The sequence below is a fragment of the Lygodium microphyllum genome, chromosome 11 (genome assembly GCF_053477565.2).
Source record: "Lygodium microphyllum isolate KBCC chromosome 11, Lygodium_microphyllum_v1.1.10, whole genome shotgun sequence".
NCBI classification, from domain to species: domain Eukaryota; kingdom Viridiplantae; phylum Streptophyta; class Polypodiopsida; order Schizaeales; family Lygodiaceae; genus Lygodium; species Lygodium microphyllum.
The window spans coordinates 125,615,198-125,759,376 of NC_141145.1; the positions used below are offsets into that span (position 1 = coordinate 125,615,198).

General features: G+C 41.6%; 1 protein-coding gene across 3 annotated transcripts; it reads left to right on the plus strand.

The window, feature by feature from the left end:
* Positions 1 to 68,270: 68,270 nt before the first annotated feature.
* Positions 68,271 to 120,830, plus strand: LOC148029335 (Cyclin/Brf1-like TBP-binding protein). Of its 3 annotated transcripts, XM_087688113.1 has the most exons (20): positions 68,374 to 68,451; positions 80,589 to 80,776; positions 80,875 to 80,969; positions 106,220 to 106,301; positions 106,736 to 106,841; positions 108,035 to 108,120; positions 108,382 to 108,458; positions 109,971 to 110,027; positions 110,141 to 110,253; positions 113,714 to 113,811; positions 113,910 to 113,996; positions 114,088 to 114,168; positions 114,883 to 115,050; positions 115,214 to 115,615; positions 117,054 to 117,317; positions 117,408 to 117,488; positions 117,765 to 117,893; positions 117,983 to 118,069; positions 118,488 to 118,541; positions 119,280 to 120,830. In XM_087688113.1, exons 3-20 carry the CDS (start codon positions 80,920 to 80,922, stop codon positions 119,574 to 119,576), a joined length of 2,319 nt encoding a protein of 772 aa, XP_087544239.1. In that variant the 5' UTR covers positions 68,374 to 68,451; positions 80,589 to 80,776; positions 80,875 to 80,919; the 3' UTR covers positions 119,577 to 120,830. The 3 variants fall into 3 exon arrangements, with proteins under 3 accessions (XP_087544238.1, XP_087544239.1, XP_087544236.1); XM_087688110.1 differs by having other exon boundaries at positions 80,589 to 80,969; XM_087688112.1 differs by lacking the exons at positions 80,589 to 80,776; positions 80,875 to 80,969 and having other exon boundaries at positions 68,271 to 68,451.
* The last annotated feature ends 23,349 nt before the right edge of the window (positions 120,831 to 144,179 follow it).

Genomic DNA, 144,179 nt, shown 5'->3' on the forward strand with positions numbered 1-144,179 from the left:
GGTGGCCATTGCTTTGAGTGTCACAATCAAATCTCCTTTCGCCACTTGATGATCGCCTTGAATGCCATTTTGACCATGCTTTTGCTTCGAGTGTAGCAAACATGTTGTCTGGAGAAGACTCCAAATTCCTATCTAGAGTGAATTTCAGCGCAATTGTTGCTTCTAGTAGTTTATTGTAGCACTATCTCTAGTGCGCCCTTTTCGATTGGGACATCACCTTGTGCTTTTCAAGGCACCAACACATTTATTGCTTTTAATTTGCAAGAACGTATAATAAAAGATATAGAATGCAAATACAAAAGTAAAAGCCTTAGTTACGCTTTAAAAGACACACATAGAGTACCGATAAGTGAAATAGAACCCATGGAAATTGAGTGATCTAATTGATAGGGCAAAGATTTTCACCTATCCATACAATTCCTTTGACCACTCGAGGGCTATTAAGACATCATTAGCATAACCAAGGTACTCATTCAAACTCTTGTTTTGATATTGTAATTGAAGGGTTTTACTTAAGTTCATACACGCCACAATCAAGTTTCACAATGTCCACATTCAAGTTCTTGACCTACACAATTGTGATCCTTCACATATAAAGGAAGATTTTAGTGTTGAGGAGTCAAATAGGGATGTTGGGAGCAAACATAGTGAAGAACAAAATAAGAAAGGGACACAAAGAGGGAACCGATAGAGAGCTAAATTAGAAACTTTGATGAACTTGAGATCGTAGAAAAGCAATTGTTTAGGGGAAGAAAATCAAACCCACAAGGTCACGTTGATGCACCAAAATACCCTAGCTAGGAGACAAAAACCGACCCTTACAAACAAAAAGTAGAAATGAGAAAATGTGTCTATTTGGCCATAAAGGGCTACAAAGGCAACCCTACTCGGCACTTTTAAGTGTTGCAATCTTGCAAACTTTAGACTTACGTACTGCGAACCTTATGTCTCTCTAGAGAGATAGGAACCCCCACTTCCATATTAGAGCTCATCAACTTTATTGAGAGCATGATAAACCAAGAATAGCTTGTGATCTTGTTTGGATTAGGTTCTAACATGGATGGTCTAGAACTTGATGTCATTGAGTTCCCTATGGACATCCAATAGATTGTCACACTTTGCAACCACACAAGAGTAGAACATTCAAGAAGATCAATAGTTGATATCCTAGTTGATGTCTAGGCTAAGAGAAAACTTGGAAAGGACCTCATATGACAAGTGGCAAGGTTCACAAGAATTTAGAGGCAAGAAAGGTAGGAAGGAAATAGAGTTAGGTCAAATCCAAAGAACCTTGGACCTAGCTCAAGGGATGACAGAAAGCTAAAGAGGATGCAGATGAGGCTCAAGCATCCAATGCTAATATTAGTCATTTGAGCTCCTTCTCAAGTGGCTACTGGATTGAACTTTTATACAAAAAGGTAATGTTGCTCTAGCCACCACACTCTTGGCTGGATTAGGAGCAACACCACGAACTACAGGCCGAACAAAAATACCAATCATCACTAAGCAAGTTGATAAATATATGATAGGAGATGATCCTTACTACTTAGTTGAGTAGTTCGAGCAGGTATGTGAGACAGATAGCCTCATGGATGGGGACCAAAGAGTGCAAGCTTTTGGACTTTGTCTAGGCAAAAAGGGATGAACATGGTTCGCCAGCCTAGACGATACCAAGAATAATGATTTTAATGTCCTCAAGGACTTGTTCATAAAAGGCTTCTTAGAAGTGGGATATGCAAATAACTTGATTGTTGCCAGCCTCATGAACTTGAGACAAGAACTTGAGACAAGAACTTGAGACAAAAGGACAAGGAGGAGATTTGAATCTATCTCACTCATGTGAGAAAAATCTACAATTGAATCCCTACCACTCAATGACCTAATGCTAGAGTAGTATCCATTGTTTTCATCAATAGCATAAAGAATGAAGAGTTGTACAAGGCCCTAGTGAGCAACTCAAGCTTGCAAAGACATGTATTGGCAAGTGCCTTTGACCAAGCCATACGAGTTGACTTATCAACAACCAATAATTTCCCTTTAGACGGGGAGCTCCATTATCTCTCCTAGCTCTTAATGATCAAAGACTAGTTGCACCTAGGGTAGAGATTAATCCCAATGGTATACCTAGACCCCCTACATTGATTATAATGCTTCCACAAAGTGATGTTCTTGTGCTTTATGTTGAGGAACCACTAGAGGAAGAGCCATATGTGAATCCTTACATCTCATATGATGAAGAGGAAAACCTAGTTCTTATGAACTATATGCCAATTCCACTAATGTCCCTAGGTAGGGGAAGAGGATAAGGATTAGGATGAATGCAATCACAAGAACTAGTGACATGTTGGAATTTCGGCCATCCTAGACACATTTCTTCTTGATGTCTTGAATGAGAGCAAGCCAACAAAGTCAAAGTTGAGTTTAGATGCCTGAAGTGTGGGGTTACACATCCATATGCAGATTGTCTAAGGAGGAAAGCATTGTCTAGCAATGTAGGCATACCTTTAGTGCCCCTAGGTCTCTTTGATGTTGAATCACTTAATGACAAAGCCATGCCCATTCCACCAAATGTGATGACTAGGGCACATGCCAAGCAAGACAAATGTCGATACTTGGACCTAGTAATGTGGATGTTTCCTCCCTTGGCAAAGAGAATAGGATGAAGAAGAAGAAGAAGAAGAAGAGAGAGCTAAATGAAAGATCAACTTGAAAAGTGATAGTGCCACTAAATTGATGTCAAGGAGAAAAGTACCAGATGCCAAACCTAAAACCTCAGCCCCAAATATTGAGAAGAAGGGGAGTGCTAAGCAAAAAGAGTATCCTAACCCAAACCACCAATTGAAAATTATAGAGAAAGTGAGACTTCAGGTAGAGGAAGCTCAACCACATATAGGAGATTCAATATTAGACCATAGGATCAAGAAATATCTTGCATCGAGCTGCCTGCCTCTCCAACTTACTTATGATCATTCATGAACAAAGGGCAATAACCTTATGACCAATCAGGTGAAGCTACCTTGCCTCAACATGACCTAGAGATAGAAGCTCAAAAACCAAGAATGAACAAAGTTGATGAGTTCAACATGGGATTTCTAGGATCCCTTGTGTCCATTTAGGTGTCATTACCCTTAGGAGAGCTAATTAGGCAAAATGGAGGCCTATGGAGTACATTCAAGTCATGGGTTGAGGGTCAAGGAGACAATCAACATTAGCACAAGAGACTAGCAATAACACCCACATTCTAAGTGTGGATGCCCTCCCTAGTGCCAAGTTCATTATAGATTAATGAGAGATTAATGCCTTCTAGGAAGGAACTGAGATGCATGCTATGCTTCCAGTTGTGGCTTTAGGAGATGTGACTTGAAAAGGCATTGTGGATATAGGGGCAAGAGTGAGTATCCTTAGCCATACATGTTACAAGTGTGGGGTAGCCCCCCTATGGAAATAGCTAGATTTAATGTGACACTCGCTAATAGCACAAATGTTTGTCCATTTGGAGTCCTAAAAGCCTCGCTAATCAAGATAGCTGGAGTCCAGCTCTCAGTGAATTTTATTTTAATGAAGAGTTGTGACTATGACATATGACTAGGAAGACCATGGATGGGAGATGCTTGAGTAATATTAGATTAAGGTAATGGGTTAATGTTCTTTGGGAACAGAATAAAACAAGTTCAAGTGGAAATGGATATCAAAGATCTCACTTATTGACCTAGATGCCATTTCTACCACGCTTAAGGGAGAATCAATAGCAAAATCCAAATATGGCCCCTTAATTCCCTTGTCTAGAGGATGAGTGTGATTGGATCCACATACTACAAACCAGTGACTTTCCATTCTCTGATGATGAGGATGATTACAAAAGTGCTATTGACAATGAAATGATGGAAGCTTGCATTCCTAAGGATGATGACCCACTTGCTATACCTCTTTGCATGATGCCAAGAACCTTAGACAAAAGGCCAATGCCTATGACATACCATGTTCTAACTAAGGATGATGACTTACTTACAATACCTCTTTACATGATGGAAAGAACCTTAGGCAAAAGGCCAATGCCTATGGCATACCATGTTCCAATGAGAAAATTAGAATTGCATAGGATCCTTGAATATTTGACTGGGAAACTAGTCAACGAACCTGCTGCCAATCTAAAACCTCTCAGAGATCTCATGGAGAACCTGAAATGGAAATGGAGTAGAGTGCATGACCTTAATCTCTTATACAATTGGACTCTACTCAAGGACAATGAAGACTTGAAAGTTGATGAGCAAGCAGAGGATGAGCTCTCTAAATGAGAGCATTTTGATTATGAATACGTAGACTACGACTTTGGGATAGAAATGAGTGATGAGGAAGTAGATAGCATTAGCTATGACATAGACAGGTGGATAATTAAGCAAATTACTATGGATTCTAAGCCTAGAGAGACTAATGTATTCAGAATTGAAGAAGAAGTCATCAGGATGGATCGCAAAGGGTGGATCGCAATTAGTCCCGGTTAAAACACTTAGATGTAGTTGACTATGAGTGAGTAGGATTGACCTAGGCTAAACTTACAATGCTATATGAAATAGGATCTGCAACAGAGCTTTGACCACACAGTGAAGCTCCCTCATCCCATGAAGGGTGTAAATTCAACTCTAGATTCAAGGTTAGCTCTAATAGTGATCATGAGATACCATGGCCCTCTAAGACTTGACAAACTAAAGGAGACCTTCCACTCCACTTAAGGTGCAAAAGGTTGAAGGAGGAGAAAAATAAACAACCCAAGGATTTAAAAGCAGAATGGTCAAAGAAACCTCATGATCTGCTTTCGAATAGTGGTGTTAATGGGAGACAAAAGGAAAAGCCACATGCAAATGAACCCATTGAGGGAGTTGCGAAGGTTAATGAAGCCAACTCAACAAGGGACATAGGTATACATACACATATATATTCATGCATACATATAGGCTACCCATACATATACATATAGGCATATGCATGGACTATAGATGGGATATAGATATGCATGTATGCATGTATATACATAGCCTATACACACAAATATATGCATATATATACTTATACAATTCAAGCCTTGTGACTTGTGTTCATAGCTAATGACATGACTGAAAAGGAAGAGACCAATCTCATTCATCTCTTACAAGAGTTCTCCGATGTGTTCATGTGGCCCATGGAAGAGTTGAAAGGCATTGACTTGAGTATTGTGACTCATAACATCACTATGGTGAATGATGCAACACCAATAAAACAAAGACCGTACACTATGAATCCTAAGCATGCTCATGTAATAAAAAAGAAGATTGACAAGATCTTGAGTGTTGGATCCATTTACGAGATTAAGCACATGGACTAGGTATCACCCATATGATTGTACTAAAAAAGAAAGGAAAGATCCAAGTGTGTATTAACTATAAGAAAGTCAATGCAGTGATGAAGAAAGACAAATATCCGTTGCCTTACACTGAGAACATTCTTGAGAGAGTAGTAGTAAAGGAAGCATGTAGCTTGCTAGAAAAACTTTGTATCGTCTTTGAGCAGGGTAGACAATATGGTCTCTTGTTGAGCCCCTTGAAGTGCTAGCTTTGGGTCAAACATGGTTGCATAGTAGGGCACGTAGTGTCGAGGAATGGGATTGCCACCGACTTATTAAAAGTCAATGTGATCATGGATCTTCCACCTCTGACCAACTACAAGGGAGTTCAGTGATTTCTTGGCCATATTGGATACTATTGGTAGCCATGTTGAACAATGCATTAATTTCTAGACCCTTTACAAACAATTGATTGTGTTTGGGTGGTCAGAAGAATGTCAGCATGCCTATGAGAAGCTTAAACAAGCTCTAACTCTAGCACCCATTTTAAGAGCCCTAGATTGTTCTACCACTTTTCATATACATACTAATGCTTCAAAATTCACTGTGGGAGCAGTGTTGTGCCAACCTAATAAACATAATATGGATTTCCTAGTGAGCTTTGCAAGCACACAACTGACTGATACTGAGATGAATTATTTGATGGTAGAGTGGGAAGGGTTACCTATGGTGTTCGTAATCAAGAAATTTAGACATTACCTTTTAGGTACACCATTCACCTTTTTTGTAGATAATCAGGCATCGGTTCATCTTGTGAACAAGCCATGTGTGATAGAGTGCATTTGCCGAATGGTTACTGCTTTTATTGGGGTTTGATTTCTTAGTGTGGTGGGTAAAGGAAAACAACACCATATGGTTGATCAATGTCTCACACATACCCACTGGAGACGTAGTTGAGCAAGGCATCATGGATGATCCACATGATGCTCATCTCTTCAAGATCTCTAATGAAGAAGAGCTTCACAAAGCATATCTTACACCTTACTAGGAAGACAACATAGTTCATATCTTGGAGAAAGGGATCCTAGATCACCCAATGGAGAAGGCTAGACTACACGAATTTGAATATCCATTTTTGCAAAAGTGGTTCTCTCTCCATGTACAGTGGGCACAACTCAATTGTTAGATAATGACAGATGCTAAGCCACATCATGTCATTAAAAGAATTGAGTATGACCCCACTTATATGGGTCCAATATCATTTTGCATGTTATCCATCCCATAGAAGCAACCATTAGAGAACCATGTTCTACTACATTTGTAATTGGATCGAATACTTAGTGAGGAGGAACTTCACTTTGTCAACTAGTTGGGCATAGAGGATTGCCTCATGAATGTCCTCACATCACATACATCACTCATGTGGGCATCAAGCCAAGTGATATGGACCATTACGTTGCCTTGGAATACAATCCTAACTTTTATGATTGGCTTCTTTAGCAAGCTCCCACATCATCCAATTATCTTAAATTTACTTGTACATATATTGCATTCATATTGTAAATGCATTTCATTCATTTCCTTTTCTTTCTTTTTCTTTCATTATTTGATAATCATTCTTGAGCCATGGAAAATCACACCTCCACAGTTCACCTCTCCTGCAAACTAGGAAGCATTGCCAACTTTTAGGGAAAGGGAGGGGGTAAATAAGAATTATTTCCTTTTAAGAATTAGGTAGTGAATAAATTTTGAAGAAATGAAATATACTAGCTTATGTAATCTGAATTTGTTCTCTCATCACATGTCTCCTTTCTTTCTTCCAAATACATTGGGAAATGGCAGGAGTTGATGCGAAGATCATTCATGAAAGGCATAGTAAGCCTTACATTCCCTTCATAGAAGTAGAACTAGCAAAGTATAATATGAATACATACATCCTAAGGAATGAGAAGGATATGTGTTTCTAGTGGTTTATGTAGATGATCTTATCATCATTGGAGATGATGAAGAGGGCATTGCTGAAATTAAATCATGTTTATAGGCTGAATTCAGAGTCAAAGACCTTGGTGAACTAAAGTATTTCCTTGAGATTGAGGTAGCCTCTATACCTGAAGGTATACGGTTGCTACAAAAGCAGTATGCTCATGACATGTTACAGAAGTATGGTATGGCTGAATGCAAGCCTATGGAGACACCTCTTGATCAAAATATCAAGCTACAAATTGATGTTGAGAATGGCATAGAGAATGTGGCGATGTATCAACAGATTGTGGGCGGCTTGATATACTTGACTCCTGACTTATGTTATGCAGTGGGGCTGATTAGTCAGTTCATGCAGAAGCCTCACAAACCACATTTAGATGCAGTCAAGAGGATCATGAGATATATAAAGGGTACTATAGATTATGGGTTGCTTTATACATATGGAAAATCTCTTGACTTGACAGGGTTTACTGATGTTGATTGGGCTAGTTGTGCCTATGACAGGAGGTCAACCAGTGGTTATGCATTTAGATTGGGCAACAGTATGATTAGTTGGTAGAGTAAGAAACAACCTACTGTTCCATTGTTTAGTATAGAAGCTGAGTACAGAGGAGCTACCTTAGCCGCTTGTGAAGTAGTTTGGTTGATGAAATTGCTAAAAGACTTGGGAATACAGTTGGAAAGCAGAGTGAGATTGCATTGTGATAACCTCAGTAGTGTTATGTTGGCTAGCAATCCTATCTACCATGCTAGGTCCAAACATATTGAGATTCACTACCATTTCATCAGAGAAATGGTTCTTACAGGAGACTGAAGACCATGTAGCAGATATATTTACCAAGTCTCTTGGTAAAGAAAAATTCATATATTTCAGACAGCTACTTGGAGTTTATCAGATGGTTTGAGCTTGAGGGGGATCTCAATCTTCTTGGCATTCACAACCACTTGCAATTGCTGTTGTGTTCACTGTGTTCTCCTCTTATTCATGGGCAATGAAGGTGTCTTTCTCGAAGTCTCAGGACCCTGAACTAGGTCAGCCGTTGGTGTGCTTGGTTGGGCCTTAGCACTCTCTTTCTCTGGTGTGTTCTCATGGGACTTAGCTGCGACCTCTTGAATAGCCTTGCTAGGTTGATTGGTCAGATGTGCCATCTCCTTGGCCACATCTTCGAGAGGTTTCTCCTCAAGCCTAGGCTTTAGGTGCTTTGGAAGTGCTGAAGGTGTCAAGGATGTTGGTTGCGACACTTCTTCCACGGTTGAATTGCTAAGGACACGTTCCACAAGGGGCATCGTCACGGCCAAAGGCTGTGCCTGCTGTAATTCCTGATTGGAAGTAGTAATGGCTGGTTCAGTGGACTGGCTACTCTTAGTAGATTGCGGTGTCAGGTCCTCAGGCAGATCAGAAGTGGGTGTGTCTTTTGTTGCCCTTCGAGCATTCACTTGTGTAGATCAAGCCTCAGTTGATCTAGTCACATTAGATTGCATAGGCATATCCTTGGGCCGAGAGCTATAGGTGGTGTCATGTCCCACCTCTTGGACAATTAGAAGCTTAGATGGAGATAGAGATTGGGATTGGGCAGCTGCACTTGATGACTACGGTTGTGCTTCTTGTGTCCATTTCGGGAAAGAGGGTGTAGGAGACTTGGGACTCCTATATGGCTTTGACACTGGCTGGAAGATTTGCTCGTGGCTGTTAGATGATTTTGCCATTTGCTTTGTTGAGCATTTAACCTTTCCATGAGCAATGTTGTGGCTATGTTGCCTGTTATCCTCTTGGGAAATCAAAGGCGCCTTAGGCACTAGTGGCTTTTTCTTACCCTCAATGATTACATCTAATATCTGCTCATCGAGCACGCTACGCTGAGGATCTACCCTTCGCATAGTCCTATTTGGTTTCTTGATTTCGATCATGAGGGGCTCGGTCACTCCAATGTTTTTGACTCAAGACTTGGCTTTTCGTTTAGATTTTCTCCTGCACTTCTTTGCTCTTGATATAGTTTGGCCTTCAACTGATAGAGGAGGTTTAGCAGGGGGTTTTGATATCCAAATCCATCGGTTACTTGTGTAATACCCTTGAGCACGTAGCAACGCTTTGGATATCCATCTCGGCGTTGTGCTGGCTCTCCATCGATACCTTCATCTATAAGGCTTGGGCTTCTTTTGGGGTCTTCTACGATATTTGTAAGTCCCAAGCCCATCCTTGGCATTGTCTCCTGACCTTCTTGTTTCAAGCATGGCCTCATTCTCTGGTTCTCATTGTTCAACCTGTGCTTGTATCAACTCCTCCAACAAGTCCTTGCTCTTGTTACTAGACTTGCCTGGTATGTCAAAATGTTCCTTATCTTTCCCTCGAGGTTTGATGAGGTCACCGTTACTAAAGGTTGTGATTATCCTCACTCCTGGTAGTGTCAAGTGTATCCTCTGTGCTACATAGTCGGCCTCACACTTGGTCGCCCTTTTGAAGGGTCGTCCAAGGAGGGTTTCCTTTCCACAACTAGCACTATTTGGAGGGACATGGAATAGGATAGGCAAGCTTTCAGTTTCAATAGTTACAAGGATTTTGCACTTTCCTATGAGTGCTTGTGGGTGTCCCCTGTATGGACTAATAGTTGCACTGGTTGGCCTAGCAGAGTCCATGCTTCATAGGTCAGGATATTAAAATCCGCCCCTTCATCGATGAGAGCATCGACACTATGCTCTCTTTTTGCGGTGAATTTGACCCTAAGATAAGCAGGTGGTACTATGTCTTCATCTTTCGGGTCTTGGCTTATAAATTTAAGCCTTCTAACAAATGCCCTTGAGTCCCCAACTGCACGACCAAATGTGAATTCTCCACTGATGTCTTGGATTGTCAGTGCAGTGCTACTCAAGGTGCATCTATTGTCAGGACTGTCATGTCTAGTCATCCTTGCAGTTGTAGCTTGATGTTGTTTCGCCAACTGGAGATTATCCATTGTAGAGAAGCTTTACTCTATTAATAAAAGAGAATTCTTGGGCATGATCTATTCCATAAACAAATTTGGCACTATTTACTAGGGTATGCCTTTATTTTTCATGTGGATCACTCAACCTTGGTTTACCCGATAAAGCAATAGAATGTGACACTTAGCCTGCCATGGAGAACTACCCTAATTCATCCCAAACACGGTTAATCTTGAACCATAGTCTCCATTATCTACATCCAAGGTCACAAGTACTCCTTGTCCACCAAGTGGATCTAGGAGAAGCTATGCCTGCCTAGTCATGGTGATGATGACCCTCCACTACTCTCCACCTCAATCATCGGAGAGGTCTTTGGCCCGATTCTTCATAAAGAATATTGGCTACCCTATCTCCTCAACCCCCACAAATCCAAGCATGATACCCTAAAGTTCCTTGTGGAAGCCCTATATTTACAGGTCAATGCATGTAGCATCCAAAAATGTCACTTCCCTCTTCTTCTCTCCTTTAGCTCTTTCTATCACCTAGGCTCATGTCTTCCACGATTACCTCTTCATCAAAGTGAAACACTTAGTCTATAAGATAACTAGCACGAAAATCATGAAGGTTATGTGTGGCCAATATTTTACTCTCCTCTTTCCCTTGCCTGCTCTCCTCACTCCAACTTGCCAACTTGCATCACTCATGGCAAATGTTGCCCACCAGTCTCAAGCTGAGGCTAGAAAATCACATGAGTCCAACCATAACCCTAATTAGGACCCAATAGAGCAGTTCCCCTAAAGACCGAGTCGTCAGAAAAGATAATTAAATGGATCAAGACACTGCCAAGTTGGCACCAGAGCATTGCTAGCCACCCCAAGAGATTGTCCCCCCCCCCCCCCCCCACTTGCCCAAGAAGTCTACCTTCGCCACCACTAGTCTCTTTGCCAAACTCACCCTCCTCAAATCCTAGGGACAAAAGCAACAATGTGAGGAAGAACCTTTCCAAGACAATAATAACAATTCCACTTTGAACATACAAGTCAAGATGGCACCTCCTCTACTGCCACCCCATCCTTCCTTATTCTTTCCCAGCAACTCGTTCTAATCCCTCTAGAGCTTAGCTCGAAAATAATGCACTAGTCCCTTAACTTTGTCAATAAGTTCTTGACCCATTGGCAACATTAGCATGTTAGGAGATCACCACTTAAGTGAACCAGCTTAAAGCATGCCAACACCACCCTCTCTAAATAGCTCCAACAAAAGGATGTTCCACTCTGCAAACACTAGCAAAGGCTAGAGGCATGCGAGTAGGTGCAACTGGCCTTTGCAAATGGCATCTAGAGTAGAGTGCAACAACTGGAGAGGGAGAATGTGCTCCTGTAAGTGCATGCCATAGGAGTGGAACACCCATATGGCATGACCCTACTCAACCTAAAGACCATTGAAGAACTCCAGTATGACTATGAGAAGGAGTTGCTTGACTATTGGGAAAAGCTAAAGTGGAAACTCCATGTTGCCATAATGGACTTTTGCTCCAAGTTCTTGCTCCTACCTGACAAACCGAATGAGTTGGACTTAGATATCAAGTCCGGTCTCTCTACCCCCAACCTCAAACTATTGCCAATCTACCCATTCCCCAGTAGCAAGGCAAGAGTGCTCTTGTTGCTCCTGCTCCATCTCACTCATACTTTGCTTCTGGCTCTACCTCCAAGTTCAAAATTGTGGCCCTACAATCTTCCCACTCTTCAATTCCTTGCAGATTGGACACCTAGGGATCAAGGGACAGTAGCCAAGCATCCCACACCTTTGCCTTCAAGGAAAGGGAAGGATCTTGCCATGGAAGAGCATATCACTACCATGAGTGACATGGATGTGGTGCAAAAGGCTCCACCTAATTGATCTCTTTGAATTTTCTAATGGCACTACCTCTACATATTCAAAGTAGCAAATGATGGTAGAGCATTGCCAAGCAGACCACATGAAGATGAAAAATTTTAAGTCCTTTCAAATAAGGTGGTGTTGCACCTAAACTGCGACTGAAAGGCATGGTCCGATCTTCTCTATGTTACATTCCAGAGGAACAATGGGCCAAGGTGGTCCAGGAAATGTAGAAGGCTAGCATTCCATATCTCGGTCAAGATTTAGTAGAACCACACCATTGAAACACCACCAAAGCACTTTGCCTCCAGAGCCAAGAAGGAACCACACCTGGATTAGGGAGTAGAATCCCCAAATCCTAATGATCCACACAGGGATCAGGGAGGCAGAGATTCCAACACTGATGATCCACTCAAGATATCATGAAGTTGGCAAGTACTAATTAGCTCCAAGCCCACATGGCCAAGTCCAAAACCCTATCCTTGAAGTGCTACTACCACATTCATGCACTCCTGAGTGCCAAGTCCATGCACAAATATGAATTGGATGGTTTGTAGGTCTACCTTGCTAGAATTGCATTTGAGCATGACCAACTCCAACAACAAATATAGCTGGGAGTAATCTACTTAGAAAATCTTGTAGCCAAGCTCATCTTCCATAAGGTGTCGCAACCTCCCTTGTGGACTCAAATGGATTTATGGCTACAACAGCATCACCTACAATATAATCTACTCCCTCCACTATGACCCCAACCACCACATCTAGCAGCACCTTACCTTTGGTCTCCACCAAACCCCAATCCACCCCACCCCTTACTTCCTCCTATCCCTTCTTTGGCACTCATTGCCCCACATCCATCCGAGGACCAAATTTAGCAACGTGATGCACCCACCACCTAGGATGAAGAAACATAAGCAAATAAATCTATGAGTTTGAGCCCACCGTGTGTGCTAATGTTAAGGTCAGTTGCAATTAGGGGTGTCTAAAGTAATGATACCAATGGCACATTGATAAACTGACAAGTGGTGCAACAATAGTTATGCCCATTGGTATGGCACATGGGCAAAGAGAATATCATAGTGGGTAGCATGCTATATAAGGGACAGGCCTATTCAAGCAAGGGGTTTGACTATTCATTCACCCTTTTGGATTCATCTATGTGTTCTCCATCCACCTATTGGATCTTTCGACCAATTCTTTGACTGGTATCCTGAGTTCTATGATAGTAGGAGAGTTGCCCCCCGGCCCCCTTTTTATGCCTTGAGATATGAGTATTAGCAGTAGTATTGCCATCTCCTTTTGTATTATTGTTTGCCTCTAAGTCTGTGATATGATGTTGTTTGATTGTCCCTAAGTATCCAATGTCCATCATTTTTGTCTCTGTCGAGAATATTGTATTGGTTTCATATATCAATATACACTTGGGAGTTTTGTTTGAGTACTTTATCTTTATCTCCATTGCATTGATGATCAGTCTCAGTATATCTGAGATGCTAACTCTAGAGTAGAATGTCGGTGTTGACTTGTATTGGCTTTGAGTGTGATTGCACTCTACCTTGTGGCAGTGATGTTGGGATCCAATTACACCCTTGCAATTGATCCAATAGCTCATTAATCTCTAGAATGGGATACTTATTCTTGATGGTGACTTGATTTAATCCCCCATAATCAATACACAGTCTAAGAGTCCCATCCTTCTTCTTTTGGAATAGAATAGGAGCATCCCAAGGAAAGATGTTGGGATGGGTAAACACTTGATCTAGCAATTGCTTTAACTTCTCTTTTAACTTAAATTGCCTCAAGGATGGACATTATGTAGAGCCTTCTTATGATTGGTTCAGCTATAGGGACTAGCTTGATCTCATGATCCACATCCCTTTCAAGAGGTAATTTTGTTAGCTTCTCGACAAAGACATGAATGAACTCACTTAACCACCATGATGGCTCATCCTCATCCTTGATTTCCTTGACTTTGTTGAGTTTGACTAGGTAGACAATAAGTCCTTTTCTTAATCCCTTCAAGATTCAACTAGCCTTGGCTAACTATATTTTTGGTTTGACTATATTCCCTTGTGATTAAACCATTATTCCAAGTAGATTTCTAAATGTGACTCAACCTTCCCCATAGTATATATTTGCTTGATTGGGTGCTAACCACTCCATTCCAAAATAGGTCGTGATAAATCCCTAAAGCATGACTTTAAAATTTGCTATCCTGGTCTCTTTCCCTAATTGAAATTGGTCATTGCTATGAGATTGCATTGACATTGTTTCCCTCCTAATTGTTAGTTTTACGATGAGTTCTCTCAAGGGTGTAGGATTTATCTTCAAGATTTTTGCACATTTAGCAAAAATAAATAAATGAATAGCTCCATAGTTGATCAAGATGTGGAAAGAAATACCTTGTTGTTTAGCTATGGACTTTGGATGATAGAAGACTACCACCCAATGCCATGGTTGTTGATGGATGCATGAATTGGATCGGCTCCATACCTTGCCCCATTTCCACATTCTTAATTATTGAAGTTTTGTTTTCTAGAAGGATTACGAGGAACATTGGTAAAGGCATTTATCCCCCTTTTAAGACATTGAGCATGAAAGTAGCCTAGTTTGTTGCATTTGAAGCAACACAACTCATTATTCCACTTCCTGTTGTTGTTGTTGTTGTTGTTGTTGTTGTTGTTGTTGTTGTCATGATTCTAGGGAGTACTAGTAAGGTTTACATAGCCTAGATTATAGTTTTCATATTGATAATTCACTCGAGCTCTTTTAGCATAAGGAAGCTTATCAAACCTATTGTAGGGCCTAGGAAGAGTAGCCACTAGTGATTGTGCCCTCATCAAGGCATCTTTTGGGTAAGTAGGTCTCATTGCTTTCAACTACCCATTGAGAGGTGGCTTCAATCCTTGACAAAAAAGTGATATCTGCTAAGTCATGGACATGTGGGACATGTACTTTAGTAGTGTAACAAAATAAAAATAATATCTTGTAAGAGTCATCCCTTGCTACTTGAGGCTGAAGAACTCATTCATTTTGAGAGTCTAATAGGTAGGAGATAAGTATTGGCTTTGGACTGCCACCTTGTTTAGTTTCATGTCACAATAGTCTCAAAGACAACCTTGTCATAGCACCATCATTTCCACCAAAGCTATGCTTCTCCTATAAGCCTTAGATGTGTGATCATTGCTTAGTTTGCCACATTCATTCCAGTAGCTAAGAAGTAATCTTCTATCTACTCAATCTAAGTTTTAGCACTTATCTCCATCTTTGTTCCTTCATAGATTGAACTCGGCTTCCTTAACTTATTTGAGTAGAAACTTTATCTCCTTCTCATTTGATAAGTTAATAATAGATTGAACAGCCATTGAGGGTGTTTCAATCAAAGGAACTTGAAAGAATATCGATACATTTTTTCTTACTACCATTTGTGATTCCATCCATCAATAATAAGATATTTGAAAATAACTTAATTAATTACAAGATCATAACATTAGGAATGAGATTCCTAATTCAAGGAGTTCAGTTTTATGCAAAGCTTCATTATATGTGTCAACCATTTCATTTATTTCCACCTAACAACATACTACAATCATGGTAGAAATTGTTTAGAAAAAAAGAGGTGTATATTCACATAATCTTGCACCATTCGTTGTATAGAGTTATACAAGGGCATCTCATACAATGCCAAAGAGGAATTTTGTACAAAAATACAATTCTTTTCATGAGGGATTCTCATGGATAGGTGAATAACCTATTCGTAGATTTAGGCTAGTCATTTGAGTGTAGTAAGTAAGAGGTTCCTTGTATATGTCTAGGGCAAAATAACTATCAAGAAGGTTGAGGAGTTCATCAATCTTGTAATTCTTTACACAAGACCAACAAGCCACAATAACATGATCTGGCCATAAGATCTTGGTGATGCCATGATAAACCCATTGGTTTGGGGTCATCATTTTGCCATCGACTAGAGGGTGGTTGCTCCTATGAAACATGTAATGTCCAACTAAATTAAGCTTTTTCACCCAATCTAGCCTCCATAGATTGAACTCTAGACCACTTTATAATTGGCACAAATGGAGAAATAAGTTGGTGACCATCCCCAACCTTGATACAAGGTCTACCATTCAAGGTCACCCTAGGTCTACCTCATAGCAGAGTTCTTGGCCTGGATCCACAACGATTGGCCTAAAGGTTTCTAAAAGACTTAATTGTCTCTAATAGCATTCTAGCACTCAGTCAAGGTGACCATATTGTAATCTTTCAAGATTGAGAATAGAATGATCACCATGCTTGGTTCATAGTGAGTGAGAGATGAGAGGGAGTTGAACTCTACCCCTCTTCCTGTAAGGCATAATCTGGTCTCCATTCCACTAAAACATCACATGATCGGGATTTGACACCAAACCCTAAGAAACATCAACGTCTAACTCTTGTCCTAAAATTTTCATATAAGAAAAGTACCCAACTTATCAGGTCAATCCAACCATGAATTATTTTTCATCGAGGAAAGACAATCACCCCACTTCCCATTCGAACGTGGTTTTTCTTTAGTTTTTTGAACATAGCAAACTACCATACTATTTGACATTTAGAAATAACTTCCTTAATTATTCCTTATCACCAGGTTCCTTGCAAGGAAGATAGTCCTTTCAAAACATTGTATTATTAATTAATAATTTTTACAGTAGATTATTGCCCATAGAGCCAGATACAAAATCTACTCTCTTTTTCAAAGTGATAACTAGCCCATAATTTCTAGGCTCCCTATGCTTGATGCATCATACTGGTACATGGATGGATCTACACTAAGAGAGCCAAGACTCCTTAGGACTATCCCACACTTGAGGACTCAATCAATGAAGGGTTATTGGTTCAGTGAAGTGGTTGTTAGTGAGACATGGCTACCAATTTCTTGGGATGTCTTGCCATTGAGAACCCTAACAATTTGTAGGGGGAAGGGGTTAGGGGATCGAGGACAGAGCTAGCTGAGTAAAGCCTTTGGATACCCTCAACTTGAGGATCCCTGGGTGTATGTACACATGCCTTTTTTTTTTCTTGGGTGTGATATAAGCACTACTCCTTCTCCATTTCCTCATCTTGAGGTGGTGGAAGTAAAGGCTTTAGTGAACACTCAAGACAAGCCTTACTCTTCAGGTATCCCTTGATGGAGATACAAGTACTCACTAGGGTAGATAGCGAGAAGGGATTATCACAACTAGTAAAGTAGCTTCGTTCATATCCAAGAGGTAGAGACAAAATGCTAGCAACATGTAGTTCGAATGATCAATTTTTCCATGGAATACCTACCAATTCTTACATTAATACTCGGGGGGATCCATCTATAAGAAATCATCTATATAATGTGCGTTTAGAGGATATTAAGAAATACCCTTTCTCTTTACATGCTATAAGGATTTAAAATGACCCCTTTTACTTTACTAAACTTGGAAAGTTTTTTCAAATTGTAAAACCTTTTGTAAATATAATCTGGTAAATTTTACTAAATATAATACCCTTTCTTTTGAACTCATGTGTTATCTTACATGTTCTATAAGGTGGACCCCCCAAGCATTAATATAAAAAAATAAGGGATGCAGCCTTTCCTCCTCTACATCTCTTTTCTGGTTTAGTAGAACCACCAACAACTTAAGACAATTGCATATAGTTATAAGGGCTGGATCGAGACAATTCTAGAAGGTGTCCACAAACTTGCAGAAGGAAGGGACTAGATCCCATTCTTGAAACCTCAAGCTATCTTCAAGATCTTTGGCATTGATGTTGAAGATGAGAGGATAGTCATATTTGGCATAAAGGTCAGGGTTGAAGTCAATCCCATGCATCCATGGGTAGGGTAAATAGGTGGGTTTTCTCTCTCTATGGGCATAGCTCCGCAAAAGGCCATTGTTAACCCTCAAACGAACAAAGGTGGAAAATCCAAAAAATCTAAAGCAAAAGACAAGGCCAAGGCAAAAGTGAAACGGAAGGTGAAGGTACACCAAGAAGAATCTAGAAACGCAAGAAGTGCAGAAAAGTCCTAAATCAAGGAGAAAGGTGCACAAGAGAAGCGCAAGTTAATACTCATGTAAAAGAGCACAAGTTGCACTAGGATTTATTTTAAGGAGCGTCGAGCTCTCACCCGTGAAAATTGTAAAGGTAGATGAGCGGTAGGGAGGAAGCTTGGAAGATAGGAGGACAATGGGAAAAAGGGCGTAGGCCATGGCCGACCATGTAAAAAAGGGGATAAGGGGATGACCGCCCAAAAGGGATTTAGGGTTTTGTATATAAAGTTGAAAAGTGAATGAGAAGCTCATTCTTGTGTGTGGCCAAAAGGAGCTCTCTTCTTCTCCTTCTTCTTGCTTGTTTGAGCTTGTGCTTGAGAGAGGAAGTGTGAGAGTGTGAGTGAGAGTGTGAGGGTGAGGGACCGGGGAGGAGAAGCTCTCCATATTCTCCTCTCTTCTTCTCTTCTGTTCTCTTCTCTTGTCTTGCTCGCGGCAATGGAGCTTGGAGTGCGGAGCTTGAGGATGGAGCTTGCTTGAAGCTTGCACTTGGATTGTGGAGCTACCAAAGTGCTCGGGAGAGGAGGTAACTCGATCGAGCATGGAGGTAAGCTCACTACACCCATAGAGATGGAAGGGGCATCAGCTATGTGAGAGGTAGCCATTAGTGCTTGGTTTGGAACACTTGAAACAATAAGTGGTCCGTGGGTCTTGATGGTTGATCGCCTCTACATTTTGCTTCTGTTGCCAGGACCTACGGATTCAAGCCTTGAGCACTTATGCGCTTTGAATCGAGCATTGAAGTAGGGTTTTCCCCGAACCGGTGCTTGAGGTAGGTAGGTAGGAAGCGAAGGAGTTTGAAGAGGTATTCGATATCCTTAGCAAGTAGGTTTTTGGTTTTTGGACTTGCGAAAGCATGATGGAGTAGTGTAGGTATTTCCCTTATGATTTTTTCTTGCATTTAGAAAGGATAGGAGCAAAACATTGCAGCACACAGTAGGGTTTTCTGTTGCTGTATAGCAGGCTAAAAAAGGGAAAAGAAGGGCAAAAAATAAAATTTTGGGTTAAATACTAGTAAGGGAAGCAAGATTAAGGTGTGAACAGGCATGGGCAGGGTGATAAGGGGCCAAGAGTGGCAAGAAAGGCCACATTTTGCATTGTAGGGTTTCAAGAGAGCTGTAGAGAGGAAAAGAGCTTCATTGCGTGGACTTAATCTTGTCATCCAGGAGTTATTTGCCTAGCACAGGTAATTCCACACCTTCCCCTACATGAGTAGCTTGGATCTGGAGGTGCTCAATAGGTAGGAAGGCCTCGATCACTTGATGCGACGAATCCTTGGAAGTCCAGCGAAAAAATGTATCGCGCTCGGCCCGTCCGAGTGACAACGATTTTGGGTCGAGTCCCAGAATCAGTCCTTGGACCACTCGGCCATTCGGCCCTCGGACCACTCAATCCATTCGGCCCTTTTGTATTCGGCCCTCGGCCAACTACACTCAGACGCCTTTCACTCGGCCCGTCCGAATGAAGCATTTGGATCACTTGATACTCGGCCCACCTGACTCGACCATTCGACCCTCAGCCCCACTCGACCAAGGCCATTCGGACAAGTTATCATTCGGCCCTCAACCCACTTGGCCACTCGGCCTTCGGACGACTCGGGCACTCGGCCTTTGAACGAATGCACTTGGACTCGCTGAATTTAACATTTGGACCAATTACATTCGGCCCTCGGCCATTTGGATGGGCCGATTCGGCATTTGGCCCCTGCAATTCGGATCTATTGGGCCGAATTTGGATTTGTTCAAAATTCCAACCTGTAGATTCTAAAACCAACCAGAGACCACGCAAAGCCAAAAGCACATCATAGATCTATTACTAAACTAAAATCTAGAGCAAGTAGTTCAAAATTGGCTACAAACGGTCCTTCAAATCACACATGGTGGTTATCGTAACGGCCCTGCGGGCTAGGGGGACTGTTCCCCCTGGACCCCTGCAATAGGGGACTTTGCCCCCTCTACACGTCCCCCAAGTAGGCTCGAGAGAAAACGTGCACCATGATAGGTCCTGCAAATTAGATCCTAGCATAGTAATGGCTCTGCACAAGCATAGATTCTCACTTGCAAAACATCAACCAAAACCCCATACCCGAACAAAGACAAACAGAGACCCTAGAACCTCAATGGGCCAATCTAGCTAACACGAGAAAAAAGGCCACACCACAAAAACACGTTTAGGTTACAGTCAGAATGTGTGACCGGGCCTTCTTTTATTCAAATTGTCACTAAAAGAATAAAGAATAAAGTGATGGTGATGGGTGCCTGCCACCTACAATGTGCAGTGGCAGTGACTGTCAGTGTAGTAATACACGGGCGACTAGGCAGAGGTGCCTTTACCCCCAACAACCTCCCACTTAAAGGCAAATCTGCCCCAGTGAGGAGTGAAAAGAAAAAGAAAAAGAAAAGACAGTACAACATGTACACATGTGCAACAAGATGAGGAAAGACATCATCTCATCCCACGCCCATCAACCTCCTGAGGAAGGCAAAGCGCTCTGTAGAGAGGCTTTTCGTGAGCAGATCTGCAGGATTCTGGTTAGTCGAGATCTTGACAAGATCAACAGACTTGTCCTCAACGACCCCACGTATGAAGTGATACCTCACCTCAATGTGTTTCGTCTTTGCATGGAAGATCATAAGTAAATAGCACTCATAGAATCCGAATGCAGTGTAGGAATAGCATCAATACCAAGGTCAGCAACCAAACGACCCAACCAAATGGCCTCCTTGCAAGCCTCAGTGGTGGCTGCAACATACTCGGCCTCTGTAGTAGAAAGGGCCGTGCATTTCTGCACTCTGGACATCCAAGAAACAGCACCTCCAGCATAGGTGAATACATAGCCAGAAGTGGACTTTCTACTATCTGCATGTCCTGCATAATCAGAGTTAGTGTACCCCATGAATCCTATATCATAGCTGCCATAGCATATGCACATATCTGCAGTGCCCTTCAAGTACCTCATGATACCCTTCACGGGATCCCAATGATTCTTGCAAGGTATAGCCATATAGCGTGCCACAACACCAACTGCAAATGCAATATCTAGACGAGTGGCTATCATGGCATACATAAGACTGCCCACTGCGGATGCATAGGGAAACTTGGCCATCTCGGCCCTCTGCTCATCTGTCTGCGGATAATCAACCTGTGATACCTTCACATAAGAAGGCAGTGGACAGCCAGTAGGCTTTACATCCTGCATGCGGAAGCGCTCAAGGACTTTATGAATGTACTCCCTCTGTGACAAGTAGAGGAGTCCCTGATGCCTATCGCATCTAATGCGCATACCAAGTATGTGAGTGGCATGTCCCAGATCTTTCATCTCAAAGCTCTTTTTGAGCTGAGACTTAAGAGCATCTAGCTCATCATGAGCTTTCCTTGCTATCAACATATCATCCACATAGAGTACCAAAATCAATAAAGAACCATCACGGGCTTTCTTCATGTAAAGACACGGATCCATAGCACTCCGATTGTAGCCCTGTGACTGCATAAAGGCATCAAACTTATGATACCACTCCCTTTCAACCCATAAAGACTTTTCTTCAATTTGCACACTAGGTGCTGTCTGCCAAGTTCTGCAAAGCCCTTAGGCTGCTCCATATAAATCTCATCATGCAAGTCCCCATGTAAGAAAGCCGTCTTGACATCCATCTACTGGTATAAATCCAAGTCAGGCTGAGCAACCAAAGCCAAGACTAAGCACAGGGTAGTCATCTTAACCACAGGAGAAAAGACCTTGTCAAAGTCCACACCATGCTCCTTCTTAAAACCCTTTGCTACCAATCTAGCCTTGTATGCCGGCTTGGGGTGTCCAAGGGTACTTTTTAGCTTGTACACCCACTTGCATGGCAAAGCCTTCTTGGCCGTAGGCAAGGAAACCAAATCCCAAGTGTCATTCTTATGCAAGTAGTCTATCTCAGACTGCATAGCCCTCTCCCACAAGTGACTGTCACCCCTGCGCATAGCCTCATCATAGGTGAAAGGCTCTCCTGCATCTGTAACCAAGACATAATGCATCGAGGTCTAAAATCTATCAGGTGGACGTCTGTCTCTAGTAGACCGTCTCACGGCAGGCTCTGCTGCCTGTCCAACACCCTGACCATGAGCATATGCTGCAGCTGTAGGCTGTCCAACTGGCTGTGCGGGAGCTCTCGGCTCCTCCTGAAAGGGATAGAACCCACATACAAAACATGATCAAGGAAAGAAGCTGATACAATTAAGGGGTAGAGACTGCCAGCCTTGGCATCTATCGCAATCACAAGTCTGCCACGAGAGATCTTTCATGCAGAGTCTCAAAAACATACATGATATCTTGCGTCATCAAGCTCTCCAGCTGACATGAGACTACGTGTCAAAGTAGAAACATGACGTACATCCTGCATAACAAAACTGCTGCCAGAAGGAAACTGTAGCCTAACATCACCAATGCCCACAATATCAAGAGAGTTGTCATCACCCAAGCGCACAGAACTCGAAACAGTACGGTATGAATGAAACCACTCTTGGCAAGGTGTCACATGAAAGGACGCACCTGAGTCCAAGAGCCAACACTGTGCATACATAGAGTGTATCTCTGCCATCTGTGAAGCACTAGAAGAAGCTTCTAGGATATAATCATCATCATCAGCATTCTCAGGCTGCATAACATTGATCTCTTCAATTTTAACACTGGACTTTGCATGTACTATGCTACGATCAGAAGACTTATCCTGCACTTTGTCTTTCCCCTTATCTTTGCACCTTTCATTGCGCAATTCATGGCATTGTGGCCTAATATGGCCCTTTTTCCCACAATGGTGACAAGTAACATCTGCATTCCTGCCATGGGATTTGCTACGTGACTTCCCACAAGACTTGGATCGAGATTTCTGAGAATCCCGTCCACAGCCACTACCACTGCCATGCTTTCCATATCCATGATTCCTGTCTCTAACTGTCATAGCATGAGACACACGAGAGGCATCCAAATTCTTACGGTTAACCTCTTCCTGTAGAAGAGCACTCTCAACATCAAATAATTTCAAGGTAGCAGTAGAGGCACATAATGCAGTGCGGAATACATCCCATGACTCATTAAGAGTACCAAGCAAGAAAAGAGGAGTGACATCCTCTTTAAAAGTGATGTCCTACGAAGTCAAGTTCTTGAGTCTAGCATGGAATTGGCTTGAGAGCAGAGTTTTGAGCTTGGGATGTGCCTAAAATTTGCCAAAAATTTCGGAATTTAGGGGAAAAATATTTAATATCGAAGGCGGCAGCTCTAGCTAGAACGATTTTAAGCACCAAGTGAAATACGACTCTTAAAAGGCGCCTGAGTGACACTTGTTGATTTTTGATAATTTTTCAAACTGCTGTGCAGGTTGTCAGGAGTTGCCAGCCAATGCAGGATGTCAAGTCGGACGCCCAAAAATTTACAGCACTCTAATCGGAGCCCGGACGGGGAAATGGCCAAGGAACTGGTCAAGATGCGAAAAGGTGGACTCCTTTTTGGCCAAATGGGTGGTGACCTTTGGGCATTGGACAACTTATGCCACATGAAATGTGGCATGCAAATCGTGGAGAGAGAGAGAACATGAAGAAGCATGGCAGACATGCACCAAAATTTGCGCCTTATGTTGATGGATGGAGATCCTAGCCTGCAAAAGCAACCCACCCAATCGACATTACCCCCGATCTTCCCTCTCTCTGATGATCATATCGCCGTGCTTCGCCCGTCCAATGGTGGCCTGGATGGAGAATTCTGATTCTAGTCTTTCTCTCTTCTCCCTCTCTCTCCCCTAAGGGGCTGTTCTTGTGTGCAAGAGGAAAATGAAGATTGGTGAAGGAAAGCTTGTCCGGATGAGACCGGATTGCTTCCGGATCGATGAAGACATGAAGATTGCTGATTTTGAAGATGCTGGACATTGAATGAGGGCTGACCCACAGCAAAACCGAGATCCCGAGACACAAAGCCTAAGCGGTAAATCAATTTTTATGAAGAAAAAATGAGTTTTTATGCTATTTGATTGATGAAATATTGTTCCTATGGGCTGATTATGCATCATAATGTTGTTTGCTATGATTTTTATCAGTTAATGCTTTGAAAATCAGAAAATCATAAGTGATATGGATGAAATTAGTGTTATAAAACCCGTAAAACACGCGTTTAAGGAGGGTGAAATGGGGTTTTTTGCAAAATAAATGAGAAATATGAGATATAACATCAACAAAACCTGAAATTTTGCTGTCAAGAGACCTAAGGGCCATAGCCCACAATCAATCTTAATTTCTAGTCATTTTTTATTAAAGAAAATAGAGGAAAAAATACCAAAAAATGGTGAGAAATGAGTTTTAAATGGGAGAAAATTAGGAAACGATAAAAGAAAAATTCCAAAAAATTACATGTGTGTTTGTGCAATGTAAAGAAATACACATAAAACGACTCTTTCACTTATCAACGAATGCAAAACATTAAACGATAGGGTGAGAGGGAAGTTTGAGCGTCAAAATATAATCTTAAAATCTGATTTATGTGTTGTATCATGCCTATAGGCCGTTGTTTTAAAATAAAGGAAAAGGCAGCATGAGCGTAAGGCTCGGTGTCTCTCCTCTTTTTAATGCATAAACACTAGTATGGAAATCATGAAAAGAATTGTTTCATACGATGCACAATGCTGATTTTCTTTTGTTTGTGTGCTAAACCATTCACATTATGCACTATGCATGGTTCATGGTATCAAAGGAAAATCTCCTGGACTGCATAGCAATTGTTTTCTTAGGACTTTGATCCACGATTGAGAGTGTGAGGTTACCCCTTGCCGTAGGATAGAGGGTCGGTTTCCTAAGGGACTGTTAAGTGAAGACATATGGTATATCTCCTGGAAATACGAGAAATATGAAAGAGAGGAGTTTGTGTTCGTATGTGTTATATGTTGAGCAGCGCATCAAGGGGCCAATCCTTGCGATGCAAGAGAGCTGCAGTGGGGCATCGGTGTTTCTACCGAGAGGTTGCCTCCATGTGTGTGATCGTGGCATTGCCAATGTGTAAGGGTTCTCCCTCTGAGGAGTGTAAGGGAACCGTTGGACTATAAACTATAAACGCAATAGATTAAGCTTTAGGGCAGTTTATCCTCTAGCATTAGATTGACGCTCCTGGTCCGCGAGGCCATGAGGGTGTTTGTGTATCATGAGCATGAGGTCCGACTAGTGCCATAGCCAGTGCCGGCCCATTTCAGGTCCCATCAGTGGTGCGTTTGTCGGGAGCTATCAACAAGTGGTGGTTCTCGAATCTAGGGTTTTTAGGGACCAAAAGAAAGTTGATTTATGTCCTCTGACAAGGACCGTCAAGCCGAAATAAAAAAAGCAGAACGTGCTGAGAGGGCTAGACGGCGGTTGGAGATTGTAAGTCGTTATTCTCCTCAAAGGAGTAGCCCGATACGCATAAGAGGTAGTGGTCTTAGTAACCCAACTGCTCCACATAGTCCGTTAAGTGCAGGAGGAAGCGCAAGTTCTTCTCTCTTCCACCAAATCTACCCACTTCAAGTGGGGGTGTGATTCTGTCAGTTCAAACTCCCATTGCTAATCCAATTGTCACCATGGCACAACCCATTGCAATTCCTGCAGGGACGCCAGATTTGCCAGCCTTAGGAGTTTCTTTGCCCATTTTTAATGGGTTAGCTGAAAAGGATGCAGAATTTCACATTTGTGAATTCCAAAGATTAATGTTCAATTATCGCATCCAAGATGAGGGACATCTCATGATGTTCTTTAATATGACGTTAAAAGGAATGGCTGCGGTATGGTATCATAGCATAGAGTTTGGGACCATAACCACAATCGATCAATTGTATGCAGCTTTCCGAGGAGAATATGCCCCTGAAAGAGGTGGCCAATATTAGTTGTGTGTCTTGAATGTAACGCGCCAAGACCCCCATGAGAATGTGAAAGCATATGCCAAGAAGCTTAAGGAAGTGTTTCGTAAGTTACAAATTTACATTCCTATTCTGTCGGCTGCCCAATTGCAATACTTCTTGCATGGATTGGATTTCAATATTCAGATGCAATTGAGCAGTGTGGCTTTGACTGATATAGACACCGCTATTACGCGGGCAAAGGGAGTAGAAGCACGATTACAAACGGCCTACTCCTCTCGAATGAATGTTAATGCGGGTTTAGTACCTGGACGCAATCTACCATTGACGAATGGAAGTCAAGGGATGCCTATGACTAACCCTAATGGGAGAGGAAGCATGGTTCAAAATGTACCTTTGTTGCCAGCTCTTCCTAGTGTGACTATACCTATGGCAAGTCAGTTGGCTCCACCAAATGTTGGAGGCCAAGTTTCAAACCCTAATGTTGTTCCTGTGAGTCAACAACCAATGCCCAATCAAATTGTTAGGCCAATGGAACGACGGGTAGATGATCGAGGCTATGAGTCGAGTGCATCTAATGTCCTTGGTAAAGTTAAGGATATGATGAAGCATTATAGCGACATGATTTTTGAACAATATCGGCAAATAGCTGTTGACATCAATTTCTTGAAGAAGCAGCAGAATTTGATAGGGAGTCGATGCCCTGAAGAGGGTGGACCCTCAAGATTTAGCTGTAAGTGGTGTAGTGGACAACATTTCCCTAGAAACTGTCCAAATGTTAAATGTGATATTTGTGGGAAGTCAGGCCACTTAGCTGCTACCTGTTGGAGTAAGATTAGTTCCCTCTAACAAGGGAGTAAACAGCCAGGCCCTGTTAATCATAGGGCGCAAGGAAATAACCTGCAGCAAAATGATGTACCCAGACAAATATTGCAAAGGGGAAATACCACTATAGAAGAGTTACCACAAGGCAATGGAGTCACCCTTATTGAGGCTGTGCGAGTCAACGACGCTGAAACCTCTAACCTAAGAGCCATGACAAGAGGCCAAAGGTTAAAGAGGTTGACAAAGATAAGGAAAAACAGGTTGAGGGAAACCCTAAGCAAGGGGATAATGGGACGCAAGTCCAGAATCCTGACGTGGAAGGTGGACCTCTAAGGCCGGTTGACAAAAAAGTCGATCCTAAGAAGGACGAGGAAGTGCCAAGAAAGAAGGCAAGAGCTAAGAAAGAAGCACCAAAACCGGTCCAAAGACCAAAAGAGAGGATGGTTTGGCGAGAAAAGAGAGCTTTGGCTACCTATCATGACTTTGATTTAGCAAGTTCTCTTTGCGAAGTCAAACCAGATGTGAACCTCTTGCAATTGATTAAATTATCTCCAGGAGTATGCAAGGAATTCAAGAAGATCCTGTGTATCGAGTATATTGTAGAACCTTTGGGCATAGCACGAGTAGGGGAAGATTGGTTTGATCATGCTGAAAGAATTGCCCTAGGGTTCCAGCATATGTAGATGTAATATTAGTGGAGCATGCTATTGTAGACACTGGATCCTCCGTCAACATCATGAGTTCAGAATTGATGGAGAGGTTGGGTCTAGGCATCCAAAAAGACAGCTCCACCCTTCTTAGAATGGCTGATGATAGTCTGAGACAACCAGAAGGTTGCGTTACTAAGGTCCATATTACAGTTGCAAGTGTAGAATGCTTCTTGGACTTTAGGGTGATTAGATTTGCAGAACGTCCTAGCTATCGAGTCTTGCTAGGTAGGCCTTGGATCTTACGAACAGACTGTCAAGTCAATATACCCACCAGTTGAGTAGTTCTAGGTAGAGGTGCTAATCGAGTAATAGTCGATGCTTACCCTGAGTCTCCTCAGAGTGAGAGAGCTCCTTTATCTTCTACTGAATTAGAGACAACAGATGATCCATCTGGTAGTGAGACATCATCCAATGACGAATCTAAAGAGGGGTCCACTACAGAGGATATTTATCAGATAACTCTAAATGAGCCGATAGAGCCTCAAGATAGGATAAGAGATGCGGATGTGATTGAGTTGGACCTTGGCACGCCGAATGATTCGCGGCCAATTAAATTAGGTTCCATGCTCAATTCAGCAGAAAGGGAGGACTATGTGTCCTTGATCCAAGAATTCCACGATATCTTTGCTTGGAATTATGATGAGCTAAGAGGCATTCCTCCCAGCCTGGCTGTTCATACTATTCCTGTAAAAGAAGGCAGTTGTCCTGTGCGTCATAAGGTAAGGCGTATGCCTTTTGAATTGAGGGACGGGTTGTTTGAGGAGTTACAGAAGCTAAGAAAAGCTGGTTTAATCTTCCATGTACAACATACAGAATGGTGTTCACCAGTTGTTATCAGGAAGAAGAAAAATAACCAGATCTGACTATGTGTAGATTTTAGAGAACTGAATAAACAGACGGTCAAGGATTACTACCCGCTACCATTTATTGACCAGATTTTGGATCAATTAACGGGTAGGGAAATATATTCATTTATGGATTGCTTTGCGAGTTATAACCAAATGGCAATTGTAGAAGAGGACAAGCTGAAAATAACTTTTATTACTGTCTTTGGTACTTTTGCATACCATGTGATGGCCTTTGGTTTGTGCAATGCACCTGGATCATGGCAACGAACAACAGACAAGACCTTTGGTGACATCTCCCCAAACGAGTTGAAAGTGTTTATTGATGATCTGGGGGCAGCCACTGTAAGGGAAAGGATGTTAATTATTTTAAGAAAGTGCTTTGAGCGCTGCAGACAATTTTGTATCGCTCTTAACCCACGGAAGTGTGTCTTTGGAGTGCCTTATGGGCTATTGCTCAGCCATGTGTTTAGTTCAGTAAGAATAGCAAAACTGACCTTGAAAAGATCAAGGTTATAGTTGCTATGAGTCCACCATGCACTCCAAAAGAGGTACATAGCTTTCTGTCATCGATAGGGTACTATCGGAGTTTTATAAATGCCTTGGCAGAAAGGACGTTGCCATTAACGAACTTATTATCCTTTAGCTGTCTATTTGAATAGAGCGACCCTTGTAAGGTAGCTTTCGAGGATGTGAAATAGGAGCTAGTAAAAGCACCTATTCTGAAAGCACCTAAAAGAGAAGAGGTATTTTATATATTTTCAGCAACCACCATGCATAGTATCAGCTACTGTTTAGCCCAAATATGGGAGGAAAAGTGGTATCATCCGATAGCTTTTGCTAGTCAGAAATTGGGCATTTCGGAGATCAATTATACCTACATGGAAAAATTGTGTCTTGCGATGGTCTTTGGGACTAAGAAATTCAGGCACTATATCCTCTATGAGAAGGTAGTTTTCTATACGAAGGCAGAAGGGCTCGGATTGCTTATGAACAAGCTGCAACCGCCTGATCATTTGGCAAAGTGATTAATTACTCTGCAGGAGTTCAATTATGAGATTAAGAGTAAGCCACCGAGGTTGCAGGGTATTGTGGAATGCCTTGTGGATTTCGAGGAGCCGAAAGAGACTTTGGCTGAAGGAAGTGACATTGCAAAAATTTTTAAAATTGATACAGCTTCCATTCCATCTTGGTATGCTGCTATTACGCATTATCTATCAACAGGAGAGACTAGAGCTGGTTTATCAAAATTAAAAAAGAGAAAAATCAAACAATAGGCTTTGAAGTTTTCCTTGATAGCAGGGACACTATATCGGGAGGGAGTTGATGATATCTACCGCCGATGTGTGATGCCTGACGAGGTTCCTTTTATCTTAGAAGAGTGCCATGACTCTGCATGTGGAGGGCACTTTGCGGGACGGTTGACGGTGCAGAAAGCATTAAGAGCTGGATATTGGTGGCCGTCCATCTTCCAAGATTCCTTTGAGTATGTTAAGAGATGTGATACATGTCAAAGACATGACAGCAGAGAGAATAGAAAACGCCCACTTACGCCTATCATGGCTATCCTTCCATTTAAGAAGTGGGGCATTGACTTTGTGGGTCCTATCACCCCGTCGTCTACTACTCAGAAGAGGTACATTATAGTAGCAACTGATTATTTTACAAAATGGTCAAAAGCGCAGGCGACGAGGCAGGACAATGCAAAAGAGACTACAAGTTTTCTTTTAGAGCAGATTATCTACCGGTTTGGTCCACCGAAGGAATTAGTGTCGGACCGTGGCACCCATTTTTTGAATAAAGTGATCAAAAGCTTGACTGAAGCTTGGAAAATCAAGCATAATAAAATGACCCCTTATAATCCGCAAGCAAATGGGCAAGTCGAAAGTACTAATAAGCAGCTTGTGAGTATCTTGTCTAAAATAGTCTCGGAGAAGAAACGAGACTGGGACAGGAAGTTGTATGTGGCAGTATGGGCGTACAATACAACGTTCAAGCGAGCTACTAGCCATACTCCATTTAAATGGTTTATGGGGAAGAGTGTGTGTTACCCCTTGAAATTGAGTTGCCAACCATACGGTTTGCAATTAACCACTCTTTGGGAGATGAGGAGTCACTCTTTGAACGTTTTACGACCATAGCCCACCTGGATGAACTGAAATTGCAGAGCTTATTACACCAGGAGGTAGCCAAATGTCGGATGAAGTAGTTACATAACCTTAAAGCAAAGAAGTATACCTTTAAAAAAGAGCAATTAGTTCTATACTATGATGTGCGTAGGGAGTTGTTTCCAGGGAAGCTGGAACCTAAATGGGATGGCCCCTACAAGATTGTTAGGATAGGGAAAAATAGGTCTACGGCTCTATTAGCTGATATGCACGGAGTAGAGTTTAAAAATAAGCTTAATCTTAAAAAGATTAAACCTTATTAGTTCTAAGTATACTAATACAAAGAAAATGCATTGCAGGTCCATGCTGGGGATGATTTGAGACCTGCAAAAGAGCTTAAAGCCGATTGATGGGGCGGTTAATCCCTTATTTGGAGCACCCATATCTGGAGCAGAGATACCATCAGGGGAGACTTGTCTGGTGGAGCAAAGGTTACAAAGTGATTGAGCAAGAAGACGGAACCTTTGTGTGGGAGATTAAAGTCTTCTACCATCACTGCTTACGACTGTTGACAAGTATCCCTCTTGAGCTCAATGAAGAAGGTGGGATAGAGCCATCAGTTCACCCTCTAAACATGCTAAACTTTGATTATCATAGCTACGAATAGAGGAGTTTGTGATGGCGGGCTGTGTAAACCCATTGTGGACGTACATATTTTATGGAGCGTCTAGGGGCCCTAATAAAAAAGGGAGTGGAGTAGTAATTCGAGATCCCCAACGTAGAGTTACCATGAAGTTAGCTGCTTATCTCGTGGTAGGTTTCACTAACAGCCAAACAAGGTGGTATTCGTCGGTTCTTAGTAAAAGGGGATTTCCAGTTGATCCTGAATCAGCTAAATGGGACATACACAGTGCAGAATCCCATTCTTGGTATGTATCATCGAACTGCTATGACCCTACTTGAGGAGTTTGAGAGAGTGTCTTTTTACCTGGTTTCATGTTACTGGAATCAGTTTGCGGATTCACTGGCAAATCTTGCTTATGAAGAAGACCTTTTCTTCAACTGTGGTCCTAGTTTGGATATTGTGATCAATGATGAAACAGGACCCGATCGCTTGTGGGGAATGTTATCAGAGCATGCTATATATGGCAGACGATGGTTGATATGGGTGATGCAAAGAGTAGCCGAGACCAATTTATCGTTATTATCCTGGACCCATAGGCTGATTAGACAACATGTTATGCGTATGCCTCTTGCTATATATGCAGGAGGGATGGATCATAACCTTATGCATTTAGTTTAGGGCTGGGAGCCCTGTGTTTTTCCTCCTTGGAAAGGAGCCTATTATTGTATATCTGTACTCTTTCGAGGAGGGATGTGTAAGTGCTATTCTGTTTTATTTCATTAGGCCAAGAGGGCCGATCAAGTTTTGTAGTGAAGTGCTTTATTTCATTAGGCCAAGAGGGCCAGTTATCTGTTTAGTACAGGTACGGTTAATGGTTTCTTATTTTAGTTCTGTGCTAGACAGGTTCGAAGAAGAGCTTGGAAGGAGCCTTTTGTTGCACGGAAGCTTCTCATGGCCTTATCCAGGTGATCTCTCTCCTTTATGAGTACCGTGTTTTATGCTATATGTGTCTATGTGCTTATAGGGGATTTTCTTTTCTTGTTGGGGACCGGCGTTCAAGGCATGAAGTCCTAGGTTTAGGTTAAGTATGTTTGAGGGGAGGTCTGAGTAGTCGTGGCCTCCTGTGAAGACATTGCCACGCATCGAAAGACCTATTTTTGAAGGCAGTCCTAGTGACCCTATTCTGCTAGCCTGCTAGGCAGCCGTTCTAGGAGTTCTTGTTAGTTGTGAGGCAGTTAGAGAAGCCTGTCGAAGAAAAATAATAATGATGATAAAGAGGGAAAGAAACCCTGAATATCTTAAAGAACTAAATATATACAAAGGTGTGTAAAAAGGGGTTCTAACCCCTATCAAAGTAGAAAAGAAAAGAAAGGAAATTTTATAAGTAGTTGTTCATCGCCTTGCGAAGGCCTGGTAGGTTCCTGGGGACGAGTCAGACCGGGGGCCGATGCCTTGTCTTCCTAGGGGTGGCGTCTTGCTGGAAAAGAAGAAAGTCAGGAAGGTTGGAGCGAAAATAAAAGTGAGTGTCAGAAAAGGATTAAGTGTCACCTTGCGAGGGCTTGGTAGGTTCTTGGATACCGAGACAGGACCTGAGGCCGATGCCCTGTTCTCCTTGGGTCACTACGCGCAGCTCCCTCCTTTTTACATGCCCGAGTATGGAAAAATAAAAACCTCAAAGAAGAATAAATGTGCTGAAAGCAAATACTTCTTGATCAGACTATAGGAGTCCTCACCTAGTAGGAGCTCCCGATTGTGTTGTCCTTAATTAGGTAGGCAGTTCAAACCACCACTTAGGGCGACCTCTTTGATAGTTCTTTTTAGTTTGGCCGTGTTGGAGCAATCGGTTAGTGACTAGCTTCCGACCTTCTATCAGATTATGCCAGGCCTACCCTTTGTGGATTTCATGCCTTGGTTTTGTCAGGGGGCAGGGTGAGCACAGTGTTGTGTTTTGGTATGTATCTATTTTGTATCAGCTTGATGCTTCCTTTGGTTGTTTTGTGCAGATCTATTGTGGGATTCGACGGGGGCTGAGTCGCCCTATCCCGTGGTCGCCAATGAGAGTAGAGTTTTGAGCTCGAGATGTGCCTAAAATTTGCCAAAAAATCTGGAATTTAGGGGAAAAATATTTAACATCGAGGGCGGCGGCTCCAGCTAGGACGATTTTAAGCACCAAGTGAAATATGACTCTTAAAAGGCACCTGAGTGACACTTGTTGATTTTTGATAATTTTTTAGACTGCCATGCGGGTTGTCAGGAGTTGCCAGCCAATGCAGGATATCAAGTCAAACGCCCAGAAATTTACAGCACTCAAATCGGAGCCCTGACGGGGAAATGGCCAAGGAACTGGTCAAGATGCGAAAAGGTGGACTTCTTTTTGGCCAAATGGGTGGTGACCTTTGGGCATTGGACAAATTATGCCACATGAAATGCGGCATGCGAGTCGTGGAGAGAGAGAGAGAACATGAAGAAGCGTGGTAGACAGGCACCGAAATTTGCGCCTTATGTTGATGGATGGAGATCCCAGCCTGGCAACCCACCCAATCGACATTACCCTCGATCTTCCCTATGTCTGCCGATCATATCGCCGTGATTTGCCCGTCCAATGGTGGCCTGGATGGAGAATTTTGATTCTAGTCTTTCTCTCTCCTCCCTCTCTCTCCCCTAAGGGGATGTTCTTGTGTGCAAGAGGAAAATGAAGATTGGTGAAGGAAAGCTTGTCCGGATGAGACCGGATTGCTTCCGGATCGATGAAGACATGAAGATTGCTGATTTTGAAGATGCTGGACATTGAATGAGGGCTGACCCACAGCAAAACCGAGATCCCGAGACACAAAGCCTAAGCGGTAAATCAATTTTTATGAAGAAAAAATGAGTTTTTATGCTATTTGATTGATGAAATATTGTTCCTATGGGCTGATTATGCATCATAATGTTGTTTGCTATGATTTTTATCAGTTTATGCTTTGAAAATCAGAAAATCATAAGTGATATGGATGAAATTAGTGTTATAAAACCTGTAAAACACGCGTTTAAGGGGGGTGAAATGGGGTTTTTTGCAAAATAAATGAGAAATATGAGATATAACATCAACAAAACCTGAAATTTTGCTGTCAAGAAACCTAAGGGCCATAGCCCACAATCAATCTTAATTTCTAGTCATTTTTTATTAAAGAAAATAGAGGAAAAAATACTAAAAAATGGTAAAATTTTGGTTTTAAATGGGAGAAAATTAGGAAACGATAAAAGAAAAATTCCAAAAAATTACATGTGTGTTTGTGCAATGTATAATGAAGGTAGAGCACAAGGTTGGCCTCGATTTGCCCTCGTTTCTATGTTTCTGTCCGTGTTTATCGCTTTCTCTAAAAAGAAATACACATAAAACGACTCTTTCACCTATCAACGAATGCAAAACATTAAACGGTAGGGTGAGAGGGGAGTTTGAGCGTCAAAATATAATCTTAAAATCTCATTTATGTGTTGCATCATGTCTATAGGTCGTTGTTTTAAAATAAAGGAAAAGGAAGCATGAGCGTAAGGCTCGGTGTCTCTCCTCTTTTCAATGCATAAATGCTAGTATGGAAATCATGAAAAGAATTGTTACGCACGATGCACAATGCTGATTTTCTTTTGTTTGTGCACTAAACCATTCACATTATGCACTATGCATGGTTCATGGTATCAAAGGAAAATCTCCTGGACTGCATAGCAATTGTTTTCTTAGGACTTTGACCCACAATTGAGAGTGTGAGGTTACCCCTTGCCGTAGGATAGAGGATCAGTTTCCTAAGGGACTGTTAAGTGAGGACACATGGTATATCTCTTGGAAATACGAGAAATATGAAAGAGAGGAGTTTGTGTTCGTATGTGTTATATGTTGAGTAGCTCATCAAGGGGCCAATCCCTGCGATGTAGGAGAGCTGTAGTGGGGCCGCGGTGTTTCTACCGAGAGGTTGCCTCCATGAGTGTGATCATGGCATTACCAATGTGTAAGGGTTCTCCCTCTAAGGAGTGCAAGGGAACCGTTGGACTATAAACTATAAACGCAATAGATTAAGCTTTAGGGCAGTTTGTCCTCTAGCATTAGATTGACGCTCCTGGTCCGCTAGGCCGTGAGGGTGTTTGTGTGTCATGAGCATGAGGTCCGGCTAGTGCCATAGCCAGTGCTGGCCCATTTCAGGTCCCATCATGGTGAGCAAACATAGTCACATTCTCCTTCATGCGCAGATCCATAAGCTGCTTGAGCCAATACATTTGACTCGCTGGACTTTTCTTGTTATAGAGATTTTTGATCTTTTCTCACAACTACCATGCACTCTATTCTTCCTCAAAGACATTATAATGAACCTGTTGTGTGAGAGACAATACAATAGTGGACTTGCATAACTCATCAAGCTCAAGCCATTCCTCATCTGGCTTAGTTGCAGGCGGATGTCTGCTTAACCTCAAAGGTTTGATCTGCAATTTCTGCACCAACACTTGCCAAATCTGGCTCTTCCAATAAGAGTAATTCGTACCATCAAGCTTAGTTATGTTGAAAATAGCATAATCAGTGGATGAACTCGCCATAATGCAGGCTGGAAGACTGTAGACAGTTCAAAACTGCTTGCTATTTACTGTAGAAAATGATAAAAAAATCACCAAAATCGAGAGAAAATGGCGAAGAAAGTGGAACCAAAGCTACTGCCCACCAAGTACTAGTGAAAGTACATCATTTCAGAGTGTTTCAACATGAAAAATCCATGTCAGTCCATACATATATGCTTGCTGTAATAAATTTCAGATTTTAGTAAAAGAGAGCTAACAGTGCCAAAATCGGATCCCAAGGCAATCAGATACTGCCAAGACCAAATCCGGCATCATGCGGGCATAGCATAAGCATATGATGGTTGATAAGCATGAATCCAACATCCAAGTATGTCATACAAACATCTACCAGTGAGTAGGTACACCCCCCAGGCAACGGGGCAAAGTGTTCATGCCACTACCAAAACTTGACACAAGTAGGTATCAGTTCACAAAGATACGGATCCAAAACTGAGACTTAGCTCATAAGCATACAGTGAACCAAGACATATGATGTATCATCCCAAAAGGTAAGAAGTCCCAAAGTCTCAAGTGTCTGTAACTGCTCAATAGCATGTAACGGCTCAATGCATAAAAGTACCACCTTTCAATGTCTGATAAGCATTCAAAAATGCTCCCATTGGCACAAAAGCCGTATGTACAAGCTCAAGAGCTCAAGCCAAGGCAAGACACAGTGCCAATGACATAAGTCCAAGATAATACATCAATAGTACATCCCGAACTTGTAGGCGGTAGAGCATCCGTATATGTAGCATCCATAAGCATTTAAGACATCAAGTACATCCCAAGATACAACTCTGGCAAGCCAATAAATAGCTCAAGTAAGCTCTAAGAATTCAAGGTCAAAGACCGAGCTCCAGTAGCAATAGGCTCCAAACAATGTAACTAGCATGTAGTAATGGCATAGGCTAAGCATGTCAAGACCGGTCAGACATAAGCAACATACATGCCATAAGTACATCCAAGACAGAGCATCCAAATGCTTTGCAAAGTGAGCTCAAGCTCAACCAACAATCCTGAATCAAAACCAAGCTCTATGTTGAGCCCCAAGTGTCAATACAACACCATATAGGCCCGAAACATAGCCCGAAAAGCATAGGCATAAGTATACATGAGTAAAATGACTTCAGCCCAACTCTGTACAGCAGTGATTTACTGTTCAAAACTGAGAATTTCAGCACCAAAATCAGCTCCAAATGGTTGCCAAACAATAAGCATACATTCCCCTAACATCTGGACATCAAATGACAATGCCAAACAAGCTATAGCATCAAATGTCAGTGTAACACTATCATAAACTGCCTGTGGACTGTTATGACAGTCCCAAAACAATGTTAAATCAGTCCAAATGCTATGCCAAAACATCAACCATCAAAACCAAGCATCAAAGCATGTTCATATGCTCGAAATGGAGTCTTTCCAAGTGCCAATGGAGGGGGAGAGCTGTTGTTGTGACTGTCAATGCTAAAGACACATATGGGAGGGTTGCATGATTCCGCCAACTGTAAATGCTTGTCTTGGGGCTGCAAAAAATGGTGGCCAAGCTTCAGAGGGGTCCAGTTAAAGCCAAGGAAGGCCTCAAACAAGCTCCAGCAAGTCTTGTTCAAAGGCAAGTGAGATATGAAGCAAGGGAGCTTCAATGGTGGCTGCCCCAATCTTGTTTACAACTTGTGAGACCTGAGAACTGAAGTAAACCCTGAAGAAAATGATCAAATACCTTTGATGTAATGCCCTGAAGGTGCCCAACAATGCCGGGAAGGTGCTCGGGAAGCCAAGGAGTGACGGGAGCTCGAAGGAGTCGGATATGGCTACCGGGAAGGAGACCCAATGCAAGTAGGGAGTCGATAGGATGCTGAGAATGCCATGAACCAAGCTCAAGAGTCGGAAAGCAAAGCTCTGATACCAGTTGAAAGGGAGCAACGGATCGAAGGTTGGACTCGAGAGCTATGGTGGGAGAGCAAGAGCAAGAAAGGGAGAGACTAGAAATGGGAACTCCAACAATCACAATGTGTGACCGGGCCTTCCTTTATTCAAACCGTCACTAAAAGAATAAAGAATAAAGTGACGGTGGCGAGCGCCCGCCACCTGCAATGTGCAGTGGCGGTGACTATCAGTGTAGTAATACATGGGCGGCTAGGCAGAGGCACCTTTACCCCCAACATTATTCCCCATGCCGAAATTTCTTAACCATCTTTTGGGTCAAACATCAGGACCAGAACTCGTTGGTGTATATCTCATCATCACCGTCAATTTGCTTGCAGTCCATTTGGCCACTTGGTGGTAGACTCTCTCTGATTTTTACCATGAAGGATTGATGACTTTTAATGTTGCTTCCTTGTAAGTTCTTCCAAACCGGGTTACTATGTTGACATCCAGATCTGGTAGTTTCTTGGTTTCCTATGTATTGGCTTTGGGCATGTGGCTAGGCCTTATCCTTAATGTTCTTAGGCATCATATACTTGAGCTTTGGGACACTCCAATCTCTAGTATCCTTACTACATACAAAAGAAACAATGTTTAGAAAATGGCCAAAAATTTCATCAAAAATTTCCTCAGCCTCTTCCTCCCCTACCATGCATGCCACGGCCCCCACTATTAGATTACTAATACTCCTGATTTCTATAAGCTACTATGGATGTTTGAACTTGATCGATCGAAATGGTGTTTCATGATGAGAGGTAAGCATGGGAACTCCCCTTACACTAATGAGGATAAGGGTAGCTAGGTGTAAATGGACTGGAGGACAGGGGAGCAAGGGGAAACCCTAACCCTAACTTCTCCAAAGGCTATATAAACAGCCCAAAGTACACACTCACAGTTGAGGAGAGTGTACTAGTTGTACCTTGAACAATTGACTAAGCAAGATCTTGTTCTTGTACTCAAGCTCTCTCTCTCCCTCTTATGCACAATCTCTCATGCTTCCAACTTTGATTCGCAACATGGTATCAGAGCCATCTCTAATTCTTTAGCTTTTCTTAGCTTTCTTACATCAATAAGTGCACATGAGCCTTCATTTCTACCTCTTATCTCTTGACCACCATATCCACAGCCAAACCCACCTCTGATAGAGGACTTGAGGAGAACAAAGGAGGAGGTTTTAGCTCAAGGGCTCTTCTAAGGAACTCTTCCCCAGCTCAAGGCGCAACATCCCAACACCACAAATGCCCACATTTGGCAACACAGAAGGACAACATTGCAACAAACACAAATTCTGCGTAGTTTTTTGCAAGCGTCCTGATACAAGCTGAAGCACGACCTGTAGAAGGTGCAATCAAGGCGGCCACCATAGGGCTTTCAAAGCCCCCCTAGTGGGCTATCTCCTCTAAGAGGGTTTGGAGAAATTCCTCCTGTGGTGGTTGCAATCAATCAAACCCTAATTCTGGATTTCTAGCAGCCATAGCCAGGGAGCTTCAAGCTCACTCATTTTCAACTTTTCTCAACCTGGGCATTATCCACAGTGATTTTAATCACTGAAAAACACTTGTCAAGATTTGTTCATGTCTTGTAGAGCTTAAAATCAGAGTGCTTCTCAATCCATTGGCAATATTGAGATTGTAAAGATTAACCTACATTATGATTATTAGAATGGATGTTGGTAAGAGTGCTTCTTAGCACTACTGATGCATTCAATTGATGCTCCATACTCTTTGTTGCTGGTAAATCAGAGATATGAGTGTTATTGTACTCTTGCAATTCATTATGCTGATTTATAAAACATAAAATTTTTGAGCACTATGGCATTCATAGTTGCATTGCACATATCACATGGTGTAATTCCTAGATGCATTGCAATTAGTTTTTTTTATACATATGACCCACGCTGAGTTGTGAGATACCTAAGCTGTAGGTCTAGACAATTGGGTTCCTTGGGAAATTGTTAAGTAAGTAAATATCTTATCACTTGGAATGGTTTAAAATAAGAGTGGAGTTTATGACATCCGTGTTATTTGTGTTAGCGGTGCATCGAGGGGATAATCCCCGAGGTGTAGGAGAGCTGCAGTGGGGCTACGACATTCAATCGAGGGGTGCCTCCTTCTGTTTGTGCTTATGAGGTGTTTTTTTCACCAATATATGTGTAGGGACTTCCTTTGAGGAGTCTGGGGAAGGCTTAACCATTGGACTACAACTCAAAACAAATGCAAAATTGACGTTAGAAGTTAGGTCAGGGCAGTATGTCCCTTGGACACTCTTGGTCGCGAGACCGAGGGGGTGTGCTCTTTGAGTGTAGAGAGACCCGACTAGTACTTAGAGCCTGTGTTAGGCCCATTTTAGGTCTCAGGTGGTGTGTTTGTCAAGAGCCGCTAATAAGTGGCAATTTTCGAATCTCGGTCAATTGGGACCAATTCATTAGTGTATGCCAAAAATCAATGAGATAGACTCACAAGACCATCAAGCCGAGCTTCAAAAGCAAGAAAGAGCTAAACGAACTAGACAGCAAGCCAAAATAAATAGAAGATATTGTCCGCAAAGGAGTGGTCCAATATCCTTACAAGGGCGAGGTCTTAGTAACCCTAGCTCGACACATAGTCTGTTAGGGGGAGGAAGCTCAAGTACTTCCCCCCTTTCAATCACTCCGTCCACTTCGAGTGGAGTGATAGTTGCAATTGTTCAAACTCCTTTAGCGAATCCGACTGTTACCATGGAGGCACAACCCATTGCAAACCCAAGAAGGACAATGGACTTGCTAGCCTTAGGATTTCTTCTACCCATTTTTAATGGGTTAGTAGAGAAAGATGCGGAATTGCATATCAATGAATTCCAAAAGTTAAGGTTTAACTGTCGAATTCAAGATGAGGGACACTTGATGATGTTCTTCAACATGACTCTGAAAGGACGAGAGCTGCAATGTGGTATCACGGCCTGGAGGCTGGAACCATAACTATGATTGACTTATTATTTTGGCCTTTCGAAGAGAGTTGGCCCTTGAAAAGGGAGACTAGTATTGGCTACATGTCGTCAATGTTACACATCAAGAACTTCACGAGAATGTCTATGGGTATGCCAAGAAATTGAAGGAGATATTCCATAAGTTGCAAACCTATATTCTTATTCCAACTACTGCTCAGCTGCAATACTTTTTGAATGGACTAGACTTTAACATTCAAGTGCAGTTGAGCAATGTTGCTCTTGCTGACATTGATACAGCTATTACACGAGCATAAGAGGTAGAATCGTGATTACAAGTGACTTATGCCTCTAGGGCAAACTGGAATCCGAGTTTAAGGTTTGGAAATACTTTAGCGTTGATGAATGGAGGTCAAGGGATGCCCATGAGTCCTCCTAATGGGAGAGGAAGTATAATTCCAAATGTGCCCATGTTGCCAGCTCCTCCTAGTGTGATCATGCCTATGACTAGTCAAATGGCTCCTCTGACTATTGGAAGCCCAATGATAAATGCTACCATTGTTCTAGGGAATCAATAGTGAATCCCTGATTAAGTGGTTAGGCCAATGGAATGATAGGTAGACGATCATAGCTATGAGTAAAGTGCCTCGAATGTCCTTGGCAAAGTTAAGGATATGATAAAGCACTATACTGATATGATTAGAGAACAATATAGACAAATAGCCGTTGATGTCAATTTCCTTAAGAAGCAGTAGAATTTGATAGGGAGTCGACGCTTTGAAGAGGATGCCCTTGAAGATTTAGGTAAAAGTGGTGTGGTGGCCAACATTTCCCTAGGAATTGTCCAAATGTTAAATGTGACATATGTGGGAAGTCCGACCATTTAGCTAGTACCTGTTGGAGTAAGATTAGCTCTCTCCAGCAAGGAAGTAAACAGCCAAGTCCAGTTAATCATTGAGTGCAAGGGAATAATCTCTAGCAAGATGAAGGACTAAAACAAATATTACAAAGAGAGAAAGCTATGGTAGAGGAACTACTGAGTGGCAGTGGAGTTAGCCTTATAGAAGTTATTTGTGTCAATGGCATTGAAGCTTCTAATCTACAAGTTATTACGAGAGGTCAAAAGGGTAAAGAGGTGGACAAAGCCAAGCCAAAACCTATCGAGGAAAACCCCAAGCAAGATGATAAGGGGATGCAAGTCCTTAATCCCAATATGGAAGGCGAACCTCTCAAGGCCGTAGATTGTAAAGCCGACCCCAAGAAAGATATGGAGTTGCTAAAGAAGATGGCAAAAGCCAAGAAAGAAGCACCAAAGCCAATTCAAAGACCAAAGGAGAGAATGGTATGACGAGAAAAGTGAGCTCTTGCTAGCTATCATGAATTTGATTTAGTGAGTTCTCTTTGCAAAGTTAAGCCAGATGTAAATCTTCTACAATTGATTAAGTTGTCTCTAGGATTGCCCAAGGAATTTAAGAAGATTTTACGCATTGGGTATATCATTGAGCCCTCAGGAATAGTGCAAGGAGGAGATGATTGGTTTGAGCATTGTCAGAGGGTAGCAGCATATATTGATGGAACATTAGTGGACCATGCTATTGTTTGACACAAGATCCTCTATCAATATTATGAGTTTAGGATTGATGGAGAGACTTGGACTAGAAATAAAAAAAGATGCCTCCACGATCCTTTGAATGGCCGATGACAATTTAAGACAACCCGAAGGTTGCATTACTAAAGTCCATGTGACAGCTGCCAATGTAGAATGCATTTTGGGCTTTAGGATCATTAGGTTTGTAGGGCGACCTAGATATCAAGTATTGCTAGGCAGGCCATGGATCTTACAAGCAGACTATTAGGTTGATGTACCTGCTAGGCAATTGATATTTGGTCAAGGTGCTAGACATGTAGTAGTAGATGCCTATCTTGAATCTCCTTGGAGTGAGAGAGTTCCTTTATCTTCGTCAGAGTTTGACATGCTAGATGCTCCATTTACTAGTGAGACATCATCAAGTGACGAATCCAATGAGGAGTCCACTACAGAAGATATCTACCAAGTGACTTTGAATGAGCCAATAAAGGCTCAGGAGAGGATAAGGGATGCATATGTAATTGAGCTTGACCTTGGTACGATGAATGATTCACGGCCAATTAAATTAGGGTCCATGCTTAGTTCGAAAGAAAGGAAGGACTATGTGTCCTTGATTCAAGAATTCTGCAATATCTTTGCTTGGAGCTATGATGAGATGAGAGGATTCCTCCCAGTCTGGCTATTCATATGATTCCTTTGAAGCAAGGAAGCCTCCCTGTGCGATAGAAACTAAGGCGTATGCCTTTCGAATTAAGGGACGGACTATTCAAAGAATTGACAAAGCTACAAAAGGCTGGCCTAATATTTCTGGTTTTACATATAGAATGGTGTTCGCTAGTTGTTATCAGGAAGAAGAATAACAATCAGATTCAACTTTGCATAGATTTCAAAGAGCTTAATAAGCAGATGGTTAAGGATTACTACGTGTTGCCTTTCATTGATCAGATTTTGGATCAATTAGCGGGTAGGGAAATCTATTCGTTTATGGATTGAATTGTTAGATATAATCAAGTGGCTATTGCGGAGGAAGACAAATTGAAAACAACATTTATTACTATCTTCGGTACCTTTGTGTATCATGTGATGGCCTTTGATCTATGCAAAGCGCCTGGATCTTGGCAATGAACAACTGATAAGACCTTTGGTGATATCTCCCCAAAGGAGTTAAAAGTCTTTATTGATGATCTCGAGATAGCCAACATAAGGGAGCGACAATTGATTATTATGAGAAAATGTTTTGAGCGTTGTAGATAATTATGCATTGCTTTTAACCCTAGAAAGTGTGTATTTGGAGTGCCCTATGGGTTGTTACTCGACCATGTGGTTATTTCACCTAGTTGACCCTGAAAAGATAAAGGTTATAGTCTTTATGAGCCCACCATGTACTTCAAAAGAGGTGCACAACTTTTTGTCATCAGTGAGATATTATCGAAGATTTATCAATGCACTAGTGGGGGAAAGAGCGTTGCCATTGACGAACCTTCTATCTTTTACTTGTCTATTTGAGTGGAATGAAGCTTGTTAAGAAAAGCAAGAATTAGAAAAAGCGCCAATCTTAAAAGCACCCAGAAGAGGTAAAATTTTCTATATATTTTCGGCAGCCACAATGCATAGTATCAGCTGTGTTTAGCTCAAAATTGGGAGGAGAAATGGTATCATCCAATTGCCTTTGCTAGTAGGAAATTGGGGATATCTGAAGTTAATTATATGTATATGGAGAAATTGTGCCTTGGAATGGTCTTTGTGATGAAGAAATTTAGGCATTATATTCTCTATGAGAATATACTATTCTTTATGAAGGCAGAAGGACTCAAATTGTTGCTAAACAAGTTCCAGCCGCTTGACCGTTTAGCAAAGTGGTTAATCACTTTGTAGGAGTTCGATTATGAGATTAGGAGCAAGCCACCAAAGCTGTAGGATATTGTAGAATGTCTTGTGGATTTCAGGGAGCCAAAGGAAATTCTGACTGAGGGAAGTGATATTGGAGGTTTATTTAAAATCGATACAGCTTCCATCTCTTCCTAGTATGCAACTATAATGCATTATTTATCTATAGGAGGATTTGGGGCTACTTTATTGAAGTCTGAAAAGAGAAAGATTAAGCAACAAGCATTACACTTTTTGATTATAGCAGGTGTCTTGTATCGGAGAGGAGTAGATGATATCTATCATTGTCATGTAGTACCCGATGAGGTACCATTTATTCTTGAGGAGTGCCATGATTCAGCATGTGGGGGACATTTTTCTGGCCAACTTACTGCCCAAAAATCTCTCCGTTCTAGATATTAGTAGCCATCAATTTTCCAAGATACTTTTAGTTATATTAAGCATTGTGATATCTTTCAAAGACACGATGCGAAGGAAAATCGTAGACGACCTCTAAATCCCATTTTAGTTATGTTACCCTTTGAAAAATGGGCTATTGATTTTATGGAAAATATATCCTTCATCAACTATGTGAAAGCAGCATATTATTATAGCAACAGACTACTTTACAAAGTGGTTTGAAGCTCGAGCAACGGTGAAGGATAATGCTAAGAAGATGATCAGTTTCATTATAGAGCAAATTGTTTGCCATTTCGGTCCTCCGAAGGAGATTGTGTCTAATTGAGGGACACTTCTTAAACAAGGTGTTAGTGGCCCTGGACTGAAGCTTTGAAGATTAAGCACAACAAGTCTACCCCATATAATCCTCAAGCGAATAGTCAAGTTGAGAGTACAAATAAGCAACTGGTAGGAATCTTATCCAAGTTAATATTGGAAAGCAAGCGTGACTGGGATAAGAAATTATATGTGACAATGTGGCCTTACAACTCGACATTCAAGAGAGCCACAGGCCACACCCCGTTCAAGCTAGTCTATGGGGAGGAGTGTATTTTGCCATTAGAAATAGAGCTCTCCATTGTGCATCTTTCCCTTAATCATTCGTTGGGAGAGGAGGAAGCATTACAGGAATAGTATACATCTCTGGCACATCTTGATGAGATTCAATTGCAGGTTTTACTACATCAAGAAGTAGGAAAGAGGAGAATGAAAGCCCTTCATGATCTTCGGGCTAAGAAGTACAAATTTGCGAAAGGTCAGTTAGTGCTGTATTATGATGCTCCTCATGAGCTCTTTCCAAGAAAATTAGAACCCAAATGGGATGGACCATACAAGATTGTACGTTTAGGAAAGAATGGCTCTACGACCCTTCTAGTAGATTTGCAGGGGGTAGAGTTTAAGACTGAAGTTAACTTTAACAAGCTGAAGCTTTACTATGTGTAAGGGGTGACGTTGGGCTTAGTGCCTGTGCAGGTCCTTTAGGATTCAACCTTAACGTGCAATAGGTATCAAGAAGAGCGGATGGGATGCATCATTCCCTATCTGCAGCATCTGTACCTTGAGCAATGTCACCACCAAGGTCGAGTGATTTGGTGGAGCAAAGGGTATCAAGTTATTGAGTGGCAAGACGGATCCTTTATGTGGGAAATTAAGGTCTAATATCACCATTGTCAATGACTTCTAACTAGCATTCCTATCTAGTTTAGCAAGGAAGGAGGGATTGCACCTATCATACATCCTCTCTCTCGGCTTGATTTTGATTATCATAAGTACGAGTGAGCTGATTATTATGGCATGGCCTATCAATAAGGCATGGGTTTATACTCTATATTTTGATGGAGCTTCCAGAGGGCCCACTAAACACATGAGCATTGGTGTGGTCATTAAAGATCCCCAACGTAGGGTTGTCATGAAGATGGGAGTATATTTAGGACCCTCTTTTACTAATAATATGGCAGAATACAAGGCCTTGATCATGGGGATGAATGTAACCTGATGTGGTGGTATCCGTCGATTATTGGTTGAAGGTGACTCGCAGTTAGGAATCAATAAGCTAAATGGGACTTACAGTGTGCAGGATCCCATCTTACGGATGTACCATCGTGCAACCTTGGATATGTTTCATATCTTTGAGACTGTACTTGTCAGTTTGTTCCTAGACGATGAAATTGCTTTGTGGATTCCCTAGCTAACTATGCTTTCGTGGAAGATGTCTTTTTCAATTATGGTCCAAGGGAGCCCTTACAATCACCTCCTAACATTAGCCTTGGACTACTTTGGGGTCTTGCTGACATGTCATATTTTGGCTGTCGATGGTTAGTTTGGGTTATGAGTCAAGTAGCAAGTGAGCACCCTCCTACTTTGTCATGGACGCATAGAATTGTGTATCATCATATTCATCAAACACCCCTTGCTATTTATGTAGGGGGTTAGCTAATAACCTGATGCACTTAGTGTAGGGCCTAAGAGGCCTTATCCTTGGTCGATTTTGTGCTTTAGTAGAGTAACGTTAGGACTAAGGGATTGTTTCAATAATACATTGTGCTGAATGGTAGTCTAATATTTTACTTCATAAGGCCAAGAGGGTTGTCTCTGTCGAGTTCTAATGTTTTATTTCATAAGGCCAAGAGGGCCAATTTTGTTGGTCATGAAGTGTTATACCTCTTTAGGCCTTGCTTTGTAATGTAAAAATTATGCCTCTTTAAATGGGCCATCTAAAAAACTCCCATTGATAAACTGACACTTTCAATGCATTTTAAGCCACCCACTTTTGCTTAGAAAATTCAGATGTCTCTTCATTTTTACCACAAACGCTTCTTCTTTTTTTTCACTTTTGGCACTTAGCTACTAGTTTTATCCAATCAACCATTGGCATTAACATTATAAACCATAGAACCTCCTTCCACATTTGTAATGTTATCCACAACATCATGGCCTTGGTCTGTAGCATCAATAGAAGGATCTAAATCATCATGGTATGCATGTAGATCTTCATTCATATTATCCCCATTGCTTTATCCTTCCTTTTGTTTCTTGCCATGGATGTAGGGATGTAATAGTTCAAACAATAAATCAATTATTCTTGAGACCTACTACATACATGATGTTTATGCCCACTCAGTGTATCTCTCTCTAACACATTGAGTTTGACAATTCTTGGTATTGGTTACATGCTCAGTCACACTGCTAGTTGCAAGGTATTCCTAGCAACGGGAGCTTGGTCTTTTGTCAATTTGCCCACCCTTGGTTTTTTGGATTTACTCTTATATTTATATTTCAGTATGTTGTAATTGTAGTTTTCAGTATTGTTTGGTTCAGGTACGTTTTATGGTTTTCTGTTTTAGTGATTGCATCACACAGGTTAGATAAAGAGCGTGGAGGGGTTCTTTGCTACAGAGGAGCTTCTTGTGGCCATTCCAAGTGGTGTTGTCGCCTTTTCGAGTTTTTCCCTTAAGCTAATAGTGTTATATGTGTATGTGGAGGTTACTTTCTTTTGTTTGTGTGGGGACTAACAATCAAGGCATGAAGTCCTAGGGTTTGGTTAGGTAGATCTAGGGGAAATTTGAGTAGTTGTCTACCTCCTGTTAGGACATTGTCAAGCATTAAAGACCTGTGATACAGGGTAGTCCTTATGACCTTATCCTTCCTGCTTGCTAGGTAGCTATCCTAGGAGTCCCTACTAACATGAGGCAATTAGAGAAGCCTGCCAAAATAGCAAAGAAGAGCAAGTGTTGAATATATCTAAAGATAAAAATTACAAAGGTGTGTAAAAAGGGGTTCTAACCCCTCAACTAGAAAAGGAAAAAAGAAGAAACTTCCTACAAGCAGTTGATTATCGCCTTGCAGAGAGCTTGGTAGGTTCCTAGGGACGAGCCAACCGATGCCTTGTCGTCCTGGGGATAGCAACAACTTGTCAAAAATAAATAATTAATAAGAAAGCTTGGAGCGAAAACAAATGTGAGAAAAAAAAAAGGATTAAGTGTCACCTCGTGAGAGCTTGGTAGGTTCTTGGGTATCGAATCAAGACATGAGGCCGATGCCCTGTTCTCCTTGGGTCACTCTATGCTCAACTCCCTCCTTTTTACACGCTCGAGTATGGAAACCTTGGGAGGCAAATGTGTTCCAAGAAAAATATGATGACTAGGCTATAGGAGTCCTCACCTAGTGGGAGGTCCTGGTTCCAATTGTATTAAGTTAGGTAGGTAGTTCAGACCACCACTAGGATGACCTCTTTGATGACTTTTTAGCCAATCTGTGTTAGAGCAGTTGGTTAGCAATTTGCTCTAGATTTCTATCAGATTATGTTGGGCCTATCCCTTATGGATTCTCATGCATTGATTTTGTCAAGGGGTAGAGTGAGAGTTGTTCTTGTGCTTTGTTGAGTATATTTTTTGTGGCAGCTTGATGCTTTCTCTCGTTGTTTGTGCAAATCATTTCGTGGGATTCGACAGGCTAAGTCACCCCATTCTATGGTCGCTAATGAGAGCAGCATTTAAAGACTCGTAAAGTGCCAAAAGGAGCGGATTAATGCAAATTTTATGCAAGAATTTAAAGCCAATGGAAGTGGAACGTGAAGATTCAACAATTTTTAGAGACCAAGGAAGATAGAAATGCAAACTTTAGTTGTCGCGGTTGTTGCTAATTTTTTTGTAATTTTTTTGACAGTTGGATTGAAGAGCGATAGCTTCTCGCCATTCGGGAGGTCAAGTCGGACATGTAGGATTTTTCGGATTTGAAATCAAGCGCTGGACTGAAGAATTACAAGGGACCGGACATTGTCAAGGTTAAAATGGGCCAAAAGAATGGAAAAAAAGTTGGGCATGGGCGTTTAGGGGGCCCATTGGCCCCCAAATTTTTTCGTGATGGGGGGAGGGGGGGCACTTTTTTTTGAAACAGTGGCAGCCAAAAACATCACCCCCTTGCAACGATTTGTGGATGGAGGGGTTGGAAAGCTTGAAAACAAGGCATCAAACAGATCAATGCAATCTTCTTCCTCAAATTTTCGCTTCCATCGCCGCTCTCTGATCGCAAACTGGCTGCCCGGTGGAGAAGTTGAAAAATCAATATTTCTCTCTCCTCCTTCCTCTCTCCTCTTGATGGTTGTTCACATATGTGATTCTATGGGAGAAGGGGAAGGAGTTGGATGCAAGATGATGATGGAATAATGAAACCAAAGCGAAGGGGATCACAGATTGGAGTTGGAGAGAGTGTCAAGGGCCAAGAATGAGCGTGAATGGCCTCCCAACCATTAAATACATGCCTCCAAAATCGGGTTTCTATACGTAAGTAATCATTTAATTTGTTTTAATCATCAATGGTTAATGCATCAATATAAGGCTAACAAGCTTAGACAATCCATTTGCCCCTAGAGTGATTCCCAATCAATTCTTATGTGTGCTTTCTTGAAATACATAAGGATGGTGCAGTCATATCCCCACTTTGTAGCCTTGGAAAAATTAAACATGACTTTATGTGCACGGAACACTAGGCCGCTTTGCGGTAACAAATAGGTTCCGTGCACACAAAGTCTCTCTCTCTCTCTCTCTCTCTCTCTCTCTCTCTCTCTCTCTCTCTCTCTCTCTCTCTCTCTCTTTGTGCCTCCTATTTTAGTTTTTTTCTCCTCTCTTGGTTCTCTCTCTCTCCCCTTTTTTTCTCTCCCTGCTTCTCTCTCTCTCCCCCCTTTTCTTCTCCCCCTCTCTCCTCTCTTTTCCTTCTCTCTCCCTCTCCTCTTTTTTCCTTTTTTTTCTTCTTCTTCTCCCTCTCTCGTTCTCTTTTTAAATTTTTCTTTTTTCTCTCTTTTAAATGTTGCATTTCCTCTCTCTATTATTCTCTCTCTTTATATTCTCTCTCTCTCTCTCTCTATGCTCTTCTTCTCTTTTCCTTCTCTTTCTCTCTCCTCTATTTTTCTTCTCTCTCTTTCTCCTTTTAAATTTTATCTTCTTTCTCTCTCTCTCTCTCTCTCTCTCTCTCTCTCTCTCTCTCTCTCTCTCTCTCTCTCTCTCTCTCTCTCTCTCTCTTACTTCCCTCCAGTCTCTCTTAAAGTATGTAAATTTTATTTTTTTAATATATAATTCTCTCTCTTTATGTTCATATTCCTCTCTCTTCTTCTCCTCTCTCTGCTCTCTCTCTCTCTCCGCACCCCTTTTCTTCTCCTCCCCTTTTTCCTAATTTTCATTTTTTTCTTCTCTTCCTCTCTCAACTCTTTTAAATTTTATATTTTCTCTCTCTCTCTCTCTCTTCCCCCCTCTCTCCTTCTATCTCCCTTCCCCCCTCTCTCAAAAATTATTTAAATTTAAAAAATACTTTTTTCTTTCCTCTTTTTTCCCATCTCTATTCCCCTTCTTCTTCTTCTTCTTCTTCTTCTTCTTCTTCTTCTTCTTCTTCTTCTCTCTCTCTCTCTCTCTCTCTCTCTCTCTCTCTCTCTCTCTCTCTCTCTCCTCTTTTTTCCTTGTTTTTCTTCTTCTCTAAACTATTATCTTTCCTCTTCACCCCCTCTTCGTCTTTTTCTCTTTATTATTATTATTATTATTATTATTATTATTATTCTATCTCCCTCTCAAAGTGTGTGAAAAACTATATATGAAAAATTTTAAATTTAAAAAACTTTTAAAATATTTAATTTAAAAAAGTCTAAATTAAAAAGTTTAATCTAATTGAGAGAGAGAGAGAGAAAGAAACTTTTGATTTAAAAATAAGTTTGATTTAATTAAAGGAGAGAGAGAGAGAGAGAGAGAGAGAGAGAGAACCTAAGCCCTACACATGAGAGAGAGAGGGGGGAGGGGAGAGAAATTCAATTAAAAAGGGGAGGGGGAAGAGAAAGGGAGAGATTATACGTGAAAGAGAGAGAGAGGGTGTTAATTTGAGAGAGAGAGAGAGAGAGAGAGAGAGAGAGAGAGAGAGAGAGAGAGAGAGAGAGAGAGAGAGAGAGAGAGAGAGGGAGGGAGGGAGGGAGGGAGGGGGTTTTAATTGAAAAAGAGAGGTCTGAAAAAGGGGGTAGGTTTGGGAAGGCCCGAAGAGAAAAGGAGAGAGTACAGTAAGAGAGAGGGAAAGGCAGGGGGTTTTATTTGAAAAAGGGGGTAGGTCTAGGAAGCCCTCTAGAGGTTCGGGGCTTCCTGAACCTACAACCAAAATAATATAGTAGTAAGATATCCAAGTTAGGAGTAACTTGGGTAGGGTCTCTCTATGCATTGTGCAAGATTTATGGAAAAAGGAGCCTAAGATAACTTGTTGAGGTCTCTACTTAGTGCCTCATAGGCAAGTAAAAAGGAAGTGATGTACCACCACTAATTCAACTCTTTTTGGTTTTCTCTACTAGTAGAGGTGACATCATCTCCTCTTAGAATGTGAAAGAAAAAGGACTTGGAAACCAATCCTCCCTTAAGTAATTTCCCCCCTTAATCTTCAAAAAGATACCAATAATTCCTATTCAAAGAATGGTGTAAAGAACAAACGGCCTATCAACCACATCACCAAGAGAGAGAACCAATATTCGCAAGTATAATGTCCTTTTCATACTCGTGTTGGTGTCCTCCTCACCTCAGAGAGAGAGAGAGAGAGAGAGAGAGAGAGAGAGAGAGAGAAGCAATATTTGCAATGACATGTTCGACCATCACACCTCATCCTAAAAAGTGATCAATATCTAATTGAGAGAGAGAGGTGCTACCAATACTACTACTATCATTGGATTTTGATACACTAAGATAGTAAGAGTGAAGATCTGAATGGAGGCCATCACACTGCCACCCTCCACACTATGAGGTACCTCCTCCAACAAACTCGAAGGAGTCCTCTTAATAGTCAACTAAAATTCATATCCATGCACATCACCATCCTGTCTCCCCATGGGAATCCTTGGACTTAGTTGAACATGGGAATCTCAATTCTACTTCATAGGGGAAGCGTAGACAAGTCACCCCTAACAGCAATCTAATGCCCACCTAAGAAAGACCACTTTGTAATCAATCAAAGGCAAAAGTGAGGTTAACACCGCATTTGGTTCAAAGAGAGTGAGAAACGGGGGAGAGTGTAACTCGATCCCCCCACCCATAAGGTAAAATCTCAACTTCGGCCCTCTAAAACGGTGTTAAACTTGGTAACTAATCCTACCAATATTGGGAGGGTCATGATTTAATTAGCTCTATCTAGTGTCGGAAAGTTACCCAACTTATCAGGTCAAACTACCCATCCATAGGCATCCAATCGTCAGGATCGAAGCCTCCCACTTTCTTTGACGGGGTTTGCTTAGTTTTCTAATTAGCAAAGCATACTACCACACTGTTTGGACATATAAACTCGGCTTCCTTTTATTACTCCGTTAAACTCAATCTTTAGTACATAATAAACAATTCGAAAAATCATATAATTTATTTCATAATAACATCCTGAATCATCACTCTGCAAAGTGGTACAAAATTGTCTTTCTGCAGAAAGACACCGTCTAGGACCTTCTAATCCCTCGAGATTGGGTTGTATGTGATCGCACTCCATCCACTCCATCCATGATCAACAGGGAATTTACTGGCTCAAAGCCCCTGTAAGCTTCCATGAGCCTCTAGAGCCGTTCTATATAATAGGGGCACTTATCACTCGGGCCTTTGCCCTCTTAGGTGCTCGAGTGAACAAAAATCAAAAACACCTATCTCCCTTGGGAGCGTAGGACCCCCACTCACATGTGAGTTTTTTCACACTCCACAGAGTGTTAGGGAGCATTGGGTTGGGGATCCCAATGTCCCGAACCACCACAATCCACAACTCATCCGGCTATGCAAGCTCGGAATCATAAGAGCCATAACTCATCATTCACAAATCCAAAAGCAGTCATAAACATAAAACATTTTTAACACAGTTGTCAATGTATGCGATGCATAGAATCTATCCCCTTCATTAATTTCCATATTTCATCCTAAAAAGCATTTGATAATACTAACATGCTTTTACAAATTACTAATGTGATCCTTTTCTTATGTACTAACCTAATTATCTCCATTCTTCCATCCATCTTGATTATGGTTTATGGCTACAACCTCAGTTTGTTGTGGGATAACGTGTCCTTCGGGTTGAATGGATTCGAGGTTAACTTTCGCTTGTGTTTCAGCAGCGACTACTTCTTCATGTTGGGGAGTTCTCTGAGGTGATCTCACTTAGCATCTCAACGTCTCTTGGAAGCCATGGAAGAAGCTAATAGATTCGATTAGCACTTCCACATAGGTGTGGAGAGAGAGGGAGAGATTCAGCTTAGTGTAGCAGAGCTTTGTTGCATCAACAGCAAAGAGACTTATGCTCAGGTCATTTTGTGTGTGTGTTTGTGTGTGTATCTGATGTGACGCTCTACCCCTGTTTATATAGTAACCGGGGGGTAAAAAGAGGACGTTTGCTTTTTAGTGTTTTTTATGATGCCATCAATGATAGAGAGAGAACACTTTCTTTTAGCATTTTTGACAACGTCATTGATGGTGTCAGGGAGGGGCTCCATTTTCGTAGTACGAGGATACCAATTTAATGAATATATGGGCGAGCACCACAAGTCTCATCATCGAGCAGCGTCACTCCTTTGCATGGGTCGTTGTGTGTGTGTGTGTATCTAATGTGACTCTCTACCCCTCTTTATATAGTAACTGGGGGGTAAAAAGAGGACATTTGCTTTTTAGTATTTTTTATGATGTCATTGATGATAAAGAGAGAACGCTTTCTTTTAGCATTTTTGACGACGTCATTGATGGTGTCAGGGAGGGGCTCCGTTTTCGTAGTGCGAGGATACCAATTTAACGAATATATGGGCGAGCACCGCACATCTCATCGTTGAGCGGTGTCGCTCCAAGGCAGCGACTAAGGCGGCGACCAAGGCATAAACCTTGGCATCTTGGCCTTGGCATACTTTGCAATGGGCTATGAAGGCTTTGTTGTGGCGCAGTTGACTGCACATGAGAAGCTCCCACTAGCTTGTAGGAAAATCTTTTCGAGAGGTCACCCATCCCGACAGGGTCGTCACCCAAGTGCACTTAACTGCCAAGTGACTATCCACTAGGCTAGTTCTTTTTGTTGTTCTATACTACAAACATAGTCTTAATAAGCTAGTCTTGGGAGAGTCTCCCAAGTCTTCCTTCCATGAACTAGCATATAATATGTCATTAATAATAGCAATTATCTTCATAATGAGAGTCAGTTTCATAATTAGAGTTAGTTTTTAAAAATGTGCAACACAAATCAATTTTCTTTAGAATGTATGCACACATAAAAATAAACTAAGTGATGGGGACATTACACACACATCTTTGTTGAAGTAGTACCCAATGATATAAATAGTCTCCATGGAAGCATGGTTAATTGTGTTGGTTTTCTTTTATCCCTTAGTCCCCACATATGAATACAACTTGCTTGTCTACATGTACCTGTATAGATGAATAGTTCTTGTGGTTTAACTTTATATGATGTATGTGGAGTGATTATATGTGCATTTGTGCTTTTAAAATTTCTATGTTAAAGGAACATATGGGCATAAAAGTGTGGACTCTAAGTATGTATGTGTGAATGAGAGACCTAGTGTGAGAAATACACATGCATATCATGATGACGATGGTGATGATCATCTCTCTCTCTCTCTCTCTAATGGAAAGGTAAGACTTTGGATTTTTTATAGGAGTTGCAAGGTTGAGGTATTTGGGTTAGTATGCTAGTTAATTTTAATGCTTAAGGGTTAAGTTTCCAAGATAGGAGAGGTGGACTAAAATTAGGTTTTGGGGGAGGGTTAGGATTTAGGTTGGGGTTTAGGTTGAAGGAGTATGTAGTATTTTGCAATCAATGTGACTAAAGGTTAGGGTTAAAGTTATGGCACATGCACATATAACTTCTCTTTACCCTAGTTCATTCATTTCTACCATCACAATGGTCATAGCCAAGACCACTTGAAGGCTAGTGCCTAGTTCCACCATATGAGAGTGACAAAGATCGAGAGGATGTGTGTGTATGCACATCCACACACACACAATATGCACATGTACAAGTCTTGCGGTTTTCCTTTGCATTGCTATGTGGGGGTATGAATGCAAGTTTGTTTTTGTTTCTCTATTGGGCACACACGGGTGTGAATTTGTGCATTTAAAGTTTGCCTTTGTGTATGCACGCATGCACATGCAATTATGTGTGTGCATGTGGGTGTCTATGAGATAGAGCTAGATGTGAAAATTTTATGACTACATTATGGGCTCCTCTATCAATGCACCTATCGTCATCACTATCCTGCAATCTGTGCAACCATCTCGCTTCTCATGCCATTGACAGCCGGCTCTCCCACTATTCACCTACCCACCCATTGTTTCATGGTAGAGAGAGAGAGAGAGAGAGAGAGAGAGAGAGAGAGAGAGAGAGAGAGAGAGAGAGAAGCAATATCCGCAATGACATGTTCAACCATTACAACTCATCCTAAAAAGTGAGCAATATCTGATTGTGAGAGAGGTGCTACCAATAATACTACTATAATTGGATTTCAATATAGTGAGATAGCAAGAGGTTAGATCCCCATGGAGGCCATCACATTGCCACCCTCCACACATCTTTGTGGAAATAGTACCCAATGATGTAAATAGTCTCCATGGAAGCATGGTTAATTCTGTTGGCTTTATTTAATCCCTTGGTCCTTACATATTGATATAACTTACTTGTGTACATGTACATGTATAGATGAATAGTTGTTGTGGTTTGACTTTATATGATGTGCATGGAGTGATTGTAAGTGCATTTGGGCTTCTAAAAATTTCTGTGTTCAAGTAATATGTGGGTGTAAAAGTGTGGAATCTTAAGTATTGTATGCGTGAATGAGGGACCCAGTGTGAGAAATACACATGCACATCATCATCATTCCCCCCCTCTCTCTCTTTCTCTCTCTCAAATGGCAAGGTAAGATTTTGGATTTTTGATAGGAGTTGCAAGGTTGAGGTTAGGATTTAGGTTGGGGTTTAGTGGCATGTAGTATTTTGAAATCAAAAAGATTAAGGGTTAGGTTTAAAGTTTTTGAAGTGGAGGGAAAGAGTTAGGGTTTTTGAGATGGGGAGAGAGAGTTAAGTTTTTCAAAGAATGATGTGGCACATGCACATATACCCTCTTTACCCGAGTTTGTTCATTTTAGCCATCACAATGCTCATAGCCAAGACCAATTGAGGGCTACTGCCTCATACCACCATATGAGCAAGATAAAGACCAAGAGATGTGTGTGTATGTACATCCACATTTGCAAGTTTTGTGGTTTTCCTTTGCATTGCTATGTAGGGGTGTGGATGCAAGTTTTTTTTTGTTTCTGTGTTGGGCACACATGGGTGTGAATTTGTGCATTTAAAGTTTGCCCTTGCAGGTGCATGCATGCTACATCATGGGCTCCTTTATTAATGAGCCTATTGTCATCACCATCTTGTACTTGTGCCACCATCTCGCTTCTTGTGCCATTAACAACAGACTCTCCCACCACTTAACTACCAACTCACTCTTTCATGGTAGAGAGAGAGAAAGAGAGAGAAGTCTTTCAATTTCTCTTCACACACACACACACACACACACTCTCTCTCTCTCTCTCTCTCTCTCTCTCTCAATTGGTAAGATAAGGTTTTCATGTTTTTATAAGAGTTGACAAGATCAAGGTATTTAGGTTGGCATGCTAGTTAATATTTATGATTTAGGGTTAAGTTTTTAGGATAGGAGAGGTTGATTAGAATTAGGTTTAGGGGAAGGGTTAGGGTTTAGGTTCAAGGAGGTAGTTAGTATTTTGCACTTGAGGGGATTAGGGCCAAGGGTTAATGTTTTGAAGTGGAGAGAAAGAGTTAGGGTTTTGAGATGAGGAGAAAGTGTTTGGGTCTTTAAGGAAGGATTGACACAAGCATATGCATCCTCTCTTTGTTGGGGGTAAAGACGCCTCCGCCTAGCCGCCCGTGTGTTACTACATTGACAGTCACCGCCACTGCACACTGCAAGTGGAAGGCGCCCGTCACCGTCACTTTATTCTTTATTCTTTTAGTGACAGTTTGAATAAAGGAAGGCTCGGTCACACATTGTGACTGTTGGAGTTTCCATTTCTTGTCTCTCTCTTTCTTGCTCTTGCTCTCCTGCCATAGCTCTCGAGTGCAAGCTTCGATCCTTCTCACCTTTCAACTGGTATTAGAGCATGGCTTCCCGACTCTTGAGCTTGGCTCGTGGCATTCTCAGCTTCCCATTGACTCCTCACTCGCATTGGGTCTCCTTTCCAGCAGCCATAGCTCATTCTCTTGAGCTCCCGTCACTCCCCGACTTCCCGAGGCCTATTGAGGCACCATTAGGGCATTGATATTGAGGTATTGCTTCATTATTTCAGAGTTTTACTTCAGTCCATAGGTCTAGGTAAACAGGGGTTTCACAGGTTGTGGGCAGCCATAGCTCACACCTCTTGGAGCTTCCTTCACCTAGATCTTGCTTCCAGCCTATCAAGGCTTGCTAAGGCTTGGTGTAGGCCTTCTTTGGTCCCCATTTGTGCCCCCTTTGGGCCCCATTGTTTACACGTGGGACAACAGACCCCCCCAGCCAGCTCACGTTTTTTTTGCGCCTGTTTCAAAATCAGGCCCAAAAATCACTCTTTTTGTCATATCTCGGGCATTCGGAACCCGATTCAGGCAAGGTAAGAGTCTAAGCTCGGGTTTTGGCATGCTACAGACGCGATGGTGATGTCGAATTTGCCAAATTCTGATGAAAAAATATTTTGCAATAGATCTCAGGTCTGAGACAGCATGTATTTGTATGCCTATGGCTTATGTGATGCTTCTACTAATGTTTATTAATACCGGATCACTTGTGGATGTTATGCCTCTTATGTGAGACGCATTTGGAGCTGATCTAGCTCGGTCATTGAATGTTTTGAACAATCCCAGATCTTTCCAAAACAGGGCAGCCACCTGTTACTTCAATTGTATGCTTACAGATCTTGGCATTTAATGCCCGATTATGCCCAGTTGGTGCCTATACATACGGGAATGTATGCCTATGGTTTGCCTATGGATTTGAACTTGGATTGAGCACTGATTTGCTCAGTTTACAGAGGTTATATACTGCTAGAAACTTCAGAGCTGAAGCTATTTATGCTACAGTTGGGTTATGCCTATTGGTCATGAGGTGCTCCCGGCTACTCGGTATAATGTCATGATGTATTTGGACTATGCCACATGTCTTGTTTATGCTCCGGAATGCTTTTGAACTAAGATTAGAGCTCGATTTGGGTTTGGTTGTCACTTCTTTGCAGGTGGCATTTCATCTATGACATGGTTTATGCCTAGGCTACCCAGTACAGATTATGATGTCTTGGTGAATGCTTTATGCTTTGGCTGTGGATGGCAGTTGTTTGAGCTCGTCTCAACATTCATTTGAGTATTCCCTTGAGCAGTTGGACATTGACTTGGATTTTTCCGTTATGACTTGGCTTTTTCCATTACGACCTTGGATGCTATTGAGCCATTGTCTTGGTTACCTGTCTTTGGTACTCTGACTTGGTTTGATTGAGTTGTTGAGCTCGTTTATCCACCTTTTGTGCCAGTGGGAGCATCTTGTATGCTTGACCGACATTGAGGAGGAGGTTTATGCTATTTTGAGCATTTTACAGATACTTGAGACTTTGGGATCTCTTACACTTAAATGTTGCATGGTTCATGCACTGATATCTTGGAGTTGCTTTTGACCTGAGCTTGGGCTTTGCACTCTTGTGAGCATACACCTATTGGTGACAAGTCTTGCCAGTGTTATGTATACTTTGCCCTATTGTCTAGGGGGTATGACTACTCATTGACGGATGCTTTGGTGACATGTTTGGGTGTTTTCTCAGGGTCTTGATGACTGTTTGGTGCTGATTTATGCTCGTTTATGGCTGGTTATGTCTTGGTTATCATTTATTGACTTGGTACAGTGATTTGGTCATAAATTGACTCTCACAGTATCCTGCTGTCATTTATTACACCAAGCATATAACTCCGAATTGACATGGATTTTTCATACTGAAATATTCTGAAATGATGTACTTTCACTAGTACTTGGTGGGTAGCACCTTTAGTTACACTTTTCTCGCCATTTTTCTCTCAATTTTGGTGATTTTTGGGTCATTTTCTACAGTAAACAGCAAGCAGTTTTAAGTTGTCTGCAGTCCTCCAGCCTGCATTATGGCAAGTTCGTCCACTAATCATGCTATTTTCAACATCACTAAGCTTGATGGTACGAATTACTCTTATTGAAAGAGCCAGATTTGGCAGGTGTTGGTGCAGAAATCACAAATCAAACCATTGAGGTTGAGCGGGCATCCGTCTGCAACTATGCCAGATGAGGAATGGCTTGAGCTTGATGAGTTATGCAAGTCCACTATTGTATTATCTCTCACAGAACAGGTTTATTACAATGTATTTGAGGAAGAACAGAGTGCATGGCAGTTGTGGGATAAAATCAAGAATCTCTATGACAAGAAAAGTACAGCGAGTCAGATGTATTGGCTAAAGCAGCTTATGGATCTGCGCATGAAGGATAATGTGACTATGTATGCTCACTTGAGCCAGTTCCACGCTATACTCAAGAACTTGACTTCGCAGGACATCACTTTTACAGAGAATGTCACTCCTCTTTTCTTGCTTGGTACTCTTAATGAGTCATGGGATGTATTCTGCACTGTATTATGTGCCTCTACTGCTACCTTGAAATTATCTAATGTTGAGAGTGCTCTTCTGTAGGAAGAGGTTAACCGTAAGAATTTGGGTGCCTCTCGTGTATCGCATGCTATGACAGTTAGAGGCAGGAATGATAGATATGGAAAGCATGGCAGTGGCAGTGGCCGTGGATGGGATTCTCAGAAATCTTAGTCCAAGTCTCGTGGGAAGTCACGTAGCAAATCCTATGGCAGGAATGCAAATGTTACTTGTCACCATTGTGGAAAAAAGGGCCATATTAGGCCACAATGCCATGAACTGTGCAATGAAAGTCACAAAGATAAGGGGAAAGACAGAGTGCAGGATAAGTCTTCTGATCGCAGCATAGTGCCTGCAAAGTCCAATGTTAAAATTGAATAGATCAATGTTATGCAACCCAAGGATGTTGATGATGATTATATCCTTGCAGCTTCTTTTAGTGCTTCGCAGATGACAGAGATACACTCTATTTATGCATAGTGTTGGCTCTTGGACTCAGGTGTGTCCTTTCATGTGACATCTTGCCGAGAGTGGTTTCATTCATACCGTACTGTTTCGGGTTCTGTGCGCTTGGGTGATGACAGCTCTCTTGATATTGTGGGCATTGGTGATGTTAGGCTGCAGTTTCCTTCTAGCAACAATTTTGTTATGCAGGATGTACGTCATGTACCTACTTTGGTACGCAGTCTCATGTCAATTAGATAGCTTGATAACGCAGGTAATCATGTATCTTTTGGAGACTCTGCATGGAAGATCACTCGTGGCAGACTTGTGATTGCGAGAGGTGCCAAGGCTGGCAGCCTCTATTCCTTGATTGTATCCACTTCTTTCCTTGATCATATTTTGTCTGTGGGTTCTATCCCACATGTATCTCTTTGGCATGCACGTCTGGGCCATATGTCTTTGAAGGGAATGAAAATGCTTTCTGGTTTGTAGTACTTACTACCCCTTGATAATGCATGTTTTGATTCATGTGAGCATTGTCTTTATGGCAGACAGACTAGGTCTACGCATAAGAAGTCTGGTAGGCCACGCATGAGTGAGCCTTTAGCATTGGTACATTCGGATGTTTGTGGGCCCATGCCTTGTCAGTCTATGGGTGGTGCAAAGTATTTTGTTACTTTCATAGATGATTTTTCACGGAAAGTTTGGCTTATCCCATTAAGCTGAAATCCGATGTCTTGGCTGTGTTTCAAAGATGGCTTGCATTCATTGAGAACCAGTCTGGGTATCAGCTAAAATGCCTAAGGGCAGATAATGGGGGTGAGTATGTCTCACGTGCTTTTGAGCAGTTATGTGATGAGAGGGGTATTAAGCATCAATTGACCGCCTTCTATATCCCCCCCCAGAATGGTTTGGCTGAGCGGATGAATCGAACCATCCAGGAGCGTGTACGCAGTATACTTAGTCATGCATGCCTACCACAGAGCTTTTGGGCTAAGGCAGTTAGTACAGCTATGCATGTCATAAACAGATCACCTTCTAGTGGTTTGGATTTCCAGGTTGCAGAGGAGGTATGGACTCGAAAACCTCCCTGTTATGCACATCTCCGTGTCTTTAGATGTGAGGCATTTTGCCATGTGCCCAGGGACAAGAGAAGTAAGCTGGATCCTAAGAGTGTTAAATGCATTTTCCTTGGTTATGGGGATGCAGGCGAGATGGGTTACCCTCTTTGGGATCCGCAGGCGCGGAAAGTCATTCGTAGTCATGATGTAGTCTTCCATGAAGACAAGATGCATTGGCAGCTTGAGAGAGTTGTTGAGATTTGCAGGGTCATATTTCAGGAGGAGCCGAGAGCTCCCACACAGCCAGTTGGACAGCCTACAGCTGCAGCAAATGCTCATGGTCAGGGTGTTGGACATGCAGTTGGGCAGGCAGCAGAGCCTACCGTGAGTTGGTCTACTAGAGACAGACGTCCACCTGATAGATTTCAGCTCTCAATGCATTATGTCTTGGTTATAGATGCAGGAGAGCCTTTCACCTATGATGAGGCTATTCACAGGGGTGACAGTCACTCATGGGAGAGGGCTATGTAGTCCTAGGATCGACTCCTTGCATAAGAATGAGACTTGGGATTTGGTTTCCTTGCCTGAGGGTAAGAAGGCTTTTCCATGCAAGTGGGTGTACAAGCTGAAAAGTACCCTTGGATACCCCAAGCCAACATACAAGGCTAGACTGGTAGTAAAGGGTTTTAAGCAAGAGCATGGTGTGGACTTTGATGAGGTTTTTTCTCATGTGGTTAAGATGATCACGCTACACTTAGTCTTGGCTTTGGTTGCTCAGCTTGACTTGGATTTATACCAGATGGATATCAAGACAGCTTTCTTACATGGGGACTTGCATGATGAGATTTATATGGAGCAGTCTAAGGGCTTTGCAGAACCTGGCAGGGAGCACCTAGTATGCAAATTGAAGAAAAGTCTTTATGTCTTGAAGCAGGCACCTAGGGAGTGGTATCATAAGTTTGATGCCTTTATGCAGTCATAGGGCTACAACCGGAGTGCTATGGATCTGTGTCTTTACACGAAGAAAGCCTGTGATGGTTCTTTATTGATTTTGGTACTCTATGTGGATGATATGCTGATAGCAAGGAAAGCTCATGATGAGCTAGATGCTCTTAAGTCTCAGCTCAAGAAGAGCTTTGAGATGAAAGATCTGGGACATGCCACTCACATACTTGGTATGTGCATTAGATGCGACAAGCATCAGGGACTCCTCTACAGTCCTTGAGCGCTTCCGCATGCAGGATGTAAAGCATATTGGCTGTCCATTGCCTTCTTATGTGAAGGTATCACAGGCTGATTATCCGCAGACACATGAGCAAAGGGCCGAGATGGCCAAGATTCCCTATGCATCCGTAGTGGGCAGTCTTATGTATGCCATGATAGCCACTCGTCCAGATATTGCATTTGCAGTTGGTATTGTGGCACGCTATATGGCTATACCTTGCAAGAATCATTGGGATCCCGTAAAGGGTATCATGAGGTACTTGAAGGGCACTGCAGATATGTGCATATGCTATGGCAGCCAGGATACAGGAGTCGTGGAGTACATTGACTCTGATTATGTAGGACATGCAGATAGTAGGAAGTTCACTTTCGACTATGTATTCAGCTGTGGTGGAGGTGCTGTTTCTTGGATGTCCAGGGTGCAGAAATGCACAGCCCTTTCTACTACAGAGGTCGAGTATGTTGCAGCCACTGAGGCTTGCAAGGAGGCCATTTGGTTGGGTCGTTTCGTTGTTGACCTTGGTATTGATGCTATTCCTACACTGCATTTGGATTCTATGAGTGCTATTTAGTTAGCCAAGAATCCGGTCTTCCATGTGAAGACGAAACACATTAAGGTGAGGTATCACTTCATACGTGGGGTTATTGAGGACAAGTCTGTTGATCTTGTCAAGATCTCGACTGACCAGAATCCTGCAGATCTGCTCACGAAAAGCCTCTCTACAAAGTGCTTTGCCTTTCTCAGGAGGTTGATGGGCGTGGGATGAGATGACGTCTTTCCTCATCCTGTTGTACATGTGTACATGTTGTACTGTCTTTTTTTTCTTTTTCTTTTCACTCCTCACTAGGGTAAAATCACCTTTAAGTGGGAGGTTGTTGGGGGTAAAGGCACCTCCACCTAGCCGCCCGTGTATTACTACACTGACAGTCACTGCCACTGCATACTGCAGGTGGTGGGCGCCCGTCACCATCACTTTATTCTTTATTCTTTTAGTGACAGTTTGAAAAAAGGAAGGCCCGGTCACACATTGTGACTATTGGAGTTCCCATTTCTTGTCTCTCTCTTTCTTGCTCTTGCTCTCTTGCCATAGCTCTCGGGTGCAAGCTTCGATTCTTCTCACCTTTTACTCTTTGCCTTAGGTCATTCATTTGTCTATCAAAATGGTGCCATAACCAAGACTAATCAAGATCTAGTGCCTAGTCCATCCATATGGGAGAGGTAAATTCAAAGAGGATGTGTATGTACATGCACATGTGCAACTCTTGTGGTCTTACTTTGTATTACTACTTTGGGATGTGGATGTAAGTTTGTTTTTGAATTTTTGTTTGGGCACATATAGGTGTGAAATTGTGATTTTTGAGTTTGCCTTTGTACGTGTGCACATGTGTGGGTATGTGTGTGTAAAATAGAGCTAAATGTGACAAATCCAAATGCACACACTCTCTCATTCGATTATGTCAATATGATAAGTCCCCCTTTGCTTGTGCACATGTTCGTTGCCACCAACTTGTAGCTTGTAGCTCCATCTTGCTTTACGCCACTAACATGTTGTCTTGCCACCACCTTCCTGCCCACCTATTATTGTTTGAGAGAGAGAGAGAGAGAGAGAGAGAGAGAGAGGGAGAGAGAGGGAGAGGGAGAGGGAGAGGGAGAGAGGGAGGGAGGATTTATTGACGTATGCAAAATGCTAAAGTGACCTATGAGACCATGAGTTACAAGACCATGAGTTACAACCATTTGTGTGATGATACACTTGTTTGAAAAAATAGTAAATGTAAATGAATAGTAAATGAAAGCTAAGAGCTATAGAGCTAAAAGCCAAAAGAAAGTCCTAGTTGATATGATCATTAGTGATAAAGCCTAATATACATGGAGCAAGACTAGTAACATCATGAAGGTACATGGGACTTGTCGAGCAATGATCTCTTGTCCTCATATGTATGTGTTGCCAATGCATGGGTTTGGGATCTAGGATGTTTGGATCAACCAAGGTAGACTGCTTAATTAATCAATGTCTCTCGTGTAGGTCAAGATTATGGCTATGTTTGGGCTTCATCAATGCTCCTCCTAGATGTAGATGCACCCTGGGCCTCCCTCATAAAGAAATTTGTAAGCTATGCCAAGATAGGTTCTCAATGCATTGGAGCTCTACTCCTAAGAAGAGTCTCTCTAAGTCATCATATCTCTGGGAGAAAGAGGCCAAGACATTGTTGATTAGTGTAATTCATGACTCTTAATAGTGGCCCAAACTTATCTCTAAAGAGCCAATGGAAGCAACCTTCATAGTAGGTTGAGCAGTGGTGGCAAAATATATTGCTCGTCTTTCTCTAGCTCTAGTTGATAGATTTGACATACATGCTTCCTTGGAGTTACGGATATGAGTACAGTCTCAATTTCTAACTAATGTGAAGAGGTGCATAACTAGAGAATAGCATGTCCATTCCCATGGAAAAGGCAACTATCCATGTATCTCAAACAAATATGCATATATCATCTATGTTATGGAGAAGATGCTTTGGTAGAATGCCATCTTCGCTCCCAACTCTTATATTGGTGCTAACCATGTCCTCCCTCCGATTGATAGAGGTCCACTTTGATGATCATGTCAATCTATGAATGGTTCAGATGGTGCATCAAGGGAATACTAGAAGGGTACACCCTGTTCATGCTAAAGCCATGTAGCTCAAACCAAGCTGATATTTGAGTGTAGCAACATGATGTATCTTCATCTGTAACAAGCCACATAGCTTAAACCAAGCTGACATCCGAGTGTAACAACATGGGTATCTTCGTCTTAGACAAATTATCGAGACTCTTCGAGGGGACCCAAGAGCTAATCTCTCTCTCTCTCTCTCTCTCTCTCTCTCTCTCTCTCTCTCTCTCTATATATATATATATATATATATATATATATATATATATGGCATTGCCATGAGCCGGCTACTCTCCCCCCAGTGCTTGCTACATGCTGCCCATCCTCGTCCATCCGATGCTTCTCACTCCCCAACGAAGCTGCCAAATTCGTTACTCGAGCCGCTTTCGATTGCTGGGCCTGCTGAAGTGCCCGCGACAGCAACCCAGAGAGGGAGAGGGAGGGGAGATGGAGAGCCGCTTTCCGCCATGCCAGGCCTACTGCTTCGTTGGATACATGGTTGTTATGCTTGTTGTTTTTCCTCCTGCTAGATGGTTGTCACAGAGAGAGAGAGAGAGAGAGAGAGAGAGAGAGAGAGAGAGAGAGAAGGATCATGACATTGATGGAGGCGCTACTAAGATTGAAGGGCTGTGGATAAGTCGCCCCATGCGTGTGGTCGTTGCCAGTTACTGGAAAGGCTGCGTTATGGGGGAAGAAGAAACAAGGCGTGCCTCTGGTATTCGGCCCCCTCTCTCGTCTTATAGGCTTCTCGCTTAAGTCCTACTACCACTACACTCGGGGCTTACATCCATGCCAAAAGCTTCTAATATTGTAATAACAAACAAGGTGCTATAATTGCCTTAAAAAAAAGGTCTCGTAAGAAGGGAGAGTCGTAGCAATTGAACGTGTCTTAAGAATGAATCCATAACCATTTGCAACATATTGTAGGAGTCGTCTCATGCAAAGAGAAGGTTTGGGGCCTAGAAAAAGGGAAATTTTTATCAATCTCATGTACCTCATTTCAACCCTTCCACCTCTCTCTCTAAGGTGAGGAGGACACCAACACGAGTATGAAAAGGACATTGTACTTGCGAATATTGGCTCTCTCTCTCTCTCTCTACCATGAAAAGGTGGGTGGGTAGGTGAGTGGTGGGAGGGCATGCTATTAATGGCATGAGAAGTGAGATGGTGGCACAAGTTGCAGGATGGTAATGCTGATTGGTGCATTGCTAGAGGACCCCATCATGTAGACATAAATTTGTCGCATCTAGCTCTATCTCACATACACACACATGTGCACACATATGTGCATGTGCATGTGTGCACAGACAAAGGCAAACTTTAAGTGCACAAATTCACTCCCATGTGTGCCCAACACAGAAACAAATAGTGGCATGAGAAGCGAGGTTGTGGGTGGCTAGGTGAGTTGTGGGAGGGCATGATGTTAGTGGCATGAGAAGCAAGACAATGGGTGGGTAGGTGAGTGGTGGGAGGGCCCACTCTATTAGTGGTAGGAGAAGCAAGATGGTGGCACAATTTACAGGATAGTGATGATGATAGGTGCATTGATAGAGGAGCCCATCATGTAGACATAAATTTGTTGCATCTAGCTCTATCTCATAGACACCCACATGCACACACATATGTGCCGTGCACGAATGCACACAAAGGTAAACTTTAAAGTCACAAATTCACACCCATGTATGCCCAATGCAAAAACAAAAACAAACTTGCATCTATGCTCCCACATAGCAATACAAAGGAAAACCACAATACTTGCATATGTGCATGTTGCGCTTGTGTGGATGTACTTACACACACATCCTCTTGGTCTTTATCCCTCTCATATGGTTGGACTAGGCACTAGCCTCCTTCGACTGGTCTTGGTTATGACAATTGTGATGATACAAATCAATGAACATGTGTAAAGACAGGGTATATGTGCATGTGCCATATCGTTCTTTGAAAACCTTAACTCTTCATCTAAAAAAACCCTAACTCTTTCCCTCCACTTTGAAAACTTTAACCCTAACCCTTAGTCACCTTGATTGCAAAATATTACATGGTCCTTGAACCTGAACCCCAACCTAAATCCTAGCCCTCCCTTGGAACCTAATTTTAGTCCGGTTCTCCTATCCTTGAAATTTAACCCTCAAGCATTAAAATTAACTAGCATGCTAACCCAAAAACCTCAACCTTGCAACTCCTATAAATAATCCAAAATCTTACCTTGCCATTTGAGAGAGAGAGAGAGAGAGAGAGAGAGAGAGAGAGAGAATCCAAATGTTTCCCAACTCCAATGCACGGGGAAGGAAGTGAGGGAAACAAATTTGCCATGGAATGCTTTCCTTACGATGTTGCTTCATGTTGCCATGAAGCGGCCGAGTGTTCTTGGAAAGCTAATATACATAATTTAGTAACTAACATTTATAAACCTATTTGTATGTGGCTGATTGAGCAAGTAGTAATCATAACTCTTTTTAAAAATCATTATTATACATTTGAATTAGTGACAATTAGCTTGTAACATGCATTTGAACCGCTTGTAATGTATAGTGATATCGAGTTAGTTTGTGACTTAAATTCACAAAATGTGGAACCAAATTAAATGTTGTGACGTCTATCTAGTTCCTTATTTCCATGAAACTTGGAACAGTTTAAATGTAAGTGCCCCAATTTAAATGCAATGGTACCTATTGGCTATGGACACTTAGTTCTTGAGTTCTTGACTTATTGCGCTAAATTCTTGTTTCCACCAAATGTGAAGCCACTTTAATTTCCTTGACTTATTTCGATGAGTTTGGTGAACTTGGAACCGGTTCTAATATGGAATCGATAATACAGAAACATCTAATTAGCTTGTGAAATTTGGAACCACTTTTATTTAGTTATGGATATTTAGTTCTTAACTTATTTTGAAGTGTCCTTGATTTATTTCGAAGAGTTTGGCGGACTTGGAACATAAAAGTTTTGGACACTTAGTTCTTGACTTATTTCAATGCATTTGGTGGACTTGGAAGAGGTCTTAATATAGAAACATCTAATGAGCTTGTGAAATTTGGGACCACTTTTATAAAGACATCTAAATCTAGTAAGCTTGTGGAATGTGAAATCGATCTGGATATCTGGATATCCACATAAACCTTATTCAGCTGGGCTGTTGTTGATTCTATTAAGGGGAACCTCGACTAAGGTTTTGCTGTTACTGCTAGACCAAATTCTCTTTCTATATCTATCGGTCAGATCTCGCATGGCCAGGATTCGAACTAATGACCATCTCTTCAAAAGAACCCGGACTTTACCAGTTTGGCTACAGCAGCTCGGGGTTATAAAAATCCCATCGCTACATTATCTGTATCATTGAGGGTTCTCTGCCTGATCCGCCAAACGTGGAGGAGGATGGTTTGGTGCAGCTACTGCGCGAAAGACCAGGAGACAGAAAGCGATGACATCAACGGATTCACGTAAGTCTTTTCGCCCTTCGTTCACCCGTGCTGTTGGTTTGAGCTCCATTCTCTACAAGGTTTTGGCCATGGAGTATATTTTCAGTGGTCTCCAAACTGTTAAACTTTGCCACAGAGCTACTGTACACACGAACAAAATCCAAAACAAAAAAAGCACCAATTTGTCTGCTGTATTATCAGTTGGAATCTATGTTTACCTTCATTAAGCGCTGTCAAACCACCTTTAAACTGGCTTCAGGCCAGTAGAAAATAACTGTCTTTGTTTACATTCATTAAGGTAGCCATACCCCTGTCAAACCACCTCTAAACAGGCTTCAGATCACTAGAAAAAACTTCAGTTGTATGACATGCCATTGCAGTGCTATAATCATGCTTGATGTGGCATAGAACTTGCTGGAGAGATATGGTGCTCATTAAGCTTTTCCCACCCACACAAGGTTTTGCTAATGACAGTATGGGGCTGTGAGATTTTTCAATGTCCAGTTGCTGTTGATGGGAGGTCTTCATTGAAGACCGTTGTGGCTATGATGTGTCAGTCTTGCTGTGGATCTAGAAGAGACCAACAGAAGATTGTGAACTAAGATTAGAGTCTCACATTCTCAAACTGCGTTATGAACTTGCAGTGCCTGCGTTCCTTGGAGCCATCCTTGTCTTCTCCTTTTTCCTTCCTGATTTTGTTCTCTTCCTTATCTGGCTAGTTAGATAAGTTCTAGATGCTAGTTCCTGTTCAAACTGTAGATGTTGGTGGTGTTCATGGTTCAGAGCCCCCTTAGGTTTGGGAAGAGAAATGGATGGACAACCACCCTACCACCCTAAAGGATTTCAGTAGCTTTCAAATTCTTAAAACTGCAAAAAAGATATTTGTTAGAGGATGGAATGAAAACAAACATGGTTTTAAAAACACAATGACCTGCCATTGAAGCAAAAGAAGAGTTATGTTAAAGACATGGCTCTGTTTTTAGTCTAAACACAATTACTGTCAAGAAAATCAGGGATAATCCATTTTCATATTAGAAGATGATCGGTTCACATTAAGGCCCTTTAGAATTTGCTCTATTCGGTTACATCAATAGTAATGTGATTGGCCAAGGAAATGGAGAGCTATTCACGAACTAGATGCCATGTAAGTATAGTGAAATATCCTAGATAAAAGTATTTGTGTGTGCACACACACGTCATATCTATGGCTGTGGAGATTGCTTGGAAAACCAAGATGGATAGGAAATGACTTAGGCTAATTGCTGTTGCTAAAGTGTGTTCCCCAAAATGCATGTGCATTAGCCACAAAAGCTACATTGCTGCTAGATAGGAGCAGCTTTGTTCTATTATGATTGCAGTTCTGTGCAACCGATTGCTAATGGCAGACTTTGGCAATTGGATGGTCTTTCAATGGGAGCATCCTTGGTTAAATCAAAACAGTTTTCTAAGGTGTTGTTTGGTTGGTGCCTTGCTAGTGGGCACCTTTCTTGCAAAGCGTAGCCTAGCAAAATTGGCTTGTGTTGTATGTTGCACACCATCATAGGAAACAATACATCATGTTTTCTGGGGCTGCCTTGCAAGTTGCCTTTTTTTCCCTTCTCTATTGTATTGCAACATATTTGAAAGCTTGTTTTCCATTAGTGCTTTTGGGAAGGATATTTGACTCTTTGGCATTGTTCTTGTTGCCTTGAGATTACACTTATTCATCTTTGATTGGATGAAATACTAGGGTTTATGGGCAATTTGGTGATCTTGCATTCATACCATTTTTGGAGATCCATCCTTTGACCCTTATAACTTCTTTTGGAGATCACTTCAATAATCTTTGTTTGATTGCTTCTCTTTCATGAGTTGACTACCGTATGTGTCACTTAATTGAGTGCATTTGATGTGCATTATGTTCTTATTGGACAGTGGACATAACACCTATTATACATTTATATATTACATGCAACTCAATTCATCAAAGGAGAGAGAGAGAGAGAGAGAGAGAGAGAGAGAGAGAGAGAGAGAGAGAGAGAGAGAGAGAGAGAGAGAGAGAGAGAACCAAATGGATGTAGCTCGATGGGCTTCCCTTCCGCATCAATTGAAGTTTAGTAGGATTTGAAATTCTAGAGTTGAGATTGACATCTAGGTTCATGATGAGCTATTTCTTGACAGAGAGTGGGATTTGCTTCTAGGTCGAGCTCACATGAGAGGCCACTTTGGCAGTTTAGCCGAAGATGGGGAATCCACGGTCGTGTATGCTATTATAGAGGCATTGTTGATAGACATAGAGAGTTGCTATGTGTGAGGTGCCTCCTCCAACAGACTCGGAGGAGTCCTCTTAGTAGTTGACTGAAATTCATATCCATGCACATCACCATCCCGTCTCCCCATGGGAATCCTTGGACTTAGTTGAACATGGGAATCTCAGTTCTACTTCACAGCGGAAGCGTGGACAAGTTACCCCTAACGGCAATCTAACGCCCATCTAAGAAAGATCACTTTGTAATCAATCAAAGGTAGGAGTGAGGTTAACACCGCACTTGGTTCAAAGAGAGTGAGAGATGGGGGAGAATGTAACTCGATCCCCCTTCCCATAAGGTAAAATCTCAGCTCCGACTCCCTAAAAAAGGTGTTAAACCTAGTAACTAATCCTACCGATATTGGGAGGGTCACGATTTAATTAGCTGTATTTAGTGTTCAGAAAGTTACCCGACTTATCGGGTCCACTCAGCCATAGGCGTCCAATCGTCAGGATCGAAGCCTCCCACTTTCCTCGATGGGGTTTGCTTAGTTTTCTAATTAGCAAAGTATACTACCACACTGTTTGGATACATAAAATCAGCTTCCTTTTATTACTCCGTTAAACTAGGTTCATTAAACTCAATCTTTAGCACATAACAAATAATTCGGAAAATCAGATACTTTATTTCATAATAACATTCAGAATCATCACTCCGCAGAGTGGTACAAAACTGTCTTTCTGCAGAAAGACACCGTCCAACCTAGGATAGGACCTTCCAATCCCTTGGGATTGGGCTGTATGTGATCGCACTCTATCCGTGGTCAACAGGGAATTTATTGGCTCAAAGCCCCTCTAAGCTTCCCTGAGCCTCCGGAGCTGTCCTACATAACAGGGGCACTTAAAACTCGGCCCTTTGCCCTCTTAGGTGCTGGAGTGATCAAATATCAAAAACACCTACCTCTCTTGGGAGCGTAGGGTCCCCACCAGTAGGTGAGCTTTTCCACACTCTGCAGAGTGTAAGTTGGGGGTATTCTTTTATAAGGGTTACCTCATCGATCCAAGTGGCATTCTCTTCAAGATAATCCTTCCACTGTACTAGGTGTTCTCTTAGGATTCGGCTTCTTAGAGGTTTCTCCCTTGTATCTAGAATCTTCTCGGGTTGCATTTCCAGAATTCCTTAGGTAGGTATAACTATTTGTTCGTCATTAAGCACATGATCAAGGTTTGGTACATAAGGTTTTAGTAGGCTTACATGAAATACATTGTGAATCTTGAGATGGGGTGGCAATTTAAGCTTGTAGGCTTGCCTTCCCATTACTTTGATTACTTCGTATGGTCCACAGTACCCTGGACTAAGCTTTTTGTATTTCCCCAAGGATAATGAGCTCTTGTTAGGCCTTACCCTTAGAAACACCATGTCACCTTCCTTGAACGTTTTTATGGATCTTTCAAGATCTGCATAGAACTTTTGCCGATCTTGAGCAGCTTGGATGTCATGTCGGATCAATTGGATTTGTTGGTCCATCTCTTCAAGCATAGCCTTAGAAGCCTCTGCTTTGAGAGTGGGATCTGAGAAGTCTAGAGGTGTACAACATTCTTGCCCATACAAGGCTTGGAATGGCGACATCTTGATTGTTTGTTGAAAGGCAGTGTTATAAGAAAACTCAAAGTGTAAACCATACATTGTGCATTATTCAATGAGATGCAGTATTTAACTGTACAATAGAGAATGTACATTGCTTCAAAAAGCATTTTAAGTCACTGTAGGTTCCAACAAGAAAGCTTCTCGGTAAAGTTGCAATAACCGAGGTGAATCTCCCAATTCAGCCTGTTCCATCCATTTGGCATCCATCGGTGAATAGTTCTTGAACTTCACCAAAAATCTTATTATAACTCTACCTTTCACTTTCCTATCCTTATGTGCTAGGATCTGCTTAGGAACTAGAATCTCATCTCATTTCTCTACTTCAGGTTGTTCCTCTTAAACCATATCCTCTGGCACTTCACCAATAAAAGGTCTCAATAGGCTCACATGGAATGCATTATGAATTTTCCAATTCTCTGGCAATTTTAACCTATATGCCACGTCAATGATCTTCTCTGAGACTTGAAAAGGGCCATAGTAACGCATACTCAGCTTTGGAAACAAACGTTCCTTGCCCTTGTGTTTTCTCAAACGTGCCTTTTCAAAACGCAATAAGACCCAATCATCCTTTTTGAACAAGAGTTCCCGACGATGACTATCAATAGCTCTTTTTTGTTTAGCTTGTGACTTTTCTAAGGCATACTTGACATTTTTATATGCTTCTTCCCAATCTTTTACATAACAATCTGCTTCAAAAATGTTATCTTTTGTTTGCAAAATGGGAGGCAGTTTCTTTCCACCTTCCACAATCTCAAAAGGTGCTTTGCCATAGATGAATGCATTGTATTATTGTATGCATACTCAACCAATGGCAAGTAGTGTTCCCAAGAAGTCTTATGATCTGAAACATAACACTTCAGTAGATCTAAAAGAGTTGAATTTGCTTCTTTAGACTGTCCATCAGTTTGTGGATGGAAAGAAGATGAAAATTTCAGCATAGTGCCCATGTTTTCAAACAATGCTTTCCAAAACAAGCTAGTCATTCTTGGGTCTCTATCACTGACAATTGACCGTGGCATTCCATGGTACTAGAAGATATTATGCATAAATATCTTTACCATGTGTTCTAACTTAACCTTTTTCCTTACATGAATGAAATGTGCCTGCTTGCTGAATTTGCAAATGATAGTCCAAATTCCATCATTCCTTGAAGAAGTTCTCGAAAGATCAAAAATGAAATCCATGGCAATACTTTCCCATGGCCTTTCTGGAATAGGCAGTGGTTGTAATAACCCTGGTGCCTTCTGTCTATCAAATTTGGCCTTTTGGCATACAAGGCAAGATCTGACATATGCATTAACATTAGATCTCAAGGCTGGCTAGTAGAAGAAAGTCTCTACCGCTTTGACTGTAGCATCTATACCACAATGTCTTGCATACGGTGGAGCATGGTTTTCTAATAAAACTTTTGGCCTTAGCTGTTTTGTAACATACAGTTTTCCATGCATCATGATAAAGCCTTCTTTGAACATATAATGATCACGATGTTGGCCATTGATCAACTGTTCATAGATTTCAGACAAATCTTCGTCATTAGCATACTGCTCTTTCATATCATCCGATTCATGGTGATAAGAAATTGAAATAGTTGACACCTGTGGTTTGTGAGATAAAGCATGTGTAACTACATTCTTCTTGCCTTCCACATGCACTATCTGAAAATGAAACATACATAGGAAATTTGCCCAAGGCATGTGTTTCTCTGTCAATTTAGCCTGTGTGAGAAAGTATATAGGTGTTTGATGATCCGTTTGCACTACAAAATCAGCACCAAGCAAATAGTGCTTCCAACTAGAAAGTGCATGGATCGCAGCCAATAACTCTTTCTCATAAATTTGGTAAGTCCTTTCAATGACATAAAGTACTCTACTCTCGTATGCCACAACTCGGCCATTCCGCATTCATACATCACCAATGCTCTTTCCACATGCATCACATTGCACTAGAAATAACTTAGACAGATCTGACAAAATAAGTAATGGATTTGTAGTCATTTTCCCCTTCAAACATCTAAATGCTGATTTCTCTTTGTTAGTCCATTGCCATTTGACATTCTTCTTTTCAAGCGCATGTAAAGGAGAAGCAATCTCTGTAAAGTGTCTTACAAATCTTCTGTAGTAAGAACACAGGCCAAGGAAATTGCGGACATCATGAACGGTTTTCAAGTCTGGCCAAGAGACAATTGCTTCTATCTTTGCAGGATCCATCTTCACACCATCTTTGGAAACTATGTACCCAAGGAAATGAATCTCTTCCAAAAAGAATTCACTTTTCTTGCCATTAATGAGCAATCTGTTACGCTTAAGCTCATTTAAAACTGTAACTAAGTTTTTTCTATACTCCTCTTCATTCTTTGAAAAGATAATCATATTATCAAAGAATGTGCCAACGAAACTTCGATAAGGGTGGAAAATTCTATCCATCATCCTGTTAAATGTGGCAATAGCATTGGTCAATCCAAATGGCATAACTAAGAATTCATAGAGACCAAATGTTGTTCTAAAAGCAGTATTATGGATATCCTCTGGCCTGATTCTGATCTGATGGTACCCACTTTTCAAATCTATCCTGCTAAACATTCTTGCTCCCTGTAATCGGTCAAGAATGTCATCTATCCTTGGAATCGGAAACCTATTCTTGATCGTGTTCTTATTCAAGGCTCTGTAGTCAATACACATTCGCTAAGAGCCGTCCTTTTTCTAAACTAGCAACATAGGTGAACAAAACGGAGAATTACTGGGATGAATTAGTTCCTTCTCTAAAAACTCATTAACCTGTGTCATAATCTCTTTCTGCTGTGATGCACTAACCTTGTACGGTGGCCTATTGGGTGTACTAGTCCCTGGAATAAGATCTATGGTTTGATCTTCAAGCCTCTTAGGGGTAACTCTCCTGGTAACAAATCTAAGAAACAACCACTGAATTTATCCAAGAAAGCCCTTCTACTTTCATCTAGTACAAATACATTATTGTCAACTTCATTAACTTGCTTTGCAAAAACCAAGTACGTAGAAATATGATTTTTCATTACAGAAGTCATTGCAGAAGCACAAACAACTGGGACAGACTCTCCTTTAAGCTTCACATCTAACACATGAGTGTTGCCCCTATGTACAAGAGTAATCATTTTGTTGTAAGTATCCAAGATAGCATACTTCTTGTGGCACCATGGAATTCCCAACAGAATATCACAGCCCTCTAAAGGCAAAATATGGAACTCCTCTGTGTCCATAGAGCTCTGAATGTGCATACGGAGTTTGCCAAGAATGGGGGTGATAGGTTTAGTATGTTGTGGGTATGCCAAATCAGACTGTCCAACTAGTCCCATTTCCTCGGGACTTATACCAAGCTTAGCTACCAATGCCGGTGAGATAAAGTTTGCACGAGCTCTAGAATTAAAGAAAATAAGCACTGTGAAATCTCTGATCTTTCCCCAAGCTCTGTACAATTTTGTAGCATCATTAGTTGATTGATCTCCCACTATATCAGGCACTAAGCCAATGCTGGGCTTCTTTTTACTTGGCGCGTCTTTATCCTCCGCATCTTTAGAAGATTGCTGTGGGCACTTAGAAGCAATATGGCCTTTCTGTTCACATATAAAGCATTTCCCAGTCATCATTAAAGCCTTTCTTTCTTCAAATGATTTGCCAAAAAGTGGCCTCTTCTGTCCTTTGCCCTGTTTAAAAGAAGTCTAAGGCTGCTGCTGAAAACTTTTCTTCCAAAAAGACTTCTTCGTAAAGTTGGTCTTTTCTAGAAATTGCTTCTTCTTCTTGCTAGGATCTTGCTTAAATTGAGAATCCTTCTTTTCAGTGCCTTTAAAGCTGTCAGCTTTTCCTTTCAACAATGCATTTGCCACACTAGCATTTTCAATTAACTGTACCATATTTGTAACCCTGGTCTTGGTACAATCCCTGATGGTTTCGGGCAAACCGCAACAGTATTTTTCAATTTGTTTTGACAGAGGCATTATCCTGTAAGAACTCATATGCAAAAGTGCTTCCCAAAATTTCTTATTGTACTCTTCTAAATCTGCACAATTACTGCGTCCAATTTATGCCATGAAGTCATGACATCTACTTCAAACATGTTAGTTAACCATGAAGCTGCAAACAACTGTTTAAAATGGACCCAAGTGGCAGGTGCATATCCTTGCATCAACAATATGTTCCACCACTGCAAAGCATTACCTTTCAAAAAAGTTGTAGCCTTCCGCACCTTAGAAGTCTCAGTTAAATTCCCTCCAGTGTAAGTCGCATCAAATTGCTGTATAAATGTCAAAGCTTTTATCTTATCTTGCATACCACTGAAGGTTTCAAACTTTAATGGCTGACTATCCTCTTTATAGTCTTTAGGCTTTACACTTTTTGGTGTCAGGTTGTCATCGACAGGTGACTGTAAAAAGGGGAGTCCCTTAGGCACATTATCAACATTAATTTCACCTGTCTTAGCTGCCATATGCCCACTAGGCTGAGAAAAACCAGCTGTTGCATTTTGTACTCCAAGCATCAAATAATGACTCTACCAAGTCTGATAACCAGGCTGTAGACCAATATTAGCATAAAGTGGGTGGGTTCACTGCCTCAATAGGCATTATTCCTGGTAGCCCTTTGGGCAAGTATCCCTGATAACCAGTGGGCAATCCAGCCATTGCTTGAAAAACTGACCCACCACCAAAGTAACTAGGATAAGTGTAGCAAACTGAGGAGGAATAGTCTACCCTGCCACTTGTGCATTACTGCCTTGATCATTCACTCCCTGGTCTTGTGCTTGTGCTTCTTGTTGCACTGGACCTGTCTCCATGTTTGGTGTCTTTTCCCCATGCTCACGCACATTAGAGGTTTTCCTTTTTTAGTACTCCATGGTATGATGTGATGACTTAGCCTAAGAATCCTCATTATGTGACTTCAAAATTTTTTGCATCTGAGGGTTTTTTACAAGCTATTCGAAAGAGCCAACCATACTGAGGAGTTGTGCCATAAACAAGTCCTCCTGTTCTTGCTCCTTATCCTGTGGTTCAATCTCGGTTCTAGAAGGTGTTGACACCTATGCACCAATACTCTCTCTTCGGTGTCTATGAGCAGAAGAAGAACTTTGTATCCAAGAAAAATCTCGTAGTCTTTCTTACCTGAAATTTCTGTAAAAACCTGTGTGTATGGCCTTTTCACCCAAAACTGACCGAGCTTAAATTCTTACAGAAAAGAATTCAAATCTCGGGGATGGAACCATGTAACCGGTCTATGACTCACATAAAGTGATAGTCCCTTCAATTAATACCTGGTCTTTTCACATACACACACAAACAGAGATGTAACCGGCCTGTTCACTGGGAAGGGCGGTAGTGTACAACCAAAATAAATAAATGCTTTCACCCAATTTAACAGTCGCCCACTTTACCTGAACTTAAAGACAGAATCAAGAAGAAATATAGGAAGGTAGAATGCTCCTGTTGCCACATAGACACCCTGTTGGCCCCTAAGTTAGGCGCCCCTTGCGGTATTTCTTTATTTTTAAAAAGAGAAAGTACAATGGGCTATCTTTTACCTATTCTGGGTGAAATTTGACAGCATAACAGTATAATTACTGACCCAAATCAAGTTGACCAAGAGGGGAGACTTTGCCCAAGTCTGAAACTTCTGGTTGGAGTGCAGAATTGACCATTTCAGTCTGCTGTATTTACTGGTTCAGACCTGTTCTGACACCTGTTTACAACTCTTACTGTTCCCTGTACTATTCAGCCCACTGTAATTACTGGTTCAGACCTGTTCTGACACCTGTTTTCAGCTCATATTGTTCCCTGCACTGTCCTGCATCATCTGTGCCAAGTGCCCCTTGATTCTGACATCAGTTGGGCTCTGAAATACCCTCTGAACAGTCCAGAATCAGTTCTGGTTTAGTGCTGTTTCAGGCACTTGCTTGGTGAGGTTACCACCCTTACCTGTCCCTGCTGGGAACTGCAAACAACTGCTCCTGTCCCTGGAGAAAGGAGGCTCTTGCCTCATGCAAAAACAACATATTCCACACAGCTGTACCTGAATCAGAAGAAAAACCCTTGATTCTGCAGCATAACCGTACTGTCAGGGTGAGAGAGAGAGAGTAGGAAGCAAGCCCAGCCCTCTGTGCACCATACACAAGGTAGACCAGCTCTCAAGAGCTCTCCATCTGCAACAATCCATCTCCCTTTCACAAAAAAATTGAGCCCCCCATGCATTGAAACTCGTTTTTGTGCTGCCCTCTCTCTCTCTTTTGGGAATTTATGCCCAAATTGTGACACATGGCATACATGTAACAATTTTCCTGTTTAAACCTTTCGGTCTAAAATTCTCCATCCTCGGTTCAAAATTTGACCTCGGCATAGACCAAAGGATTAATCCTCGTACAAAAACGAAGATAATGACGCGAACAGATTCTGGGGTCCAAAAATAGTAACTCCCTAAATTTTAGGAGTTGCTTCCATTGCATCCCACTAGTCTTCTGACCATCTTTGCAGACTATGGCTACATCCAAATTTGTAATGTAGCTCAACTGAAAGTGAATTTTCACTGATGACCCCACATGGAGTAATCTCTTGAAGATTTGTCCATCTTCCGAATTCTACTTCCATGGTCGGATCTTCTTCCTCTTCTTCTTCGCATCCTTGCCTATTGGCAATGCAGGCGGTTCTTCCTCTTCCTCGGATACTGACTCCTTGACCACAGCCTGTTCCTTGGAAAAGCACTTGGCAATGTCCTCCGCCGAGCTTAGGACATTGCCTCTTGAAGTGACCAGGTTCGTTGCAGTGGAAACAACGGAGGTTTCGGCCATTACTTCGAGTAGGAACAAAGTTGTTGACGTTATTCATCCTTGCTTTCTTTCTTTGTCCCTGATTATGACCTTGAACTCTCTTCATTTGAGGTTTGAATGCTCCTCTGTTCGGGTCACTTCCAGGCTAGTTCTTCAACACACTTGTCCATATACACTTTCACAAGTCTCTTCCAGGCTTGTCAATCTACAGTGCCATCAGTCTCTTCCAGACTTGTACTGGACCTTAACTGTCCAGTCTTGACTCACTAGACATTTCTGTCCGTTTCACATACTGGCCATGCAACTCAGGTGTTTAGATTTCAAGAGGGATCCTTCCAAAAAGAAAAACCAAATAAAATATGTAATAAAGAAATCAACAAAAAGGTAATAGTTGTCACAGTCTTGTGACAAGAGACCTCACTCCCTCCCTCAACACCAGATTGGCCATGAAGTTCGGGTCTGAAGTGAATGAATGCTATAAATGAATGTAAGAGTTATTGAGCTAAAAATGCATTAGTCTGACTTAAACGTCTCCAAAACATGCTTAATTAACGAAGAAACCTTCTTATTTTAAAAAGTAACGCGATCTTATAGAGTTACTGTGTCCCACATGCAAAGCCCTAATTTTGGTGTTCCAAGCTTTTTATAAATAGGCGTGCAGCCCATCACTCTCTCTCAATCTCGTTTTTGCAGGTTTTAGGAGCCATATCTCTACTGCCCACACTTTGTTTGTAGAGGACATCGTAGTCAGCTAGCCATCTACTACCATTTGGCACTTGATTCTAGCCTCCATTACCCACATCCAAGTTGTTGCCTATTTCTCCTATTTCTCCATCATTGCCAGATTTGCATTTTTTGCTGGGCGTCCATCCCCAGCTGCTGATGTCATCATGTAGGCGGTGTTTATAGTCACCAAGGGTCTTTGGAGTTGTCGCCATCATCCAAGTGTCGTCTCCTTGTATTGACTGTCTACGTTTGATCTTCTCTTTCCTCCATAGGGTCAACTATATTGCTGCCCACCTCTAGACTATTGCGTTTGCTATCTCCAGTCGTCTCCCAGTTTTCTCTCACCTCTGATACTTGTGTTTTAGTCCTTTTCTCTCTGCATTGTCGCTTACATTAAATCCAGTCTTTCTTGGCTACGTTTGCTGGTGTTCGACACATGGAGGCTGCCTCGTTGCAAGTTAGGATCCATTCGGAGTATGATACACTCTTCAGCTGATAATCATTGCCTTGATCCCAGAGATATAAGAGTTCGAGGTTCAATATTCACTGCATAGTGTGTTTGCTGCATAAGCATTGTATATTCAATATTCATTCACTTTATTATTCATTGTGTTTACTGTGTTTGAGTTACCCTAATCATAACCCTAACTGTGTTTTGCGTTTATCAGTTTGTGCTTTGTCATACATTTGGTTTTGTGTTTTCTATATTTAGAGCATTTTTTCACATGGGATCAGAGCTAGGTACTCTCTGAGAAACCTTTGCCTTTGATTGGAAAGCTCATTTGCGAAAGCAAGAACAATAGCAGGGTCAGATGACTTCGAACACATTCACAACACTGCTCTAGTCTCCACAGCCAAACATGGACAGAAACGATCAGGAGTGGACCTCCTAGCTTGCTTTTGCCTGATTTGACATGGGGGAACTACCATGGAGTCTATAGACCATATCAGATTTCTGCTGCTGAGTATAATCTCATCCTTATGCATAGGGCTCAACAAGAGATTGAAGGTAAGCTTGAGTTTTCTTCTTTAGATTCAATGCACAGAACTAATGATCTTGCAGGACCTTCAAAATCTCCACTGTGGACTGGCCATCAACAAGTGGAACATGGCTTATATTACGCATTACTTCCATAGTATATCTTTTCTCCATGCCAGGTAAGAATCCTACGATCTTAGATTCTGCCAATTGATTCTGTAATTTTTGTTGGATGGGGGGATGCCCAACAAGAAGACTCTTCAAAGCAACCTTTGGTTTCTGAGTAATGAGGAGGATAGTTATTTCTTTATGAACTCAAAACTAGGTAAGAACATGAAAGAAAAACTTATAAGTATTTTGTCCATTTCTTTTCCTTTAATGATTTTATTTCTCATGGTTAATTTGGAGTAGGTGGATCTTCATCTAATGCATTTCGTGGACAAAAGGAACCAACCATGTTTTTCACAATAATATCCATCACAAATCCATTTGGGCTCCCACCCATCCCTCCCTCGTCTTTCGCTATACCTTCCTTTCCGCTTCCACTAACTGCACTACATTATTTACCACACACCCCACCGGGGGGTTTCGCACATTTAGGCACAACCTTTAGGATCTCTACATACCTATTTCCGAGTGGTGTATTTGTGATGAAGGCTCGACCTCCCACACACACACTTTCGAGTTATCCCTTTGGAAGTGCATCCCAGACATACTTGAGTGTGGATCATTTAGTATCACAGTTTGTCTCTATGGCATTACCTAGTGGACCATCCAGTCATTATGTTGTGTCCCAAATCGACATTTGGAAAGGGCTATCATGTCCCAATGCCTTTACCTCCATCTATGGTATCATATGGACCTATGTTTTGATATCTCTGTATCGATCTGTACTCATTGGATATTAGCAACCTATTTTTGTCTATTTATCCTTACCCCCTCCTCCTTATCCAGGACCACCACCTCCATCTTATCCTTCCATCTTACCTTACCTATCCATCTTCTTAGATACCTCATGGTTCAAGCTCCTCATTCGCCAAGCATGCTTTTAATGACAACACACGTTTCGATAGGTCAAACTACACCACTTGGTTAAATTTGATGAGGCATGTCTTAAACTCTGAGAACCTATGGGATTTAGTGTAAGGGTTGGAACCCTTACTTGATCTCGCACTTGTTCCATATGAGGTCATTTGCTCATGGAAGGTCTGTAACACCTCCACTATTGTCGAGCTTATGAAGGGCTTATTGCTTGAGTTTCACTCTCAACTTCTGCATTTCGACTTAGCATCCGAGCGTTGGGCACACTTGATTGACTGCTATGCGGCTCGGGATAGGACCTGTTGCATCAATTTGGATCATGAGCATCAAAACTTCAAAATCACAGGCAAGGATGACTTAAAAGTCAAGTTGGGTGAGGATCGGTGTCTCCTCACTGAGTTCTCAACCATTGGGGCTCTTAAGTCCTCTAACAATCATGTTACCATATTCTTTAACAAGCTACTAAGAAAATATTTCCATTTTGTGCAGCAGGTGATTTCACACCCTTAGATGTCCACATTTTATGATTTTGAGTGCTAACTGTTGTATTACGCACGGTTATTTGATAAATTTTGATAACATGTCCTCAATAGAGGGAGCTCTAGTTGCATCTTCTCAGAGGGGGCAACAAGGCAAGGGCAAACAAACCTCAAATCAAAATCAAAATCAAACCAAGGCTAGTGAATCCCAAGGCATTACTCAATCTTCTCTTAAACCTGGATGGTAGAATATTCCCAAGAAAAATAGGTATTGTCAGTTATCCCACTGACTTGGGTCTAGATCTCACTTTGCTGAATGATGTCTATCATGTCCCCTCAGTCAAGATTCAAGCCCAAGGTTGCGTTGGTTTTCTTACTGACCTGGGTCTAGTTCTTGCTTCGTTGGATGATGTCTATTATGTCCCCTAGCTTGGGGTGAACTTATTGTCCGTTCAGCAATTTTCCCAGTTGGGGTGAGTAGTTCTTTTCACCGTGACCATAGTTGAGGTCCTAGACTTTCAGACTGGCTTAGTGATTGCTCATGGCAAGGCACAACGTAATGGCCTTTACCACATGACACACTTTCTTACTGAGCCAACTGCTAATGATTCGGAGTTCCATTGCTTCTAGGCCTTGATCACCACACAGGAGCCCATGAACTCTTGAGTGTCTTTGGCATTTTTGCTTAGGCCATCTTAGCTATGACTCTCTTTATGAGTTGTCCTGTCAGGGGATTGAGGGCCTTTCACGCCTAAACTCTTTCGAGAGTTTTGTAGCATGTCAGCTAGGTAAATAGCATCATACATACTTTCCTTATCAATCTATCACTCGTATTGTTGAACCCTTTGGCTCATTTATGTAGATCTTTGTGGTCCCACATCTATTGTTACCTTGAATGGCGCACTGTACTTCTTTTTGATAGTGGATGATTTCTCTAGATGTGGATGTACTTCCTAAAGCACAAGTCCGATGCTTTGACTTATTTTAGTGCTTGGGTATTGTTGGTCAGATTGGTCGTTGTGTGGGTTCTATGAGAAGTGACTTTGGTGGCGAGTTTAGCTCCCACGAGTTTTTTGAGTTTCTACAATAGTAGAGCATTGCACACTAGCTCACTTCTACCAACTCCCCCACATAGAATGGAGTCATAGAGCGTAGGATCTAGACAATCATGAATATGACACGCTCTATGTTGTTTGTAGCAGAGCTCCTTGAGCGCCTTTGGCTTGAGGTTAACACTTCTGTGTACATCCTTAACCGATGCGCGATTGTGGCGGTTCTTTAAAAGACCTCGTATGAGGGATTTTTTGGCTCTCGGCCTATTATTTCTCACTTCAGAGTTTTCGGTAGTTGCGCTTATACCCACCCTCATGATGACAAGATAGGAAAGCTCACCTCTCGAGCAGATCTCTTGATCTTTGTTGGCTTTTTTTTAGAAGCGAAAGCCTATTGTTTGTTCGGAACAAGGTGATCGTTAGGAGGGAGGTTTCCTTTGATGAGAGAGACATAGTGCAGTCCTCTGCACTAGACTCTTTGTCCTCACCTCTGCTCACATCATTTGAGATCATGCCCACTGAGCTGGGTCTGCCATTTGCTTCTGACCTTCCTGTAGATACTTTAGCTTCTAGGTCTCCTTCGTTAGACCCATTACCTCGCTAATACCAACAGACCATGTGGGATTTGGGGATTCTTCCACTGGATTCCTCTCCAGAGGGCTCTAGAAGGTTTGCTTAGCTCACCCCTCAGGCTTCATATGCATTGCTATTTACAATAGATTATACATTTTGAGCTGGATAAGAAGGCTCTCTAGGACTCTGTGTCATGAGGCTATCGGGAAGGAATTGGATACTATTGATTGAAATGGGACTTGGACATTGGCAAATCATCCTTGTCACAAGTCAATCATTGGGACGAAGTGAATTTTTAGGTCCAAGCTAAAGACTGATGGTACTTTAGATAAATATAAGGCTCGCCTTGTAGTGCAAGATTTCAGGCAAAAGCATGGCATTGACTATGAAGAAACCTTCGCATCTATAGCTCAATCGACATCATTCGTCTGTTGGTTATGCTCGCCGCTCACCATGGTTGGCCGATCTATCAGATGGATGCCAAAAGTGCCTTTTTGAATGGTTATTTGGAGGAGCAAGTCTATGTGGAGGCAGCCTCCCGGTTTTTCTTCTATTGATCGGATTGATAAGATATTTTGCTTGTGGAAAGCTCTTTATGGGTTGAAGCAAGTGCCGAGGTCTTGGTGCCACAAGATGGAGAGCTCTTATAGATTCATAGATACCATTTCTCTTATGATCCAATTCTATATGTGCGCACCACTACCATGGGGGTTAACTATATCTTGCTGTATGTTAATGATATATTATTCATTGGCTCAGATTTTGTGGCTATCACGGAAATTAAGACACAGCTTAGCTCTACATTTAAGATGATAGACTTATTATTGTTGTCTTATTTCTTGGGGATGGAGATCGTTAGATCCGAGGGAAGTATCTTTCTATCATAGTAGAACAATTCCCCATAATTGGTGGAATAGTATTGCATTGATCAGATACGGCTCATGGCCATGCCTCTTGATTCCATTGTCCATTTGCACAAGGATACCTCGAGTCAACCTTTTAATGCTTATATCTATCGTTCTGATATAGGAAAATTATTCTGGTTGATTCATATTAGGCCAGATCTTGCATATTTAGTTAGTTTGCTTAGTCAGTATTTTAATGTACCTAGAATGTCTCATTGGATTGCGTGTCTTTGTGTGTTAAGATATTTACGATGTAGCTATAATTATGGACTAACTTATCGTCATGGTTTATGCTTGTAGGGCTACACTAATTCTAACACAATGAGAGATCCTGACACTCGGCATTTCCATGGCGGCTATTGCTGCACCTTGGGCATGGTATTCATCTTTGGGCTGGCTATAAATAGGAGATGGTGGTGGCTTCCACAGCCAAGGGCAGAGTATTAGACTCTCTTCGATGGTACTATGGAGACCATCTATTTGAGAAACTTGCTGGCCACACTTCAGTTTTCTTGCGAGTCGTCTATAGTTGTTTATTGTGACAATCAAAGTGTCATTGCCCTTGGGGACAAATCTATTATCACTCCTCAAACACGGCATGCGGCGGTTCATTACCATTTCACCAGAGAGCAAGTTGAGCTAGGTACCATTCGCCTAGAGTTTGTGTTGTCCAATGAAAATTTTACAGATATTTTGACCAAGGCGATCAACCCAGCCAGTTCTGTAGTATCTTCTACTGCGGATCGGCTTTGATATATCCTCCTTTACTTCTTTAGATTGATAGGGAGAGAGTGCTTCTCTCTTACTTGTCCTTCTAGTTTGAGAGAGTGGTTTTTTTCTCTTGATATTGACAGTGATGATACTTATGGTTTTTCACTTTCAGAAATTTATTTATTTTGTATTGTATATTATGGAGATTTGTAACTTCGTCCACATTGTTAGGATGACATGATTGTAAAAGGGCACTTGGACAAGTGAATAATTCCCCTATGAGGGTATTGTCCAAGTGGCATCGTTGTATCGCATTTTACATGAGCATTAATACTTGCATCTTCCTTTGTATTACCCCATGAATTGGCATTCTATTCATATAAACATACATTTGTGTGCATTTATCCCTTTCTGGTCACCCTTGGAGTGGTCAACTCCGGATCCACTTTACTCGTGGCCTTGCATATGGCAGTGTCTTAAGGCATTTTTTTCCTATGCTTACATGCTAGCTTTGCTTACCTTACTTGCTGACTCGTCGTGTCTCTCTTCACATATTCTCCATATAACTGACACACACATACAACCTTTTAGGGATCGTTAGACACTTATCCTAGTAGTGTGTGGGATTGTTATGCTTGTTTTATGAAGGCCGTGGAGCTATCCATTCTTATTTTCCTATACTTGGGGGCACAGTGACTCAATGGGATGAACACTATTTTGAAATGCTTACTTAATACTAAATCTTTTGAACAAATTAATCCAAAATCCAAAAATTAATAACAAAAAGAAGTCCATTGTTGTTTTCATTTGTCTTTGTAGGACTTGGGCAGCTAACACGTACCCTTGGTCCAATCCCCGGCATCTCTAGGGTAATCACTTGGGCTCCCTTGGTAAGATAACCATTGCCTTTACGGTCTTGGTAGGTCATTGGGTAGCCAACGTGCATCCTTTGTTCGATACCTTGGCTGCTTTGGGATGGGACGCCTTGGGGTAAAAGAAAGTGAACATCAAGGGTTTATTTCTCATGGCTTAGTTTTGGGCCTGAGAGGAGATATTGAGCTAAAAATGCATTAGCTTGACTTAATCAACTCCAAAATACACTTAATTAATAAATAAATCTTCTTATTTTAAAAAGAAATACGATCCTAGAGAATTACTGTGTTCCACATACAAAACCCGAATTTGGGTGTCCCAAACTTTCTATAAATAGGCATACAGTCCATGACTCTCTCTCAATCTCGTTTTTGTAGGTTTCAGGATCTGTATCTTTGTTACCCACACCCCGTTCGCAGAGAACATCGCGGTCATCTCCTAGCCATCTGCTACAATTTGACACTTGATTCTAGCCTCCATTACCCACATCCAAGCTGTCACCTATTGTTGCCATGTGATGCCTGATTTCAGTCTCCATCACTGTCAGATTTGTATTTACTGCTAGGTCTCCATCCCCAACTGCTAATGTCATCATCCATATTGTGTTTACAATCATCAGGGGTCTCTAGAGCTATCGCCATCATCTAGGTGCTATTACTTTGCATTGCCTTCCAGTGTTTGATCTTCTCTCCTCCACAGGGTCATCTACACTGTTATCCACCTCTAGACTATTGCTTTGCCATCTCCAGTTGTCGGCCAGTTTTCTCTCACCTCTGAGCATGCATTTTTTAGTATTTCTCTCTCTTGTACTGTCGTCTGCATCAGATTCAGTCTTCGGTTGCGTTTGTTGGTGTTTGATACACGGAGGTTGCCTTACTGTGATTCGGGATTAGTTCGGAGTATGATACACTCTTTAGCTTGTAACCTTTGCCTTGATCCCAGAGATATGAGAGTTTTCGAGGTTCAATATTCACTGAATAGTATGTTTGCTGTGTGAGCATTATATATTCAATATTTATTCACTTTATTATTCATTGTGTTCATTGTCTTTGAGTTACCCTAACCCTAACGCTAACCATGTTATGTGATTATCAATTTGTGCTATGTTATATTATTGGTTTTGTGTTTTTTACATTTAAAGCATTTCTTCACAAGAGTGTACAGAATGCTCAAGTGTAGAGCAATGTAGTGTCGGAGAGTGATGTCCGCTAGAGATGAATCCCAAGTTGTGACCACTAGTTGGAGTACGGAGTGCGGAAAATACCAAACATTGATCATCAAAGTGTCTGGGAACTAAGGCGGTTGTAGAGGATGATGCTTAATGATGAGGGCGGTAACAAAAAGCTGCAAATGCAACAATTGAAGGGCCATGTAGAGGAGGAAGAACACGACTAGCTGTTGCCTGCAGAAGGGAAGGCCAAACGCAAGCTCCATAAGGTCGCTTGATGTTGAGGAATGGCACTACCAACTGTTGCGTGGCTGATGAGGGTCAAACGTAAGTAGTAGGAGGCGGTCTGATTGTTGGCAATGGTTGATGGGACCAAATGCAGTAGGAGAGAGGGTGCCAAACAGTGGGCGATAATTGTGGAAGAAGGTGCCAGAGCTGTGAAAGGAGTAGCAGCAGTCACGAAGGGTAGACCGCCACGTGGGTGAAGGCTAATGAATGAAAATTGCACTGAAAGTATAAGGCTAAATGGTAGGGAACTTGTTTATTTATAGATGTTGAAGAGTGCCCCAAAAATTAGGGTTTTGGGAGATCCTTGAAACTCTCTCGAATCGCACACCAAAATTGCATCTTTTATTAATTAACTGTGCTTTGGGGCTGTTTAAAGATGCTAATCAGTTGTAAAGCGTATTTTTGGTTAACAAGGGAAGGGTGTCCGGAGCTGCTTTCCAAGCCGGCAAGCTAGACAAGCATTCTTGGATAGTTTTTGGCGTGGAAGGCCCTTAACCATTTGATGGTGTGACAACTCATAGAGCGAGCCATACCCAAGGTGTCCTAAGCGATAGTCCCAAAGACACTCATTGTTCATAGGCTCTTGTGTGGTGGCTAAAGCCTAGAAATAGTGGAGTTGTAATTAAGTGCTTGTTCGACATCGCGTCGCGTTTGCTATCTCCCTCCCCTCCCCCCACCTAATCCCTCGTGCCAGTCCACCTGCCCCCTCGCCATCGCCATTGCCTGATCCCCCATCGCCATCACTTGCTCCCCCTCACCCGCCCCACCTGCTTCTGGCCGCCGCCGCTAGCCCCCTGCCTGTCGCTTGCTCTTGCTCCACAGTGCTTGCCCCACCTGCTCCTCGTCGCCGCCAGCCCGCCCGTCGCCTGCTCTTGTCTTGTAGCCCCTAATTGTCGCCCCACTTGCTCCTGGCCGCCCGTTGCTTGCTCTTGCCCTGTAGCCCCCGCCCCACTTGGTTCTGGCCGTCGCTAGCCCGCCTGTTGCTTGCTTCTACCCTGTAGCCCCCGATCGCCGCCCTACCTGTTTTTTGGCCGTCGCCAGCTCACCTGTCGCCTGGTCTTGCCATGCAGCCCCCCGGCCGCTCCTCCACCTGCTCCGCCCATTCGCTTGCTTCTGCCCTGCAGCCTCAAGCCCCGTTTGACAGCTGCAAGAGTCCCAAAGATACGAGTGGCCGTGAAAGACATAAAGAGTATACCAAAGTTCCTGGAGATTGAGGCAGTAGGTCACTCCTTTAGGTAGCAGGTCATTGTGACTAGGCAACCATGGCAGTGCCTGCGCTGCCACGACTTTGGGCATCAGGCAACAGATTGCACGCGTTTTGGAGCCAAGGCGGCTTTGCCGATAGGCCTGCAAGTGGACGCTGACAGCTTCACACGGCTCTAGAGACGACAGAGAGGGAGACGGCAGGGGGGGCTGCAACGAGCTTCTCAAACGCAGCCTCGACAATAGGGAGCAGGAGGGCGAGCGACGCCCCTTCGGCAGAGCACTTAGCAGCCCCCCCTGCCCCTCCCACTAGGCAGGACCGCACCCCCCCACATCCACCACCCACGCCATAGACCACCTCACTTGAGATCCCACAACCCCCACACCCGCCACGTATCTCCGTCCATCCCACCATCCCTCGATCCTCTCCTCCCCCCACCACCTTTCCTGCCGAGCACCCCCCCTGATCTACACTCGGTTCAGGTGATCCCCCCCAGACCCACCCCCCCTCCTCCCATAGGAGATGATGAGCCATATGCATCTACATCCTCCTCGCACCAACAGTCTTTCCCCTCCCACAGGGCCACCAACTCATCTGCCCCTGCCGCCCGTCACACTTTCTCGAGACACGCACAACTGTTGCCACAAGAGTTCTTCCGCAATGGCCCATGGTCCTACGTGAGAGTTGCGGAGCGCGGAGAGTTTCCACTACCTCTAGAGGTGGGGATCTTCGTGGTTCGTAAGTCAAGGAGAGGCAAGGCCCATCTAGTAGCACCACCAGATGGACCAAACTACGCTTTTTTCCTTCAGTTCTCTCACTCAGGGGATTGGACGACGACACAAATAGAGGAGTTGAAGAGTCAAGTGGCAGACCACATCTCCCAGTGGACGGGAGAAGGACTAGCTCTGTTTGCACAACAGTGGCTTGGTTGCATGATGGATATTAACTGGTGGGCTGGTGCCGAGTTCACACACTTGAGCATTATCTTTCAAGCCCCTCCACAATGGAGAGCTTCGAGGGATGTGATCGAGTGGCCCTTGGCACTGGTGGCCCGTTTCTACCAGTGTATAGAGTTAGGACTCTCAGTATGGTTGATAGATGCATTGATAGTACCACTCGGAGCATCGATCACCCCTATGGTCCCGGCCGAGGGCTACCATGGGGGATTGGAGTTCGCTGTCCAGACCTGCGGCAAAGCGTACTTGCGTGCCCCACAGTTTTTCCTCCTCATCAGCAGTCTCCACACCGAATAAATGCCTGTTCGGTCAGTCTCAGGTTTTCCCATGAGCTTACACCTTGTATCCTGGAATGTGAATAGTCTCCACTACAGTGGGGCACACGGTTCTAGGAAGTTGATTGTTCGGTACGAGTTGCAACATGCCCTTGCCGGACGGATCGACATCTTACTTCTGCAGGAGCAAAAGAACACTTTCACCCAAGCCCAGTGGGTAGAGAAGGTACTCCCGGGCAACTCGCACACTTACTGGGAGTACGCCATAGGTGCCCACGGCAGGAGTGGAGGTGTATGCACCTCTATTGGCCTAAGTCTCACCGCCTGTATACGAGACCACGGGACGATAGTGGCAGGGAGAGTTCTATGGATCGGATTGGATATTGGGCACTCATGCCTTGGAGTCCTCAATGTCTATGCCCCTAAGGAGGTTAGGGCACGCAGCAGGTTCGGGGTGGAGATTGTGGAGGGACTTCTAGAGGTGGACTCCTAGATCGTTGGAGGAGACTTCAACAACCTGGAGGCTTTAGATGACCAACAGGGTAGAGGCAGAAACTACCAGGGCATGGCTAGGGAGGAGCAGGAGGCTTGGGAGATCTTTCTATTGGCAGTAGGAGCACGTGATGCTTGGAGAGACCTTGCCTTCCATAGGAGGGAGAGTTCGCTGGACTTCTCTTGGGGATATAGGCGGCTAGGTGGAGTCCTGCTGGAGCGGTTGGACAGGTTTTATGTGGGAGAGTGGGGAGGCTCTCGAGGAGGCCAGATTGGGCAGTTGGCGGGCACCACGTTGTTTGATCACTGCCTAGTTCTCTTGACACTTGATTCCCCAATATCTACCCTAGACACACGATCCTGTCGGATCCTTGACTCGATCTATAGGAGGGAGGAGGTGACGAGATAGATAGAGCAGATTTGGATTAGGGAGTGGGGTAGGAGAGATCGGATCGTAGAGGAGGTTGTAGAGGTCCTAGCCGAGTCGAGCAGTATCTACCTAGAGGCAGCCATACTGGCCAGAGAGCAGAGCTGGGAGGAGGAGAGAGCACTTCAGCGGGACCTTTCAGCCACGCAAAGACTATTACAGGAGGCACCAGGGGATTACACCCTCCACGCACAGGAGGTGTGCGCTCGAGTAGCCATTGCTGGCCTAGAGGACAGACGCTCAGAGTTCTCTTTCCATACCTCAGCAGCTTTCTGGGCGCGGAAGGGGGACGCGATGTGCAGGGAGTTTTTCCAGGTGCACCAGCCTTGCACCTTAGGAGAGCAGATACGCAGCCTTCGAGATCAGTATGGGAGGACTCGTTCTAGCCCAGACGAGGTGATGGAGATTGCCACCGACTACTACAGACGCCTTTCCAGTAGGAGACAGCCTCAGCTAGAGGACAACGATGTAGTCAATAGGTTTGGGATCACATCCTATCCCTCGTCATTGAGATGGGACGCTCCCTCCTAGCCCTCTTCATAGAGAAGAAACTAGAGGAGGCTTTGCATACACAAGATGGGAAGAAATTCCCGGGAGAGGATGGCCTCTCTAAGGCCTTTTTCACTACCTACTGGGAAGTGGTGAAGGACCCCCTACTAGTGGCCTTTTAGGAGATTTTCACTTCAGGATAGATGCCAGGGAGTCTTTTGGCAGGCCGTATCAGTCTTCTCCCCAAAGGGGGAGACTGGTTGGAGCTTTCCCAGTGGAGATCGATCACCTTATTGTCAGTGGCCTATAAGACACTGGCAAAGCTGATTGGTAGGAGACTACACCCCGTGCTTCCAGATATCATCCACATGACACACAGATAGGCTTTGTCCACGATAGGAGCATCCTAGACAATGTATTTACCTTCTTTGAGGCGATAGAGTGGGCTCAACATAGGGGGCAGAGACTGGCCGTACTTCTCTTGGATTTTGAGAAAGCTAATGACAGGGTGGACTAGGATTTCCTAGAGGGCACGATGGTGAGGTTGGGTTTTCCCCAGGATATTCGCAGGATCTCCGCACTTTATAGATCGGCCATCAGTAGGGTTCTCATAGGTGGTAAGCAAGGCGAGGAGTTTCAGCTGGAGAGATCGGTCCAACAGGGCTGATCCCTGGCCCTGTACCTATTCCTACTCTTTGTAGAGGCGATGTCTCACTTCCTCAGGTCATGTGTGAGCGGATTATGCAGCCTCCGACTTCCAGTGAGAGAGGAAACTGAGTAGTTAAACTCAGAGTATGCAGATGATACAACACTCTACATAGAGGACGATGAGTTGATGTTGGAGAGAGTGAGGCTAGCTCTTGAGGTGTTCTGTTCTGCAACAGGAGCAAAAATCAACTGGCGAAAGTCAGTTGGTTTTCTCACAGACCCGGACTCTAGCATGGAGTGGGGCGTTCACTTGGGATTTAGATGGGTGAGCAAAGGGCAGACCGTTTGGTACTTAGGGTTCTAGGTGGGACTCGACATCACTCCTGCCCAATAGTTTTTTCCGGTCCTCGATTCTATTCGAAGGAAGCTGACCTACTGGAGCAAGGCTCGTCTCTCACCAGCCGGCCGAGCCCTAGTGATTAACTAGGTCCTCCAAGCGACGGCCTGGTACATTGCCTTGTGTTGGTGCTTCTCCTCATCCTGCGTAGTGCAGCTTTGCCGCCTAGTGCGGAATTTCCTTTGGTCCGGGTCAGACGGCTCTAGGGATTCCAGGGCCAAGGTGGCGTGGGTGACCATCATACGGCATCGTTCAGAGGGAGAGCTTAGGATCATAGACCCATAGTATCAGAGTATGGCCCTCTTGGGCAAGCTAGTTGTCTGCAGCCTCACACCAGGAGGGCAGACCTGGAAAGTCCTATTGCAAGAGGGTCTTCAGGATTGTAGACTGAGGCTTGGAGGTGAGTGGAGGCCGTCTCTGACAGGGCCTCTGCAAAGCCCTAATCCAGAACCCCCTAGGCTGCCAAGAGGAGATAAACTGTCAACCGGTGATTTGGAACCCCCAGGTCAGAGATCGGGATGGGGCACAGATTAGCGAGCACCTCCACATCCAGTGGGCTGGTTGGGAGGTTGGCCCGGCTCGTACCATCAGGACATGGCGGGAGGTGTACATAGGATGATGGATGAGGAGGTACTGCATCGAGTGTCAGGTTGCTAGAGAGGACTGGAGTTGAGGAGGAGAGAGATTGATCCAGCAATACCTCAGCAGTGGCTTGCTCCCCCGATACGAGAGCCGATAGAGCCCGGAGAGGTATGGGCGGCTAGGTTTTTACCAGCAAGCATTCCCCTATAGGTGGCAGGTAGAGTGGGTGGCGCTCCACCTAGGACTTTTTTCACAGTCCAAGAGGGGGGGCGTTTGGATCTTGATAGAGGGCAATAGGATGAGGGGATAGGTGTCCTTTCATGGAAGAGGATTCCGGTGATTGGCCTTCAGGGGAAGACATGGCGGCTGGACCCTTTTGTCTTTTGGCAAGAGCTCAGGGAGTGGTGCATCTGGATCTGGGAGGGCAAGCCACTTGATGAGTTGGAGTGGGATCCGAGAGAGTGGCTATGGTCGGCCACTGCGGTCACTAAGAAGCCACCGAGGTTTTTGGAGTACACTGCTAGGATTTGTAGACACATATTGATGTAAGAGGATATGGAGTGGGTGCCATCACGTAGCAGGCAATGGGCGGAGCACATCATAGAGTCTTTCCAACGGACCTTTTGGCGCTGCCTATGGGATAGCTAGAGGTCGAGGAGGGTATCGTATTTTTTATGGTTGGTGGCACATGGAGGTTTGGGGGTGGGAAGCTGGCTTGCCCAGATGATGTAGAAGGAGGGAGGTTGTAAACGCTGCACACAACAGCCTCTGGAAACCCCAAAGCACTGCCTTTGGTCGTGTGAGGCGGCGCAGCTCGTGTGGAGAGGAGCATGCCGCATCCTTCGGCGTATAGCACCCAACCTTGGATGTATCTCATGGGGAGCTTTTTGCTGGTAGGTGGTCAGCTAGAGCCGTCACCTTCTGTATGAGGCCGGGATGCAGGACACGATATTCATTATTTAGGCACGGTTGTGCACAGTGGTCGGTTTGGAGACTCTACCCATCCGCCAGGTTCTGGAGTCCACAACAGACCACTCTGAGGTATGGGAGATCATAGGGAGTCTTACTAGTTGCTTTTTGCTGGTAGGTGGTCAGCTAGAGCAGTCACCTTTTGTATGAGGCCGGGATGCAGGACATGATATTCATTATTTAGGCACGGTTGTGCACAGTGGTCGGTTTGGAGACTCTACCCATCCACCAGGTTTTGGAGCCCACAGTAGACCACTTTGAGGTATGGGAGATCATAGGGAGTCTTACTAGTTGGCATATTTGGAAGGTGCGGTATCAGGAGGCTTTCGGCGGAGAGAGACTTTCAGTATAGGCGAACTTAGCAGAGCTCTGAACCTCCATCATCCACTCCCTTCCTGGCCGATGGGATCAGGTGCAGGGCAAGTCCAAGGCTCGTCAGGAGCTCCGATGTCATTTCATGTGCACTTGGGGCGGCCAGGACCTGTTTTTCATGATGCAGGCAAGCAACCCCAGATGGCGATACACCCCCCCTCCATGGCTTTTTGCCCCCATCCCCCCCAGACTGCCTTGAGAGGCTTGTATACATGATGTATTTGTGATTTAGCTCCAGCTTGTCTGTTGAGCATGAGTACGTTGTTGTAATCAGTTGTTTTGAGTAATATAATCAGCCACATTTTACTTGCCAAAAAAAGCAGTGGAATTCCAAGTTTATGGGGCTATCGAGACTGGGAAAGAAATTGAGTCATTTCGTAGAGGCCACTAGGTTGTGCCTTGCCTCAAGCAATTACTAAACTAGTTTGAGAGTCTATGACCTTAACTGTGGTTGCTATAAAGAAGATTGCTCGCCCCAATTAGCAAAGCTGTTGAATGGACAATAAGTTCACCCCAAGCTGAGGGACATAGTATACATCATCTAGAGAAGTGAGATCTCGACTCTTGTTAGTATCAAACTTGACGCGACCTAGACCTTGGATCTTGGCTGAGGAGTTATTCCCACAATGGACATTCTTGGCTATAAGTGCTACGGAGACAAAAATGTATTGAATGGGGTTGTATGATGGGTGGCTTCATTATCCACGATCCAAATAGAAGATGATGTGCTTGGTTGGGTAGAGTGGGCCTCTGCTTTCGACTCAAAAGGGGCTAACTTGCAAATGTGGACTAAACTCGAAACCTCTAATGTCTCCATAGAGACGAGGTGAGCCTCATGTCTTGCAGACCAATTAGACATTCCCTCTAGCATTGAGAACAATATTGACTGTGATGGTTGACTGATGGCAGTAAGGGTGTTCAGTTGTCCTTGATTTGTAGGGCAAGGTTAGGCACGGAGATCGAGGCAGACAGACCTTACGCGCAGTGAGAGAGACTTTCGTTTTTCGGTACAATGACGAGTATACCACTTTAGGTTTTTAGATAGATATATGTATGAAAGTACAATGTGCTAAGGGTGTGTTCACACTTGTGCACATATAAAAGGCACGATGGCCCTTTATTCCCAACAACCTCCCACCTAAAGGCAATGTGCCTTAAGAGGAGAAAAGAATCAGCTAAGTCTAGGTATGTACAAAGCTGAAATAAATATATCTATCCAACTCCCATCATCTATCGGCAATGAGCAAACCGCTCTGCTGGAAGACCCTTCGTGAGAAGGTCTGCAGGATTATCATCTGTATGCACTTTGACAAGCTCAATGCTCTTGCTGTCAAGTACATCTCTAATGAAGTGGTACTTCACCTGTATGTGCTTTGTCTTTGCATGAAAGACAGGATTCCGTGCTAGCATGATAGCCCTCTGACTATCACAATGGAGAACAAGTAACTCTGTGATGCCAAGCTCTCCTACCAGACGTGAAAGCCATAAAGCCTCCTTGCATGCCTCAGTGGCAGCTACATACTCTGCCTCTGTAGTAGACAATGCAACACACTTTTGTAGCCTGGAGATCAAAGAGACTGCTCCTCCTTTGAAAGTAAACACATACCCAAAAGTGGACTTCTGGCAGTCTGCATAACCAGCATAGTCTGCATCCGTAAAGCCAATAACAGATGCCTTCTGCTTTCCAAAGCAGATGCACCACTCCTTTGTGCCTTTGAGGTATCTCATAATACCTTTCACTGCATCCCAATGCTTTTTGCCAGGGGTTGCCATGTATCTGCTAACCACTCCCATTGCAAAAGCAATCTCAGGACGTGTAGTAACCATAGCATACATCAAATTGCCGATAGCTGAAGCATATGGTATCTTGGCCATTTCAGCCTTCTCATCATCAGATGTAGGGCTGCCTCTGCACTGAGTTTCACATATGGAGGCAATGGAACTCCAATTGTTTTCCTCCCCTCCATATTGAAACGCTGCAAAACTTTGGAGATATATTCCTGCTGAGATAGATAGAGTAAGCCTTTAGATCTATCTCTGAGTATTCGCATGCCAAGAATGCGATTTGCATCACCCAGATTCTTCATGTCAAAGCTGCCATGAAGACTTTGCTTCAGTGAATCCAAGGCATGAGTATCCTTGCTAGCAATCAGCATGTCATCTACATACAAAACCAAGATAATCACGCTGCCATCTGCTGCCTTCTTGGTGTACAAGCAGTGATCCACTTGACTTCTATGAAAGCCTTGGGACTGCATGAATGTATCAAACTTATGATACCATTCTCTTGGTGCTTGTTTCAGCCCATACAAACTCCTTTTGAGTTTACATACCATTTTTTCTTTCCCTTGTTCAACAAACCCTTCAGGCTGCTGCATATAGATGTCTTCATGCAGATCACCATGTAAAAACGTAGTCTTTACATCCATCTGTATGAGCTCCATATCCTCAGCTGCAACCAAGCCCAAAATGGTTCTCAATGTAGTCATCTTGACTACAGGAGAGAAAATCTCATCAAAGTCAATTCCATGCTCCTGCTTGTACCCCTTTGCAACCAATCTTGCTTTGTATTTGGGTGAGGAACTAGAAGTGACCTTCATTTTGTAAACCCATTTGCATGGAAGGGTTTTCTGCCCTTTAGGCAACTGCACCAAGTTCCAAGTGCCATTTTTTTCAAGAGATTCCATCTCTGACAGCATGGCTTTATACCATTTCTTGCTGTCCTGTCTGTCTATTGCTTCCTTGAAGCAAGACGGTTTACTACAGTCTGTCAACATGACATACTCAGCCACATTAATTGCACCAGGAACAAATCTGTCAAGTTGTCTAGTAGCCCTAGACGGTCTCCTAACCCAGTGGTCATTGTTTGCTAGCTGTTCCTGCAAATTTCCATTTTCAGCATGCTGTCCCGGCATTTCAGCCTGCAAATCAGCATTAACAGCTTGCTGTCCTGGCTGTTTCTGCACATGTCATGGCTCATTTTCATGGGCAACAGCTGGCTGATCATTTCCAGCATCATTTCCTGCATTTACAGGTTCATTTACAGCAGGTATTTGCTGCTGTACAGCGGGCACATTTTGCTGTCCAAAAGGTATTTCTTCCTGGAATACAACCCTACGGACCTCCTGAGTCTTTTTGGGCTGTTTGTGCATGCGATCTTCCCGGAAGATAACGTCATTGCTGTGTACTATTTTCCTTTTCTCGGGATCCCATAATTTATACCCCATTTCACCCTCGTCACCATATCCTAGTAAAATGCATTTATAGGACTTTGGCTCAAGTTTGCTGTGTTTTTCTTTATGAATGTGCACAAAAGCCTTGCAGCCAAACACTTTCAGATGAGCATATGAAGGTGGCTTGCTCGACCACGCTTCTTGGGGAACTCCCTCCCCAAATACCTGTTTGGTGACCGATTAATCAAGTGAACGGTTGTCATAACAGCCTCTGCCCAAAAACCATGGGGTAATGCAGCATGAGACAGTATCGTACGGACCTTATCTTGTATGGTTCGATTCATACGCTCTGCAATTCCATTTTGGGGTGGATTATGAGGGGGCAGTGAGCTCCCTTTTTATCCCTTTGCTGTTACAAAATGCTTGAAAGGCTTTGGACACATCCCCACCATTGTCAGAGCGAAGACACTTAAGTGTCTTATCTGTCTGATTTTTAGCCAATGCCAATAATTTTTTAAACTTGTCAAGCACTTCATCCTTGCTACGAATAGGGTAAACCCATACTTTCCATGTAGCATCATCGACAAAGGTGACAAAATATTTCTTTTCCCCTAAAGATAATCCTGGCATTTGACATACATCCGAATGTACTAACTCTAGGGGAGAAGATTTCAAAGAAAGAGACTTTTTGTGAGAAGTCTGTGCATGTTTGCCATAAATACAATGATCACAGTGCTCAAAATCAGCATAACGAAGACAAGGCAAGTAACCCAAATGAGAAAGCACTTTCATTCCTGTTTGACTCATGTGTCCCAACTGGCCATGCCACAAAGAAACACTTGGTTGCTCGGTCACGGCAACAATATGGTCACGCACACTAGATACATGAAGTGGATACAATGTATCACTCTTGCAACCTCTGGCAATAACCCTAGATCCCTTACAGATCTTTTATTTTCCATCACCAAAGGTGGTATGAAAATCATCATCATCCAGCTGCCCTGTGCTAATTAAGCTCTTTTGAGTTGAGGTACATGCCGTACATGCTGAAGTGTAAAGACAGAGCCATGCTGAAACTGTAACTGTACACTGCCAATACCTGCAATCTCACATGCATAGTTGTCCCCAAGATGGACAACATCATGTCGACCCCCTGTATAGGTGGAAAACCACTCACGATGAGGGGTGACATGAAAGGAAGCACTTGAATCAGGAATCCAGGTATGCATGTCATCATCTGTATTTGCAAGTAGAGTATGTGCACCAAAATGTGAAGAGACAAAGAGTACATCACTCCCACTGTCACTATCATGAGTGACTACATTCACCTCTTCAATTTTTACACTGCTCTTCTTAGGCTGACTGTCCTTCTTCTCTTCCTTGCAATCATCTGTCTTCTTGCCTTTTTCTTTCTCTTTCTTTCATTTGTAGCAGTCACGTTTAAAGTGACCCTTCTTGCCACAATGATGGCATTCAACATCTTTGCCACGTGATTTACTGCGTCCCTTGCCATCATATTTGCCCTTTTGTTGTGATCTGCCCCTAGTATGCAAAGCACTGGAAGATTTACTGGATGCATTGTTTTGCCGATTCATCTCTTCCATAAGTAGAGCACTCTCTACATTAGCATATAAAAGGATCATATTAGAATTGCTCATAGCAGTCTTGAATGTATCCCAACTCTCTGGTAGAGTACAAAGCAAGAAAGTAGCCTTAAATTCCTCATCAATCATGAACTTCAAGGCAACCAGCTGGCTGATTCTAAAAAGGCATGGGCCTGGCCTCGCCATCTTCTAAACGAAAGAAAAATAGCCACTAAACCTGCTTAACAAAACAAAATGGAGTTAAACTCACTTAAGTGAGTAGACATTGCTGTACCTTCTTTCATACGCAAATCCATAAACTTTTTCAGCCAATACACTTTACTTGCAACACTCTTCTGTGTATACAATTCTTCCAGTCTAGTCCATATAGCATATGCAGAATCCAAACCTTCAATGTTGAAGAGCAAGGCATCAGAAATCGATAGCTCTGGTTGAGCGTGCAAGCTCATTCAACTCATCCCAATCATCTTGATCCATGTCCGCAGGCTTTGCCTGCTTCTTTTGTAACAGGATATTGTAGCACTGTTTTTGCCACACTGCAAAATTATGTGCGCCTTCAAGCTTCTTTATATGCATCAAATTACTGCTGTCATTGCTGCCAGCCATGGTTTTCAGCCCAAATGTGACCAAAAAACCAGTAAATGCAGGCCCAAACTGTCACCCAAGTGACCAAGGTACAAACAAGTACCAATCAGCAATAAATGACCACGCAGAAGTACAGATTTCAGATCTGTAATTAAGTTTTCAGAAGCACCAAACCAAGTGCTACAGCATTATCCAACTGATTACAGCTGTTCCAAAGGGCATGTGCATCACATTACATGAGAAATCCCAAAATTTCAGCTGCAATTTCTGTTGTACATGTACCCACGGGCATAAAATTTGACAAGAACGGTCAAAAGCCCCAAAATTTTGTGCTCAAAGCGTCAAACACACATATGCATTTCCTTTGTCATGCATAGGACTGTCCAATTTTGCCAAAATAAAGCAATTTCAGCAAAACCCCCAAATTTTACCAAGTGTTGATGTCCAAATTGCGCGGAATTCAACCTGCATGTACATAAAATACCAAATGTTGCACAAATTTTTTCCAAATCGCAAAAGCCCCAAATTGCACGGGGTCCAATGTGCCTCAATGTCGAGAAATTGAGTCAATTTCAGCCCAATTTGTGCATGCACATGAAAAGCCCCAAATGTCAGGGACAAAATGTCACAAATTCCTGCAATTTCTGAGACAAATATCATTATTGCATCTTACTCGCACCAAATTTGGACAAATCCCCAAATTTTCCAAGTCTTGCATGCACTAATTTGAGTGAAATTGAAAGAATTTCACTAAAATGTGAAAAGCTCCCAAATTCCTGGGCAAATGTGCACCGACTTTACAATTTTCGAGTCAAATTGTCCAATTCTGTGTTGAGATCAGCAGATTCGAGAAAAGCCCCAAATTTCTGAGCTGATCTTGCACAGATCTGAGATCTTGTGCTTACGCGCGCGAAACCTCGTCAGTGGGTATAAGCAATTTCAAAAAAAGGATTGAATTTTTGAAAAAAATCTGACGGGTCAACGGACCCATTAGTCGTGCGCTGTGACGCCCGCCTGTTCGCTGTTACGCGTTGGTCGCCGTGTCCGCCGTGCAGTCGCCCCATCGCGTGTAGCTGTTGCCTGACCGTCACGCAACTGACCTATCCAGCCCGTCGGACTCCTGCAACACACGAGCTTGCTTGCAACCTGCCCGCTTGTTCACGCTTGGTCCACACTTGTTGCAGTCGCCTGTTGCAGTTGACTGTCACTGCCTGTTGCTCCTGTCGATTGCCTCTCAACTGCTACTCGTCGGACTCCTGCAACACACGAGCCCGCCTGCAACCTGCCTGTTGCTCCTGTCGACTGCCTCTTGCCAGCTCTAATACCAGTTTGTAGGGCAAGGTTAGGTACGGAGATCGAGGCAGACAGACCTTACACACAATGAGAGAGTGCGAGTGAGTAGAGTAGAGAGTGAACACGTTTTTCGGTACAATGACGAGTGTACCACTTTAGGTTTTTAGATAGATATATGTATGAAAGTACAATGTGCTAAGGGTGTGTTCACACCCGTGCACATATAAAAGGCACGATGGCCCTTTATTCCCAACATGATTTTGGTTGCCACCACCTTGTCTCGTTGGGGATTATCCGATTGAGGGGCAGGGATTTGAGTCTTTTTGGGTTGCATGCCTTTGGCCTTTGATTGACACTCGTCGTCTAAATGGCCTACCTTTTGACAATATTGGAAATATTGGTTTCTGTGATAATTGGGAGTTTCTTTGGCACTAGCTTGGTTTTGGTTTTGATTTGAGTTTGATTGTGTTTGATTTTGATTTCCTTTTTTTTTTTTTTTTTGGCTTGTTCTTGTTGTCCCCTTTGAGGGAAAACAACAAGTGCCCCCTCTATGGAGGAAGCACTATGAAACAAATCGAACAGCTGGGCGTAACACAGTAGCTGATATTCAAATTCATAGAACGTAGGCATGGTGGGTTGTGGGTTCACTTGTTGCACAAAATGGAAGTATCTTCTAGGCATCTTGTTTAGAAACACACTGACCTGGTCATCATGGGACTTAGAAGCCCTTGTAGTAGAGAATTCGTGAGAAGTCACCGATACTCGGTCAACTTGAAGTTAAGGTCATCTTGGCCAGTGATTTTAAAGTTTTGAAGCTCATGGTTGAGATTTATATGACAGGTCCTATCCCAAGCCGCGCAGCGGTTAGTTAAGTGTTTGCAACTTCCCACCATTTTGACGTGAGGTCAAAGTGCTGTAGTTGTGAGTGGAAGTTGGGCAAAATACCTTGCATTAGCTTGACAATAGTGGGAGGCATTTTTGGCCGTCCATGAGTGGGGACAACCTCGGGTGGAACAAGTTGCGGGTTTGTTTGGGGTTGCAACCCCTAGCAAGTTCTGTGAGTCAAGAATATGTCTCATCAGATTCAATTGAGTCGTATAGTTAGACCCATTAAAACAAGTCTTGTCAGTAAAAGTATACTTGGTGGATTTGGATAAAGAACTCTGAGGTGTGGGATAGTAAGGATAGGGATGGGGATAGGGTGGGTAGGCAGAAAAAGCCGGAGAGGAACCTACACATACATGTGGTGTAGGCACGAGACCCTTGACTCTGTGCAACTGTTGGCTAAGGCACAATAGCATAACTGGATGGCCGGCTAGCCATGGAGGCAAACTATGGGATCAATTGGTCGACACTTGGGTAAGCAGGGGTAGGGACCCCATGTTCAGTGTAGCCTAAAGGTGCATAGTTTTTTTCATACTCGTATGTTTGAGAAAGCGAACATTTGCAAACGTGTGAAAAAAATGAAGTATGTTATGTATAATGTACTTGTCCTGTTGGCCAAGTATGTTTCAGATAACATACTTTGCAAATGTATGAAAGTATGTTATTCATAACATACTTGTCCTGTCAAATAAAAAAAAAACAGTCCCAAGTGCCCAAAATTTAACGATTACATTTTGGCGCCCCCAAAGTTGCTGCAATTTAACTCCGTAGGGCCCATGTGATTTGTTATCTACAAAATCGACTTGTTATCTAGCTACCCTTTTTGTGTACTTAAGACTTTGTTGAGCCCACTTCTTTGGGTCAACATACTGTTGTAGACTGTCTTAGGTTAATTTTTTTCTTTGTTCTTTGGATCTGATGTCTACGGTGAGTCTACAAGTTACACAATGTGGCTCAGGTATATCAAGTTTTCACATCGTAATGTGTGTTTTAAAATGTATATGTGTTATGGAAAAATGCGGTTAATTAAATGTATACTAGTAGAAAAGTATGTTAAATTTTCAAGTCACATATGGTTCAAATTTTGTCAAGTTTTCACATCATAATGTGTGTTCTAAAATGTGTATGTGTCATGGGAAAATGTGGTTAATTAAATGTATACTAGTAGAAAAGTATGTTAAATTTTCAGATCATGTATGCTTCAAACAGTATGTATGTTAAATTTTCAGGTCACATATGCTTCAAACAGTACCGATGAAACATACTTTTTTCATACTTTCATACCCGTATGCGTACGCATACGAAAAGCGTATGAAAAAACTATGGTATGGAGGTGTAGCCTCCTCCAAAGGTGCATGAGCACCACCCAGAATTGAAGGGGTAGAGGTCCTAAAGGTTGTGCGTATGTTTTAAGGACCCCCTGGTGTGATGTATGCAATGTGTTGCGGTGTTTGATATGCAAAGGTGAATGGAGTAAAAGTTTATGGTGATGCAAGGGAAGAAGTGGGTGGATTGGTGGGTTTTGAAACTGTTGTCGATACATTAAATTGATTTTGATTAAGTGATGGAAGTTGGAATGAAGATCAAGATGCAGAATGCAATGAAGATGAAACACCATACTCATTTTGACTTTGAGAAGCGAAATTGAAAGAAGAAAAGGAAGAAGAAAAGATACTAGTCTTTTTCTTATAATCTCCTCTTCTTGTATTAACATACATGAGTGGATCTTGAATGGGAGATTTTTTGTGATCAACATATAGGCTCCTTGGGGGATTGAGTAGGTATAGAAGTGTTCCATGTCATCTTCCCTCTTGTTCCTCCTACTTTTGAGGTGAGTTTTTTGACCAAAGATCTAGTTTTCTTCAGTGAGTACCTAGCTTTGATACCATGCAAAAAAATGCTCTACCATAGAAAACACTAAAACAATGGTATGACTAACACACAAATTGATAAAGAACATAGTTAGGGTTAGGGTAATATAGAGATAATGAACACATTTAATGCCTCCGAAGGTGTCTAGCAGCAGCAAAAGCAGCAAAGATGTGCTGATCATGTCAGATGGGCTGAAGATAGGACAGAATCAGCAAACGCAGGTGTACATGATGACATGGCAGCTGATGGAGGGTCCCAAACAGCAAAACACAGATCTGCAGCAACTTTCCCAAGGCTGCAGTTTGGTGAAAATGCAGATTTTTGATGACGTTTGCAGCCAGTCAACAGCAGTTCCAGACAGGGTGGCAGCTTCTGAAGCAGTAGATTGACAAACATAGGCCGGTAGACCTTTGGTAGTAGTTGCTAGCTTGTATAGAGGCTAGACAGGTTGAGACTCCTCCGAAAACGGCAACAGGGACTGGACAACAGGCTCCAGATGGTATGTAGCAGTGATGGATAGCTCTGGCTGAGATATCCTCCGCGAATCGGGTGGGGACAGCAGAGAGAGCACCTACAAGCTGCAAAAGCTAGATTAAGGCTGAGTGGAGGGCAGCATGCCTATTTAAAGTTTGGGTCATTCCAATTAGGGTTTGTGCTTATGGGACATAGACACTCTCTAGGAATGTATTTCTTTTTGATAAAAGGTTTAATTCATTAATTAATTGAGCTTCAGGGCTGTTTTAATAAATCTAATGCATTTTTAGCTCAACAACTGTTGTAAGAGATTTTGGTTCCCAGTGAGAGCAGGGATGGGCATTTGGAGGGTTGAAATAGAAAAAGCTTGTGAGGAGTTTTTGGACTGTAGATTTGGGCAGCAGGCAGTGTCCAAAGACTCTTGATTTTTGTGAAAGAGTTGGACAATAAGGCCAAAGGGAGGTACATTGCGAAGGTTACATGGCACAATGTCTCTCAGTCATTCTGCAAAGTTTTCACATTGATTGATGCTATCAGCTCTATTGGGGAACAAATACTGGAATAAAAATAGACTATCAGAGTTTGAGCTATTCTCTTACTCAGAATAACTGTTAGACTGCACAAGGAACTGCATGAAATTCTTTGTAACCTTCTAAAAAAAATCTTGAGCAAAACGGAGGTACCTTTGCTTTATAAAGGAACCATTTTTTAAAGGAATACTAAGGTGGCATGTGATCTCCCCGCTTCAAAGGTTCCCAAACCTGCTGAGATCTGAATAATAACCCATGGCAAAATCACTTACTTGTGTTCAGTGTGATAAAGCATTAACCACACATTCCTTTTTCTTGGTTAATAGTCAATTTGAAAATGAAACATGTGTCATGGACAGTAAATTTGCCCAGTTCAAAATAACTGAGAGACTTGAGGGAGAGGAAGTTGTCTTGCTGGTAAGGGGGCCAGTTCTATAGTAAGTATCAAACCTTGTAGAGTTGCATGAGAGGCTAACCATTTTAACCACTCAATCAATATATAGAACTGAAACAAAAGATACGGTCAATGCAGACACAGGAATACAAGACTTCTACCAGCATAGTGTCTTATTCTTGTGTCTGGACAATGTAGACACAGGAACATAGGACTTCTACCATATCTTTTGTTTCAGTTCTATATGTTGTTGATTAAGCGCGGTTAAGATGATTAGTCTCTTCTGCAACCCTACAAGGTTTCATACTTTCATGTTACTGGGATGGCAGCTCTCGGTTACAGAACACCCCCACCCTTTATTTTCTTCCTTTGCCCATCCCTGTTCTTGTAACCAAAAATCCCCACTAAGAGCTGCAGTCAAGGGTCATTTTTGCTTATATTTTGAGTTCTCAGAATTACTATGTTGAATGATGAAGGAGATAATATCTATGCTTACATCAGGACATGTGCATTCACCTGCGTGTAGATTCTGTTTATAGTAAGTAAGGTTTGTGTATATGAGTGAAAGTTAGTGTAGGGTCAGTTTCGCTGTATCTTCACTTCATGCATTGCTTGATTGCATTCTTTGAGTCTGTTAAAAGGAAATTGACTTGAATAACTACTTTCTTAAAAATGATTGAAAGCTACATGCATATGATGCATTGTTGAAAATGCTCAGGTGCTGCACTGGATGTGGGCGTGTGTTGGATGATAATGTCTATTCATCTGATCCTACTTTTACAAAGAGCGCAGATGGACAGGTAGTTGGTCCCACCAGTAATTTATGGTTTATGTCATTTCTAACTGACTGAAAATTGTACGGTACTTGGAATTGGTTTCCAAATCATGTCAAAACATGGGTATGATATTAAATCCTTGGTAAGTTAGCCATTTTTAAAGAGGGTTAGGCATATGATGTGATGGCTTGAAATTCAACTTGTGAGATAAATTGTCACTCTTTGCGGTCATGCTTCTTGTTTTGTCTTTCTGTTCTCAAGCTTGCAGTTCAATAAATAACAAGAAAGAGGTTTATTGTCTATGCCAAACCAAGAATGTTTCATTGCTCATAGGCACAAGAAGATAAGTAAGATAGGAGAAGCTGACGTTTCTCAAGAGCAACACGTAACTTAAAGCCCTACAAGATTATGCTGACTAATCAATAGTTGATGATTCTTTGGGTTTTTGTGATTTGCAGAGTCAACTACAAGGGACATTTATAAAGGATAGACAGTATAGTCGCACAGAATCAGGAAGTCAATATGGCTATGCAACAGACTCACATGAGAAAACATTAGAAAAAGGTAAACCACAATTTGAAGCTTGTGAAGGGCACAGTATTGGGCATGGAGCATAGAATTTGATTGACACTGGAAATCCTTTCTAAAATTAGGAAAACAGGAAATTCTAGCCGTTAATAGCTTGTATCTTACATTGCCTCTACACTCGAGGAAAAGATTTATATCATCATCATTATGTTATCATGAATCAAAAGGCTTTATGTCTGAGAATTACCTCCTGGAGTGAAGAGAGGTCTCTTGAGATAGTTTATTGAAGTATCTCATTTGTGGATCTTAGTTTTGGATAACCAGACTGATCATGTTCTAGAGTAGTAAAAGTATGGTTCTTAAGGCACTGAAGAGCATTTGTGGTGAATGAAGATGGAGATTAGAGTTAGTTGATGACAACAGAGAAAGATCAATAACATGACAATCAACAGTAACAAAAATAAGGTTATCTATTCCATGGAGATGATTGAAATTGTGATTGCCTGCTTTGAAGGAGTGTATAGAGACATTTCAGGTGGTGTGACTCATAGACAGATGGGAAAGTTCTAGTGAAAGTGCTGACATGGCGAGGATGTTCGCCAAAAGTAGTTATTGACAAGATGGATTTCATGAAGCAGGTTGCTATCGTGCCAAAGGCAAGCTGGGAAAAACTTTTGCCACATTTCTCTCATTTGTAATTATGATGAAAATGTTATTGGAATAACCAGTTTTACCAACACAAAATCTTTGTTGTATGTTTTAACAAATGACATAAGAGATCAATGATTTAGTAATTAATGATAACCTTGCAATAGGAGTGTTTATGTAGTATGCTAAAGTGACAGGTCTCTAAAGTGGTGTGAGGATGTGAGCCATTGGTCACTTGCCATGTAGATGAGATGTGCCTTCTTTTGAGAGCCACACTGAAGCTTCGGTAATTCGGGAGTAGGTGGCCTCTAGTGCATGCTGTTTTCTGTTTGAGTTTGGCTTGGAAGGGAGCCATAGTGATTTGGCCGTAAACCTGAAAACAGATTCTTTCAAGGAGTAAACACTTGTATATGTATCGTTTTCCAAAGGATCTGTTCAAGTTAAATATTAAAATCTCTTATCTCTTATCATCATCCTTCATGCCTTTTGTTACCTTCTAGAGATGGTGATTTCAATAACTGTTTTCCGCCGGCTTCTTTAAGTACTATGGTTCTGATTCAAATTCGTTTTTGTATATCCAGGAAGAAATGAGATTAGAGATATTGCAGATTTTCTTGCCATAGGTGGTAAGGAGGACGCTGTCAGTGCTGCTCATCGTCTTTACATGGTACTTTTTTTCCTGTGAGCTGTAAACTGCAAGTAATCTCAAAAGTTCCTTATGAGTGTTTTAAAGAAAAAGGCAGAGGAGGCATGTTGCATTGTTTCCTATGTTGAAACTGTGTTGCTACATTAAAAAAAGTAAAAGAGACAAGGTTTGACCTGTGTATAATCCATAACTAAGATTATGTATATAAGAGTAGTCAGACAAGCTTAAAGAAAATTTGAGCTTATTTACAGCATTTATACTTCACTTTTTGTTTCTATGCAGCTTGCAGTGGAAAGAAATTTTACTAGAGGTCGTCGAACAAACCAAGTGGCAGCTGCATGCCTGTACATCATTTGCAGGTATTTATCTTGTGGAGACTAGTTCATATCTTTTCATTTCTTGCCTAGTTGCTAGGGCAATATGGAATTTCCTTTCTGGTAGTCAATCTACCATGTTAATGTAACGCCTGCCACAATTAATGAATACCCTTAATTACAATAAGTACAACATGCATCCTTTATAAGAAAAATAGAGTGCATGCCCATAAGATGACGGCATGTTTCAGAAGTTCAAATTCCTGGGGTGCTATTGGAGTTGTGAAATTCAGCTACAGTATCTAATTCATTGGTCCAACCCCCCAAAACAGATTGTAATTGGGATCAAAGGAATCAGGACTGCCTAGTCATCACTTCCATGCCGCAGCTGCATCCTCCAACAATGCGTGTTGCCTTCATCCAAGTTCCAGTCTGAGCATAATCTACGGCAACAGTATCGCCCATGATTGTGGGTGCCACTCCAAAGGATGCCTTCATGGTGTGGTAATGTGAGTAGCTGCCCAAACATGCTGGCTTGTAGGAGAAAAACAGCCCAATCCCTTTACTGAGCACTCAAATGGATTTTTATGTCTCATTCTGCATGCTCCCTGCACTAAATACTGCTAAAAAGTTACTCTCATCATTGTATCTTATGGAGGGCACTGCCATGTCCTTGAAGTGGCAGCTTCCAAGGACACCCTCAAGGCGTGTGATCGTAGCGGAGAGCATACCAAACCATTAACCATAAACATATTATTTTCACACATGAGAGTCTTAATAGGAAGGAAAGACTCATAGTCTCATTGACTCCCACCACTGGCTTGCATATGTCTCCCTTGCCCTCTTCTCTTGCTAGTAGGGCCCCATACTGCCCCATGCAAGACCGGGGGGTGGGTGTGTGGGTAGAGCTACCTAGGGTCTCAAGACGTTTACAATAGAAGACCCTTTAGCTGTTCTAACTTCAGGACATGTTTACACCTGGTGACCTTTAGTGGCCAATGCTGCAGGCCAGCCTCCCATTCATATGCCCGAAGATGTAACAGTTTGTCCTCTAGATCAGGTCAGACCATTTCTTTTCATGGCTGTGCTTGGGAGTGTTAACATGGCAATACTCCATCATTAGGGCGTATTACGATGTTTTCTTAGTCATTTTGAATATGTATTTGTGGACATTTGGGAAAACTTGAATGCTCAAATATAATAATATTTTCTATTTTGCACTCATTTTGTCTAAATAGTTGATTGGCAATGCTTCTACATCAATACACTGATGCAGACGTTAATCTTATCTTTTCAGAATTGATATTTAAGGAATTATGATAAAGATCTTGCAACGTATAAAGGCAGAGGAGTAAATCAATGAATGCAACTTGCATGTCTGTTTGTCTTAGTTTATAAAAATTCAGATGAGAGCCTTTAACAGGTGTTGTAACACTGTTGGTGGTCATGGTATATGTTTTCATGTTCCTTTAACAGGTGTTATAACACTCTTGGGGGTCAGTTTCATGGAATATGTTTTCATGTTCCAAACACATGTTCCTTTTTGTATTTGTGCAGGCAGGATCAAAAGCCATTTCTACTTATTGACTTCTCAGATTGCCTGCAGACCAATGTGTATGTTTTCAAATCTCGATTTTCACATCTGAACTTCCAAATTTATACTCTGAATAAATGTGTTTGGTGCACTGTTTTTGTAAATTTTTCTGTCTGTTTTGTTTTGTACACAGGTATATACTTGGTGCTGTGTTTCTTCAGCTATGCAGGCTCTTAAGTCTAGAGCAACATCCTATTATGCAAAAACCTGTTGATCCGAGTTTGTTCATTCATCGTTTCACAGACAGTAAATCTCTTAGTCTCTATATGGCTCATATGTATGCAAGGCACATTCTTACTGCATAATAGAGGTTTATTGTAGTAGTGTGTGGGACACATTCTGTTGTTGATTTAAAAATCTATGAAAATTCTTTGTGGTGCTACATAGTATTTTTGAAAGAAACAGTTGTATACTATCGTAGATTATGATAATAATGAGCCTCCCAATGGTGAGTCAAGCATATACTGTGAGCCATCCCATGCAGCTCCAATTCCATGTGCACAAGTATGGCTCCAGGGTGCGTCAAAATGTATGGTTACCATCATGTTAAAGAGATCCAAGAGGATAGACAGAAGTGTTAAGTGAAAAAAGATGCATTACACTTTCAATCTTCATTAGCTCATTAAAACAGCCCCAAAACTCAAACTTTACCAAAGTTTCTGTCCCATAAGCAAACACCTAAAACTTTGGGAGGATCTACATCTATAAATAGGAGGTGGCCCACACCACTCAATTATCCCTTTTTTCAGATTATCACTCCTCTAGTGGCATTCCAGCCATCCATGACTACTTCCATGTCATCACCAGCCCTTGGTGACTTGTCTTCAGCTACTGGTGCCTACTGTCTCCTTCAGCAGGCGACATGACTTGGAGCCCCACACTGCTGCATTTGCTGTTGGAGCAGGCTGCCCTCCTGTCCAACCCCTCCTGTGCCTGTTTCCAGCTTGAATTTGCTGTTGGAGCAGGCTGTCTTGCGTCAGATTCACCTTCCCTGGCTGTTGCCCAGCTGTCTACTGATGCATGTGACTGGTGAGCTCCACTTCAGGCAGTACATTGTTGCGTTCACTAGTTCCAGCCCTCCAGATTGCTGTGTTTTGGTTTCCAGCCTGCTGCCCTTCCATTTTCAGCATCATTAGACATCCCGACTGGCGGTTATAGACCTCGGGATCTGTCTCCAGTGGACATCACTCTCCGACTACTCCCATTGTTCTACCTTCGAGCATATGTACACTTTTTCATCCATTCACAACATTCATTCATTCACTTTACAGTTCTCTTTCTTCTCTGTTTATGTTGTGTGTTTTTGCATTTATTGCATTCTTGTTTGAGTCCTTGTGTTTTAGTTGTGTTCATACATTCTTCTGTGTTTTCATAGTGCAAACCCTAGCATCACTTCACAAAATGGACTCAATGATAGCTAATGACCTCTTGTGATGCATCTTGTAGAGTTTGATACATATATTTTCTTTTGTTGCCTGCTGGAATTTCGTTGGCTCCATCTGGCATGGATCTTTTCCTTAATTGAATCTCTTGTGGCATATGGGTCTACTTTGGTGGTACCCCCCTTTTCTGAAATGCTTGGTTGTTGCATTCACATTTTTGGATTTGGATGGATTTGGGAAATGGCTGCTTTGATATGGGCAGTGTGGTGCATCACAACCAAGACTTGATATTTTGCATTTGTTTACACCGTAATGTGATTCCAGTCAGTTGTGTCAAAAGCTTTTGTCAAGTTAACTTGCAACTGAGGGCATTGTGCTATGTACTTAGCATAATTCATACCCAAGCATGCGCTACAAATTACAATACTATCAGTGACTTGATGTCTTGAGACAAAGCCAAATTTTACTTGATTTGTATTCAATTGATGATAGCCTTCCATGCGCCACTCTCTTCTAAGGCTGCAGAGGGCTCCAGAACCTGTCTGTTGTTAAGGACTCAACCCAACTATTGCACATGATTCTGAAGAAAATGACACAGAAATCCAGCAAAAGGTTGGAATTTCTTGCTTGTCCCTCGAAGATGTGTGGATTGGAGCAATTCCATAAGCAATGCTTGGTTGTCTCTAAATAGTTTGTGCAGCACCTCTTACAAGCACCCTCTATGCAAGCCAACTATCCCAGAATCATGTGCCGAAGGGTTGCCCAACTAAAGACTCAGTGATGCTCTGCTCGCCCCAATGGCTTGTCTTCATAAGCCTACAGCTATCTCCCTACATTAGCACAGGCAGTGTAGACTGTAGTAAAGGATTCCATCTATGAAATTGAGTAGGGAAGCCGCCTCCACTTGTGTCAAAATTCATAGTTGATGACCATGCAAAACCGTGATTGTGAATGATGGATAAAGTTGGATTGGGACTAACTTGTTCTGACTGGTTCCAGCAGCAGAGTATCCATTAATGCTGAAGTCTCTGATTTTTGTAGGCATGCATTCTTATGCAAAACAGTAGGTCCCTCTTTTGAACTCTGGATTACCTAGCTCAACCATATTCCAAGCTACCCATTGGACATGAGATTGTTCTCCAAGCCGCTCTTCTGCAGCCATTCCAAATCATGGGCTGCTATTTAGTTGAGGAATGGTGTACTGGCACAATGAATATACATGGATTCACTTTAGTGGGCTGGTCACATCTTAGTGTCATCCTTCACTCCACAAACAGTGGAGATTACTGATTGATATGCAGTAAAAGAAATTGCCAATTATTACTACAATTGAGAGATTTTTTAGGACCAATGAGCTTGCCTTCTTCTTTGCTCATTGTGCCCCTCTTGAAGCCCTGCTTAGGGTGGTCAGATGATGTAGCTTGCAGGCACTACTCTCTTGAATCATGCTCCCATTATCCTTTCACTAGATGCACTTTCGTTGTCTTGGACTTACACTCACGTAGGATCCGTGAGAAGATGAAGACTGATTTGAGCCGTTGGCATAGAGATTGGGGGCAGGCATCAGCAATTTCAATGGTGATGGTACAAGTGATTGAGGAGTTGAGCAAGAGTTGTTAGTAGGAGGCCTTTAGGGTGAGGTAATGGTGTTGGAAGGAGGAAGGGGCTCTTGGGACCCTGACTTTTCTTCTCCTGAAGGTCCTTCTCACGCTCATCCAGAGGATCTCTTGCTTCAGGCGCAGGAGATCAGAGTGAGGACAGGGATAGAGGATTGGAAGTTGGACGGCACTTCAGTTCCCGAAAGGGGACACCATGTGTGTGGAATGTTTTCATCTACAGCCCCCTGAGCTTCACACAGACTGAAGTTTTTCATGTATAGGGCCCTTGATCTTTATGTGCTTAGATATACAATCTCATACCAGATTTGAGGGTTGGTAGACCATAATGTGTTATGTCTTTGACAATGGGTTCTGATATTGATCCATAATTTCATAGCTGGGGGGCACGCCTGCAGTGTGTGGTCTAGCTTCAGCAGGATGATGCTCCTGGGTTCCACCTGCCTTCCTTCGTATTGTGTCTAAGCTTCCTCCATTGAGAATTGCAGTATCTTGAGTAACTAGTTTGTTGAGCAGGTGTCACAAAAGTATGTCTAAAATATACAGAGATTCAAAAAACTATAATTTTTCAGTATAGTGATGAACTCATCGAAGGCTGAAGCCAAGCGTAGATCCAAAATGAATGGAAGAAAGTTTCAAAAGCATCTCTAAGGGTCTTGATATCCTACTTCTTCACTCTTGGATTTAGCTTGATTGTGTTCCTTGCAGGACTAGTTGGAAGGACAGCTGGTCATGGAAAAAAGTTCCATTCAATTGCAAACACTGCTCTGCGACTTGTAGCAAGCATGAAGCGGGATTGGATGCAGGTGACTTTGCTGTGCAGAATATCAGCTTACATCTCAAGTTTTCTTGCTAAATCATTGGGTGGTATAAATGCATAGCTCAAACCTTTGGTGTTTTTCAGACAGGAAGGCGGCCCAGTGGGATTTGTGGTGCAGCACTATTTATATCAGCTCATATTCATGGCTTTGAGTGCACAAAGACTGATGTGGTAAATAACATATTTGTGGTTCTATTAAAGTAAGTGTAAAGAAATTGAGCACCTACAAGTATGGTAACTGCATATTATGTCATGTGTGCAGGTTAGTGTGGTGCATATTTGCGAAGGAACTTTAACTAAGCGTTTGATTGAGTTTGAGCAAACTGAATCTGGGACCTTGACTGTAAGTAAACCTCTTTTTGATCGAAATTAGAAGAACAGAAACATAAACTTGGATCATTTATGATAAGAAGCCATAGATTGGAAAAGCAAGCACATTATACTTACCTTGGCATGATCAGGTCAAGGTCTTCTGAAATTGTGTCCTTTGCCCCTGGTTGCAAATGGTAGACCGTAAGAAACAAACATTGAAATTTTCTTAAAGAGGCTATTTGACCATCAGATTGTATAGAACATTCTCCTCTTGAGAGCAGCCAGCTGGTGGAATGCTTCCTTTCTTGTTTTGTATTGGTGATGCATGATTTACCTACTTGTTCAGCTGATTATAATTAATAATCTTTTCTTTTCTTGAAAAAGAAGTTCACTTGTTGAGGATTTCTTTAAGGCAGATAATGAGAACTCATATGGGCACTTAACTGTGCTTGGATGCTGCTAATAAAACCAAGAACCAGATCAGATGGTGCACATGCTATTTCCTCAAATTGATGCTTTAAGTTTCTATCCTGCATACTGCACATGCATTGGTAATTATAGAGGACAACCTGTTCTCTGGTTAGTTAACTAGAAATCAAGATTAAATAACTAGCGTTAAATGATTGGGAGGCCCCATGCTTCACATCTTTATTGGGAAATTTTATGCTGATTGGAAGCTGTAGGCTTGAATGCTTGTCTTTACCTTTTCTTTTTGAAAAACATAAAATGTGGTTGTTAATTCTAGGCTGAAGAGTTTGATGCCAGAGCGAAGGAGTTTGAATTACTTTCTCAGAATATTGAGCCAGTGAAGGCCACTAGTGCAGATGACAGTAAACGGGAAGTCCTTTGTGAACACAAAGAGCTAGGGGCAACACATTTTGCAGTGGGGCTATGTAAAAGCTGTTATGAAGAGGTAAGAAGCCATGATTGTAATGGATACTTGTCTTGCAAAATCATAAAAATTGTTACTTGTTAGGGTTCCACTGTTTTGGTATATGAGATCAACTGCAGTTTACTATATTGTAAGTACTTGTTGTCGGCTTGGCTTAAGAGTTTCTCACCTGAATCTTGGGCAGTTTATTAGGGTGTCAGGAGGCATAATAGGAGGTGCTCATCCTCCTGCATTTCAAGCTTCAGAGAAGAAAAAGCTTGAAGAAGAACAGAAAAAATTACAGAAGCTGAGTTTGATCTCAGATTCTGATGGGAAATTGACACAAAATGAAGCTGCAGTGAAGGAAGAAGTGCTAAAGTGTGGAAGAGGCAGACCTAAAGGCCAGAGGAAAAAAACAGATGGAAAGAAAGAAGATATAGCAACAGGTGGTGAAATGAGAGGTCAGTTGCCAATAGAATCATTTGCATTCAAAGGAAAAAGAATGTGGAGAAGGGGTGGAAGAGAAGGTAGTGCTTCCGAAGGAAAAGAGACCATGACAGTCTCAGATCAAGCGAAGAATGAATCAGCCCCAACTGCTTCTTGCCAGGTATTTATTGTAGCAGCTATACTGTAAGCCTACATCTTTTGAGTAATATAATTAGCCACACCTTTTTTTGGAAAAAGAAAATGGTAAGCCTACCCCAGATGTATATTTATATGTATGCATGCATGCATGGCCCTTCAACAATCTTAGCATTTGAAGTACATTTTTGGTTCTGTATGCTATCAATGTGCATCAGTGACATTGGCATTGGACCCTCAGTAGGCATTGAAGACTGAACTAATCAAGCTATATGACTAATTTCTTGTGATCAAGACTTGAGTAACCAGCTGTGTAAAGGTGGGTGATGGAATATCAAACGACATGCCTTCTCCTATCCACACTGGCTTCTTGACCATAATGCCAAAATGAGCCAGACATCAGTTGACATCATAGCCACAGTTTCCTACCATGTTAGCTGACAGACTCAAATGAAATGGAAAGGCACACTCATGCATGCTTGGAAACTTTTATTTGCTTGCCATTTTCATAATGCCAAAATGAGCTGTCTGCTACCACAGCTGCAGTTGCGTACCATGGTGTCAGACAGACTCAAACAAAATGGAAATGCAGACTCATGCATGCTTATGCTTGCAAAAGAGACCAAAATCAGCAATGCACGGAGCTGTAAAGATACAACTCCCTGAAAGCTAACAATTCCAAGACGTTATTAGGCGCCAAAGGACTATGAGGCTACTGAAGAATCGCCCAACAAAGGGGAGGAAGTTTAAAGTCCATCCAGATCCTTTTTCTGTTCATATGTTGAGCTGGGCTTAAACCCCTAGTCTCTAACACCCCCTCCTAGCTTGGGAGGGTAAGCCCATGAAGCCAAAACAACAATGATCAAATCCTCCTGGTCTATCCTTTCAATAGAAATATCTTTCTTAACAGTCAAAAGTAAAGGCTATGTAGAGTTGAAGGTCTAGATAAAGGGAAAGAAACAAATAGGCAAAGGTTGCCATAAAGCCTATCTTTCCATTGACCCATGGAAACTGACCTCTACAAGTCACCGGAAGACTCAAAACTTCTTAAGGATGGTAAATTATTCTTTGCCTTTGCACCTGAATTTGTGATTACATTATGCATTGTATGTGAAAATGGAAAATAAGCTAAGGCTGCCATAAAGCCTAGGTTTTCATTGAACGATGGAAACTGACCCCTACAAGTCACTGGAAGGCTCAAAACTGGTTAAGGATGGTAAATTATTCTTTTCCTTTGAACCTGAATTTGTGATAACATTATGCATTGTACGTAAAAATGGAACTTTCAGTTTTATATTCTTTTAAGAATTGTAAATAAAGAGTCTATGTGAGATGCATTGAATTTAGTGAGAGATGCGAATTTGTAAATAAAGAGTCTACGTGAGATGTGTTGAATTTAGTAAGAGACGTGAAGTAAAGATGTGCTGTAAGCATCTCAATTTCAAGATTTGTTGTGTTTCCAGGATCAGAAAGCCCCTGTTTCAGGGAAGCCTGGCTTAGAGGCAGCTTCAGTATGTATCCAAGAATCTGAAGTGACTGTTGGCCTGCATAAGGCTGCAGATACTTGTACCAACTCTGATAAATTAGCATCAAGACAATGTAGTGGCCAAGAATCAGTTGTTGGATGTGAAGCACACATTGAAAATGATGACTCTCAGTTTCTTTTTGAAAAAGCTAGCGATTCAGGCAAAGATGAAGAAACCTTATCCGACATTGATGATAGTGAGGTTGCTTTGGAAGCTATATAAAAGAAGTTTTGTTGTAATCTATTGGTTTTGCTTTTCTCTTACTAACTCTGCTAATATTCTACATGGAAGGTGGATGGCTATCTTCACACAAAGGAAGAAATACGGTTAAAGACCATCATCTGGACAGAAATGAACAAAGACTACCTTGAGGTGAAAAACCATGTCTCATTGGAGATTATTGAAGTGGTAATTTGTTGAGGTGGAATTTTCGTTTGGAGGTAAGGAATAAAATAGCCAAATGGAGAAAAAGATAGTAGCCTGCAGGTCTCCCAAAGGGGGAGAGAGGCAGAAGTACCCACCCACCCACACACACACACGCACAGTGAGAGATAAAACTTGATTTAAGTGGATAAATTTACAGGAGAACTTTCTATAAAAGTTAACAACTAAGAGAAGACACTGATTTGTTGTCTACTTGGGCTGCAGGAGCAGCAAGCCAAAGAGGAGGCTCTTGCTGCAAGCCAAGCAGCCCAGGCTGCTGCTCTAGCTGCAGCTGGTGCAGACTCAGTAGAGCTGGCAGCTGCAGCTGCAGCTGCTGTTGCAGAACTGAGGAAGGTTGGTGATGCTGCCTATAACATTGGAAATGTAAATTTCCTTTTGGAGTATTAGTTTTAGCCTTATCTGAAAGCTGGACTGTGATTTAGGATCGAAAACGAAAACGAGCTGAAGCTAAAAATAAAGGACCAGCTGAATCAGCTGATGAGGCAACTCGTCAGATGTTTGAAACAAAGGTAATAAGTGTTGTTCTCATTAGTTAACATTGTATATTATTTGAGAAAGGAATTTGCTTTCTATCATGCTCCCCCAACAGTCAGCTTGTACCGCAAATTTACTCTTTTTGGAACTTCTAAACAATGGTAATTGCATGGAGTTTTCATTACCTGTGTGAAATCAAGTGTCTTTTTGCATATTGTTTGTCACAACCATTCAAGCATATCATGTGTGTACTCAGTGACTGGCAAATCTTTTTCAGGATGAGTCCATGTCAACTCACTCATCAGAAAAGGGTGGTTTGTGTAGGCTGGCTAATATACTAGTTTGTGAAACTGCCATCTGCAAACTCACTTATTAAATTAGGCAGATTTTAGAGTAGTTGGAATAATGTGTCAAATTTGCAGCAGTGGTTCTCAAACAAGTTTGTTCCTGCAGAAATTCAGTTCCAAGCTGAACTACAGTGCATTGGGAAAGCTTTTTGATGTGGAGGTATGTGTTTGTGATGCTTATACAGTGTCTCAATTTGGGGAAGTGTATAGATGTTGTTTATGCACACTGTGTGAGTGTGTGTCTACATTAACAACAAATAAACATACACTTTGTGAAACCACTGTTCACTATGTCATCAATACATAGAGTACAAGGAGAATAGACTTCATAGCAAAGCCGATTCAAAAAAATGAAAAATACTTGTAAAACGCATCCTTGTAGGAGATACCTAAATCACTAGCAATGCAGCTATCAGATAAGTTGTTGCGGTTATCATACACACCTTGGGTAATTCACTATATGTATACTTTCTATATCATGTGCATTCAAGGCATATTTATAAATATCTTTATCTGTGAATTTTTTCTTAATAAAACATAACCCTTTTCTATTCAATTTGTAAGTAACCCTTTTATATGGGACCTTTTTGTATGTGAAAAATGTGTAAAAATAGTATTTAAAAAATCTTTTATGTTGAGCCCATGTGATATATAGATATATTTATGATTGACCTCCTCGGGATACACACATGCTTGTGGAAATGCATGTACGGTATGTATGTATGTATATACATGTATGCCACATGTATATGCTTGTGTGTGTGTGTGGACATATAGTTTGCTTGTGACTCTTGTACTTTAAATTTTTAGTAATTAATACAATTACCCCTTTGTGAGAGAGAGAGAGAGAGAGAGAGAGAGAGAGAGCTCAACAATAGAAATGTTTTAAATAAAAAAGGATGCAACAAAAGACATGGATGCAAAGATCAAGCAAGATGAGAAGGAGACACCAAATGCAAAAATAAAGCAGGTCAAGTGGGCAGATGATGTTGTGACTACCGATACTACAAGGGTACAAGAAAGCAAAGTACCCAAGGAGCAAGAAGGTGAAAAAGAGGGTGAAGCAACTGACAAAGATGATGGAGAAGAAGATGATTATGAAGGGGATCATGATGACACAGATAACATTGAAGATGATCAGCTTTCCAGTTACCCTCCTCCATATGATGATGACTATGATGACTATGATTATTGAACTTGAGTTCAACCTGCTGATAATGTATGTGAACCGGGAAGGTCTTGCAGGGTGGCAGCACAACATAATCACTGGAATTTGCTAATACAAATGCAATGGGTGTGAACTAGAAGGCCTGGTAGGGTGGCAGCACACCGTAATCGCTGGAATTTGGTGATAGAAATGCATTACTGGTATGAGACTTCTAGTTTTTGCTATTCAAGCCTGCTGCTACTATCACAAGCACCTTCTCGGAGCTCAGATTTGATGATATGAAGAGCTGTGGGGCAACCTGGAGCTTGTATCCCCACCTAATGTTTGTGGGAACAACCCACTAATGTGCAAGGGATGGGCATACCAATCATATGGAAGCAAGTAAAGCAACGATAGCTGCAAAATATTCACGTCATTTTAGCATGGGTCCGAGTTCATCACCATGACTAGATTTTCAAACTATGGACAGAGCACCACCATTGTAAATTGCTGATGGGTTTTGGTGACAGGGCAGGCCAGGTATGAAGCAACAGGCCACATCCATACTCAACCCTTGTGTATACTTTTGGCAGTTAAGTACCAAGGTCTGTAAATGAAAGCTCAGGTTCCCATTCAATGATTTGAGCATTTCCTGTGTAAGTGTGTTGTACAAGGAATAAGGGTTGGGAGCTTGGAATCATTCTTGAATGGAAGTACCAAGAAGCTGCCCTACTCCTTTTATGAATGATATTACTTGTCTCGGAATGGTTTGTCCGAGAACCTATGTTACTGTAATTATTCTCTTGCCAAGAAAGAGATTTGAATCTTTGGGTCTTCAGAACAAACCTTACCTCACAAAATCATTGATGCAAGTGCTTACAGATTTTCAACACTCTCACACTTCAGAAATCATGTCATCAAAGCCCAATAACAGTCAAGGCACCTTCAAATCAAAAAAGGGTTAACCAAATACCCCTCACTGGCAGAGTTGCATATGAAGATCTTGTTTCACTTTCTTAGATATTGGGGCTGCTGGCACAATTGGACCACGAAATGCCTTTCTTTTTGATTCGGCCTTTAATGTTCCGGGACATATCGTAAGGCTTAAAGGTCTCCTGCATTGGTAGATAGATCTCATTCGTCACTCTGACTTACTCCCTCGGGAGGACTTACTTCCCTAGCATATGGCAATTTCCTCTGCGTCTTTGCCATGACTTTTGTAACTCGATGGCTTAGAGCCATCGTGTATCTTGTAATCATGTAAACTTGTACCGTTTTTCGTAATTAATACAATTACCTTTTACAAAAAAAAGAGAGGTTTTTTTTTTGTGGGGTCCGCGGGGGGGGGGGGGGGGGGGGGGGGGGGGGGGGGGGCGCAAAGCAAGGGGGGGGGGGGGCGCAAAGCAATCCATTTTGTTGTTGATATCAATCTCTTTTTGTAGGAGTGCAATTTAAATGTTCTAATATTCGCAATATTTTCGCTTCAATGAGAATCTTGCATGGGTAAGCATTCATGTGGTCAATGAAATGTATTGGAAGTAAGGGAAAAGTACTATCAATGAGGCCCAAGTTAACTAAATTTGGAAAAGCTAATGTATACCAATAGTATGTCAGTCTAGAGAAACACTCATGTTTACAAGTGAAAATCCTCTCCAAATCTCCCATTGTTTTAGGTTTTGAGAAACTTCAACATAGTTGATGCAAAAATATTATACCTATATTGTAGATAAATTTATCTCTAAAGTAGTCTCTACCATCACTTTGCTCCTTAACTTTGAAATGCTAGTAGGGAGTCCTTGTTATGCAAGTTTCATGTTATCCAATAGTTATAACCTTGATATCTCATTATTGAAGGACATCTAAACATACTCATACACAAAACTATAGCTCTCATGTAACTTCAACCGTAATGGTACAATAAGCAAATGCTTATACAACATTTTCAAAAAGGTATATAATGTAAGAATGCATCCTTTTGTATGGTTCGATACTAGCATCACATTGCTATGTGGATGACCCATTACCAATCTTTTTGGTTACAATCCAACCCATTGCTATGTGGATAACCCATTACCAATCTTTTTGGTTACAATCCAACTCATTGGTTCTTTTGGATGCAATCTACTTCTATTGTAAATATGTGTTACACTTTTGTCACCTCCTATCCGTGCCTGATTATGTGTCGTGGAATTATGTCCACTTTAGGTAGTAGCACACAAAAACAATACTAACCTAATTATGATGCTTAGTGAAGAAGATCTACGTTTCTAGTTGTTGTTTATCAAAGAATTAGGCATATGAAGGAATTTCTTACTTAATCTTGAGCACATGAAGGGTAGGGAAGATGAAGGTGTTGAAGCTTGGATGCACGTCTAAAGTTATTGAAGTTAAACTTGTTAAAGACGTTGATCAAGTGACACATCATACTAGCCTTCAACTTCACATAGAATTGGAGGCACGGAATAACTCAACTTACACAATATTTACACCTCAAAGAAGCCATGTTTCCACACTTCAACCTTAATATTCAAAATCAAATGACAAGAAACATATACATCTTGACTTAGGTTCCTATTTTCCAAAAACTAGTAGGTCTTATCATTAGAGATGTACCTTGCAAAGATATTCGTTTTAAAGGGCGAACTAATTAATTGTCCTTGAATGTGATGTCACTAAGTGCTAACATAGGAATTCAGTTGATGATGTCCATTATAGTAGCAACTAGCTTTCCCCAAACTAAGTCCATATTGTAGGCATGCCATATGCCCCTAGCCATCTCCACAACTTTGCCCATATTCCTTTATCTCTTTGCAACTAATCAAATTACTAGTTTCAAAACTTGTCATCATTCTCATTTGAACTCCTATCCACCCATCTTTATGCAAACATGCTCATGATACTTAGCAAACTTATCGGATGGCTCTAACTTCGGGAAAAAAATCGAACCTTTCAATAATAATAATAATATATGAAAGTCACAAAATAAAGAAAACATTGAATTGATGATTTTTTGGTCCATACAAATAGATATGAGCATCCAATATAGCTACAACATGTTGTATAGCCTCTATAGACAAGGTTTGTCTTAAGGCTTCTCAAGTAAATCTATATGAACATTTAGATTCTTCTTGAGTCTAGATAAGCCTATAAAGATACTAATGCTATCTAGCTTTTGCAAAATACAAAATGGAAGGTGTCAATACCTCTAGTAACACAAACTAGTCAACTTCTTGAGCATAATGATCAAACTAGGTAATATACAAAAATTTCATAATTACCTATAATTGGTTGAGACATAGGAGATGAATTAGTGAAGGCCATCCCTCTTGGACACCTTGGCTAAAACCTCTTCCATAGCTAGGTCATGGTTCTTTACATAGTTCTCATTCAAATAAAATCCTTTGCGTCAATTTTGGTAACTTGTGAACTTGAGATCAAGTTCATTAAAAAAAAAATCCATTGACAAGATGGGTAAAATGTGAGCTTTAGCTCAAGTTTGTTAAACTAAGTTGGCTTTGTGTCCCTACTAGTGAGGGGCTCATAGTGAGTACTCTCACTTCTCATCCATGTGACTCTTTAGAGTCTCACCCCGCATGTAGCCTTCACAAAGACACCCTATTTGGTGCCCCATGCATGTGATGCCACATATGCATTGTTCACTCGCACTTGGTTGGTGCTTCACACTTGGCTTCAACTTTTTGTGAGTGTTCTTGTGGCTTACTTTGGGGTAACTCTTGTATGATCTTCATCATTATTGAGTTTCTTTCTTTGTGCTCATTGTTTTTTTTTACACTTTAAATTTTCATTACTAAGTGCATCAGCTTTTGATATTATAAACACACACTCTCTTCATCTCCCAACCTCTTGAGTCCATCATACTCCTAGCATGGTATCAAAGTACTAGCCTCTCAATTTCTAAAGTTAGGTAAGATTGGAAAAAAGGTAAGCACCTTTTGCTTCATCATTGCATTGATACCATAAACAGTAGCAACCTTGGCTCAGTCCATCAATATGACAGATTGAGGATGAGTCCTGTAAGTTTTAATGGTACAAAAAGTATGTAATACTTTGTTGTGGTGAAGGAGATGTTTTAGGCTTCGAGTTTGAGAGTGCATATTGTAAGTTTACATTTTCATGATGCAATGTCAAGATCTAGTGTTGAGAATAAAAGAGGCATTGCACATAAGGTGTTTTAAAGACAATCTTAAGGAATTTCTAGATGTAAGGAGTTTTTAAAGGTTCAAGGATGGAGTCAAGCACTTAACTTGTGACAATCCAAGTTTAGGTGCATTTTGGGTTTCGTGCCCCATAAGCCTGATGAAGCTTTATAATTCAAGTTTGGGTGGAATGTGGGACTCCTACCCCATAATCCTAATGGAGGTTCATGATGAAGAATGAAATGGAGAATTTGGAGTTTAGGGTGAACATGAAAGATCATGAGACATTGTGATAGATAATGAGAAGCTAAGAAGATTTGGTTTGGGTGAATGTCTAAAGGATCCTTACTGAAATACAACAATGTAAAGGTGATTTTTGTGGCATGTGTTCAAGGTTGTAGTCAAGTTTCATGAAGATTCAAAGAGATTGAAACACTTTAGAGAAGTCTCAACTGTAATTGTTGGTCCAATACAAGCACAAAACCATGGTCTTGAAGGCTTGTTCTTGCTCAAAAAGTGTAGAAAAAATTCTTTGAGAGTTGAACTCTATACATGATAGGATAATTGAATGATAAAATTTCAAGAATTTTGATGTAAAGAATAAAATCTAAGGCATTGTTATACCTTGGATAAGTAGACCTAGTTATAAATGAAGGATCTTGAAAAGAGTGAAAATGAGGGGCCAATAGAGTGACACTTTTACAAAGGCCAAAATATGAAAAGGCCTTGATGGCTCAATGTTAACTATTGCATAAGAATCTTTAAAGCTTTAAGTGACTAGCTCTTATCAAAGTTTCACTAGCTTGCTCAATTATATGATTTATTTTCCCCTAAACTAGAATAAGCGCAACATCCTTAAAAATTTTTACCTCAAATCTTAGACCTTAACATGTTGGTGCTCATGGTGTTTCTTCGTATTGAAAATGGATGGGGAAGTAGTAGAACATGTGGAACTCATATTGGATTATTTTATTACAATAAAAGCTGCAAAACTATCACTAAATTTGGGTCATATTCATTTTACTTTGGTGGGATGTCACCTTATTGGTCCCTTTACCTTAACCTCTTGCAACGACCATTGTCAACATTTTTCTCATTCCTTTTACTCCTTATAATGAGGCAAACCACACACAAATGAGGTACACCATACAATGATGAGAAGTTCCACTTTTTAGCCCTCAAAGTTGCCTTGTTGGTTATATAGGATTAGAAGAGCAAGTAGCTTTAGATTGAAGCATGGTTGTATTTGGACAAGAAAGAAAAATCACATACATTAATGGTGAGAGAGTTGTGTTCTTTGCCAGCCACAAGAAAAGGTTGAGGATACTAAATTGCACTTCTACAGAACCTCATCCAAAAGTCCACCCCAAGGAGCTCCCTTTACAATGCCATCTCTACCACGTTTCATACATAGCGGCATCCATCAATGACAATAAGAGTGTTTGCAAAAAGAAACCAACCCTAGGGGGTAGCCCTTTTAAAGGTGAAGTGTCCATTTCCATGCAGTTAATAAAGGGAATTTTACAAAAAGTTGAGAATAAGAAAAACACTAGGATGATCGTGTTGTCTTTTTTTTTCAACTTTTTGCATTGTAGTGCTTGTGCAAACTATGCAAGGAAGAAACCTTTCAAACACAAAGGGTCAAAGAAGTTATAAAAATCCTAAGGCTTCATAAAGTTAAACCAAAAATGTATTCCCCATCATTGAAGCATGGATCAAGTAAGAATGTGAATCAAGTTTGGGAAAACTCAAATCCTTTAGATAATATTTTTAGTGAAATTTATGATTGGCACGATGTTTGTGAGGGCAATAATGTCAAAGTTTGAAGAAGATTAAGAGGTTGGAAGTAATGGTTGCCAAATTAAAATAGAAGTATGCATATGAGCTAGACTTAAGTTCAAGTCATGATGAGGAATATGATTGGTGACTTTCTACTATAGATTTCCCATTGATTGAGGCTATGGGAGTGAGTGAGCCAAAAATTCCAAGGATTTTCAAGTGCTTTAAACCCAACTCTAGAGCTTATTTATGGTCGATTTGAGCATCATACACCTTGCATCAATGAAGATAATGTATTACCTTTCCTATATTCACACGTTTTCCTCTTAGAAAACATTAATCACAATAAAAGCATCCTTAATCAAATTGTATCAATGAAGAGAATGTATTCTCTATTCACATGTTTTCCTCTCAAGTAACCTTAATGACAATGAAAGTAGCCTGAATCAAATTGCAAGTACTCAAGAATACAAGTTAAACAAACAAGAGGATGTAGTTATGTGCAATCAATAATGTGGTTATCATGGTTGATTTTTGTTATTCTCTTTTTCCTTATGGACAAGATACAAGAGTTAATAAGTTGGTTTATCATGATGAGGTTTCTCCTTTATCCTCACACCCTTTCTTCTGCAAAGCGATTCCACTATTGAGGAATCAGTTGGCAAGTCACTGCCTCAAAGATATCAAGGGCATCCAATGTTGCATGATGGTACATCCTTAGAATGGGATCTCTCACACTATAGGTCCCATTGAATAGATTGATCACTAGCAACTGGGAGTCGTGCTTCACCAATAAAACTGGTAAATACCACCATGTCTAGCTAGATTTAACCCCATGAGCAAGGCCTTACATTCCACCATGTTATTTATAAAAGTAGTGCGCCTAAATACACTCCCATTTTTAAAACCACTCAATAATAGGGATCTTTTATAATAGCCCCCACACTCGCTTGCTTAGTAGGTCCTTGAGAAGCTCCATTAAGAAACTATGTGTAAACCCATGCTTCATTGATGTAAACTGCCATGGAAATCAATCTACTTCTACTTATGATATCAAAGTCTAACCAAGAGAGGATGTAAGACAAGTACAATCCCTCCTTCCTCACTAAACTCAATAGGGACGCTAGTAAGAACCCTATGATAGTGGTGGTAATAGATCTTAATATTCACGTAAAAGATTCGTCTTCCTACTCAGTAATATGATAACCCCTTACTTCACCAAATCACTTTTCCTTGGTGGTAATGTTGCTCTAAATATGGATGCTCAAGATAAGGGATGATTTTTCCCATCCAATAGTCATGGTACCCTTTGCAATTTTAAACTAGATCTTGAAGGACCTACAAAGGCGCCGAGTCCGACGTCAGCTCCTATACATAATAGGGCTTTAGTTTATTGAAATTTACTTTAGTTTTGAACTCTACCCCTTGTAAATTTGCTAAAAGGACCATAGAGCCATTCTTATTTATACAAATAATTTTGTAAGGACCATCCCATTCGAGTTCCATCTTGCCTAGAAAGAGCTCACAACGGCATCATAACATAAAACCAATTGACTCTTAGCAAATTTATACTTCTTAGCTCAAAGGCCATGAAGTATTTTCATCCACTTCTTCCCTACTTCTTGATGTAACAAAGCTTGCAACCAAATCTCATCCAGATGTGCAAGGGAAATGAACCTTTCTCGCAATGCTTCCTCTTCTCCCAAAGAATGGTTTAGAGCAAACCTTACTGTAGGCAGCTCAATCTCCAAAGGCAAAACACACTCCTTTCCATATATTAATTTGAAAGAGGTGTGGCATGTAGCTCTTTTGAATGTCGTATTATAAGCCCAAACAACCACATACAACTTCTTATCTCAATCATGCTTACCTTTGAATACAGTCTTAGATAAAATCCCCACAAGTTGCTTATTAATACTCTCTACTTGCCCATTAGCTTGGAGGTTGTAAGGCATGGTCTTATTATGTTTAATCTTCAGAGCTTTTGTTAAAACCTCAATCAATTTATTCAAAAAGTGTGTCCCCACGGTCAGACACAAGCTCCTTAGGTGGACCGAAACAACGAACAATCTGTTCCAAAATAAAACTAGCTGTTTCCTTGGCATTGTCCTTTATCGTAGCACGGGCTTTGGACCACTTCATGAAATAGTCTGTTGCGACAATGATATAACACTTTTGTGTAGTTGGCGAAGCATGTATAGGTCTAATGAAATCAATGTCCCACTTCTCAAATGGTAGTATATCCATAATGGGAGTCAATGGGTGCTTCTTATTCTCCCTATTATCATGTCTTTGATATGTATCACATATTTTGATATATGCAAATGCATCTTGAAAAATGGATGGCCACCAATATCCGGCTCTCAACACTTTGTGCGTAGTCAACTGCCTAGCAAAGTGCCCTCCACAAGCAGAGTCATGACACTCTTTCAAGATAAACAGAACCTCATCAGGCATAACGCATCAATAAATAAATATCATCAACCCCTTGCCGATATAGTGTTCTTGCAATCAATGCAAATTTTAAGGCTGGCTACCTAATTTTTCTCTTTTCAGCCTTCAACAAAGTAGCTCTAGCCTTTATTGTAGATAGACAATGCATCATAGCAACATATAAAAAAATGAAATGGAGGCCGTATCTATTTTGAAAAGACCCTCGAGACCACTTTCTTCAGCCAAGACTTCCTTCTTCCCAAAATACATAAGATGTTCAATGATGCCCTGCAACTTTGGTGGCTTACTCATAATTTCATAATCAAACTCTTGCAAAGTGATTAACCACTTCGCTAGGCGGTTAGGCAACTGCAACTTATTCAACAATAGCCTTAGCCTCTCTACCTTTGTATAAAATACTACCTTTTCATATAGGATGTAGTGCTTGAATTTGTTCATTGCAAAGACCATCCCAAGGCATAGTTTCTCCATGTAGGTATAATTAATCTTGGACACCCCCAATTTGTGATGACTCGCAAATGCAATTGGATGGTATTGCTTCTCCTTCTAAATCTGGGCTAAACAACGACTAATACTATACATTGTAGCCATTGAAAATATATAAAATACCTCATCTCTTTTAGGTACTTTTAGGATTGTGCTTTTGCTAATTCCTGCTTCACATCCTCGAAGGATACTTGACATAGATCACTCCAAACAAACAAATAGTTAAAGGATAATAGATTCTTCAATGGCAATGTCCTCTTAGCCAGTGCATTAATGAAGCATTTATAATATCCGATTGATGATAGAAAGCTATGCACTTCTTTAGGAGTATGTGGTAGACTCATGGCAATGATAACATTTATCTTTTCAAGATCAGTAGCAATACTAGCTAAGCTAACCACATGGCCTAAGAGCAATCCATAGGGTACTCCAAAGACACATTTCCTTGGGTTGCTCGAAACATTTTCTTAGATTAATCAGTTGTCTCTCCCTTGTGGTGGCTGTCCCCAAAAGTCATTAATATAAACTTTCAACTCCTTTAGGAAAACATCACCAAAATTTTTATCAGCTGTATGTTGCCAAGATCTTGGTGCATTGCATAGGCCAAAATTCATTACTACAAGATATACAAATGTCCCAAATATAGTGATAAATATTTTTTTCAACTTATCTTCCTATGTGATAACCATTTGGTTATAATCGGCAAAGCAGTCCATAAACGAATAGATATCCCTACTACTTGCTAACTGATCCATAAACGAATATATATCTCTACCTACTAACTGATCTAGAATTTGATCAATTAAAAAAAAAACGGATAGTAATATTTGACCATCTGTTTATTGAGCTCCCTAAGATCTATGCAAAGTCAAATTCTACTATTCATCTTTTTCTTGATAATTACTAGGAAACACCACTCCGTATGTTGCACAGGAAATGTTAGGCCAGTCTTACACAATTTTTGTAGCTCCTTAAATAGTCCGCCGTCCCTTAGCTCAAAAGGCATACGTATCACTTTTTGTTGAATAGGATAGGTATCTTTCTTCAAAGGAATAGTATGCACAGCCAAACTAGGAGGAATACCCCTCAATGCATCGTACCTCTAGGGTAAAATATCACAAAATTCTTAAATCAAGGGCACGTGATCCTTCCTCTTTTCCAAACTAAGCATAGATCCTAATTTAATCAATTGTGTCTCATCCAACATACCAAGATCTAGCTCAATCACATCTGCACCTCTGATTCTGTCTTGATCTTCTATTGGTTCATTCAGCGTCACCTAGTAGACATCTTTTGTAGTAGACCCCTCTCTTGATGAAGTCTCACTACTAGAAGAATCCTCTAATGCATCTAATTCTATCAAGAATAAATGCACTCTCTCGCTTTAAGGAGATTTAGGATATGCATCCACTATTACATGCCTTGCACATTCACAAAAAATTAGATGACTAATGGGTATATCAACTTAACAGTCAGATTGCAAGATCCATGGCCTTCCTAATAATACTTGATAGCTTGGCCACCTTACAAACCTAATAACCCTAAATTCCAAAATGCATTTCACATTAGCAATAGTCACGTGGTCTTTAGTAGTGCAAGCTTTTGATTGTCTTGAACAGTCTTCAGCCATCCAAAGAATTGTGGAGGCATTCTCTTGGCTTTTTAGTCCCAGTCTTTCCATCAATTTTGAACTCATAATGTTGACGAAGGATCCTGTATTCACAATGGTATGATCCACTAACATGCTATTAGCATATGCTACCAACTTTGGGCAATGCTTTTCAACATGTTCAAACCAGTCATCACCCACACATGCTATTCCCAATGACTCGAGTGCAAAGAATCTTCTTAAAATCATTATGTACTCCTAGAGATAACTTGATCATTTGCAAGAGGTTCACATCAGGCTTTACCTCGCAAAGAGAATTAGCTAAGTCAAAATCATGATAATTAGCAATGGTTCTCTTCTCCCACCACACCATTATTTCTCTTGATTGTTGCTGAACATGCTTAGGTGTCTCTTTCTTGGCTTTTACCTTCTTCTTTGGTAGCTCCTTATTGGGGTCAATTTTGCCACCAGTAGCTTTTGGAGGACTGGCTTCCACATCAAGATTAAGGACTTGCGCCCCCTTATTATCCTATTTAGGGTTTGCCTCAACAGGTTTTGCATTATCTCTATCACCTTCTTTAATCTTCTATCCGCTTATAATGGATCGTAAATTAGAAGCCTCAATGGTATTGACACACACAACTTCGATAAGGTTGACACCACTACCATTGGGCAGCTCTTCTAACATAGCTTTTTCTCTCTAAAATATTTACTTTGGTCTCTCATCCTACTATTGAAGATTATTCCATTGTGCTTGATGATTAATTGGACATGGTTGCTTACTCCCTTACTGAAGAGAACAAATCTTACTCCAAAAAGTGCTTGCTAGATGGTCAGAATTTCCACATATATTGCATTTGAAATTAGGGAAGTTTCTCAAAAAGTGTTGACTACCACATCACTTACAGCTAAATCTTGATAGACTACTCTCTTCAGGACGTCAACTTCCTATCAAGTTTTGTTACTTCCTTAGAAAATAAACATCTACGACTATTTGTCTATATTGTTCCATTATCATATTGGTGTAATGATTCATCATGTCCTTGGCTTCACAAGAATATTTAATGCACTAGACTCATAATTGTGATCATCTACTTGCCATTTAGCTAGCCTAACCACCTGATTAGGGATCAATCATTGATAATTTCCACGATATTAGGGTTCATCATTTGACTTCGAGAATTTAGTGGAAAAATTTGGCTAGCCATTGGCATAGCAATATTAAGAGGAGCCAACAACATGGACATATTCTACATTATGCTTCCTCTTTCATTCGAATTGCTCATAGGTCTACATTATTTCCAGGACCTAGACTTGAATTTAGGTTTACCCTAGATGCCTAGGCCACTTGTAAGCATGACTCTACCTCCTCTGCTCATGTAATAGTAGTGTCTATATTAGCAAGAGTAACATTACTCAACTACACTTGGATATTGAAGTCTAATCCATGTAAAGAGTACTACAATTGGGTAGCAACAAGTTGAATAGGAATAGAGGTTTGCAATTTGCAAAACACCTCTTTTAGTTTCTTGGCATAAGCTCAAGAATTGTCATGAGGTTCTTGATGTGTCACATTCAGAACACGTAACCAATACCTCTCTCAGTCTCTCACAGAGGGGAAAACTCTCATTGGAAGGCTACGAAGAATAAATCAATTGTAGCTATGGTTCTGGCTTCCAAGCCATGATACCACATTGTAGCCCTACCTTTCAGAGTCATATTAAAGAACATCACAAGATGTCCTTTGTCTTGAATTTGGCAATTGAACTTTAATTTTTGAAACTCACTTATATGAAGTTCCGCATTTTCCTCTACTAATGCATTAAAAATGGGTAGATGAAAATCTAGGGCTGGCAAATCTGGTGTTCCTGCAACATGTATTATATATAATCAATTGTGCCATCATGATGATCGGATTTGCTCTAGGGGTTTGTATAAGTGGGGTTATATTCCCACTCAAAGTAGATTGACTTTTTAGAGAAAAGGAAACACTACAGCTTTCTCCTCCCCCCTGACGAGTTGATTGGGATATTAATTGGGTCAACAAGACCTCTCTTTCTCAAGGATATTAGACTACTGCACTTAAGAGAATACCTCTAATGATTTCAGCTCACCATCTAGCCCTTGAAACTCTTTCTTGATGTTGAATCTTGGCTTGACAGTGTCTGTTAGAAAATAACGAATCTATTTCAATGCTCTTTGATATAAATTGAAAAATTGGTCCCTACTTCACCAAGATTTGGAAATTGCAACTTATCAACAGCTCTCTCGACAAACAAATCACCCCTATGAGGGACCTAAAATGGGCTCGACATTGGCACTAGGGCTCTAGCTGGGCCTCCTATGCTCACCAAACCACCCTCATGGCCTCGCAGCCAAGAGTGTCTGGACATTGTATACTACTTTAAATAAATAACATGTTTGTATCGATTACAATCCAACAGTTTTTCCCTTCATCTCGACTCCAATAGAGGGAGTATCCAAACATATAGGTGACCAATGCCTCAATTTACATATACAAAGAGCTCTCCCCCGGCATAATGCTATGGCTCTTATGGCTCTCCTACACCCCAAGGATTGACCCTAAGATGCATCATCTTTTACACATAGAATACAAACGTAATAGAGTCTTCTCATAATATAAATGTAACAATCCAGGAGAGTGAATATATTCCTCACTTAATCGATTTTCCCAAGATATCGAACTAACCTATAGCAAAGGGGAATCTCACACTCTCTATGTTGGTCATCATCTAAACACACAATTGCAATGCATCCAAGAATTTATCTTCTAATATCATATTTGGATTGCACATGCAAAGTGTATGGCACTTTGTGCTCAAATAACTTAACTAAAAACCAATCATCGTGAAGTGCACAAATAATCTTTTCATGATTTCTTTCTACTTGCATTGTGGAGTGTTGCTAAGAAACAACGCTGAGCTAACCGGTGCTATTGAACCTCTTAAAAACTTATATAAACCATGACCTATATGATAATATATACAAAGAAATTAGCAACTTAATCAAATATCTTTTCATTTCAGTCCCACACCCCCTATCATTTAGATTTAGATTGCTTGCACAAATGTAGCGAGATGTCATGACATTTTTTCATAGAAATGAGCTTTATAATACACACTTAAACATATAAATAAAGGCAAACCCTAATGCTTCACCTTCATTATACATTCACAAATGTTCTCCTAAATTTTCATAAATTTTTATGCGTAACAACTATTTTTTCCTTTAATTTTTTCATGTTTGACTATTTTTTCTAAAAGTTTCCATTTTTTTCAACATACATTGTTGCTTTTTTTGGAGTCTTTGATTTGTATAACTTATGTAAAGTGTAATCCATCAGCATATGCATTTTCATGCCATGCGAATACCATTTGATCTCCAAAACCCAAGAAAACCACCATTTTTCATTAAATCTCATGTTTTGGATTTTATGATTTTATTATTTTAAATATACAAAAAGAAAAATGAATGAATTTTGCTATTGTAAACATTAGGAAACATATTTTAATCACTTACAATCATCTTTCCATCATATGCACTAATGATTCATCACATAAAAATTAAATAAAGATCACTTACTCTAAAATTCACATATGTATGTCTCGTATTTCAAGGAAATGGAGCCACTGATGCAATTTTCTAGTTGTTGATGCATCCAAATTACCTGATCTACTTGCCATTACGCTTTTGAACCATTGTTCATCACCAATTCATCAAAACATCCCTCCCTCTCTCACTCATAAAAAACAATATGAACAAGGAACAAAGAGGGGAGAGAAACAAGAGAGAGAAAGACCGAATTTTGATCTTGTTGATTACTACATCATTTACCACACAGTCCGAGGCAATTAATGGCAAAGAATTGGAGCAACTCAGGCCCAAGAGGGCGCAGTTAATCTCAACATGAGAATTTTTTTTTAAAAAATGAGGAGGTGCTTAAAAAAACGTGTCCCCCCTCCCTCCCAATTCGTTTGCATTTTGTGTTTTGTGGCCTTTAATCAAGGTTAGTTTTAACCTCTCACTTATCTAGTTCCATTTTTGGTTTTACATACTCGGTCATAAGTGGTTTCGACCTAGTTGGAGGGGCAAATGGCTATAAAATCTTGATTTGATTGGATGGCCAACTTTCTAGCATCAAAATCTATCACCTTGGCCTCTATCACATGCTTTCTGGCTTCTAGATCCAATAGCTGCTTCATAACACCAAACCTTGTGGCCACTAAATGGGGGGTCAAATGGATTCCGATTGACGAACGAACACTTGCGTTGGATTCTTGGCATTGAAATGCATTTAGGAAAACTCCAACTCCTTGATCCATAACCGTTTCATTTTGCACCAAAAATGCCTCTTATATGAGTTTCAATGTCCTTTTGCACTTGAATTCCAACTTTTAAATCCACTCCACAACCTTTACATCCATTGTAGGTTTTCTAAATGTAGCCTTGAGTGATAATACATTTGCATGGGAGTGACCTTGTTTCTCACTAAATAATTACAAACACAAATATGCTCTTATCCTTAGGCAGTAAGTTGTAAAATTATAAGAGCACCCTATGGATATGTTGTGCCTAGATTGATACATTAAGCTCTTCTTAATTTTACTCACCAATCAATTTTTTTTAAAGCACCCTTTGGTCTCTTTCACTCTTTAGTTTACCTTTCACTTTTAGCTTTTCTTCCACTCTTTGGCATTGTCTTCCACTCTTTAGTATGCCCTCAATACTTGTCCCCATGATGGTTAACATTTACCCCCTTTCTAGAGCCAAATGCCAATCCCATGGCACCTCCTTAGGTTTGGTTCAAGGGAACTTGTAGAATGGGAGGGGAATGTGAGGCATGGTTATTGTTGATGAGGGATACATAGCCATTGATGTTAAGGGTTACTTGAGCTCCATCTTTGATTTACATGCATAGAAGGTGTGCTCTTACTGGGGGCATGCCTTCTTGAGAGAATTAAGAGAGAGAATTTGCAATGGTGAGGGACCACGTGGGTGAAGCCTCCTTCTTTACCTTGGGAACTCTCTTAGGCCTATGATGATGCTTCTTCCTTGTATGCTAAGGTCATAGAGGGTTGAGAACAAAAGGGTCACATTCATGGATCATGGAGTTTTACAAGTGCATCCTTCATGCTTGAAGGAAGACCCTGCAAGGTCACTACAAGCACATATTGGTATTTGTAATGCATGTGAGAGGCTAGGTGAAAGACATAGCCATCGCACTTTGTGGTTGAACCTCTTGAACAAATAAGAGGATGTCCAAAGACTTGTCATAGAGCTTGTGGAGTGCAACATTTTCATTTAGTTGGCACTCATATCAAGTATACATCAACCACATAATTGCTTGCATGCTTTGCATTGTGGAACAGGAGGGTGCACAAGAACCAACTCCAAAACACATCCAAAAGTTAGATTTTGATTCTAAATTGTTCAAAAGAAACACTTATATTGATTTGTATATGATAATGGAGTGACATTTTTTATTTTTAACTTAATGAAATGACATTGTAATAATATGCAAACATAGTAGACAATGTACTTTGCTCACCATATTAGATATAGTTTCCAAATATCATATCACATAAGGAAGGAAATGAACATAATGCTTTTAAAAGAGCATTGGGAAGGTAAGAATAGAGCAAGCATGAGTGGTTGGAAACCTTAGAAATTGGATTTAATGCACTTGAGGCACCATGATGTGGTGTCTATAAGAAAGTAGCAATCTATGGACAACAAAAAAAGCAATGTGGATTTATTGATCTATAGAAATTGTGATAATTTGGGAGATGTGGCCTATTTGGCTCACAAAGTAGTCATGAATCATCAGAGAAAATGTGGGTAGTAGGAGGAGAGTGTGGGTTGTTGGCACCTTGTTGCAGTCATGGCCAATAAGAAGCATGGCTTATTTGGTCTTGTGTTAATAATGGATAGTAAGAAGCGTGGCCTATTTGGCCCTATACCAATGTGAATTAGTAGAGGGACATTGGTTATTGGTCCCCTATTCAATCCTAGACAATAGCATATGGGACATGGGCTATTTATATTGATGGAAACCATGATTAAAATTTGCTGCTTGTTGTTGTTGATGATGAAGATGGAGGTGAAGATGGACATGTGCAAGAAAGATGCAGCAAGAGGGTGATCTAGAGATGGCATTTGAGATGTAGCAATAGGTAATAATGATTATTATGAAGGTAAGACCCTTACTACATTTGAGATGTAGCGATAGGCACCCCCATACTAATGCTTGTCATGAAGACAAGTCCCTTGCTTTTTTTATTTTCCCTAATTTTCTTACTCGCCTTTGCTTTGTTAAAAGATGAACTTCACACCATATTCACAAATGCTTGGTGCATGCAGAGATCTCATGCTTGCATGGGACCTCTCTCTTGATTTCTCTTAGTAAAATGGCCATTTTAGGTCTTATATCATGTAAAGAAAGGACATTTCTTAATACCCTTTGAATGCATGTTATATAGATGATCTTTTATAGGTGCACACCCCGAGAAAGATATTCAAGAAATAGATAAAAGTGACTAAAAATAAATTAAAGGAGCATGATTTGGCACTTAAGAAGCTCTAGGATCAACTTTAAGGAGCAAGAGGCTACCAGGAATGAGCTTCAAGGTAAACTCAAGGAGCAAGACCTAGCTCTCAAGAACTATAAGATTGAAATTGCCAAATTAAGCATGTAGCTAATAGAAACTAGTTAGTAGCTCACACTTGCCACAATTTAAGTAAACCAAGAGAAGACGAAAATGAAAGGTGAGAAGGATCAAAGCTTACATGGGAGAGCTATGGTGAGAGAGAGAGAGAGAGAGAGAGAGAGAGAGAGAGAGAGAGAGAGAGAGAGAGAGAGAGAGAGAGAGAGAGAGAGAGAGAGAGAGAGAGAGAGAGAGAGAGAGAGAGAGAGAGAGAGAGAGAGAGAGAGAGAGTCACAATGTGGGAACTCCAACAGTCACAATGTGTGACTAGCCTTCCCTTTATTTATTTATCACTAAAAGAATAAAGAATAAAGTGACAGTGATGGGCACCCACCACCTGTAATGTGCAGGCGCGGGTATTGTCAGTGTAGTAATACATAGGTAGCTAGGTTGAGGTGCCTTTACCCCCAACAACCTCCCACTTAAAGGTGAATCTACCCTAGTGAGGAGTGAAAAAGAAGAAAAAAAAGAAAAGATAGTACAACATGTACACATATACAACAGGATGAAGAAAGACATCATCTCATCCCATGCCCATCAATCTCCTAGCAAAGCGCTCCGTAGAGAGGCTTTTGGTGAGCAGATATGCAGGATTCTGGTCAACTGAGATCTTGACAAGGTCAACAGACTTGTCCTCAACGACCCCACATATGAAATGATACCTCACCTCAATGTGTTTAGTCTTCGCATGGAAGACCATATTCTTGGCTAACTGAATATCACTCCTAGAATTCGAATGCAGTGTAGGGATAACATCAATACCAAGGTCATGAACCAAACGGCCTAACCTTATGGCCTCCTTGCAAGCCTTAGTGGCTGCAACATACTTGGCCTATGTAGTAGAAAGGGCCATGCATTTCTGCACCCTGGACATAGATGAAATAACACCTCTAGCATAAGTGAACACATAGCCAGAAGTGGACTTCCTATTGTCTACATGTCAGGCATAATCAGAGTTAGTGTACCCCATGACTCCTGTATCTTGGCTACCATAGCATATGCACATATCTGCAGTGCCCTTCAGGTACCTCATGATACCCTTCACGGCATCCCAATGCTTCATCCCGGGTGTAGCCATATAGTGTGCCACAAACTACAAAGGCAATATCTGGACGAGTGGCTATTATGCCATACCTAAGACTACCCACTACGGATGTATAGGGAATCTTGGCCATCTTGGCCCTCTGCTCATCTGTTTGTAGACAATCAGCTTGTGATACCTTCACATAAGAAGGCAATGGACAACCAATAGGCTTCATGTCCCGCATGCAAAAGAGGTCAAGGACTTTATGAATGTACTCCCTCTGTGACAAGTAGAGGAGTCCCTGATGCTTATCGCATCTAATGCACATACTAAATATGTGAGAGGCCTGTCCCAGATCCTTCATCTCAAAGCTCTTCTTGAGATGAGCCTTAAGAGCATCTAGCTCATCATGAGCTTTTCCTGCTAATAGCATGTCATTCACATAGAGTACCAAAATAAGCAAAGAACCATCATAGGCTTTCTTCGTGTACAAGCACGGATCTATAGCACTATGGCTATAGCCTTGTGATTGCATAAAGGCATCGAACTTATGATACCATTCCCTAGGTGCCTACTTCAAGCCATAAAGACTTTTCTTCAACTTGCACACTAGGTGCTCCCTACTAGGCTCTGTAAAGCCCTTAGGCTACTCCATGTAAATCTAATCATGCAAGTCCCCATGTAAGAAAGCCGTCTTGATATCCATTTGGTAAAAGTCTAAGTCAAGCTATGTAACCAAAGCCAAGACTAAGAACAGGGTGGCCATCTTAACCATAGGAGAGAAGACCTCATCAAAGTCAACACCATGCTCCTACTTAAAACCCTTTGCTACCAATCTAGCCTTGTATGCCAACTTGGGGTGTCCAGGGTACTTTTTAATACTTGCATGGTAGAGCCTTCTTGCCAGCAGGTAAGGAAACCGAATCCTAAGTCATATTCTTATGCAAGGAGTCTATCTCAGTCCTCTCCTAGGAGTAACTGTCACCCCTGTGCATAGTCTCATCATAAGTGAGAGGCTTTCATGCATCTGTAACTAAGACATAGTGCATGGAGGACTCAAATATGTTAGGTGGGCATCTATCTCTAGTAGAATGCTGCACTGCAAGCTTTGTTGCCTACCCAACATTCTGTCCAACACCCTAGCCATGAGCATCTGCTGCTGCTATAGGCTGTCTAGCTAGCTGTACGGGAGCATGTGGCTCCTTCTAAAATATAACCCTGCGTATCTCCACAACTCTCTTAGGCTGCCTATGCATCTTGTCTTCATGGAAGTCTACATCATGGTTGCGGATGACTTTCCGTGCGTGCAGATCCCATAGATGGTAACCCATCTCTCCTACATCTCCATAACCAAGGAATATGCATTTAATACTCTTAGGATCCAGCTTGTTACGCTTGTCCTTGGGCACATGGTAGAATGCCTCACATCCAAAGACACATAAATGCGCATAAGAGGGAGGCTTTCTTATCCATACCTCCTCTGTAGCCTGAAAATCAATGCCACTACAGGGCGATCTATTCATGATATTCATGGAAGTTGTAACTGCCTCAGCCCAAAAGTGTTGGGTAGACTTGCATGGCTAAGCATATTGCGAACCCTTTCCTGGATGGTCCTATTCATTCCCTCACCCATATCATTCTAGGGCGGGTGTAAGGGGTGGTCAACTGATGCTCAATACCCCTTTCATCACATAGCTGCTCAAAAGCATGTGATGCATATTCACCCCCATTATCTGTCCTAAGGCATTTCAGCCTATGCCTAGACTAGTTTTTTACCAAAGCAAGCCATCTCTGAAAAACTACCAAGACATCGGACTTTTGCTTTATGGGATAAGCCTATACTTACGTGAAAAATCATATATGAAAGTAACAAAATACTTTGCACCACCCATAAACTGACATGGCATGGGTCCACAGATATTAAAATTAACCAAAGCTAAGGGCTCACTCATGCGTGACATACTAGACTTCTTATGTGTAGACCTAGTCTGCCTGCCATAAAGACAATGATCACAAGAATCAAAATGAGAATAGTCAAGGGGCAGTAAGTACTGCAAACCAGAAAGCATTTTCATTCCCTTAATGGACACGTACGCCAAACGAGCATGCCAAAGAGATACATGAGGTGAAGACCCCACAGACAAAGCATGATCAATTGTAGATCCATAAACAACTAAGGGGTAGAGGCTGCCAACCTTGGCACCTCTCGGAAGCACAAGCTTGCCAGAAGTAATCCTCCATGCAGAGTCTCCAAAAGATACATGATATTCTGCATCATCAAGCTGTCCAGTGGCCATGAGACTGCGTGTCAATGTAGGTACATGACATACATCGTGCATAACAAAACTACTGCCAGAAGGAAACTATAGCCTAATCACCAATGTCGACAATCTCAAGAGACCTGTCATCACCCAACTGCACAGAATCCAAAACAGAACTGTATGAATGGAACCACCTGTGGCCTTATATGGCCTTTCTTCCCACAATGATGACAAGTTAGATTTACATTTCTCCCAGAGACCTATTGCGCGACTTGCCACGCGACTTGGACCGAGATTTCTATGAATCCTGTCCACAGCCATTACCGCGGTCATTCTTTGCATTTCCATTGTGTCGGTCTCTAACTGTCAAAGCATGAGACACATGCGAGGCATCCAAATTCTTACGGTTTATCTCTTCCTGTAGAAGAGAGCTCTCAACTTTAGATAGCTTTAGAGTAGTGGCAAAAGCACATAAGGCAGTGCAGAATACATCCCGAGACTCATTAAGAGTTCCAAGCAAGAACAATAGAGTGACATCCTCTTTGAAATCAATGCCCTGTGAAACCAAGTTCTTAAGAATAACATGAAATTGGCTCAGATAAGCTAACATGGTCACATTCTCTTTCATGCAGAGATCCATAAGCTGTTTCGGCCAATAAATTTGACTTGCAGGACTTTGCTTGTCATAGAGGTTCTTGATCTTATCCCAAATCTGCCAAGCACTCTGTGCTTCCTCAATCACATTGTAATGCACTTTTTTAGTGAGAGACAAGTTGAGGGTGGACTTGCATAACTCATCAAGCTCCATCCGTTTGTCATTAGTCATAGTTTTAGGCTGCTCTCTAGTCAACCTTAGTGGCTTTATCTGCGATTTCTACACCAATACCTGCCAAACTTGGCTCTTCCAATAGGCATAATTTGTACCATCAAGCTTAGTGATGTTGGAGATAGCATTGTCAGTGGAAGAAGATGTCATATTGCAAGCTAAAATAGTGTAGACAATTTAAAACTGCTTACTGTGAATTGCAAAAAATGATGAAAAACCACCAAAACCAAGGCAAAATTGCGAGAAACGAGTAATTAATGATACTTCCCACCAAGTATCATTAAAAGTACATCAAAATAGGATGATTCAGCATGAAAAATACATGACAGTTTGGAGATATATGCTCGCTTAATTTATGACAGTAGTGTACAATGAGAGCTGACAATAGAAAAAACCCAATATTCAAAGTCGATCACTGATTGTTAATGAAAAACCAGCATCAAGCGGGCATAAACAGGCATGTAACAGTCAAACTGACATGAGCCAACACCAAGCATGTCAGACAAAGTCCGTCAGTAAAATCGGTACACCCCCCAATTAACAGGGAAAAATGTGCATACCACTGCCAAGACCTGATACAAGTCAGTGTTTTCTTAGTGAATACAAAGGCAAATTGGTCGAAGTACATCTACATAGACCAAGGTATATCAACCATACATCATCAATGAGGAGATCCCCATCTCAAAGATTCAAAATCTCAATATGCATAACCCGCACTGCTCAATGTCTGATAAGCATACAAAGACACTCCCACTGGCACAAAAGCCATAAATGTCAAGCAAATAAGCTCAAACAAAGCATGTAAGAGCACCAATGACGGAGTATCCAAGATCATACATCAGTAAGACATCCAAAGCATATGAGCGATCAAGTATCCAATGATAGCATCCAATGTCATGAAGACAATCCCAATCAATCTCTGACGAGCCAAAGCAAGAACAAAATAAGCTCCAGAATATCCAAAGTCAAGCCCAAACAAAGCTCTAGTAGCATTCAAGTCCAAACAATGTAACTAGCATGTGTAGGTAACATAAGCATGAAGCATGTACCAACATGTCATACATAGACAATAGGTATAACCTCTGTCACAAAGCATGCAAGTGTAGACATTGTCAAGTAAATGCCAACCAATATGGAGCTCAAACAAGTCTCAAAATACATTCCAAAACCATCCAAAGCATTTGCCAACCTTCATTTGCATCCCAATAGTCATATGAAGCACCCGTGACCAATAGGCAAAGCATAAAGTGACTAAATAAGCTTTAGCCCTAGAGTGTATAGTAGTGATTTACTATGTAAAATTGATTATTTTAGGCCACTAAATCAGCTCCAAATGATGGCCAATCAATAGGCATACATTCCCCTAACATTCGGGGACCATTCGGGACTAACCAAGCATCAAATGTCAATGCCAACAAAGCATAAACATAAAGTGTTGATGTAACATTATTTGTCCTAACCCCTCACAGGGAGTACCCAAACATAATGGTGCCTAGCATCTCATATTACATACATAGGGAGCACCCCTCTAGTTGATTGTTGTGGCCCCACTATGGCTCCCCTACATCCCATGGATTAGCCCCAAGATGCACTTTTCAAACATAAAGCACATATGACACATAGTCCTCTCTTATTATTGATCATTCTAGAAGGTAGTTTGTATCCTCACTTTATTAGTCCCCATAGAAACGAATATACTAACCCTATAGCTTTGGACTTCTCACACTCTTAACGTGGGTCAATATTTAGGCAACCAAGTGCTATGCAATCTAGGAGCTAATACTCGTTTGATACCATGTATATGGAATGTAATGTGAAGGTGAATGCCCATAATCGTATAAATAATTTATTTTATTAAATCAGCAATGTGGATGTGCACAATCAATTATTTCCATGATTTCATACTACTAACGTATTTGTGGCATTGCTCCATAGGAACAACACCCAATATACTCATGTTGTTGAACCCTTTAATTTTTCAACCAAACGACCCCTACATGTAAAGTGTATCATGATTGAGGGATGTGGTGCACAAGGTAAACACTCATAGATGCTACTTTCGTTTCTTCTTCTTCCCCTTGTTCCCCCCTTGCAAAGAATGCAGATGCCAATTTTTCACAGAAACAAGAAAAGATGATCTAGTGTACACCCATGCGTATACAAGGTGATGTGCACATGTACACAATGCACGTGTATGTATGTATTGTGCATTGTGCATTGTGCATGGATGTGGATCCAAAAATAGACATGGAATTTAATACACCTCAATTTTAATAATCTTAATCAATTAACCAAGAATTAAAATTGGTATGACATGCAATCATTGGATGCAACTAAGCCACCTTCTTTCCATTGAATCTTCTCTCCACCCCCTTACAAAAGAAGTGGGTGTCAGAGAAGACAAGGTGTTAGGTAGCCGCAAAACCCCCCCTCGGCGGGCCCCTCCAACTCTCTTTTCTTTCAATGTAGAGTTATCCCTTTATAAAGAAAATGCAACCAATAGATTAAAAGCTCCACATAAACTCTTTAATAAATTCTTACCTCTTAACCACCCAGGCTTATTGAAGCTCTTTCTTTCTCTTTGCATGTGGCAACTCTACTCTTTGTCCTAGCAATTTCATCCCTTTGTAGCAGCCCTTCCTCTCTCTTAGTTGTTCCTTCTGTTGTCCAATGATATTATAGGTATGGCGAATGAAGCACAAAATATGTTAGAGAGAAATAAGAGAGCACTGGATGTAACAAAGAAGATATCGATGGTAAAGCACAAGGTTATGATGTAGATGTTGATTCAGGATGAAGGAGATGTACCGGACAATCTCGATGCTAATGAAGATGATGGGCATGGATGAAGACGATTGTAGAGCACCAAGACTAGCCAATTAACTAGGCTTTGCAAGGGTAGCCATGAACAATAGGTGCGCATCCAATAGCAGTAAACATCTTAAAATTTTGATGAAAATGATCATGTAGATGATACCTCTAATGCTACCATGATTTGTCCAGGCTTTGAGAAGATCTTGATACTAATTTTAATTATGATTATGGTGATGATTTTCAAGAAACATGTAAGTGCCAATAGAAGGGAAGCATTTCACACATGTCATATGCATATTCATACAAACTTATGCATACATGTATGTGTATATGTAGCCTATGCATATGCATGTGTGCATGCATAGCGTACGCACAAAGACATAGGATAAACATATGCATAATCTACATATACACACACACATATGTATAATCCATGGCATACACTATGCATTTTCATAAGCTTCGCATATGCATACACATACGCATATGTATAGGCTACTCATATGTGTATGCATA

Excerpts from the sequence above, each read along its gene's own strand:
- LOC148029335 (XM_087688110.1), top strand. The coding sequence starts at position 80,863 with ATGATCTTGCAGGACCTTCAAAATCTCCACTGTGGACTGGCCATCAAC. Across the intron at positions 106,302-106,735 it reads CAAAGAGCGCAGATGGACAG|AGTCAACTACAAGGGACATT; the intron begins GTAGTTGGTCCC and ends TGTGATTTGCAG. Across the intron at positions 106,842-108,034 it reads TGAGAAAACATTAGAAAAAG|GAAGAAATGAGATTAGAGAT; the intron begins GTAAACCACAAT and ends TTGTATATCCAG.